This window comes from Nomascus leucogenys, chromosome 21, assembly GCF_006542625.1.
Source record: "Nomascus leucogenys isolate Asia chromosome 21, Asia_NLE_v1, whole genome shotgun sequence".
Lineage (NCBI taxonomy): Eukaryota > Metazoa > Chordata > Mammalia > Primates > Hylobatidae > Nomascus > Nomascus leucogenys.
The window spans coordinates 57,146,846-57,291,024 of NC_044401.1; the positions used below are offsets into that span (position 1 = coordinate 57,146,846).

A 144,179-nucleotide genomic window follows, 5' to 3' on the forward strand; every position below is an offset into this window, starting at 1 on the left:
TTGTGTTTTAAGGAAGGCAAATGGTATTATAATTGGAACATCTATCAAGTACCTACTACTTGCAGAGCATTATATTAAGCACCTATTTTATGCCAACTGTTGCAACTCTTGCACTACTGAAAACATGGGGCTTAAAAATTGTTCTGGCAGTCATGATGTTAGGAAAAGCTGGCCTGTACCTGATGGGTTTCTCCTTTTCATGGGAAAAATAGGAAACTAAGTGAGAAAATGCTAACGTAAGGTACCAACAATGGTAAAGGTAATTCAGAGATACTTCCCTCCCAACCCCAGCTGAAAGGAGGCCATTTGCTCCAGTCACCTCTGGTATGAAGAGCAATAGTGAGAATTGTGAAGAAGAAGCAAGCTAATAAGAATAAAGAGACACTACTCAGGGTACTTGAGGACAGATCCCTTGCTAAATTTGTCACCATATATAATACAAATCCTTAGCTCTGCCCTGGATGACTAAGAGAGCAAAGAATACAGTACAGAAAACATATCTTACTATTGAGCAACAAAGCACCAGAGAATCTAGAGGGTAATGCAAAACAGGTTTTTACTTTAATTCTCAGAAAATGAAATTTTCTCTTCTTCTTCCCTGCTCTTCCTCTCTTAATCTTCAATTCTGTCTTCTGTCCTGTACATTCCATGAGTTTTGACAAATGTATAATGACATGTATATCTTATAGTGTCACACAGGTAGTTTCGCTGCCCTAAAAGTTTTCTGTGCTTCACCTATTTATCCCTTCCTCCCTCCAGACCCTGTCAACCACTGATTTTTTGCTTGTCTCCTTAGTTTTAAGGCAAGTGTTTTATTAGTCCCATTTTGTAGATATGGAAAGTGAGTCTTGAATAAATTAGCTGACTTCCTTAAGGATGCAGTTTGTGACTGAAAGACAGGGCATTAAAACCAAGGTCTGCTGAACTAATTCCCCACCAGAAGTCCAAACTAAAACCCCCACCAGGCTGTCTTCCAAACAAGATCAATGAACTGACAACGCAAACGTCCAATGCGGTTGTATTGAAGTTGATGCATGGGGAAAGCATTACCTCCCTTGGATTCCCTATAAAGAGTCGGCTCCTGCTTCATCTATCAGTGCAAGCAAAAGGGAAGGTGCATGGAAGGAGAAACAATCAGGAAGCAGACCATGGTGAAGAAGAGCAATGCAGAACTTCTCTGCACTCATTTGTTCAGCTACCATTTATGCAGTCCCTCCTCTGTGCCAGGCATTCTGCTGGGTAAACATATATCTTGGTGTTTGTTATTGAGACTGAGGCATGACCACATATGGCAATGCAAAGAGAGGCAGCTGGGAGGCTAAATGGTAGGTAAATCCTGGAATTAGCATATGCTTCCTACCCTAGGCTGGGGGGCCTTGGCCTTAGCTTTGTAAATCAAAACCCAGGCCAAGGGCTTGGAGCTGCTTAAAGATTGATCCTCAGAGGTCGCCGAAAGCTGCTAAGTGAATGTTCCCACTCTCCATCTGTCCCTCTAATCACAAACCCCTGTACTCCTGTTAGTCCCAGCAAGCTCCCACATGGAAGGCGTGGGGGCAGGTAGGACCCACTCCTGCCAGATCTTTGTTAAATGCAATTCTCTGAAGTCGCGTCTCCAACCTCAGAAGGAACCTGGAACTGCTGGCTTGGACTCAAGCTCCCAAGAGCAGCAACTCAAAGACATCATGTGGTCTGCAGTAATTAGACCTGCCAAGCCCACTACCAAAGAGAGCCAGCATGCTTAGGCAATTAGCGATGATTTGGCCAGTGTCCACCATCACCAGATGGCCTCTGCAAGTTCTCCATGTTCTCAGAGAAATTACACATAGAGGCTAAGCTTATGTCCTGTAAAAGCACAGACAGAATGAACATTCTAGACATGTAATGGGAAGAAAAGATAATATCAATGATATTAATCATAAACATCGGTGCCATCTATGGAACAGGAATTACATGCCAGGCTCAGTGCTAGACATTTTACAGATTATCAACTCAACCCTAACATCAACCCTGTGGAGTAGGTGATAAGAATATGCCCATGGCTAGGTACAGCGGCTCATGTCTGTAATTCCAGCACTTTGGAAGGCCAAGGCAGGAGGATCGCTTGAGCTCAAGAATAACCTGGGCAACATGACAGAATTCCATTTCTACAAAAAATATGAAAATTAGATGGGTGTAGTGGCATGTGCCTGTAGTCCTGGGTACTCGGAAGGCTGAGTTGGGAGAATCCCTTGAGCCTGAGAGGCAGAGTTTGCAGTGAGCTGAGATTGTGCCACTGCACTCCAGTCTTGGTGATGGAGTGAGACCTTGCCAAAAAAAAAAAAAAAAACAAAGACTACGCCCATTTTACAGAAGAGAAAACTGAGGATTTAACAGGTTGGTTCCCCGAGTTCACTCAAAAAGTTTATTTACAGCTGGAATTCAAACTCAGATCTGTCTGGCTGGAAAGCTTTGGAATCACACAGATTATTCTGCAATAACTTGGTAGGAAAATCTTACTTAAATGTCACTTCCCCAGCCTAATTATGCTCCTCTTGTGGCTGCTCCAATAGCCCATATTAGGCATTTTTTAATGTAACCATCACTGTCATATGCTTAATGCATGCATCTCCCATTGTACTAAGCTTAATGAAGGCAGGGCTTTGTTGTTTTCTTCACTACTTTATCCACACCCTTTTGCATGATGCCTGGTATATAAAAAGTGGTCAAAAAATACTTGTTTAATGAATTAATAAAAGGAAACAAATAGGCAAGAAAAAGAAAGTGAAAGAAAGAAGACAGAGCTCTTGGGGATATGGAAAGATCATTAGGTTTTGTATTTACAAATATATAACAGGATCGTGCTGATAAACCAGTTATTTGGGGGAAATAAAGCACCCTGATTTGTAGCATTTGCCAGTTTTCATTGTGTGAATGCTCCCACCACAACCAATTTTAAGCTCCCAGTGTGGTATCACTGAATGCAGAGTTGGAAAGACATGCCCAGTGTTGGCTTTTGCCAGCTCTAGTGCCACTTTCTCAGGTTGTTTTTTTTTTTTGTCTAGAGAAAATCAATCTCCTCTCTGATTTCAATTCTCCTCATCTTCTGGATTAGAGGTCTCTATTAGCTCTATTAGCTCTGACACTCTATGAGCCTATATATGATGTCTTTCATTATTTTGTCCTCCCACTAGATTCAGCTACTGGGGTGAGGGGTTAAGTATGAGATGGAGGACTAAATCTCAAGTAGATCAAGTAAGGTGCTCAGACCAAAAGGTAGTTAGAGCACATCAGCTCTCTGTTTTCCTTTCTCGGAAATATGTCCCAGTACATTCAAAATACGCCACTGCTGATATCCAAATGAAGGAATCCACCTGTTTTCTCCCTAAGTAAAATACAACTACATCTCACCAGTTTCAAAAGTCAAGCGCCAGTGGATTTTGGAAAGCTAGTACTTAGCGTTAAAAAACAGTTGAAGATACAAGCACCCAGTTACAATGTGTTGGATAGGTGTAGAGAGACTCACAACTTCTGTATTTGAAAAAGACAAATGGATGCAATGAGAGTATGGTGACATCTCTATTTTACACTCTTCTGCTCACTTGACCATCTCTTCCCTCCTTCACCATTTACAGTACACACACAGGCTTTCCATCTCGAGGTAAACTTAGGATGTTGCAGAATATTCCAAGGAGAATAGAAAACTGCTATTGTGATTGTAAGCTGCAAGAACTGTATTTCTACCTTTGCAATATTTTCAAGGGCCTTAATGTCTCAGTATTACAGGGCTGCTAAGTCACAAGTCTGAGTGTTTGTCCAATAGGAAATTGAAAAACATAGGTTTCTACACACATAAAGTTCTTTCAAGTAGTCACTACAATTTGGATAGTTCTACATAGAAAGCCTATTTCAAGAGATTTAGAGATTTAGAGACCGCATGAAACACAAATGTTTGCTCTCTTATGGGACTCAATGGAAAATGGATATTTTAGAGTGCTGGCAGTCACCCACATAGTCAGACTAATTAGATCTTTTGCCTTGAAGTTTCTCTCCACCCTTAGTCAATATGCATAATGCATTCAGTTCAAATTTAGATGCAGAAAGCATTTGTTGAGCCATCAGTATTTACCAGGCATGTTGATAGATTAGGGAGCGGAAATGGGTAAAGAAAACCTATTTCCTTTTCTCCAGGAGCTCTCAGTATGGCACCAAAAGACAGGTATAAATGAATAATTGGGGAGCAAATATATTATGGATGAAAACAGAAGTATGTAGGAGGGCTTTTGGACATGTGGTTAGAAAAGTAGACTCTGGAGTCAGATCAAGTTTATTTGCTAGCCATATAACCTTAAATAAGTTACTTAATTCCTTTGAGCTTCAGTGTTCCTATATGTAAAATGGGATCATAACTAGCATACCTAACTATCAGGTTGTTTTGATGATTAATGAGTTAATCCATGGAAAGCATTCAATACAGTCCTGACATATAGTAAGCACTCAATAAATATCAGCTCTTATTGGTTGTTTTCCTTGTAGCATTTGGAGTAAGATAAATGGGGGTGTTATGGGTAGAAGTGGGGATAAGGAAGGCATTGGGGACAGAGTGACAAAGACATGAAGGTATGAAAGAGCAGGCATGCTTGAGTAACATTTAATAGACAAAACTAATCTAATTTGTATTGAATGAGTGGGAGAAAGATGACTGGAGCAAGCTTGGAAAGGACTGATAGACCTGATAAAGAGAATGACCTCAACCTGAAGGCAAAGGACATCCACAGGCATTTTTAAGGCAGAGGACAGAATTGTGTATTAGAGAGTTCAAAGTGGCACAATGAATTGGATGGGGGAAGAGTTTTGAGGCAGAGAGACCTGTTAGAGTACTTTTGTGCAGTGACATATATTAGCAAGCCATTGGTACTGGGCAGTAGTTGACACCATGTGAGTGGAGAAAGATCCCCACAACAAATGTAGGATGAAGAGAGTCAAAGGAAAAGGCTTAGGGAATCCTACATCTCAGGGATGAACAGAGAAATAAGCGCTGATGCGAATGCAGGAGACAGCTGGGGAGCAAAGAAGAGACTAGGGAGAGAGAGACAGTCTGGCTTTATAAAGACAAGGGAAAAATGATGCCTCTGGGAGGATGGAGTGGGCTAGCAACGTCAAATACCACTGAGATGCCAAGAAGGCTGAGACTTGAAAAAAAGCCAAGAGTTGAAGCAATTAGTGGTTCATTGATGGTCTAATTAGATTAGTTTGAGTGGAGTTTTGGTTGCAGCTGAAAAAGAGAGGGTAAGGAAAGCAGTGAGTGTAACCAGCCCTTCAAGGAATTGGAAGGCAAAGAACAAAGAGAAAAAGTTAATAACCTTAGGCTGAGGAAGAAGAAATTGGAAGTTAAGTAACATAAAGCAAAACACTGGAATACTCTAACATTTCTAAAGTGGAAGGTTTGGTTAAGAAACAGAAAATTTTAAAAACAAAGAGATGACTGCAGAGCCCAAAGAAAAGATCAAACTGCAATTGGAGCAATTTGTCTCCAATGGGAGTGGGGACTCTCTTCCCCTGGGTCAGGAGGGAATAAAATAAGATTGCGTAGGCCAGGCGCAGTGGCTCATGCCTGTAACCCCTGCACTTTGGGAGGCCGAAGTGGGCGGATCATCTGAGGTCAGGAGTTGGAGACCACCCTGGCCAACATGACGAAGCCCTGTTTCTACTAAAAAAACAAAAAAAATTAGCCTGGCCGTGATGATGCGTGCCTGTAATCCCAGCTACTCAGAAGGCTGAGGCGGAAGAATCACTTGAACCTGGGAGGCTGAGGTTGCAGTGAGCCGAATGGTGCCACTTCACTCCAGCCTTGACAACTCCATCTCAAAAAAAAAAAAAAAAAAAAAAGCATAGAAAAATAGCTAAAATTGGAGGGTGTGGCACACTGGCCCATATTTTCTCTGTAGAATAGGTAAAGTTGTCTTTTCAGTGTAAGGAGGTGGAGATGGAGCATTTATACGTTAGTAAATTTTGGCAGCACCCATGGAATAAGAAGGTGAAAAAAAAGTTGAGAAGACCTGAAAGCATCGTAAGAGCTCTACTCAGAGCAAAAAACATAATGTAGCAAAGAGGGCACAATAATGATTTTCTCCAGCCCTTGTGGGAAGCCTGGGAGCAGTTGCTGAGAAAATGTATATGTAGGATGGATTCGGGGTTGCTAATTCCATGTTGGCAGGAAGCATATGGCAAAAGAGCCATAGGATAAAGGAATGGAGGATCTCCAAAAAATTGTCATTGAAATGGCTATTAGTGGGGACCAGACAGCAGGGGAAAAAGAAGAACTCGGACATGTAGAGGGGATTACATACCAGGGCAATAGGAAATTGGCAGTGAATACGAGAAGGTGGTCAAAAACAACCAATGCTGAAAAGTAACACCGCAGAGCGTTCTGGACCAGTGGAGGTGGCAGGATTTATTCATTGGATAGTATCTATAGTGACCATTGGAATGACTAGAGCCTTTTTTTTTTTTTTTAGACAGAGTTTCGCTCTTGTTGCCCAGGCTGCAGTGCAATGGCCTGATCTTGGCTCACTGCAACCTCTGCCTCCTGGGTTCAAGCGAATCTCCTGCCTCAGCCTCCCAAGTAGCTGGGAATACAAGCATGGACCACCACGCCCGGCTAATTTTGTATTTTTAGTAGAGATGGAGTTTCTCCATGTTGGTCAGGCTGGTCTTGAACTCCTGACTTCAGGTTATCTGCCTGCCTCAGGGCTAGAGCCCTTTAAGATGGCATAGAGTCTTTATGAGAAGAGAATAATTTCTATTGTCTAAAATCTTACAATTTAATTTTTTATAGCTCTGGAGGGATCATATCTTTATTTTTCCTCTTCATTTCTTCTTAACATTGGAATAATATCTACAAATTCTTGCAGGCAAAATATTCCAGCTTGACATCTTAAGCATGGCCAAAGGAGGGATTTACCTAAGTAACTTGGAAGGTGCCAGGGAGGCAAATTTAGCCATGCATATCTTGTCCTTCAAAGTCAGACATGCCTAGGTGGAGTTAGACTATCATGCCTTAATGGGAATGAGTCAGGTAATTTATGGAAACCAAGGGTTCTAAAATCCATTAATCTAGAATTAATTTTTTGGCTGACTCACTAAAGAAACATAATATTTGGTAGGAAGACTTGAGAAGAGAATGATGTTACTAGTAAAATACTCAAGTGCTGTTGAGCTTGCCCCTTTTGGCAAGAGAATGAGAAGTAGTATCAACAGACTATCCAGGAAGGGTAAAAGTTTTACTGATCTTTAAATGTATACATACTCTGAATTTCTCATTAATATTTACTATTTAATTATAATGGTTTTGTGCAATCTCCAGGGAATATAACCTTTTACCACAAGGCTGCTCTTCACAAAACTTTTTAAAACATAAATGCTATTGGAGGATACATTTGTTTACATAAAACTATGAACTATGATTGTTTTAGAAAGTCAAATTTGCTTTCTTAGGGTATAAACTCAAAGCCTTGCAGTGATTAACTCATCACTCTGAGAATGAGCCCAATAAACTATTTAATTTTTTCATAAGTTATTGGGGTACAGGTGGTATTTGGTTACATGAGTAAATTCTTTAGTGGTGATTTGTGAGATTTTGGTGCACTCATCATCAGAGCAGTATACACTGCACCGTATTTGTAGTCTTTTATCCCTCAAACCTTCCCACTCTTCCCCTGAAGTCCTCAAAGTCCATTGTATCATTCTTATGCCTTTATGTCCTCATAGCTTAGCTCCCACATATCAGTGAGAACATACGATGTTTGGTTTTCCATTTCTGAGTTACTTCACTTAGAATAATAGTCTCCAATCTCATCCAGGTCACTGCAAATGCTGTTAAATAATTCCTTTTTATGGCTTATAGTATGCATCTCTCTCTCTCTCTCTCTATATATATATATATACATATATATTTAAATATTTATTTATATATGTATATATACATATATTTATTTATATATACATATATATTTATTTATATATACATATATATTTATTTATATATGTATATATACATATATATTTATTTATATGTATATATACATATATATTTATTTATATATGTATATATATATATAAACTGTGATATATATGTAGATACATATATATAGATAGATATGTAGATATATATAGATAGATAGATATGTAGATAGATAGATAGATAGATAGACCACAGTTTCTTTATCCACTCATTGATTGATGGGAATTTGGGTTCCAAGATTTGCAATTGTGAATTGTGCTACAAACGTGTGTGCAAGTATTTTTCGAATAATGACTTCTTTTCCTCTGGGTAGATACCCACTGGTGGCATTGCTGGATCAAATCGTAGTTCTACTTTTTGTTCTTTAAGGAATCTCCACAATGTTTTCCATAGTGGCTGTACTAGTTTACATTCCCACCAGCAGTGTAGAAGTGTTCCCTGATCACCACATCCACGCCAACATCTGTTTTTAAATTTTTTGATGATGGCCATGCTTGCAGGAGTAAGGTGGTATCACACTGTGGTTTTGATTTGAATTTCCCTGATATTAGTGATGTTGAGCATTTTCTCCGTGTTTGTTGGCCATTTGTATATCTTCTTTTGACAATTGTCTATTCATGTCCTTAGCCCACTTTTTGATAAGATTGTTTGTTTTTTTCTTACTGATTTGCTTGGGTTCGTTGTAGATTCTGGATATTGGTGCTTTGTCAGATGTGTCGATTGTGAAGATTTTCTCCACTCTGTGGGTTGTCTGTTTACTCTGACTGTTCCTTTTGACATGCAACAGCTCTTTAGTTTAATTAGGTCCCAGCTGTTTACCTTTGTTTTTATTGGATTTCCTTTTGGGTTCTTGGTCATGAAATCCTTGCCTAAGCCAATATCTAGAAGGGTTTTTTCCAATGTTATCTTCTAGAATTTTTATAGTTTAAGGTCTTAGGTTTAAGTCCTTAATCCATCTTGAGTTGATTTTTGTATAAGGTGAGAGATGAGGATCCAGTTTCATTCTCCTACATGTAGCTAGCCAATTATCACAGCACCATTTGTTGAAAAGGGTGTCCTTTCCCCACTTTATGTTTTTGTTTGTTTTGTCAAAGATCAGTTGGTTGTAAGTATTTGGCTTTATTTCTAGGTTCTCTATTCTGTACCATTGGTCTATGTGCCTATTTTTATACCAGTGCCATTCTGTTGCAGTGACTATGGCCTTATATATAGTTTGAAATCAAGTAGTGTGATGCCTCCGGATTTGTTCTTTTCGCTCAGTCTTGCTTTGGCTATGGGGGCTCTTTTTTGGTTCCATATGAATTTTAGAATTTTTTTTAATTATGTGAAGAATGATGGTGGTATTTTGATGGGGATTGCCTTAGATTTGTAGAGGGATTTTGGCAGTATGGTCATTTTCACAATATTGATTCTACCTATCCATGAGCATGGGATGTGTTTCCATTTGTACATGTCATCTATGATTTCTTTCAGCAGTGTTTTGTAGTTTTTCTTGTAGAGGTCTTTTGACTCCTTAGTTAGGTATATTCCTAAGTATTTTTTTTTTTGCAGCTATTGTAAAAGGGGTTGAATTCTTGATTTGATTCTCCACTTGGTTGCTGTTGGTGTATAGAAGAACTACTGAGTTGTGTACATTAACCTTGTATCCAGAAACTCTGCTGAATTCTTTTATCAGTTCTAGGAGCTTTCTGGAGGAGTCCTTAGGGTTTTCAAGGTAAACAATCATACATCAGCAAACAGTAACAGTATGACTTTCTCTTTACTGATTTTGATGCCCTTTATTTCTTTCTCTTTTCTGATTGCTCTGGTTAGGACTTCCAGTATTGTGTTGAAGAGGAATGGTGAGAATGGGCATCCTTGTCTTGTTCCAGTTCTCAAGGGGAATGCTTTCAGCTTTTCCCCTCAGTATTATGTTGGCTGTGGGTTTGTCATAGGTGGCTTTTATTACATTAAGGTGTGTCCCTTATATGCCAATTTTGCTGAGAATTTTAATCATAAAGGAATGCTGAATTTTGTCAATTGCTTTTCCTGCATCTATTGAGATGATCATATGATTTTTGTTTTTAATTCTGTTTATGTGGTGTATCATATTTATTGACTTGTATGTTTAATCATCCCTGCATCCCTGGTATGAAACCCACCTGATTATGGTGGATTATCTTTTTGATATGCTGTTGGATTCGGTTAGCTAGTATTTTGTTAGGGGTTTTAGTATCTATGTTCATCAACGATATTAATCTGTAGTTTTCTTTTTTAGTTATGTCCTTTCCTGGTTTTCATATTAAGGTGATGCCGGATTTATAGAAAGAATTGAGGTGTGGGGGCAGGGGGTTCCTTCTTTATCTTGCGGAATAATGCCAAAAGGATTGGTACCAATTATTCTTTGAATGGCTGGTAGAATTCTGCTGTGAATCCGTCTGGTCCTGGACTCTTTTTTTTGTTGGTAATTTTTAAATTACCATTTCAATCTCGCTGCTTCTTATTGGACTGTTCAGGGTATCTAATTCTTCCTGATTTAAGCTAGGAGGGTTGTATTTTTCCAGGAGTTTATCCACCTTTTCTAGGGTTTCTAGTCTATGTGTGTAAATGTGTTCATGGTAGCCTTGAATGATCTTTTGTATTTCAGTGGTGTCAGTTGTAACATCTCCTGTTTCATTTCTTAGTGAAGTTATTTGGATTTTCTCTCTTCTTTTCTTGGTTATTCTTGCTAATGATCTATCAATTTTATTTATCTTTTCAAAGAACTAACTTTTTGTTTCATTTATCTTTTGTATTTTTTTTTTGTTTCAATTTTATTTAGTTCTACTCTGATCTTGGATATTTCCTTTCTTCTGCTGGGTTTGGGTTTGCTTTGTTCTTGTTTCTCCAGTTTCTCGAGGTGTGATCTTAGAATGTCAGTGTGTGCTCTTTCAGTCTTTTTGATGTAGGCATTTAGGGCTACGAACTTTCCTCTCAGCACTGCCTTTGCTGTATCAAAGAGGTTTTGTTAGGTTATGTTATTATTGTTGTTTGAAGAATTTTTTAATTTCCGTTTTGATTTTGTTTTTGACCTAAGGCTCATTCAGGAGCAGGTTTTTAAATTTCCATGAATTGAGGCTTGTTTTAGGGCCTATCATATCATCTATCTTGGAGAAAGTTCCATGTGCTGTTGAATAGAATGTGTATTCTGAAGTTGTTGGATGAAATAGTCTGTATATATCTGTTAAGTCCATTTGTTCCAAGGTATAGTTTAAATTCATTGTTTCTGTGTTGACTTTCTGTCTTCATGGCCTGTCTGTTGTTGTCAGTGGAATATTGAAGTCCCTCACTATTACTATGCTGCTGTCTATCTCTTTTCTTATGTCTATTAGTAATTGTTTTATAAATTTGGGAGCTCCAGTTTTAGGTGCATGTGTGTTTAGAATTGTGACATTTTCCTCTTGGACAGGTCTTTTACCATTATACAATGTCCCTTTTTGTCTCTTTAACTGCTGTTGCTTTAAGTTCATTTTGTCTGATATAAGAATAGCTACCCCTGCCTGCTTTTGGTGTCCATTGTCTGAAATGACTTTTTCTACCCCTTTACTTTGAGTTTATATTAGTCCTTATGTGTTAGGTGAGTCTTCTGAAGGCAGCAGGTAGTTGGTTGGTGAGTTCTTATTCATTCTGTGGTTCTGTATCTTTTAAGTGGAGCACTTAGGCCATTTACATTCAATGTTAGTATCGAAATGTGAGGCACCATTGCATTCACCATGTTCTTTATTGCCGGCATACTTTGTTTTTTTTTTGTTTTTTGCTTTTGCTTTTTAACTTGTATTTTTGTTTTACAGGTCCTGTGTGATTTATGCTTTAAAGAAGTTCTGTTTTGATGTGTTTCCAGGATTTGTTTCAAGCTTTAGAGCTCCTTTTAGCAGTTCTTGTAGTGATGGTGGTAATGGTGAATTCTCTTAGCATTTCTTTATTTGAAAAAGACTGTGTCTTTTCTTCATATATGATGCTTAGTTTCACTGCATACAAAATTCTTGGCTGATTATTGTTTTGTTTGAGGAGGCTGAAGATAGGTCCCCAACCCCTTCTAGCTTGTAGGGTTTCTTCTGAGAAATCGACTGTTAATCTGTTAAGTTTTCCTTTATAGGTTACCTGGTGCTTCTGTCTCACAGCTCTTAACATTCTTTCCTTTTTCTTAACTTTGGAAAACCTGATGACAATGTACCTAGGTGAAGATCTTTTTGCAATGAATTTCCTGGGTGTTCTTTGTGCTTCTTGTATTTGGATGTCTAGGTCTCTAGCAAGGCTGGGGGAAGTTTTCCTCGATTATTCCCCCAAATGTGTTTTCCAAGCTTTTAGATTTCTCTTCTTCCTTGGCAACACCAATTATTCTTAGGTTTGGTTGTTTAACATAATCCCAGACTTCTTGGAAGCTTTGTTCATAGTTTCTCATTCTTTTGTCTTTGTCTTTATTGGATTGGGTTAATTTGAAGACCTTGTCTTTAAACTCTGAAATTCTTTTTTCTACTTGTTCAATTCTGTTGCTGAGACTTTCTAGAGCATTTTGCATTTCTGAAAGTGTGTCCAAAGTTTTCTGAATTTTTTATTGTTTTTCCTTTAAGCTATATATTTCCTTGAATATTTCTCCCTTCACTTCTTATATCATTTTGGATTTCCTTCCATTGGGCTTCACCTTTCTCTGGTCTCTCTCTGATTAGCTTAATAACTAACCTCCTGAATTCTTTTTCAGGTAAATCAGGGATTTCCTCTCAGTTTGGATCCATTGCTGGTGAACCAGTGTGATTTTTGGGGGATGTTGAAGAACCTTGTTTCATCATATTACCAGGGTTGGTTTTCTGGTTCCTTCTCATTTGGCTCTGTCAGAGGGAAAGTCTAGGGCTGAAGGCTGTTGTTTACATTATTTTGTCCCACATGGTGTTCCCTTGATGTAGTAGTCTCCCCCTTTTCCAATGGATGTGGCTTTCTGTGAACTGAACTGCAGTGTGTTGTCTCTCTTCAGGGTCTAGCCACCCAGTGAGTCTACGCAGCTCTGGGCTGGTACTGGAGGTTGTCTGCACAGAGTCCTGTGATGTGAACCATCTATGGGTCTCTCAGCCTTGGATACCAGTGCCTGTTCTGGTGGAGGTGGTGGTGGGGTTGCAATGGACTCTGTGAGTGGAGGTGGTGGTGGGGTTGCAATGGACTCTGTGAGGGTTCGTAGTTTTGGTGGTTTAATGTTCTATTTTTGTGCTGGTTGGCCTCCTGCCAGGAGGTGGTGCTTTCTAAAGAGCATCAGCTGTGGTAGTATGGAGAGGGACTGGCGGTGGGCGGGGCTGTAGAACTCCCAAGATTGTATGCCTTTTGTCTTCCACTACCAGGGTGGGTAGAGAAGGGCCATCAGGTGGGGGGGCAGGGCTAGGCATGTCTGAGCTTAGACTCTCCTTGGAGAAGTCTGGCTGTGGCTGCCATGGGGGTAGAGGTGAGAGTGCCAGGTCACTAGAATTTTGTACCTAGGAGGGTTATGGCTGCCTCTGCTGAGTCACGCAGGTTGTCAGAGAAGTGGGGGAAAGCCAGAAGTCACAGGCCTCACCCAGCTCCCATGCAAACCAAAGGGCTGGTCTCACTTCCGCCATGCCCCCACACCAACAGCCCTGGGTTTGTTTCCAGGTGGAAGGCAAGACTGGCTTGAAAACCTGCCCCAGGCTACCTGCCTCTCAGCTGCGAAAGAAAATGACTTGGTTGTTCCCCTGCCTGTGGAGTCTGCACGCTGGATTTGGGCCCTCCCCTGAGTTCTGGCCAGGAGGCCTCTCACCCCATTCGAATCATTACAAAGTTCAGCTAGAGATTTCCTTTTCTTTGTGGACTTTTACCCACTGCTCCTCTGGCCACCCTCCCGGTGGATCCCTGTGGTGCCAGGCAGGAATGGGCTGCTAGGGGACTCAGCAAGCTCCCGGGGCCTTTCTACTGCTTCCTCTACCCCTGTATTTTGCTCAGCTCTCTAAATTGACTCAGCTCCAGGTAAAGTCAGAAACTTCTCATGCAAACAGACCTTCAGCTTCTCCAGTAGGGGTGTGGGTTCGGGAGAGGAGGGTCTCCCTTTCCCACTTCCAATTTGGGGCACTCACATTATTTGGGGGTTCAGCTGGGTCCTGCAGGAGCAGTCTGGTTCCTTTAGATGGTCTCTGGGTCCTCTCAGGATTGCTGGTTTATTCTTGCAGTCAATCTGGAGCTAAAATTCACAAAGCAAGCCTCCGCTTGCTGCTGTCTGGAGCTACAATCTAACCCTGCCTCCCCCCAGCAAACTATTAACTGTTCTGCTACTATATATATTGGTTACGTTTTGCTCTAAGGTAGTATTTTGGTCTTCTCATTCGTCTTGTGAGTGGAAACATCTAGGGAATATGAATGAACTCCCACTGGGGAGTCTGTGTTGGAGACTGAGACAGGAGTCCAAACTTCTTTCTGTGTGCTGCCTTAGACCTTTAAGGATAATCAAGTGTTTGGGGGGAGAATATTGAATTATCACACATGTTTGAACACACTCTTCTGCCAGAAAATTTCATAAGTGGCTTCCCATTAATCTTAGTATAAAATCTAAACTTCTTACCACAGCCAAAAAGCATATGCCTCTTCGTATCTCTGCAATCTCCCTTGCTCAAAGCAGTCTAACCATAGTGATTCTTCTTCAGTCCCTCCTGTAACCTGCATGTTTTCCTACTCAGGACTTTTGAACATATTCGTCCTCCTTCTTAGACTGTTTTTTCTTCACTCCCGTAATGGTTTTCATCTCTACTCTTTAATTTTTATCTCAGAAGCTACCTGTTCAGAAATGCCTTCCCTGAACCACCTACCTAAAATGGGTACACCTGTTTTTATTTCACTGCAAACCCTGTTTAATATCTACATAGCACTTACTTAAAACTGGAATTACTTTAGTTATTTGTCTGTTAACATAATGGTACGAACCTTGCTTATTTTTTCCCCTCACCATTGTGCACCTCAACATGGAGCTTAGCACACTGTAAGCATTACATAAATATTTGCTGAATAAATGAAGTAATAAAAAGAATAACAGTAACAACAATACCGTTTTTATTGTACAATTTCTAGATGCCAGGCAACTTCTTAAGCATAATCCGTATACTGATGTCAAGCAACTCCACCAACAATTCCTCAGTGGAGATTATTATTATTCCTGTTATTGAGATTAGTAGACAGTTGTAGGCATGTTAAGTAATTTGCCCCTTGATTTTTTAAGTGATTAAACTTGAATTTGAGCTCTGACTGTTATACATTTGTGCTGTCGGCTATGATGCTTTATATTTATTGCTGATATGGTTTGGATGTTTTGTCCCCTTTGAATTTCATGTTGAAATGTGACCACCAATGTTGGAGGGGGGCCTAGTGGGAGGTGTTTGGGTCATGGGGGCAGATCTCTCATGAACATCTTGGTGCTGTCCTTGGGGCAATGTGTGAGTTCTTACTCTATGAGTTCACCTGAGATCTGGTCTCAGGTGAAAAGAGCCTGGTGCCTTCTCCCTCTCTCTTTTGCTCACTCTCTCCATGTGACACACTGTCTCCCCTTCACCTTCTGCCATGGTCGTCATCTTCCTGAGGCCTCACCAGAGGCAGGTGCTGGTACCATGCTGCTTGTACAGCCAAATAAACCTCTTTTCTTTATAAATTACCCGCCCTCAGGTATTTCTTTATAGCAATGCAAATGAACTAACAAAACTGCCAATTTTTAAGAATAGCAGATGGCCGGGTGTGGGGGAAGGAGGGGTGGTCCAAATTCAAATGGTTCAGAATTCCATTCAAACATGATAATCTGCCAAGTTTTTAAAATCCTACAATTAGTTCTCCAATTTCCCCAAATCTGTACCTCATTTTGGTGGCATTGAGCTGGTCTCAGTACTGAGTTTAATTATCAAGGAAGTTTCCTGAGGCATCTTTTCCCCTCTGATTCAAATTCCATCTCTCTGTGCCCCCCATTAAAGAGGTACTGAGATGCAAACAATCATGGTGAAATATTTGTTTTAATAGATATTTCAGCTGCATGGGAAATGTGCAGAATTCTGAGAATACAGAATCCAAACCTCTGCAACAGCGAGTTGAAGTGGTATTTCATCAGCCTGGATTTTTATTCCTCCTCAAGATCTCTGAGTCCCTGGAGCTGTTTTAATCTTGGCTCATTAAACGTTAATATAATTTGGATTGGTGTTATTCATTTTGTTTCTGGCCACCTCATTTACCCAGCTCAGGCTGGGTTTCTGTGCACCAAGTCTAGGAGAATTGCAGATGTATCTACCTCACCTTCATTCACGTTGTGGACCCAGATGGCAGTAATCAATAGCTGATCATTGATAAATTATAATCATTATAAAGAATACAGATTCAAATGTCAGCCACAGAATAGATGCCAGTTATTTGTTGTTGGGTAATTCAGGAATGTCAAGAGGTAACAAAGAGAGACTGCTATGTTGCAGTCATTACGTAGCCCCGGGGAGGAGTGTTAAACATTAATTCTTGAGCTGTAAAAGTATCAGAAACATGACTTTCAGGAAAGCTTTGTAAAGGGGTGAAAAAGCTTAGCCCAAATTTCTTGGGCAGGTGCTGCAAACAACTGCTAATGTGCAAAATCCCCTTCTTTAGGAGTTACAGTTATTCTGTCTGACTCCTGTAGTACTGACATTGGATAGAATTTTTGTCTGGAGGGTTACTCTTCCTGGGTGGAGGAATGGGATGGGGTTTGAAGGGAAAGAAAAGAGGAAAAGTGGCATTTTTAGATTGAGGAATGGTGTCTATTCATACTATAGACAGGTTCCCAAGTGGTGACTACTATTCTCTTTAGGACCCACAGTTATTTACTTCATTTATGCATTTTAAATATTTATTTATTTATTTGTTCATCCAAAACAATTCCCAGAGCTCCTATATATACAGACATTTGCTACAATAGGAATGCAAAAAAATTGAAAAGCTAAGGCATGGACCTTGCCTCTTGAGCAGCTATGGTCTATGAAAGGGAAGAATGGACATCAGTATAATAGTTATTAAAATACATTGTGGTCGGTTCTGTGATAGAAGTTCCTGGAATTATCAGAACATGAATTTGAGAGTATGTTAGGCGAGTGATAAAGGGATGGAAGAAAGTGTCATATATGAAAAGATTTTACATATTGGTCTTAAGAATGAAACCTACATCATTCACCATGTGGAGCAAGTAGACAGGGCATGTTAGGAAGAGAGAACAGCAACTGTAAAGACTGGGTGAAAGCAAGTAGATTCATTTGCTTGAAGAAACATGGTGTGTGAGCTGATACAGTGGGAATTGAAATTGGGATAAGCAAGAGAATGTTCTTTTTTCTTCTGGTGCTCAATGGCTCTTACAGGATTTTAAGAAAGGAAGAAGTGGTCTATATATTCCCATGTTTTACCATGAAGCACTCTCTGGAGGTCTATGGTGAATAGATGGTAGGGTAGGATAAATTCAGTCTTTGGAGCTAGGATGTTTGTGAGAGTTCAGCTTAGAGATGTTGAAGGCTAGAGAGGCATGGCCAATGTTAGCATTATTCACTGAGATGGAGAACATGGAGGAAGAATGGGGTAAGAAGGTGAGTAAGGAGTCAGGGAAAAGAACATGTTGACTATGAGAGTGCTATAGGAATTTCTGGCAAGGGTGGAAGAAAGAAGTATAGGGTTACAGGTTAGCAGAGATGTCAGGGAGGAAGATTGGGATTTGGAATAACTATGTAATATGTATCCTGATAGTTGATAAAATTATGGGTGTGAGGAATCACAGGTAGGCAAGAGAAGTTCTAAGGATAAACACGGTGCTTGTCCACATCCAGTTGGATGAGCAGAGGAGAAGCCAGTAAAGCAAACTAGATGAAGTGTTCAGAAGGTCAGAAGGCAATTCTGAGGGAAACCCAAAGGAAATTATTTTCTTCCACAACTACAAAAGCAAAAGCCCCAACAAAGAATAATCTAAGTTGGTTCTTATAATGAATATGTTTTATTCGATATTAGATTTTGCAAACTTATATTTATAGCCTCTTTTGAATTTTCATTGAACATCTACTTTTTGCTAATGGCAAATAATGAAATCTAATTGTATTGGGACTAGTAATTATTTCAGAAGAATGCAGAAATTGGTTGAAAGGTTCAGACAGAAAAACTTACATCATCATTATCTGAGAGCTTTATTCACTTCTCACATGAAGATCTCATTATCATACTTATTAAGGTGGTGTTTTTCTAATAAGAGAAAACTTTTAGATAATAATTACTACATTGTAGATTGTAATTAAGCTTGGGTTAAAACTAGAAAGAACACTCATCTCAGTTTTATAGTTGACCTATGGGCACCAAGCCAGACATGTTTGTTAAGTTATATTTATACACATTTCATAGTTGGATAGGAATGCTGGTTAAGTACTGTTTCATTTCTCACTAAGTTAATTTATTTAGCAAGTGTTTATTGAAGTTCTAAAAGCTGCTGTAGACTCTGAGACTAAAGCAGTAAAAAATAGTCACTATCTCTACTCTCATAGGGTTATAGTTGTATAATGTCAGGGGAGAGAAATGATCAATCAATAAATAAAATGTCAGATGGTGATAGCTGCTTTGAAAGAGTAGGGCAGAATAAGGGATAGAGGTGAAATCTTTGCATTTAAGAACAAAAGCCTCCTGGGCCCCACACCCTATCTGCTCTATCAGTGGAGATGTCAGCTAATGGGAGTTCCAGTGGGAATTCCCTGTGATTGAAGTCACACAGCTGAGCAATTGCTCTCAGCAGAAGCTTCTCTCATCCATGCTGTCTCCTCTGTTACTCTTCCATGTTGACTCTCATGTTCAGCAGCTGGTAGACCCTAGAATCTTACAGAAGTTCTGCTGTGTCTTCTTAGTTTCTTTCATCTCTAGAGCAACTCTGCTGCCACTCAGCTGCTGGACAGTTCTACATCTTTAAACATCTCACAAAGGACAGCTTGCGGTGGGCTTATAATGGCATCCTCTATCTGCAGATCTTGGATTAGGAAGAGCTTTTTGGCTTTCAGTATTTACTTATGTTTTAAACTAGTTTTAAAAATTGTAACTATAATATTTAACAATGGGGAAACATTGAAATAATACAGAAGAATATTTAAAAAACAAGTTTCTTTCCAATACGCTTTCCCCAGGTTCAACCTATTCCCTAGAAGAAACTACTTTTTTTTTCTTTTAGACACAGAGTCTTGTTCCATCACTCAGGCTGGAGTGCAGTGGCACAAGGAAGGCTCACTGCAATCTTAAATTCCTGGGTTCAGAAGATCCTCCTACCTCTGGCTCCCAAGTAGCTGAGACTACAGGCACAAGCCATCATGCCTTGCTAATTTTTTCATTTTTAATTTTTTTGTGGACACTGGTTCTTGTTATGTTGCCCAGGTGGTCTTGAACCCCCGGCCTCAAGCAATCCTTCTGCCTCAGCCTCCCAAAGTGTTGAGATTACAGGCATGAGCCACTGTGCCTGGCCAGGAACTACTTTTAACAGTTTCTTTTGTATTTTTTCACATATATGAGAGGTAGAGACCTAATCCCCATTTTTACATATTGAAATGTCTTATCAAGGATATAATTTCACTATGCTTTTACCTCAAAGGCTCAAGAAGTTCTCTGGGTATCCCTGTAGGTCATCAGGCTAGAAGAGCAAAGCATATACTAATAAGGGCCCCACATAACACCAATGCAATGTGAAGTAATAGACTTTGCTAACAAACCCAAGACGTTTAAGAGAAAGAATTGACAAGAATGTGTAGCCTTGTATGTGGCAAAATTGACTCTGTCTTGGTCCAATTCTAGAAGGCACTGTGACATCAGTACAATACAAACAATAAGAGCAAAGGTTTGCTTTGTACTTCCAGTTCTCCCAAAACCTCCACTGATAGTCGTCTCCTGAGTTTGAATGACTATCCATATGACTACTCATATTCTTGATTTCCTTTATAAAGACTGAGCTCTGTTCTAGATTTTGACCTTTTTTTTTTAATCATAGGCCTCTAAGGCTTCTAATATGCAATGAGTTAAATAGGCTAACTTTGCATATTTCAGTAACAGGTATACCTTATTTTACTGCACTTCACTTTATTGTGTTTTGCCGACATTGTTTTTTATAAATTGAAGGTTTTTGGCAACACTGCATCAAGCAATTCTATCAGCACTATTTTTCAAATAGCATGAGCTCACTTCATGTTCTTGTGTCACATTTTGACAATTCTCACAATATTTCAAACTTTTAGATTATCAAAGGTATATTATGGTGATCTGTGATCAGTGATCTTTGATGTTACTATTATAATTGTTTTTAGGTGCCACAAACCATGCCCACATAAAGCAGAAAATTTAATGAATAAATGTTGCATGTATTCTAACTCCCCCACCAACCAGCCATTTCTCCTCTCTCTCTCTCTCTCTCTCCTCAAGCCTCCTTATTCCCTGAGTCCCACAAAAATATTGAAATTAGAGCAATAATAATGTTACAATCGTTTCTAAGTGTTCAAAGGAAAAGAATAATGCATCTCTCACTTTAAAACAAAAGCTAGACATGATCAAACTTAGTGGGGAAGACATAATGAAAGCTAAGATAGGCCATAAGCTAGTCTTCTTATGCTAAACAGTTAGACAAGTTGCAACTGCAAAGCAAAAGTTCTTGAAGGAGATTAAAAGTACAATTACACTGAACATATGAATGATAAGAATGTGAAATAGCCTTATTGCTGATATGGAGAAAGTTTTATTGGTCTGGATAAAAGACCAGCTAATCATAACATTTCCTTAAGCCAAAGCCTAATTCAGAACAATGTCCTAACTCTTTAATTCTGTGAAGGCTGAGAGAGGCGAGGAAGCTGCGGAAGAAAAGTTGCAAGCTAGCAGTGTTTGGCTCAGGAGGTTTACGGAAAGAAGCCATCTCTATAACATAAAAGTCCAAGGTGAAGCAAGAAGTGCTGATGGAGAAGCTGCAATACATTATCCAGAAGATCTAGCTAAGATCATCGACAAAGGTGGCTACACTTAACAACAGATTTTCAATGTCAATGAAGCCTCATATTAGAATATATCATTTAGGACTTTCACAGCTAAAGAGATATGAAGCCAGCCGGGTGAAGTGGCTCACACGTGTAATCCCAGCACTTTGGGAGGCCAAGGTGGGTGGATCACCTGAGGTCAGGAATTCCAGACCAGCATGGTCAATACGGTAAAACCCCATCTCTACTAAAAATACAAAAAATTAGCTGGGCGTGGTATCAGGCACCTGTAATCCCAGCTACTAGGGAGGCTGAGGCAGGATAATCGCTTGAACCCAGGAGATGGAGGTTGCAGTGAGCCGAGGTCACACCATTGTACTTCAGCCTAGGCAACAAGAGCAAAACTCCATCCAAAAAAAAAAAAAAAACCCAAGAGATATGAAGTCAATGTCTGGTTTCAAAGCTTCAAAGGACAGGCTGACTCTCTTGTTAGGGGCCAATGCAGCTGGTGACTTTAAGTTGAAAACAATGCTTATTTAACATTCTGAAAATCCTAGGCCTCTCAAGAATTATGCTAAATCTGCTTTGCCTGTGCTCTAGAAATGAAACAACAAAGCCTAGATGATAGCACCTCTATTTATAACACAGTGTACTAAATATTTCAAGCCTATGGTTAAAATCTACTGCTTAGGAAAAGAGATTTCTTTCAAAATATTGCTGTTCATTGATAATGCAATGATAACCTATTGATAAACCTAGTCACCCAAGAACTTGGATGGAGATGTACAAGGGGATAAATATTGTTTTCATGTCTGCTAACACAGTAACTATTCGACAGCCCATAGAATAAAGAGTAATTTTGAACCTCAAGTCTTATCTTTTTTTTTTTTTTTTTTTTTTTTTTTGAGATGGAGTCTTGCTCTGTCACCCTGGCTGGAGTGCAGTGGCACGATCTCGGCTCACTGCAAGCTCTGCCTGCAGGGTTTAGGCCATTCTCCTGCCTCAGCCTCCTGAGTAGCTGGGACTACAGGCGCCCACCACCATGCCCAGCTAATTTTTTTGTATTTTTAGTAGAGATGGGATTTCAATGTGTTAGCCAGGATGGTGTCGATCTCCTAGCCTTGTGATCCGCCCACCTCAGCCTCCCAAGGTGCTGGGATTATAGGCGTGAGCCACAGCACCTGACCCCAAGTCTTATCTTTTAAGAAATACATTTCATAAAGCTACATGGATAGTAATTCCTCTGATAGATTTGGACAAAGTAAATTGAAAACCTTCTGGAAAGGATTTATCATTCTTAATGTTATTAAGAACATTTGTGATTCATGAGAGGATGTCAAAATATTGACATGAACAGGAGTTTGGAAAAAGTTAATTTCAACCCTCATGGATGGCTTTGAGGAGTTCATGGCTTCAGTGGAGGGAGTAACTGCAGATGTGGTGAAAATAGCAAGAGAGCTAGAATTAAAAGCAGAGCCTGAAGATGTAACTGAATTGTTTTAATCTCATGATAAAATTTGAAAAAAATGAGGAGTTGCTTCTTATGGATCAATGAAGAAAGTGGTTTTTGAGATAGAATTTACACCTGGTGAAGATGCTGTAAATATTGTTGAAAGGACAACAAAAGATTTACAATATTGCATCAACCTAGCTAATAAGGCAGTGGCAAGGTTTGAGAGGATTGACTCCAGTTTGAAAAGAAGTTCTACTGTGGGCAAAATATTATCAAATAGCATTGCATGCTACACAGAAATCTTTTGTTAAATGAAGTGTCAATCAATAAGGCAAGTCGTTGTCTTATTTTAAGAAATTTCTACAGCCACCTTGATCAGCAACCACCACCTTGACCAGTCAGCAACCATGAACATAAAGTCAAGACCCTTCACCAGCAAAAAGTTTATGACTCATTGAAGGTTCAGATGATCATTAGCTTTTTTTTTAACAATAAGTATTTTAAATTGATGTGTATGTTGTTGATCTTTAATTTTTCACCTCAAGATCATTGAATATCTATGTAGTTTTTTTAGACAATGCTACTGCATATTTAATAAACTACAATATAGTGCAAACGTAACTTTTGTATGCACCAAGAAACCAAAAAACTTTGTGACTGTCTTTATTGCAATATTTGCTGCCTTGGGTTTTTCTGGAACTGGACCTGCAATATCTCCGAGGTATGGCTGTAATTGCTTCTTTTAATAAATATGTTTTTATAAAGGAAACTTTATATAATCATACATAGAAAACAAATACATATTTTTATAAATGGAATACAAGTAGAAAAATAAGTGCTATCACATAAATAATATTATTAAATTATAGTTAGATTCCATTGCCTGCCAAGTCCCAGGGTCTGAAGCCTACTATTTCCCTGTGGGGAGAAAAAAAAAGACATTTCTCCTTGAAGTATTCAGAAGAATAAAAAGGGAATGAAGAAAAATGACAAGAAAAATTTTTAAAATACCTTTCCACGTGGGGATGCACAACCCAGATCCTCCTTCAAGGATTTATGGGATATAGAGCTGTAGGGAGTACAGTCAGTAGATGGCTTCCAGCTGTGGGCTCCTTCAGTGCCATCTCAGCTGCGGAGAGCCACTATCCTAGTTCAAGTCCTTCCCAGAGCAGTACACATCCAGTGACTGAGTCAAGGGTTTAAGGCCTGGCTGGTTTGGCCCAATGAGAGATTACTCTGACAGGCAACACTTGTACTGGAGCTTCCTGCAGGGCTGGTTGAGCCTTCGTTAGGCCTACATCACGGTTTGACTTCTTCCTCTGCTCAATCCCAATTTCTTTCTCTTTCTTCCACAGATGTAGATCTCTAATAAATATCTCTACCCGAAACTCCACCTCAGCATGTGCTTCTGTAGAATCCAGGCTGGGATAAAGATATTTATTTATTTATTTATTTGAGATGGAGTGGAGTCTCCCTCTGTCACCCAGGCTGGAGTGCAGTGGTGCCATCTAGGCTCACTGCAACCTCCACCTCCTGGGTTCAAGTGATTCTCCTGCCTCAGCCTCCTGAGTAGCTGGGACTACAGGCACCCACCACCATGCCCAGCTAATTTATGTATTTTTAGTAGAGATGGGGTTTCACTATGTTGGCCAGGCTGGTTTTGATGTTTAATATTGGGTCAGTTTGCCACTAGAATGTAGACTAGTGCCACAAAGAGAACTTGAATTCAGAGTCAGAAAAAAACTAAAATTTACTTAATGTAAATGATGAGTTAATGGGTACAGCACACCACATGGCACATATATACATATGTAACAAACCTGCACATTGTGCACATGTACTCTAGAACTTAAAGTATAATTAAAAAAAAGGAAAAAAATTTAATGTTCTACTTGCACTTGATAAAGTTTTTTCACCTCCAGAATTTCACAATTTTATTAAATCTCAAATAACAATAATAATTCCTCACTGAACTTCTTTATTCAATGAATAAACACATATAAAGAATTTAAGACAGGACTTGTTCCAGAGACTATTCTAGATTTAAATTATGAACTATAGCATATTTTCATTGCTCTCTAATAAAAATTGGAAACAAACCACAAATATGAACCACCCATGTAGTTTAAGTTTTCTAGTGGCCACATATAAAAAAGTGAACTACAGTTGAAATTAATTCTAATAATATATTTTATTTTACCCAACATATTCAAAATATTATTTCAACGTGTGGTCAATTCAAAAAATTATTAATGACAATTTTACTTTTTGGGGGTATACAAAGTCTTCAAAAACTGGTGCATATCTCAGCACTTGGTGCTCATGTCATTTTGTATGTGCCATGCTTCAACTGCTGAGTAACAACATGTGGCTGGTGGCTGCCATATTGACAACACAGTTCTAGAGCAAACCTTGGGTTATATCTCCAATCCATGGTTAGCCTTCCATAAAAGTTGAGAATTATAGAAGCTAAAATGTCACAGGAAATCTACAGAAGGCTGGACTAGGATGAAGTCAGTGAGAGGAAATACCTTGAGAGGGCTCACGTTCTCTCCTAAATGCTCTTGGTCTGAAGGTTGAGAGTCTCCCAGCTAGCATGCTAGACAGATAATTAGTGGAAACATAAATTTCATTTATTCAGAGAAATCCCTTCCCCAAATTTAGCAGAAATATAATTCAAGGTTATAAGTACATAATTGTACTCTTCATCAAAGATCTTATATATAGCAAAATGTGAAAAAAGTCCCATTCTCAGGGGGTGGAAAATAAAATAAAAAATGTAAAAGAAAATTTGAGTATAAGAAGATATGCTGATGTTCCAAGATGTCTTTTTGAGACTGCTAGGATGAAACAATATTATTTATGATATTCAGAAGGAGCGGGGGAGAAATTAAAAGAGTTAAAACTAAAAAAAAGGAAAATGATGAAGAAGGAGCATCAGCCTGTTATTATCACCCACTCATTTATTGAATCAATAAATAGTGCCTGAGTACTAAAAGTATGAAAGAGTTAGCATTTATTGATAGTTGAACATGTGTCACTCACTGTCATGCATGGATTGAACAATCACATTGTAGGTATGATTATAATCCCAATATGATGTATAAGGGAATTGAAGTAAGAAGAAATTAATCAATAAATGCAAGGTCACACACCCAGTGTAGGATAGAATCAAAACTATCTCAGGCAGTCTAATTCCAGAACTTTACCCTTAACCACCATGAATTGCTAAGTGGAAAACAAAGATAAATCGAAGTTAGTTAATCACCTTTTTAAAACTTAAGCCCTAGAGAGAGGGATATGCATATAAATAAATCTGATAATAGAAACAGTAAAATGTATGAGGCCAGGAAAAAGTTCAGTGGGAGCACCTGGAAGAGTTTAATATGTTCCTCCTTATCTTACAGATGAGGAAAATCAAGTCTAGCAATAGCTCACTAATGTGTTCAAATATTGTGAAAGAACCCTGTTTAAAACAAAATCTTGTTTCTCCCGGCGTATAGTGAGGCACTCTTAGTCCATTCTCTGCAAAGTGGTGGCTGTTCTTCTAATAATATCACATTTCAGTTTCTTCCCCTTTATCCAAGGGCTTTATGCACAAACTTTCCAGTTTTTCAAGGTTTCCATGTTGTTGAGTGCTTTTTGATTAACATTTTACTGTACCAGATCATATGCAAATATTATCAGTTACTCAGGCAGTAACTCAGAAATAAATACAGTAAATATGAGGAAAGAAAACTGTCACACCTACTCATGTGCTCTAGTCACTTGAGAATATGTGTGGATGAGAATTAAAGGAGATTTCAGCTGAAAAATTGAAGGATTTATTGCTCTCAGGCTGTCATGTTACATTTATGAGAGTGGATTTTATGTTTCTCAAGATATCTTGCTCATGAGGACAACTCATTTATAATCCAAGCATAGCTCCTCTGATTATCTTGGGAAATATACCTGCAGATGCTGTGTTGAAACAACTGGAGACCCCAAGGCTATATTTTTCAATATAAAAACACTCTATTGTTCCTAAATGACATTATGTCACCTACAACTGTTCTTGTTGACATACGTGAATTCCATAAAGCAGTATTTCCCAAAGTGTCCTTAAGGTTTTCTGTGGGGGAAAAATAGTTCCAAAATCAAAGACGTTGGGATATATGGGTTACTTTATTTATTTCATAACTTCTCAGGGACTTTAATATGCTAATGTGGAAGCTAAATTTACAAGTACTTGCCAAAAATATTTGATCAAAATCTTCACCCACACCACCCCTGTTTATTTTTATTTGTTGAGGAGTGTTTTCTAGATTTAGGGTTGGTCTAAATATATGAATGTAAACCATATACAATTGCCAATATTTGACCATTTTTATTTTAAAAAAATGGTAACATGATGCAGTTCTATTTAAATAGTTTGGCAACACTGCATTAAAGCTCAATTCTAAGAGCTGTTCAGGGATTTAGATTATACTTTGATTTCTGCTTCACAACCCTTCCTAATGTTCACCAACCCCTGTCTTAATCTAGGTTTGCTCTTGAAACAAGAATGTATTCTACTTGTCAGAATGTCTCTGTAGGTATCAACTCTCCATGGTGGGCCTCTCACAGACAAGTGGAACTTCTTTATTAACATTATCATTATTATCATCATTAGATTAATATAATATGACCTCCTACCTCTAATGATACATTTTACCAGAAAATAAATTCCATTTCATTGCTTGAGGAAGTTGGATCCAGGCTCTATACTCCATCAATAAGTTCATTTAATTTGCAGGAAATCAATAATCATGACACAATTAGTGGTGGTAGTGGTGTGACAGTTATAGTAATACCAGCTAATGGACATCACAATCCACTCAAATTTGAAACACAAAAGCCTAATTTATTTCTTCTTCAAACAAGAGAGAAATCAAGAGCTGCAAACCCTTGCTAAGCAAAGAATGTTTTTCTATGGATTTTTGGAGAAGTGTAGAATTTACATTAAATCTAAATAAAGCAGTGCTTTTATTGACTAAAAGTAAAAGGTGACATATGAGAGGTAAGGCAGGGTAAAAACTTCCAAAAATAATCTCCTTTATAAAAGTAATGAAAATTCTGGCAAAATTAACTTTTTTGGTAACCACATGTATTAACTAAAGGCTTAAAGCAATTTAAAGGGCTTTTATTGAGGAAAATGGATGAATAGCTTGACAGAAGCAACCTTTGTCACATTTCAACTTGTCCTACTCTTAGCCCTTTCCCAAGATTCATGATAACCTTGCAAAACAACAACCCCCAGTCATGTTAAAATCAGCACCCTGGCAGCCACTAGAGAAGGCATAATTGGAACTGAACTGCTTCAAAGCATCCTCCCCAAAGAATTGTCATTATTTGACCTGTCTGGTGGTTCCCTGGAAGAACTCACTTGCAAGGATTGTCTTTGCCTGATGTGGAAAACATCAAATACAAACACTGTTTTCCTTGGGTATGTTTTTCAAAAACAATTAGCAGCAAATGTTTAACATTGCAGCTGCCTGAGGCAGTAGATAATATATAGGGAAAATAATAGGCTACTTAAAATAATTTAAAAGGAAAAGCTGGGGAATGAGATGTTCATAGGGGTTTTTAAAAGTGTCAATATAATCCTGAGAATCTAGATTGTTACATATATGTGTAGGGCTACTATGCACATGCCATAGTTGTGTACAACCTCAGAAAAGACCTGAGAAGCCCCTGAGATTTTAGCTTGGAAAGACATGAGACTGTGCAAATAGAAACTAAAGGCTTAGGCAGAGTTGTAAACTGCGTGAGTGTTGAAGGCACACACACACACACACACACGCACACACACACACACAGATGTAAAGCTCCACAGCAAAGAGCAAGAGATAAGAGATATACTGGTTTCAGGCATTTAAGAAAATGTTTGTCCAAACATTAGCAGACCACTAAGCCAACTGAGCAGAGACTTTGTGACCACACACAACAGAGAATATAGACTTTATAGAATTCGTTTTAAAAAGTCACTAAACAAACAGCCAGCAACAACAATAATATCTCAGAAAGGGGAAGAATCTGATTTACTGAGCTCCCACATTACATTACTTCAAATGTTCAACCTTCAAAAAAAATTACTAGATATGCAAAGAATTAAGAAACATCTAAAATGCAGCATAGTCCTGGGGGAAGACCAAATGTTATACTTACTAGAAAAGACTTCAAGTCAACTGTTTCAAAATGTTAAAAGAACTAAAATAAGCTATATCTAAAAAACTAAAGAAAGTTATGAGAATAATGGCTCACCAAATACAGAATATTAATAAGAGATAGAAATTACATTTTAAGAGAATCAAATAGAAAGTCTAGACCTAAAAGTATGATAATGGAAATGAAAAATTCACCAGAGGATTTCAACAGCAGATTTTATTAAGCAGGACAAAAAAAAAAAGGTCAACTGAGGTTATCCAGGATGAGGAATAGGAAAATCAAAAAGAAGAAAAATGACAAACACCTCAGAGACCTATGGGACACTTTCAAACATACCAACATATGGATAATGTGAGCTCAAGAAAGAGAAGAAAGACAGAAAGGGGAAAATATTTTTTAGAATAGTGGTAAAAAACTTGCCAAATTTGACAAAAAAAAAAAAAAAATTTACCTACACTTCCAAGAAGTCAACAAATCCAAGTAGGATAAACTCAAGGAAATCCATATCTGCATACACGCAAATCAAACAAAGACAAAGAGAGAGGTGACATCATATACAGATATTTGCATTAAGATTAACAACTTATTTCACATCAGAAACCACGGAGAACAAAATGCAGTAGGATAACATACTCAAAGGACTGGGCAAGGGGGCAGGGGGTCAGTGTCAATTGATAATTTTTTTTTTTTTTTGACAAGGAGTCTCACTCTGTCACCCAGACTGGAGTGCAGTGGTACGATCTTGGCTCACTGCACGCTCCACCTGCCAGGTTCATGCCATTCTCCTTCCTCAGCCTCCTGAGTAACTGGGACTACAGGCATCTGCCACCACGCCTGGTGAATTTTTTTTTTTTTTTGTATTTTTGGTAGAGACAGGGTTTCACCGTGTTAGCCAGGATGGTCTCAATCTCCTGATCTCGTGATCTGCCCACCTCAGCCTCCCAAAGTGCTGGGATTACAGGCATCAGCCACCATGCCCAGCCTGGTAATTCTATATTTAGCAAAACATTCCTTCAAAAATAAGGAAGCAATTAAGATATTCTCAGAAAAATAAGAGAAAATTTGTTGCTAGCATATTCACTCTACAAGCATACTAAAGGAAGTCTTCAGGATAAAATGAAAAGACACTAGAAAGTAGCTCAAATCCACATAAAGAAGAGCTCTAGTAAAGGTAACCACTTAGGTAAATATAAATGTATAAATATATTTTTGCAAGTAACTTCCCCCTTCTATCTGATTTAAAGGCAATTTCATAAAACATTGATTATAAAACTCTGTTAATGGTTATGCAATGTATGATTTAATTTGTATGAGAATAAGAACACAAGGGAATAAGGAAGGAACTGAGCTATATGGAAGCAAAGTTTTTTTGCAGTATTAAATTTAAGTTGGTTACTAATACAAACTAGATTATTATAAGCCGAGATGTTAATTATAATACCCATGGCAATCACTAAGAAAAACTAACTAAATAAATATCTAAAAGAAATGACAAGGGCATTAAAATGGCATGTTAGAAAATATCTACTTAACACAAAAGAAGGCAATAGTGTAGGAAAAGAGGGAAGAAAAGACAAAAGACATATAGAAAACAAATAGCAAAATGTGAGATGTAAATCTTACCTTATCAGTAATTGCATTATCTATGAATGGATTAGGCATTTCAATAAAAAAACAGAGATTAATAGAATGAATTTTTTAGTAACATAATACAACTGTATTTTATCTGCAAGAGACCCACTTTAGGTTCAAAGACACATACAAGTTAAAAGTTCAAGAATGAAAAGAGATGTGCCATATAAATGGTAACTAAAAGAGAAATGGAGTACCTATACTAGCATCAAACAAAATAGATCTAAGTTGAAATTAACTTAGAGAAAAAGAAGGACTTTTTATAATAATAAACAGGATAGTCCATTATGAAGACATCACAACTATAAACATATGTGCACTTAAAATTAGAATCTCCAAATACAGGAAGCAAAGCTGACAGAATTAAAGGAAAAAAGAGAAAGTGAACAATAACAGTTGAAGACTCAATACCTTACTTTAGATAATGGCAAAACAAATAAGAAAGAAAATTATCAAGGAAATAGAATACTTGGACAACACTACAGACCAATGAAACCTAACAAATACATATAAAACATTCTGACAACAGAATAATACACGTTTTTCTCACATGCATATGAAATCGTTTTCAGAATAAAGTATATACTGGCCATAATACAAATCTTAATACAATGAAACATACTTCGTAATCATACAAAGTATGTTTGCTGACCACAATGAAATAAAATCTGAGATCATTAACAGGAAAATATTTTGATAATTCATAAATGTGTGGACATTAAACACTTTCCTGTGTAGCCAGTGAGTGAAATCACAAGATAAATTAGAAAATACTTTGAACTGAATAGAAATGAAAACAAAACATATCTAATGTATGGAATCTGGCAAAAGAAATGCTTAGAAATTTATAGGCGTATGAGCCTATCTCATGAAAATGTGATCTTCAATCAGTAACCTGATCTTCCACATTAAAAATTAGAAAAGAACGAACTATACCGAAAACAAGTAGAAAGTTTTTAAAAAGAGAGAATAGAGAAATAGTAAATTAATAAAACCCAATTCTTCCGTAAATCAACAAATTTGATAAACACTTATTTAGACCAAGCTTGTCCAACCCATGGCCCACAGGCCACATGTGGCCTAGGATGGCTTTGATGTGGCCCAACACAAATCGGTAAACTTTCTTAAAACACTATGAGAATTTTGTGTGTGTGTCATTTTTTTTAAGCTCATCAGCTCTTGTTAGTGTTAATGTATTTTATGTGTGGCCCAAGACAATTCTTCTTCCAATGTGGTCCAGGGAAACCAAAAGATTGGATACCCCTGAGACTGAACAAGTAAAAGAGGGAGGAGAGTGAAGTCACAAAAACCAGGAATAAAAGAAGAAATAAATAATTAAAATTCTTTATAAAAATAAATATTTCTATGAAAATCACATTTGCTTTTTTGCTAATATCAACCAACTGTTCTAAAATTCACATGGAAATGCAAGGGATCCAGAATAGCCAACACAATCTTTAAAAAGACAAACCAAGTTGGATGGCTCACATCTTGCAATTTTAAAACTTACTATAAAGTTAAATAACCAAGACTGTGAGGCATTGACATAAGGATAGATATATAGATCAATGCGATAAAATTGAGAGTCCAGAAATCGATTCATAATTTTTTATTCAATTACTTTTTTTTGACAAGAGTAGAAAGATAATTCAATAGAGGAAAGAATAGTCTTTCGAAAAATAGTGCTAAAACAACTGAATATCCACATGAAAAATAATGAAGTTGGACCCTCTACCTCATACCATTCACATGTATTAACTGAAAATAAATCAAAGAACTAAATGCAAAAGCTAAAATTATCTTCTATAAGAAAATTATATTCTATAAGAAAACCTAGATGTGAAGCTGTATAAAGCTGTATTAGGGAATGGCTTTATAGATATGAAACCAAAAGCATAAATAAAAAAAGAAAAAAAGATAAAGTATGCCTTACCCAAATTAAAAACCTTTGTGCTGCAAAGTATGCTGTCAAGAGAGTGAAAATACAATCCACAGAATGGGAGAAGATATTTGCAGGTCATCCATCTGATAAGGGACTAATATCAAGAATACATGAAGTGCTCTTGTATTTCAACAATTTGGGAAACTTAATAAGCCAATTTAAAAATGAGCAAAGGACTTGAATAAACATTTCTCCAAAGAATATATATATATATATATATATATATATATATATTCTTTATTTATATTCTTTATATATATATATATATATATTGCCAATAAGCACATGAAAACATGCTCAACATCATTATTTGGTAAATGCAAATCAAGACCACAATAAAGTATCTCTTCACACCCTTTGAAATGGCTATATTAAAAAACATAGATAAGAGCAAGTGTTGGTGAGGATGTGGAGAAATTGGGGCCCTCACAGATTGCTGGTGGAAATATAAGTGGTACACCCACTTCAAAGACAGTTGGACAGTTCTTCCAAAAGTTAAACATAGAGTTACCAAACAATTAATCAATTCCATTCTTAGGTATGTATTCAAGAGAATTGAAAACATATGCACACACAAAAATGTATACATAAATGTTCACAGCAGCCTTATTTATAGTAGTAAAACATGGAAACAATCCAAATGTCCATCAATTGAGAAACTGATTTTAAAAATGTGGTGGTATAGCCATACAATAAAATGATTCAGTCACAAAATATATTGAGGTACTGACACAGGCTATAACATGGATGGACCGTGAAAAAACTATTTTAAGTAAAATAAGTAAAACGCAAGAGGCCACATATTATATGACTCCATTCATATAAAATATACAAAATATGCAATTTCATAGAGACCATAAATAGATTCGTGTTTGCCAGGGTCTGAGAGTGACTGCTATTTGTTATGGAGTGTTTTCTATGGGTGAAGAAAACATTCTGAATTAGAAAGTGGTAATAATTACCTAATTGTAAGACAGCAAAGTATAAAGGGGTCACGAGAGAACCTTTGACCAGCCTGCACACTGGGAGGAGTGCACACTGGGGTAGGGCCTCAGGAAGTTCATGTCATTTGCAGGGGTGAGGAACCTGGCCCCTTCTCTTCCTGGATGGTACCTGGGATTCAGTCTGTGAGGTGGGGAGCCTATAACAGCAGGACTCTTGCTCTCCTGAAAGTCCCTGTTTTGCTTTTTTTCCTTTTTGCCCAATAAATTACATTTTTCTTACTCTTCAAAGTGTCTGTGAGCCTAATATTTCATCGTCATGTGACAAGGACCCTGTTTTTAGCTGAACTAAGGAGAATGTCCAACAATAGCTTTGGTGCCCAATGTGGGGATTGAGAAGGGGTGAACCTCTCACTGTTGCTTCTGAGCATTTTGGTCTTAAGGCATTCTTTTTTTTTCGGGACAGTAATGACACTTATTTTTTCTTTTACAATACTGGAAGAGGTTCACACCCACCCCAAAAGCCACAGGCATGTGCAAGGGATGGTTGGGTGGGGCAGCTCCCTGCCCCCTTCTCCTTCTTCCCTACTGGCTGGGGTGCATGGCTATGTCTGTCGCTGTGTGCACGGGGTACAATGGCCACACAGGGCAGGAATGAGCCACAGCAGCTGCCTGGCCTCAAGGCACCCCACACAGCTGGCTGGCATTCCCTGCCACATAGCCGTGGAGTCTCCCCATCCCCCAGCCAGGGAGGCCCACTCTGTCCCACAGCAATTAAGCTTTTCTCTCTGGTGGAGGAACTAGTTGCATAATAAGAGGTTTTTACCCCAGGCATCCTTTTTTCTTCTCCACCCCATCAGCAGTTAACTTTTAAATGTTTTTGTTCCTTTTGGAAGAAGTTATACTAGGCTAGGAATGATAAGGATTACTGTTTATATTCTCTGTAAATTTTTAATTGTGAAAAAGGATTTATGAGGCTGGTCTTAAGCTGTAGCCAATCTTATGTGCTTTGCGTATCTGTATGGTTTGTAGCAGACTTCATTGCAGGCCTCCGTCTTGTTTTACCTCTTGGTGGTGTGGCCTGTGACCCCATGGCAAGGCTTTGTTTAGCAATTCTGCCTTAGGGAATGAGTCCTTTCTCATTTAATGTCTGCATGTTTTCCTAGCCCTGTCTCTTAAAGGCCTCCACCTAGGGAGTGGGTTTTCCCATCTGTTTGTGTAGGTATATATGTGTTATGTGTATGGTGTCTGTAGAAAGAGCTCTAATTAATTTGGCCTAACGGAAGATAAGCACTTGGATCAAATATATTTTAAAAGGAAGATAAAAGTTGTGGTACCTTTCAGTTCACATGACTTTAATCTTTGAGATATAAAAACAGCCTTAAAAATTAATGGGAAAATGCAGATACCATCAAAATGTAAATAGGTGGACTAAATTATGCAGGTCAGATGCACGGCTTGGCAAGTGTTTTAAAGTTATATTCTGCCTTTTAAGTTTTGAGAACTATTTAACTCGCCTGTCCCACAGTTGATAAGGCCTGGGGACCATATGGAACTAATTACACCCTTAATTATGCTGGAAGGAGTCAAACCTTGCTGCATTTAGCACTCAATTAAAACAACTTACCAGGTTTTACATTAAAGTTAAAAATTGCTAAAAGTTACCATTATAACATGTAATTGAAACTACTGGAAATAGATTTACATGCGAGGTCTGTGAGAACAGTAAAATGTGTTTTTTAGTAAAAGGTTATAAGAAGGCATGGAAATGTAAATATTTGCCTAGGGTTAAATGATTGTTTTAAATTAGGATAAAGCTGAAGGTTCAAACAAGTGGTGAAAGGTTTCTAAAACTTAAGCTTGGAAAAGAAATTCTGTGTGTGAACACTGAGTGGAATTCAAAAGGTTATTACATAGTTTTTTTGTAAATTGAGCATTGAAATAAAAACAAAACAAGGCTTTCTTAAGGCACTAATCTGCTCTTTAGCAAAATTTCTAAAGGGTTATAAAAGGTTTATAAGAATCTCACCTCATGGTCGAATTGGTTAAGATTACATAGAGTTGTCTATAAGGTTTCATTTAACAACTGGGTTTGACAATGGTAGACTAATGTAAGGGTGAAATTTTGGATTTCTCTCCATTATACAAGATTTTCATGTAATAGTAAAGGATAGTGAAAGATTTTCATTTGCCTTAAGAATAGACTGCCAAGGCAAAGGAAGAGATGATAGGAGATGAATTGTTTGGAAAGCTAAGCCTTCTCTCTTAATAAGTAAAGATTTTTGCTTCTTTAAAATTCTGAGTCATCATTTGGCAAAATAAATAATTTATGGCGCTGTGGAATTCTATTTCATAACATCAAGTGTTTTAATCCTCTAACATATGTAACAGGCTTCCCCAAATCAAATTTCAGTTTCAAAATTTTCTTTCTTTACACCTGGATTTTCAGAGGCTCCAGAAGAGCCCTGGACTGTCTAGAAAAGAGAGGTAAACAGGATTAGGTGATATGTTTAGGTACATGGGATTGCCAAAATGGTGTTCAATCCTCTTTAGATTATATTTTGGTGAATAATACTAATATATGTTTCAAAATTTTATAGCATTTAAAAAATTCTAATGTCTAATAATGTGCTATCAGTCATAGTTTAGGTTGTTATGTTAAGTTATTGAAAACCACGGAGATAACCAAACTTCTTTGTCAATTGTGTTTCTAACTGTAACTACCTTGGACATTTTGGTATTCACAGACATTTTATTCCTTGTTTTAATCCTTTTTAAAGGATGGTTTATGATAAGCTACAGAACTTTGACAGGTGTTCTCAAATACAAGTTTCTGATAACTTTGGAGATTGTAACATCAGAATAAAGGAAAAATGTACAGGATTCAAGAAGAGCTGATATGTTCATGAATATCAAGCAAAACAAGAACTAAATGTATTGAACTCAGAAAACTGAAACAATATTTTAAACTTTTGCTTGGAATATTGCTGATCCTTGTTTTGTTTTCAGAGTCATGGAAACATATTTTGAACTATTTACAGCCTTTAATAACTAAGTAAGGTATACTCCTATGAACAAAATTTAGAGCATGTTTATTTCGCTCTGCCTGGTTCCTCTAGAATTTGGAAATTATCTGTGAGTATTCTTAACTTATGGCCATGTGGTTCTTTGCATCAGTGCAATAAGAATCCATTTTTGTTTTGCAGCAGGACACAATTGGAGAAACTGGTTATTTTACCAAGGCTTTGACTGGAAGGGTATTCTTCCCTTTAAGGAGTCAAGCTCAAGTTGCAGAGCCAATAAAAGGCCCTTGGCGAAAAACAAATTGGCCTCATACTCTTGCCTATGCAGTCCTTGTACAGGGTTCCTGACCTGTGGTAAATACAGAATGTCACTTTCTAACAGACCTAGGAGCTCCAAGTTCATCTTGGGATGTTAAGAGGAGAGGCTCATCCAACTCACAGGTATTTGAGGATAAAAACCCATGGCTGGGCTCAGCTTTAAAAGGTTTTATTGGGCTGGGCATGGTGGCTCACGCCTGTAATCCCAGCACTTTTGGAGTCCAAGCTTGGCAGATCACAAGGTCAGGAGATCAAGACCATCTTGGCTAACACAGTGAAACCCTGTCTCAACTAAAAAATACAAAAAATTAGCCAGGCATGGTGGTGGGCACCTGTAGTCCCAGCTACTCAGGAGGCTGAGGCAGGAGAATGGTGTGAACCTGGGAGGTGGAGCTTGCGGTGAGCCAAGATTGCGCCACTGTACTCCAGTCTGGGTGACAGAGCGAGACTCTATCTCAAAAAAAAAAAAAAAAAAAAAAAAGAGGTTTTATTTGTGATTCTGTATGGAACAAAGTTCCATCAAAGCCAATCCAAAAGGCTTATGTAGGAATAGTTATTCTGGCTGCATTTTCTGCAAATAATCAGGCCAAGTATAAGAATAAAGTCTATTTTGCAAACAACTCAGTCTTATCATGATTTTTTTTTATAAAAATGAGGACTGGAGAGATTGAAATTATGTTTCAAAACTTACCATAAGTTTGTCATTAAATTCTAAACTCATTAGTTGTTTTTATGTTTTTGCCTACATTTTTATACTAACCCTGTTTGTTCCTGTGAACCAACCAGCAATCTCTCACTACAGCTCAGAAAGAAAAAGAAGGATGGGTAATGTGAAAATCTGGATCAATATTCTAGTTCTGAGCAATTATCCTGCAAATCCTGCCAGGCTATGGGAATAAATACAATGCCCATCACTTGGAGGATTCCTTTTGGAAAAGTAAGACCAAGGGAGCTAACAAAAGCCAAACACAATGCACCTAAATCCTAGCAAGCATAACTATAGCTACCAGTTATCTTTATGTGTCACAAGACATCCTTTTCTCTCCCTTGTTGGAGGAGGACTCAGTTCCACAGTTTCACCTCAGCATTTGGCTATGATAATGAGTTCATACAACCCCACCCCTTGAGACATATTTTTGTCCCAAACTCAATTCTAAGCTTCCAGTCAAAGCCCTAGGAAAGAAAACTGGATCTGAAGGATCCAGAGGCAGACGATGATGAATGTTAAAAGGCACAGCACGGATGAGTATGGCTATTCCTGCCAATTAAGCCAAGCTTCCCATTTCATGCATAAAAGCCATGCTAGTATCCATGGGCATAAATGAGGTCTAGGTAATTCAAGGCTACTGACAGCAGGGTACACAGGGTGTACATGGGTAAGAGTGAATAATTCCCACCTCCCTACCTGCCCTGTTAACATGGGTGAAAGCCATTTTAACACCCATGGTGGCACTTGCCAAGGTTGCCAGGACTTGGGGATGTAAGGACAGAAGAGGGAAACAGATGCTCTTCCTTCTCTCCCTTAGGTACCCTGGGTATCTGCTAGAAGAAGAAGGGAATCAGAGATGCCTGCTCTCCTCTTTCTAGATGGGTAGCCATTCATCTTCAGTCTGTACCCCTTTCAAATGCATCCTGAAGCCCTGGGACTCCTTTGAAAAAAATGCCTTCTTTTTTCCCTCTCTCCTTCTCTGTCTTCTCTTCACACATAGGTAATTATGTCTTCATACTATGGGACACTTCCCTCAGATGCATCCTCTAAACTGGAAAGAGTTAGTTTCCCAAAGCTTAAACTGGTTGGCTTAGGATTGGGCTCAGAAACCCAGAAGAAGAGAACCCAGAAACTCAACATGCTGTCAAAAGGGTAAAGTTTTTTACCAGTCAGATTTTTGGCCTCCCTCTCTCTGTGAAAACCAGTAAAAGGTCTCAGGATTTTTAAACTTTCCTCACTCCTCCCCTTGTTTCATTCTGATACATTTTCTAATAACCCAGTTTGTCTTTTCTTGCCTTCAAGCCATCAAACTCCAAACGGTCATGCAACTGGAGCCTCCGGTGATGGTCCCTTTTGCCAGGGACACTGAGATAGGCCTCTGAGGGAGCTCTGACTGCCATTTCCCCAAAACAGCCCTTCCCTGTCAGCAGGAAACAGTTAAGGATCAGTCTTCATCCTCATCCTTGTCCTTATTCTAATGGCAGTTAGATGCACTTCTTTACAGGAAGGAATGAGACAGCCAGGTGGGAAGGGGTCCCCAGAGAAACTTCAACCAACATGAACAGTGGGAGGAATGCACACTGTGGTGGAGCCATGGAAGTCCACACCATTTGCAGAGGGGAAGAGCCTGGCTCCTCCTCTTCCTGGTTGGTACCTGAGATTCAATCTGTGAAGCAGGAAGCCTATACTAGTAAGACTCTTGCTCTGCTGAGAGTCCCTGTTTCCCCCTTTTTTTCCTTTTTGCCCAACAAATTCCATTTTTTTCACCCTTCGAAGTATCTGCGAGCCTGATATTTCATGGTTATGTGACAAGGACCCCATTTTTAGCTGAACTAAGGAGAAAGTCCTACAACAATTGAATGAATATACTAAAAGTCATTGAATTGTACACTTTAGATGCATTTTATAGTATGTAAATTATATCTCACTAAATATAGATACATATTTGATGATATGTGTTTTCTCTATATAACTATATATAATATAGATGATAAATCATACATATGTGTGTGTGTGTATGTGTATATATATATATACACATACACACACACACACACACACACACACATATGTACATCTATATAATAAAGTAAAACAAGTTTGGGATGACCTTAGAGTCCTATTTCATTGGAGACTATAGTGTTAAAATAAATGTGTTATGTTGTGCCTGCCTTGTTTGCTGTGAAATCCTAATCTTTGTGGGCCCAACTGAACCAAGAAAACTGAGAGTTGCCTTGCGTGCCCTGAAACACAGGATCAGAAAAATATATGACTAGTGGGGGCTTCAGTTTCTCTGTGGTAAAATGAAGATTGTTCCATTTGCAACCACTAGGTTGGAATGAAGATCACTGTTACGTTAAATAATAGTACCAGTAGTATAACAATTATTCTGTCATAGACCAGGCAATGCCATTTAATTCCTGATTTAGGTCATTTAATTCATATGGTGGTAAGCATAATTGTTTAATTGCACAGTGCAGCACACAGCAATTCAATATGCCAAGACACCAGGTTACAGCAGAGAAAGATTTAATTGTAGGGTCACCTAACAAGGAGATAAGAGAAACCTTTAAATCTATCTCTCTAAGGAATTTGGACTCAGGGTTTTTAAGGTTTGGAATGGGCCAAAACATGGAGGTTATTGATTGGTCAAAGAGTACAGAGTCATGGAATCTGGAGATGAAAAAGCCATATTCTCATGCTGATCCTGTTCCTCTGTGGAAGGTCTTCAAATTGGTTGCTGGAATAAGAGATCTGCAAAACATCCTAAGGGATCCTTAAGCAAAAGTCTTTCTAGTGTGAGAGATCCTGTGAATAGAAACAATAAGGATGCGAATCAACTCTTAAATAGTTTTTGACCCCAATGTCAAAAATCCTATCTATAGGAACGATGGGTATGCAAATGTTCAGAATCTAGTGTTAAGTGACCTTTAGCAACAAGGGATGAGGCCAAAGTGCAGCCTGATTAATGCTTAATTATAACTATATTTCTGTCCAAAACCCAGTATGCAATTCTTGTCAACCCTCTGGAGGTGGTTTCATGATAATCCTATAAAATATATATTATCCTCGTTTTACACATTCAGAAACTCAGGCACAATGAGGTAGAAAGACTTGCCCAAGAGAAGATCATGGGCATGTCTGGGGAGGACAGTCTCTCAGGAAGCCCCATGATACCTACCTCTTGGTATTCACACCCCATGTAATCTCCTCTCCAGAAGTGTGTACAGGCCTGTGACTTGCTTCTAAGCAACAGAATGCTGAGAAGGTGATGAAATGTAAATTCCATGATGATTTTATGTAAGATTATAATGCTTGTGATCTGAGAGACCAAAATACACACCCCTTTATCAACTAGGATAGACCCTAAGGTTACAGAATCAAAAGATACCTACAGATAGAGGGTTTAGGGCTTGGTTGGCATGAATGGCAACTTCCTAAATTCCTACAGCTACAAGAGAACCACACTCTTGCTAAACTCCCTAACAATGAAGCTATCAGACCCTTCTAACTCTGGTTTACAACCCAGATCACTAAAACTCTGATTAGAAGGAGGACTGGCCTTACAAACACTCTCTCCTGATAAGCAACTGTAGACCTCAAGCCAGTTTCAGCAGAGACTGCACAAACTGTCTTTGTATCCTAGACTTTATATTTACCTTTTGATGTAAAGAGCCAAATTCTGTCTCATCTTAATGCTAAAACCCTGCCCCAGTGTGAACATGGGATGTACGTTACATGTATGTTTACCATCGTGCACGTGTTCAATCCCCTCATAAATACGTATACCTTTCCTCAAACCTGCTAAATACGTATGACTCTATTATGTAATACAGACCCTGTAAGGCCGAATAACGTCAGTCTCTGGTGAACTCCAGAGACTGTCTCTTCCAGGTTTGTAAACTGCTATCACAGATGAAGCTCTCCCTTCTGAGAGACAGGATTAGCTGGATTTCATAGGCCAACTAAGAATCCCTAAGCCTAGCTGAGAAGGTAACTGCATCCACTTTTAAACACGGGGCTTGCAACTTAGTTCACACCCAACCAATCAGGTAGTAAAGAGAGCTCACTAAAATGCGAATTAGGCAAAAACAGGAGGTAAAAAAATAGCCAATCATCTATCGCCTGAGAGCACAGCGGGAGGGACAATGATCGGGATATAAACCCAGGCACTGGAGCCAGCAATGGCTACCCTCTTTGGTCCCCTCCCTTTGTATGGGAGCTCTGTTTTCACTCTATTTCACGCTATTAAATCTTGCAACTGCACTCTCTTCTGGTCTGTGTTTGTTATGGCTCGAGTTGAGCTTTCGCTCACCATCCACCACTGCTGTTTGCTGCCGTCGCAGACCCGCGGCTGACTTCCATCCCTCTGGATCCGGCAGGGTGTCCACTGTGCTCCTGATCCAGTGAGGCACCCATTGCCACTCCCAAAAGGCTTGCCATTGTTCCTGCAGGGCTAAGTGCCCGGGTTCATCCTAATCGAGATGAACACTAGTCACTGGGTTCCACGGTTCTCTTCTGTGACCCACGGCTTCTAATAGATCTATAACACTCACTGCATGGCCCAAGATTCCATTCCTTGGAATCCATGAGGCCAAGAACCCCAGGTCAGAGAACAGGAGGCTTGCCACCATCTTAGAAGCAGCCCGCCACTATCTTGGGAGCTCTGGGAGCGAGGACCACTGGTAACACTTCTACTATTCAGCTATCCTGGTGATCTTTCAGATAACATACTCTTCTTGGGAGCTGATTCTTTTCTCTGATGGCTATGATGTAGAAAGTGGCAATGTTGTGTAGGTTCACACGGCAAAAAACTTAGGAAAGGAACTTAGGGAGGCAGTCTCTAGCCAACAGTTAGCCAAAAAAAAAAAAAAAAAAAAAGAAAGTAAAAAAAGTCCCCTCCCTCAGTCCTACTGTAAATGCCCAGTGGGTTCACCTTGCTCACTGCCTACACAGAGCCGATTTATCAAGACAGGGAAATTGCAATAGAGAAAGAATAATTTATGCAGAGATGGCTGTGCAGGAGACAGGAGTTTTATTATTACTCAAATCAGTCTCCCTGAAAACTCAGGGATCAGAGTTTTCAAGGATAATTTGGTGGGTAGGGGGCCAGTGAATTGGGAGTGCTGATTGGTTGGCTCTGGAATGAAATCATAGGGAGTTGAAGCTGTTCTTTTATGTTGAGTCAATTCCTGGGTGGGGGCCACAGAACTGGTTGGCAGGTCCAGGTGAGGCCATCCAGTTGTTAGAAATGCAAAAATTTGAAAAGGCATCTCAAAAGGCCCACTTTAGGTTCACAACAGTGATGTTACCTTTAAGAATAATTGGCAAAGTTGCAAATTTTATGACTTCTGGAAAAACGGCTGGTAATATTTAGAATTCCAGCTCCTCTCATTCTAACTTGGTGGCTGGTGGCCTTTCATTAATTTTACAATTAACAGTTTAGCTTTTGGGAAGGGCTATTATTTAAACTATAAACTAAATTCCTTCCCAAGCCTAGTTCAGCCTACATGCAGGAATGGACAAGGACAGTTTAGAGGCTAGAAGCAAGATGAAGTTGGTTAGGTCTGATATCTTTCACTGTCATAATTTCTTAGTTATCGTGTTTGCAAAGGAGGTTTCACTATAACCACAAGGAACTGAATTCAGCGAACCTCCACATGAGGCTGGAAGTGGATCCTTTCCCAGTTGAGTCTTGAGATGAGGCTACAGCCCTGGCTAATACCTGGCTTGCAGTCTGAGACCTTAAAGCAGAGGACTCAGCAAATCCATGCCCAGACTCCTGATCCAGAGAGACTGAGAAAATAAATCTGTGTTATTTTAAGCCATTAAGCACATGTAGAAACCAAAAATAAAATTCTAAGGCCCCCCAGCCATCTGAATGGACTTCCTCCTCAGCCAGGCCTCTTAAAATTTAACCTGAGAGTCTGTTTCAGGCCATGCTGGAAAGTGGGGGTCGAACATACCTCATTATACCTCTTCAGCATTAACATCAACACAGACTTTAAGTCTGATAAGAAATATTTTGCAACTTATTCTCCCTGAAGCCTGCTAGCTAAAAGCTTTGTTTGCATGATTATACTTTGGTCTCCACAGCCTCTTATCTTAACCTAGACATTTTTTTCTGTTTGATACCAGATCTTTAGAGAAATTCAACCGTCAACCAGAAAACGCTCAAATTTACTTTTAGCCTGGAAGACCCCACCTTGCCCACCACCCCACTTTCAGTTGTCCCGCCTTTCTGGACGAAACCAATGTATTTCTCAAATTGATTGATTGATGTCTCATGTCTCCCTAAGATATATAAAACCAAGCTGCACACCAACATCTTGGGCACATGTTCTCTGGACCTCCCGAGGGCTGAGTCATGGACCATGGTCACTGATACTTGGCTCAGAATAAATCTTTTCAAATATTTTACAGTTTCACTCTTCGTTGACACATGGTAGTTAGTTATTCAACAACACTAGACTAATATATGCACCTCATGAGAACAGGGGCTTCCAGAGTCTACAGCTGCATTGCACATAAAATAACCACTGGCCACATGTGGCTACTGTAATTGCAAAATTGTATTTTAATTTACTTAAATTTTACTAACATGTAACTAAAAATTTACCTTCTTCCTTGTGCTAGCTACATTTTAAGTGCTTAATAGTCATGAGTGGTTAGCATCCTCAGAATGGAATACAATCAATTCTCATTATTCATGATAGTTATATTCTATAAAGTCACCATGAGCACTGCATTAATGAATACTGAACATTCCCTCCTAGCAGAAATACTGAGTTAGGTTCCTGTGAGCCTATGGTCATAAAGTTATCATCAAGCAATCATTATATAACCTTGTGTTATGTATTTCTGTTTAAAACACCTTATTTGATATATATATATGTATATATACATATATATATATATTATTGATTCATTGACATTGAACTCATGGCCAACAGCCCTATAGCTCATGCCTGGATGAATCTGATCTAATCCACTTATTTTCTCCAAAAGGCACAACACAGCTTTCTTGTGCTTAGGAATATTAGACAGCACTTTAGCACTATACTTGGGCACTATTTAAATAGTGAAATCACCAAAAAAGAGTGCAAAAATATGAACAACATGGCACTAAAGAGACCTAAAATCAGATAGAGTATAAGAGCTGAAAACAAGAAGACAGAATGAAGCCTTGTTCAATCTCAGCTTGGAATGTACATATCTGGTAACTCACATTTTTCACTCAAATTCATCCATGAATGATCACAAAAGCCCTGTGAGTATTGACTTTGGAGAAATAAATTTGACAAATAAATTTTAGCGATTGGGCAAATTTGCAAATTTGGAATCCATAAATAATGAGGATGGATGATATTTCCATCTTTGCACAAATTTTTATTGGATTTATTGGTCTAGGGAATCCAGTAGATTTTTCTTACTTTTAGTATCTAAACTTGTAAAGACAGCCAGCCAACCCAAGGCCTTGGGGAAAAATAGAGTAAAAATGACATGCATAGGGAAAGGAGCTGCTCCTGAACCCAAACCCGATCTACTTGCACATCATAATGGGATGACAACATTTCTTATTTCATAAACTGATTTATCTTCAGAAGCCAATATTATTTCTAAGACCTTAGAAAACTGTTGGGCTTTGCCAGGAGTTTTGGCAAGATAAGCATTCTTTCTTCCCTGATGTATTTAGCTTCAGATTTTTACTCACCTCTCATAATTGCATTGTAATTTCCTAAGAAGCTTTGCTTAAAGTCTTTTTTTTAAGTTTCATGAAGATAATAAGCAATATTATTCAAGTTCAGCATTTGTGTAATGTTTTAACTCTAGATAAGTTGTCCTCAAACTTGTAGGCACATCACCATGTTCAGATGAGTAAAATGCAGGTGCCTAGGTGTCTTCCTCAAGTACTGTGATTCAGTGGATTTTTGGGAAGTCTTAGAATATACATTCTAACAAGCTTGCCAAATGGCTGTGATATAGGAGGTCCTGGTACCAAATTCTGAAAAAGCATCATTGCTGATGATGCAGAGGAATCCTCAGAGGCAGGACCCACACAAATAATGGCTTACAAGTAGCTTAAGAAAATAGTTTGTAAAATATACACAAAAGGTAGAAAATAGTTTCAAAACCTAGACACAAAAGACTGTGATTTTACTGAGCTTCCAGATCAACAAGAACCTAGATTGTATTTTCAAGTGTTGAAATTTTGGAATTATGTTAATGGTCCCTAGATGACAGCACAAAATACTTACCAATTGAAACTTCTTTGGGAATCCATCATATTTGCTCCCAAGGGATGCCTCATATGCCTGTGTGAGTCCTTGAGAATGGCATTGAGGGTCTGAGCAAGTTTATAGCTCAACCGTACATTCTGGGCTCTCAGAAAGTGTCTGTCTCTTCCTTAACCCTGCTATAAAATGTATCTCCAGTGCTTTGTTCTGTAGTTGGTCTAAATATGCATTCATTAAAAATGTGTTGAATTGGATCAAATCTTCCTTTCCCTGTTCACCTTCCTGTGGTCAGGTCATTAAGCAGTAAATTAATCAGAACAACCCAAATTGGTGAGGAGAAAACATAAATAAATTATCCAGATAACCTGAGAGAAGTGTGTGGGTTGCCTGCATTCTCAAAATTACTTCCCCAATCACCATTTTATTCAGCATGTGTTAGATAAGCTTTAATCTAACAAACTTTCAATAGCATTGTTATAAGAAACAATCCTCCCTTTGATTCTGAGTTCATGGAGACTACACAGTGGTAAGGTCATTCTCTTTGAGAGTTCTAATGCAAGAAAATCTTTTATTGGTGTTAGACACATGTACTAATTGAACTATTTCTTCTGACCTTGATTACAAACCCCACGATGCCCCGAATAGATTTGCCTTCGAAACTACCTTGACAAGGTTTACAAATCAATTTCCCTCACAGAGATTGGCTGGGATTTTGTTTGGAAAGAGGTTTTCCTTCTTTTCTTTTTTTTTTTTTTTGCTCATTTTGTTCCTTCCTGGCATCAATCTGAACAGCATCCTGAGAACAATGCTACACCTAATTTGCTTCTGCAAATGAGAGCAATTAAAATAACTCGACAAAAATGATGAAGGCTCTCGGATGATTTAAAGGCCAAGAATGAGGTACAATGACTCTGTTTATTCCTTTATCATCTGGCTTGCCAGCAGCCCAGGAGTTCAGGTGTTAAGTGCTTCCAGCCTAGTTGTGACTTGCATGGTCCAGCTCCTTACTGAGACACACAGCTGTTGGTCTGAACTTTAGTACTGAAGGAGCATGGGCCAGGCACTGCCAGGTCATCTTTATCCAAAAACATATGCAGCCAAACTGCAGGGATCTGCTTCTGAACTGGTATTCCCAGTTTAGGAGTGTGTGTGTGTGTGTGTGTGTGTGAGTGTGTGTGTGTTTTCTCAACTGCCTCTTGGTACAGAGACAGCATGTGTACTAGAAAGAGCTACTTGAATAGATGGGGCACATAGTTTGATATATCTGGATTCTAACCTAATATTGATCACTTATCTTTGGGTTCTTAGGGCTCTATTAACCTGTAACAACCTATTTCCTTAGATATGACACTGAACTTCATGAGCGTTTGACCTGTGCCATTCTCTTCTCTACCTCACCTTGTCCCACTCTGTGAGTTACTCTCCTTGCTGTGGCTTTAGTTTAGCACCTCCAATAAGTCAAGTTCTTTTCTACATCAAGACATTTGCCCATGCTATTCCTCTTACTTACAACCCACCTCCCACCCCCACCTCACCTAACACCCTACCTGACTAACTCAAGTCTCAGCTTAAATGCCACTTACTTACACAGGTCTTTTTTGACACCCCACCCAAGCCAAAATTAAGTTTACTCTCACTGCATATTCATCAATAGGTTCCTTGTATTATATGGTGGTGGCACTCATTACAGTTTGTAAACAAATATACATATATAGTAGTCACCCACATTCTTTATCATATCTTCCTATCTCCTTGTCTTCATTTTCTTCATGGTGCTTATTAATTTCTTACATTTTATATTGCAGTTAATTATAGGGTACTCTTTCCCAGAATATATGTTTTATGAACATAGGGACCTTGACTGTTTTATTCACAACTACAGTTCCCGTGCTGGGTACAAAGGCCCTGGCATAAAGGCAGAGTTCAAAACACGTGTGTAGGTTGGATGGATGATTGGGTTAATCCTGGGTAATTATCCACTTAGCAAAGTAGTTCTGAAGATCAGAGATGATCCATAAAAACACCTAATGCAGTGAGAGGCACTTGTAGTACTCAAATAAAAGGTGCTTATCATTACTGATATTAATAAAGAGGCATATAACAAAGAAGATAGGAAGCATTTCTTCTAAACAACCACATATTTCTGGAGTGTGAACACATCTAGTATAATATGCTATACCATCTGAATAGTTCAGCAAAATTTATGTTGCAACCCTTCATCTGTGCCACCTCCCTCCTCAAGGTTCATACCTGCTCTAGCACCTTGAACAAAGCAAAGTTCATCAGGCAGCCATATTGTTTCATTCCCCTGGGGCTTTGGATTCCTCTGCCTGAAATAACCCACATGTGGTAAGCTGAGGCAATATATAAAATGATTTTGGCCTTTATTTCACCCCACAATTAAGGACATACCAATTACATTAGGTTGGTGCAAAAGTAATTGTGGTTTTTGCCATTACTTTCAATGGCAAAAACCACAATTACTTTTGCACTAAATTAATAGGAGAGTTTCAGAGCATCTCCACTTCTAGTCAAGGCCAACTGAAACACAGCCACGTCAAACTCTTGATAAATTGTTGGCAGCTTTTACTGATAACAACACGTTACTTTTATCTTTTTCTCCTTAATTTTTAGAGCCATCCTCAATTAAGCTTGTGAAAGGTCTCTGTATTAAAGTGTTAGAATTGTCTACAATCTTTAATCTTTCTAAAATGCCAAATCATAACTTATTTTTTCTCTCTTTTTTAATGTTTCTAAATTGAAAAGATATAGAAAGGATAAACCAGGGAAATATTGTGAAATACAGTGTCCATAATGGGGGCTTTCATGTTTGAGCTGGGGTAAATAAAAGAAAAATCATTAAATGGGAATTTAGTTTTGATAATGGAAATATTACTTTCTCCATTGACCATATTTTTTCTTACTACGTTAGCTGTACCTTAGCAACTAAGCATCACAAGATCTCTCTTGCAGAAGGAAACTGAGATCCAGAATAATTAAGTGGTTAGTTATTAAAAGCACTTCCATCCCTGGTTCCTACCAAGGGCTTATCTTTAAATGAAAGTGTTGGTCGGGCATGGTGGCTCACTCCTGTAATCCCAGCACTTTGGGAGGCCGAGGTGGGTGGATCACCTGAGGTCAGGAGTTTGAGACCAGCCTGGCCAACAGGGTGAAACCCCATCTCTACTAAAAATATAAAAATTAGCTGGGCATGGTGGCAGGTGCCTGTAATCCCAGCTACTCGGGAGGCTGAGGCAGGAGAATCACTTTAATCCAGGAGGCAGAGGTTGCAGTGAGCCAAAATTGCACCATTGCACTCTAGCCTGGAGGACAAGAGCAGGACTCCATCTTAAAAAAAAAAAAAGAAAAGAAATTGTCTTCATGGTGCAGTTTTTAAGTGTAGTTAGACACAATGCTAGTGGGATGTCATGCTGTGGCTTGCTAAAATAGGATAGCAATTCAAATGCCCAAAAGAATTAGGCTGGTGATGAGTCTGAGTGATGCTGACCATGTTAAGGAAAAAGTTCATTTTCCACTTAACTCTATTACAATAAAAAAAAAATGTCCATTCAGTGACAAATGGCAATGGACAATTGACATCAAGACTTGGGGAAAATAGGGAGTGATAGAGACTCTGGCTAATGGGAACAGCAAGCCTAATTTGCAGGAGGCAACTATTAAGCTCCAGCCAATTGTCTCACGAAGATGAGCCTTATGTTTTCAAATCTACATGTGCTTTGAAATCAGCCAGAAATCTAGATTTTTGCATGAAATTTCCCAATTTCAATTATTGCTTTCAGTTAATTATGGTTAATTACAATGTGCTTATCTGTAAATATCTTGAGTACTTCGAATGCTTCAGAGTCATGAAATCTTGCTCATTTTCTCTGTCATTTAGCATAATCAGATGTTGAATCCAGAATCTCCAACGTGCATGGTAACAGTGAGTTCTTTTAGAAGAGGCTAACTGCACAACATGAGAGCCAAGTGAAGTGCATTGTTCACTTGAGTGAAGGCTGTGTAGATAGCTGCTCAGAAGTGATTCCAGCCTAACTTATTCCATGCACCCCTCACAAATCCTTTCCCACCCCCTTGGGATCTTGGACTATCACTGAGATTCCCATCTCAGAAGGTAATGTCATTCCTGAAATGTGGTGCTCACCTGCTCCCAAACCATAACTTGGATGTGCATTTAACTTCAACCCCCAGTTCTTTAGCAATCTTCATCACCAGGGTTCTGGTGGTGATGCCAATGCGTCTGACTTAGCACTATTTCCATTCTTGGTTTTGTGCATTTTGTGGGCCCTATCAGTCCAGGAACACATATTTATTGGTTCCAGATAATATTCTTACATTCTTTGATAATTTTGTTTCCTCCTGATTTTTCTTCTCTTTCTAGGCCTTCTGTTAGTTGAACACTTCTTGGATGGATCCTCCCAATATTATATATTTTTTATTCCAATTTTTCATCTGTATGCCTATTTATTTTATTTTCTGAGAGATTTCACAATCTTTACCTTTACCCTTCTATTTTTTTTGAGACAGAGTCTCGCTTTGTTGCCCAGGCTGGAGTACAGTGACGCGATCTCAGCTTACTACAACCTCTGCCTCCCGGGTTCAAGCAATTCTCCTGTCTCAGCCTCCCAAGTAGCTGGGACTACAGGCGCCCACCACCATGCCCAGCTAATTTTTGTATTTTTCGTAGAGACGGGGTTTCACCATATTGGTCAGTCTCGTCTCGAACTCCTGACCTCAGGTGATCCACCCACCTGGGCCTCCCAAAGTGCTGGGATTACAGGCGTGAGCCACCGCACCGGGCCTATTTGCTTTTTTTAATCCTGATGATTATATTTTTAGAGAATTTCTTATTTTTTGTTCCCTCTTAAAGACAGGATGATATTCTCTCATAAATCCAATACCATTTCTTCTCTCTAACATGCTAGTTATCTTTTAGGCTTCCCTACCATCCCTGTTCTCATATTTTTGTTTTTCTGTTTTGTAAGTTCTTTTTTTTTTTTTTTTTTTTTTTTAGAGGAAGTCTCGCTCTGACGCCCAGGCTGGAGTGCAGTGGCGCTATCTCGGCTCACTGCCAGCTCCGCCTCCTAGGTTCACGCCTTTCTCCTGCCTCAGCCTCCCGAGTAGCTGGGACTACAGGCGCTTGCCACCACGCCTGGCTAATTTTTTGTATTTTTTTAGTAGGGACGGGGTTTCACCGTGTTAGCCAGGATGGTCTCGATTTCCTGACCTCGTGATCCGTCCACCTCGGCCTCCCAAAGTGCTGGAATTACAGGCTTGAGCCACTGCGCCCGGCCAGTTCTTTATCTGTTTTATTGTCTCTTACTGTTTCCCAAATTGCAGGCTTCCTTTGAATGTCTAGTGGTGTTTTGTTGTCTGCCCATTTTCAGAGTGGGGCAGAAATCTGCGTGAGAGTTCCATATGTTCACGGGGAGCAGGGAGAGAGAACTTGTTGAATGGTGGGCATCTCTGTAGGATGATTGGGTGGGCAGGGGACTAGCTGCTTCACTAGGGGGTCTTCCAAAGTCAGGGTCCCCACACAAGAGCTCCCAACCTTCTTGCCTTGGATGGTGGTGATGGGAGTGAGGGAGTGAATCTGACCCTCTGCTCTCAAAGCTGAACTACAACATGTGGCTGAGTGGTCAGGTGCAGTGTCTCATGCCTGTAATCCCATCACTTTGGGAGGCCAAGGCAGGCGGATCACCTAAAGTCAGGAGTTCAAGACCAGACTGGCCAACATGGCAAAACCCCATCTCTACTAAAAATACAAAAATTAACCATGCGCAGTGGTGGACGCCTGTAATATTAGCTACTCGGGGGGCTGAGGAAGGAGAATTGCTTGAGCCCTGGAGGCAGAGGTTGCAGTGAGCCGAGATCACACCCCTGCACTCCAGCCTGGGTGACAGAGCGAGACTCCATCTCAAAAAAACAAACAACAACAACAACAAATAAAATGTGGCTGAGTCTGTCATCATTCAATAGGTCTTTATTTAAACTGTTTGTGCTCAGTCTGGTGCCTCTTGCTAGGTTTCCACGGAGCTTGTTTAGAACATGTCTGATTCAATTCCTCCACATCCAAACAAAAACAAAATAGAGGCTGCCCATTGAAATCTGAATGTCAGGTGGCCAAAGAATATTTTTAGCATAAATATGTCCCAAGCAATTATTTATAATATGAAATTCAAATTTAATTGAACCTTCTGTATTTTATCTGGATCCAGGGGATGAGGGGAAGAGAAGGGTAGTTAGCTGGCTGCATCAGTGTGGAAAGTGGCAGGGATCTGGGGGAGTCTGTGGTTCCTTCTACCAACTTTCAACCAATCCCTTGTTGGCCCAACTCTTCACCCCAACCCTCATAGCACATGGTGCAGACAAATCTTCTGCCCCTTCTGGAATTCTACAAGGGAGCTTGGCTTCCTCTCATTGGCATGGCCCTCTGTGAACTTTCAGCATTCAGATTTCTCTGTGCTGTTACCATATTTTATTTCATCTAAGATGCAGTTGATTATAGAATACATTATTCATTGTCTAATAAATAATTTAGAAGGAAAAATGCTGCCAATTACAACTGTAAGATACCACCAATTGTAAGAGCCATTCTGATTTCAGAAACATTAAAATGTTAAAAGGATGCATGTTTTAGAACTGATGAAATATGCCAATTCCTCCATTGTCTCCCACTCTTGCCAAAATAAATTAACATCTCTTATTTACTATGATCTCTTATTTCATCTTTGTTGCCCTTTTAGATTCTTCTCTTTTTCTGAAAGTCTATATTTTTTTCTCATTTTAGAGGAATCTCAGGGGATAGTAGAGTTTTATGCATGTGGTTATTCTTCTTTCTCTACTGTTTAATTGAATGGAAATTTTAGATCAATCTGTGGTTTGGTATAAGGAGGGATGAGCTCTGGTGACATGTTTCCTTCTATTCCTACCAGATGTGTGGCAGCACTGTGGAGAGGACAGCATGCCAAGATTGCCCGCCCAGGCCTGCTCCAGCCTCAGTCAGCCACAGCCAAGCCCCCTCCAGATAACACAGCTCTGGCCACAGCTGATATAGCCTAGAGAATAATTTACTCCCACCCCTCTGTGCTGAGTCGCTGTAACTATTTCAGGCAGAACAGAACCTATAAGGTGTGAGCAGATCATTTTAAAGGGCAGGACGTCAGGTGATGAGCCCCCATGCCAAGCCACACAGCAGGGATGTCAGGAGCAATTTATCTTGCTCTATTCTTTATGTACATCTCCCAAAATCTCAGCTTTTGGAGTTCTCTTTTTATCCTTGCAACTCATCTCTTCCATCCTGCTTGGGGTTTCTCTTATTTTCTTTCCCTGAGTTGGACTTTTGTTTTCTCTCTTTCATTCATTCAACTATGTACCCTGGGACTGTTCTTGGCACTGGGAACACAGCAGTGACCAAAACAGGCAACAATCACCACTCACAGGGAGCTTGTATCCAGGAGTGACAGGGAGACAGAATAAAAGGGTAAAGTATATGATATGTTAGAAAGTGATCAGTGCTATGGGAAAAAAGAGCCTTCAAGAAGAGTGGGCAGGTCAGGAGGCAGGGGATTCCTATTTTAAACAGGGTGGTCTGGGAAATTCTCATCAAGTGGAGACCTTTGAGGAAAGGCCTAAAGGAGTGAGGGAGTGAGCCAGGTGATCACCTGGGGAGTGAGAGGGCAGCATTCCAGGCAGAAGGAACAGCAAATACAACTGCCCTGGGGCAGAAACATGCAGGGAAAGTCAAGGAAGAGCCTGGGCAGCATTCCAGGCAGAAGGAACAGCAAATACAACTGCCCTGGGGCAGAAACATGCAGGGAAAGTCAAGGAAGAGCCTGGGCAGCATGGGTGGGAGGGGCAGGCAAAGGGCAGAGTGATAGGGAGGGGATGAGGGTGGGGTGTCCAGATCAGGTAGGGCTGAGTCATTATTGTAATGTTTCCTAGGGTTTCTCCTTGAAGGGATGTGAGCAGCCCCATGCCTCCACCTCTACATCTCCCCCTCCTCCCAGATGAATGTGAGCTAACCTGTATCTTCTCAGGACCCTATGCAGGCCATGTGCACTTTCTCTCACTTTCTAAAAATCCTCCTCATTTCTAAAGTTTCCTTTGAAAAACTCAGCCTGATGTCATCACTTCCCACGCCTCAAGATCCTCCCTCTCAGGCCAAACCCAGTCCCTTCCTCGGGGAATGACTCCAATTTTGAAACCTAAATTTATGTCTCTGTGAACACCTCAAGGACTGAGAATCATAAAAACCTCGTACAGTGTTCTCACTGTTTAATTTTCAGCTCAGGGATTTAATCTGACAAATTACCTTTTATCTCATTTATGGTGACTAAGATTCACCAACTTTCCCTTGAACTAAAGGATAAGGTGAAATACTACGTTGGGGAGGAATGAGAAGTTAAATTAGTTCCTAGGGTGCAATTATTAACAGCAAATATAAGGTAATCATCTAGCAAGTGCCAAGTATAACCCCAGCACTTGGAGAAGTTGATCAATAAATGTAGCATATGTTATCTTCCAGCATTGCCAGTGTAATAAAAAAAACATTTTAAGGTTCTCTCAAGGTTGAAAGAGAGCTCAGAGAATCTTCTCTTAATCATATTCAACAACTAGAATCATAAAACAAAGCAACCAGCTATCATGTCTTGCTAAGAAGCAGTGTCAAAGGGTCTAATTTAATCATTTAGTGCTATTAAGTAGAAATTAGGTTTCCATGGAGGCACTGGCTTTAGACTTGGCAGGATTCTGATCCTCATTTGCTCATCTTTTTCCTCTATAGAAAACAGAATGATAATCATCATACTCTTTTCTAGTTTCCAAAGCTGCACACCTGGGTGATGGCCTCTCAGGTCCAGGTGCTTCTGAGAGGGGATTTATTTTATCTGGCTGTGGAAACATGAGACAAAATGAAATGAATCTCAGATTTATTATTGGCATGGGTTAGGGGTCTGAAATTAGGAGTCTGAAGCTACAGGTTATTCTGTTGGTTCACCTTACAGCAGGATCAAATGAATCATGTAGCTGAATGCACTTGGAAGAAGCAGCAGCATCACTGACTGTTTTATATTTTTGACCCCCCCAACACAGAGACACATCCCCATTCTACTCTGAATGGGAAAAGAATGGATTTCTTTCCTGTTTGGTCATTCTCTGCTATGGATCTTGTTTCCAAAGCCAGAGTTTATTGAAGCTGGAGGCAGAACAGACTCCCCTACGCCTCTACCTTGGCATCCCAGGTCTGAGCCTCAAGCTGTGCTCTCTTCTTAACTGCTATAACTTCCAGAGAATCCTGCTGCTGCTACAGAGAAGGTGATTGCGTTAATTGCCAGTGTTCACCTCATCCTGCAGCACACGGGAATGCTGCCAAGTTAACAATGGACCACGTGCGGCTGTGGCCAACCAAACCTTACTGGATGGTCTGCCTTTTCCTAGCCCTCCCCATGTCTTGGAATGCAAGCGTTTGCTCTTAGGCTCGCATGGCCACTCAATTCAAACACTAATTGGATGACCCTGTGGAGATATTTAGAAGAGAAAAGCAGGGAGGCTAGCTCAAGTTTGACCAGGAAAACGTAAACCATTTAATGTGCTTCCCTTTGCAGTACTATATAAATTTTCATTTACTTAACAAATGTTTAATAAGCACCTACTATGTGCCATTAGTACAATGTGGCATTGTACTAGGTACTGAAGAAGAACATAAATATTTTAAAAATCTTCCTTGTCTGAGATAATTTGTAACAGCTACATATTTCTAAAAATTCAATGGGCATTTTCAGAAGGAAGCTCTAAGTACTCAAGTCCAGCTTATGTTGATATAGTTATAAAATATTGGGTCTAGAAGGAGATTCAGTCTCAGGATTCTTGTCCAGCTTCTCATTCAATCCTTTTATATTACTGTAAGTGGTCAGTCTTTTTTTTTGGGGGCACATCTCTATGAATAAGATGCTCCTATAATAGCTGCTGCATTTTTAGAAATCTAGAATTTCTTGAAAGAATCTCTTTTGCTTGAGCTGAACCTAAGTCCTTCTTACAGCATGTGTTTCTCCTTTCTGGGCCAACATGGAACAATCCTCCTGTAGCTTATAATTTTATATAAGCTGCCTTTATATCTAAAGTCAGAATTTTCATCCATAGTGGTACTCTTAACACTAAGCACCTCTTCTCTCCTTGATTCCTTTAATTCCTGCTCCATCTTTCTAGTCACTTCCTGATATCTGCTTTCATAGCCATATTCATACTGACTAGTAGGCAGGGAAAGGAAGCTAATGAAATTTAAATAAATCATCTATTCTCCTTGAGGATTTTCACTATATTCTATTTATTTATACCATGCCAAATATCATGAGATCTGGACACTGTAAGGAAACTCAGAAGTAATGTTGCCCAACACAGTAATTTTTCAGGAGGGAAACTGAGGCCCAGAGAGAAAGCGTCTTGCCTGAGACCAGATAGATGACAAAGATGATAGTGGTAAACTGAGAACCAAACCCATGTCCCCTCACTGCCAGCTAACTGTTCTTTCCATGGTAACACGTCATTGCTCCACCTGCCTCTTGGTACTAGGTGCTAGCCACGTACAGAGTTTCTGTCAACCTTAAATTTAGAAACTATGATTATGTATAGAGTTTATCTGAGCAAAAAGCTGAGAATAGCCACTCAGGAAACACAGACTCCAAAGAAATAAAGTCAGTGCTCCAAAGCAGGTAAGTTAAGGTTTCATTTATATAGGCAGAAGCAGAGTTTATAAGGGTTAAAATATTCTCCATGCAAGGTCAGTACATCTATTATAATGATTTAATTGGTTACAGCTTGCTGTAGCTCAAGGAAGATTGCTGTGACATTCTATAATAGGGGGTTCATGATCTCCAGGGGTCTTATCTTTGGCACTATTTGGTCTTTCCTAATTATTTACAAGAAAAAGCTAAAGTTGCAACTAACTGCTATGTGACTCAGGCCACATAGCTACATTCCTTTCAGGGCTCAAAATAGTTTGAAGTTCCAACACCTTCAGGTTTAAATTATTTAATTTTACATTCCCCTTATAAATTGGACCCAACAGGGTTCCTCACTAATGTGGGTTTATCTTTCTCTGAGAAGCACTTCATAAGGGATGCATTTGGAGCATCAAGGAGGAAGTTGATCCCTTAGATCAGCCCTACCAACCCCACAGTTTTATAGACAGGAAGATGGCACAGCCAGGTCCCTCCCTCCTCTCTCACTGCCATGTACCAGAGGTTGGCAAACTTCAAGAACAGCCCATAGCCTGCTCTTATAAATAAAGTTTTGTAGGAACACAGCCATGCCCATTCACTTACATATTATCTATGCCTGCTTTTTTTATTTGAAATAGATCAAGTAGTTTCCATGGAAACCATATATCCTTCAGAGCAGAACATTTTTACTATCTGGCTCTTTATAGAAATAGTTTACTGACCACTGCCATACAGAGGTATGAATTCTAAGAGTGATTCTGATAACAATCCTCACATTTTTGTTAATATACCATGAGATCTCTTTACTTGACTCTATCAAGATGTTTATGGGTAATGTTGATTTAATTGTACACTTTAAATCAATACATGGTGTGAAAAGGTGCCAAAAATCCAGTTTAGGTACAAAGAATATATATGCTGTGACATCATTTATGTACATTATAGAGAAGCAGTAATCAATACTGTATCTTATTTATAGATACATATAAATTTAGTAAAAGTACAAAAATATGCACAATAATGATAATCACCAACTTTAGAGCTCTGGTACCTACACATAGGTGGGGGCAGGGCAAGAAAGAGTGAGAAGAAAGACATAGCTTCAATTTGTAACAAAAAATAAAAAAGAGTTTTGGAGAAATACAATGGAATGCTAATATCGGCTCCATTTGGCCTTTGCATACTTGGGAGTCTTGTGTCATTTTCTATATTTGTTGTATGTTTTATATATATTTATATATATATTTATGTATATTACATATATTGAAACTCAAAGTGAAGACAGGCAGGCTTGAGTAAGTCATTTAGAGTCTCTGCATTTTAACGAAAACCCTTAAGTAGGAGGATTTCCAAAGTCTTTGGCAAAGTGTTTTGTTCCTCTGTGGAACACAGGGTAATGGGGGCAACAGGCATCACATTAACAGAGAGCAAGTTTCCATTAAGACATTCTGGCCAGGTGTGGTGGCTCACACCTGTAATCACAGCACTTTGGGAGGCCTAGGTGGGTGGATCATTTGAGGTCAGGAGGTCGAGACCAGGTTGGACAACATGATGAAACCTTGCCTCTACTAAAAATGCAAAAATTAGCCTGGTGTGGTGGTGCATGCCTGTAGTCCCAGCTACTCGGGAGGCTGAGGCAGGAGAATCACTTGAACTCAGGAGGCAGAGGTTGCAGTGTGCCGAGATTGCATCACTGCACTCCAGCCTGGGTGACCAAGCAAGACTCTGTCTCAAAAAAAAAAAAAAAAAAAAAAAAGGGCATTCTGTTTTCTATACTGAATGCTCTGCTCTGTACTCTAAATCCAGGCACACCTTGGAAATACTGCGAGTTTGGTTCCAACCAATCAGTAAAGCAAATATTCAATACTTGCATGTGACACAATTTTTTTGGCTTCCTAGTAGATACAAAACTTATACTTACACTATACTGTAGTCTAATAAGTGTGCAATGGCATTATGTCTAAAATTCTTTAAAAAATATTTCATGGCTGATCAGGGCAGTGGTTGCTAAAAGGTGGGGTGACTGTGGCAATTTCTTAAAATAAGACAATGAAGTCTGCCACATTGATTGATTCTTTCTTTCACAAAAGATTTCTCATGCAGTGCTATTTGATTACATTTTACCCACAGTAGAACTACTTTCAAAGCTGGAGTCAATGCTCTTAAAACCTGCCACTCCTTTATCAACTAGGTTTATGTACCATTCTAAATCCTTTGTTGTCATTTCAATAATGTTCATAGCATCTTCACGAGGAGTAAATTCTATCTCAAGAAACCACTTTCTTTGCTCATCCACAAGAAGCAACTTTTTATTCATTTGAGTTTAATCATGATATTGTAGCAATTCAGTCACATCTTCATGCTCCCTTTCTAATTCTAGTTCTCTCATTATTTGGAACACCTATCCCCTCCACTGAAGTCTTGAACTCCTCAAAGTCACCCATAAAAGTTGGAATCGACATATTTTAAACTCCTGCTTATGTGGATAGTTTGATCCCCTCCCATGAATCATGAATGCTCTTAATGGCAACTAGAATGTTGAATGCATTCCAGGAGGTTTTCAATTTACTTTTTTCTGGATTTATCAGAGGAATTACTATCTATGTAGCCTTATGAGATGTATTTCTTAAATAATAACTTCATTGTCAAAATTACCATTTGATCCATGGGCTGAAGAATGGATCAAAGAGTAATTTTGTGTTAGCAGGCATAAAAACAACATTAATATCCTTGTACATCTCCATCCGAGTTCTTGGGTGACCAGATATATGGTCAATAAGCAGTACTATTTTGCAAGAAATCTCTTTTTCTGAGAAGTAAGTCTCAACAGTGGGTATAAAAAAGTATTTAGCAAGCTACGTTGTAAACAGATGTGCTTTCATCCAGGTTTTGTTGTCCCATTTCTAGAGCACAGGCAGAGTAGATTTTGGATTCTTAGGGTGGTAAATGAATAATGACTTCAACTAAAAATAAGCAGCTGCATTAGCCCCAACACAAGAATCATCAAGGCCAGGCACTGACTTTTCCTCTCTTGCTATGAAAGTCCTAGATGGCATCTTCTAATATAAGTCTGTTTTATCTACACTGAAAATCTGTTGTTTCAGGTAGCCACTTTCATCGATTATCTTCACTAGATCTTCTCTGAAAAACTTTCTACGGCTTCCAAGTTAGCACTTGCTGCTTCACCTTGCACTTTTATGTTGTGGAGACAGATTCTTTCCTTAAATCTTGTGAACCAACCTCTGCTAGCTTCCAACTTTTCTTCTGCAGATTACTCACCTCTCTCAGCCTTCATAGAATTGAAACTGAAGAGAGTTAGGGCCTTGCTCCGGATTAGATTTTGGCTTGAGGGAATGTTGTGGCTGGTTTGATCTTCTATCCAGACCACTCAAACTTTCTCCGTATCAGCAGTGTGTGCTTTGCTTTTTTATCATTTGTGTGCTCACTGGAGTAGCAGTTTTAATTTCCTTGAAGAACTTTTCCTTTTATTCACAACTTGGCTGTTTGGTGCAGGAGGTTTAACTTTATGCCTGCCTCAGCTTTTGACATGTCTTCCTCGGTAAGTTTAATCATTTCTAGCTTTTGATTTAAAATGAGAGATGTGAGACTCCGTCTTTCACTCGAACACTTAGAAGCCATCGTAGGGTTATTAATTGGCTTAACTTCACTATTGTTCATTGTGTCTCAGAGAATAGGGAAATCTGAGGAGATGGAGAGAGACAGGAGAATGGGTGGTTGGTGGCAGAGTCAGAACACACATAATATTTATTGATTAAATTTGCCATTTTATATGGACATGGTTCATCGTTTCCAAAAACAATTATAACTGTAACATCAAAGAATACTGATCACAGATAACCATAATAGATATAATAATAAGAAAAAGGTTGAAATAATGTGACAATTACCAAAATAACTATTACACAGAGACATGAAGTAAGCACATGCTGTTTGAAAAATAGTGCCAATAGACTTGCTCAATACAAGGTTACCACAAACCTTCCATTTGTAAAAAGTGCAGTATCTGAGAAGATCAGTAAAGTGACATGCAACAAAATGAAGTATGCCTGTACACACCCAATTACATACTCCTTTACATTATTCATTACAGCATTTGAAACTCCACTACTGTTTCTCAACCCAACTATAGGTATTACTGCAAACGGTTTTTGATAGTATCTTTTGTCTCCTTCTATACACCTATAAAGCAATGAACACATCTCTTCTGCATAGTAAGCTCATATTTTATGAATTATTCTAGGGCCTTCATTTTTCTTGGAGATAATTCTAATTAAGTCTGCCTCTTTCCATAAAATGATTCAATAGCATTTCATATAAATCAAAAAAGAATATTTCTTCATAGTGCAGCACCAGGACACTTTTCTATCAGCCTTAAAAGTTTTCAGGAATGAAAACTCTGAAACACATGGCTATTCCATTACCTAACCCCTGGCATTGCATTGGTTACATAGCTGGAGGCAGTCGAAGTTTAATGTACATAATTACAATACACCATTTTCTATATTGCAAGATTTCCTTGTTATAAAAACATACTCAAAACTCATCTTAATCATTTTTCTATTTCCCAAGAGAGTTCAAAAAGTTTAATAGCTTCTAAGCAAGTGTCTGAGAAAGGTTGTTTCAAAATGATCACACCAGTACTTCTTCACTGTGATAGGTGTGACTTTTTTGGATCTAAATTGAGGTGGAGGTATGATTGAAGAGAAGTTAGAAAATTCACAGTTAAACCAAATAGAAAGGGCCAAAGCAATTCCCTGTTCTTTGTAAAATGAAGCTCCAAGGGTATTAATTTAAACAACAAAATATCTCCCCCAAATTAATTGAGACTAAGGCTGGATCTAGCCCAGTGGTGGTTGCCTAGCAAAAAAGGTATGTGTTAGGAAAAGGATGGGGGTACTTCAGACATTGGGTATCACTTCAGGCATTGAGTTTCCTTGAAAGATGTGAAGAAAACTTTGTGCTCTTTTGAAATTGTCTATTTAAAGATGCCTATGATCCATACCACATGCTAGGACACTCTTCCTCTTTTTAAGTCAGATTCAACATTAAAAATTCAGCTCAGTTGCCACCTCTCCCATGAAGCTTTCCCTGGCTATCCCCAAGGACCCTCAGACTCTGAACCATGTCTGCTTCCTCTGTGCTCCCTCGCCCTCTGCATTTCACAACCTTTGCACTTCTTTAAATGTTTGGTAGAATTCAGCAGTGAAGCCATTGGGTCCTGGGCTTTTCTTTACTGAGAGACCTTTTTATTATGGCTTCAATCTCATTACCTGTTATTGGTCTGGTCAGGTTTTGGATTTATTCACAGCTCAACCTTGGTAGGCTGTATGTGTCTAGGAATTTGTCCACTTCTTGCTGGCACTTATCATGGTGTCCATCATTTATCATGAAATCATTAGCTTGTTCATCTCTCTGTTAATGTGCCCAACCACATTATAGTTAGGGACTGTCCCTTGCTTTTGTTTGTATCTCACATGCATAATCTCATGCTTTGTACTCTGTAGATGCCTTAACATTGTTTGTTGAGTGGATGGGTGGATGGATGATGAAGAAGTAAATGAACTAATGAATGAATTAGAAAATCAATCAGGCTTCAATAAGAATATGATCTATAATCGTGGCTGTATTGAGGACTCTAATATGTGTAAATGTAATGGAATAACTCCAATACGTACCGCTGTGAGGGATTTTGTGATAAGCCTGTCTGAAGTCATGTTTGGAAAAGTGTATTTGAATTAAGTTGCCTTTTCCCTATTTTCTGTTCTCTGCCCTACAGGCTGCCTGAGCAATTGTGTCTGGTTCATGAAGTGAGTTCCCATTATCATCTGATTGGCCCTGATCTCACATCCCAAGGTAGGCATGCCTGCCTGCTTCTCCCTGCTTATTGGGCTTTGCCTGTGGCTTATTGCTCTGTTTATTATAACTCAACTGCTGCCTCTCCCCTTTCATTTTGATGTGAACTATTCTTCATCTCAGGTTGGCACAAGGAAGTTTTCTTGCTGGTACTCTTGAATCCCTGTAGCTGTTAACATCTTTATTTATGACTGTAATAACCTTAGAACTCCCCTGGATAATCCTCAAAAAGGACATTATACATGGGGCTATTTTCTGAGGTACAGAGCTGTAAAGGGAGCTAATTTCACATATCCAAGTCTTCATATCCAAGATTTTGAAGGCATTTTGCCTTAATAAGAGTTCTGGCAGGAAGCAGATGACACACAAGCTGTGTAGTTTCAAGAGCACTTTAGAAAGGGATCCTTTACCATGTTATGCTCAGAATGTGGGAACACCAAAAGAGTTTGGGTACTACCTTGGGGCTAGAAATAGGCTGGGTCTGAATGGGGAAGGAAAAGGAATAGTTACTAAAACCTAAAGAAAAATAAATGGAGAGAAAGAATGAGAGCTGTGAGGAGGGATGCCAGGGTGGAAGGAGCATGTGCTTTGTTAAAACCCATGGAGACTCTAGGGAATGCATGGCCTAAACATGCTTTCCTCCACCCCTCTGGTCTCCTGCTAATGTGCTCCAATGGCCAACCCCACTGGAAGTGGCCCCACTGGCCAGCCTCTTGGGGAACAGAGAAGGGTGAAAAGCAGTGGAAATAGGATCTGGAAGCGGAAGTGGAAGATACACTGTACAGCCCCCAGAATAAATGCAAAGATAATGGTGCCTGTGCATGGGAGGCATGTGTCCAATGACTTCACTCCAAACTAATTTTGGGGAAAGTATGTTGATATTTCCTTATGCATTTTTAATTGCTTCTGAAAATTTTTTGTTATCTTGTTCCTAACTGGCATTTGATCTTTACTAATTTGCCCTCTTAAAGACTATAACCCTCTACAAAAACAAACACAAACGCCCTTTAGCTTCCTGTTACCTCAAGGATAATGTATAACTTGAGTGTGTTGTTGAGCTTTCTGCCTTAGCTGGTTTGCCAACAAATCAAGGTTCTTTGTGCATGCCAGGTTACAAATATGGATCCAATGGCTTTTCTATCAGTACAGCCAAGAAACTTAAAACCAGAATAAGCAAAAAACTTTAAGGCTCTAGAGATTTACTTCATAACTTGCTTTAACTAAATTCCATTCCTATATTAAAAAGAGACATATTTCTGATTTAATATTTTTCCCTATTTTTCTCTTAAGGAGGGCATCTATAACATTTTTTTAATAATTGAAAGTATTAGATGGGTTTCAAATCGTTTGCTCTATCATTATTTCTTTGAAATCATTCTTTCCTGTGCATACCTAGTTTAGAATCTCCTGTATGTGAGCCTGCTGATTTGTAAAGAAATTAACGATCATGAGGTTATTTTGAAATTCAAGGAGTTAAATTGATGTAAAGGAGTTAGAGTGCTGCCTCGGATGGAGCAAGTACTCAATATGTAGTCCCCATTGTTTGTGGACCTTCTTGTATCATGTTCTTATAAGAACATGGAGATCAGTAGACTATTCCAATAGCAGTATTCAAAAAGATTAGACCAACTAGTAGGATGATTTCTTAGGGGACAAATATGAGGTTTTACTCCAGAAGCTTCAGTCTTTGGGAGTCTTTCCCTTGGGAGCTAAATGATGGATATTTGGAATACTACAAAGCAGAATAACAAATATTTGCTTTTCCTTTCTTTTTTTGTGATTGTCCTGAGCCAGAAGAAGTAACAAATTATATGGCCATTTTGCTATTCTCTGGCTATTCTTTTGTGTATCTTGCCTGATTCAGTTATGCCTTATAAATTTTAAAATGTGATCGAAGTCTCCATACTGTGATATTCCCGAGTCCAAGAAACATAAACATGAAAAATCTAGTGGAAGCCTGTATTAGCTAGGATTCAGTTTAGCCACATACTTTTTAAAAAACATCAAATAGCAATGGGTTAAACAAGACAAAAAAATTGGATTTTCTCTCATATACAAGATGTCCAGTTGTGGGCATTCCAGGGATGGTATGGTAGCTCCACATTTATCAAGGACCCAGGAGTGTTCTCTGTTTCTGCTCCTCTATCCTTAGTATGACCCTCATCCCAGAGGTCACCTTATGGTCATGAGATGCCTATTGTAGCTTCAGCCATCATGTTCAATTGAAAGGAGTAACGGGCAAACAGTGTGGTTTCACACTGAGTGAGCCCCCTTTAAAGTGCTTTTTAAGAAGCCCCACACTTCTGCAACTTTTGCCTACTATCCCCAGGGAAGTCAGGAAATACAGGTTTTATCTAGAGTTTGTCAAAAAGCCATTCACAATGTGGAGGTGTATCCACACCATCTTTGTAAGCTGACCAGGGTTGAGCTATACTTGCAGTTATTTTACATAGTTGTGGGCAAACTGCACTACGTGAGCTAAGGAATCAGACCAATCTGTGTTTGAATCCTGGTTCTTTCTGACCTTTACAATCTGGATGTCCTTGAGCAAGTCAGGTTAACTTCTCTGAGGCTTAATTTTATCAGGTCAAATGAAGATAGTAAGAGAGCCTACTTAAGGCAGTGGTAAGGACTGAAAGAGCATATATATACAAGTTGTAACCTGATTAATAATTTTCAACATGTGTACTTATAATTTTATTTCTTTTAATTATGGTCAAACATTGTGCCAGCCTCAAAAAATGATATTTGAAAGCTGGCAACACAGCAAGCTTTCAAGGTATCTACAATTAATAAATCAGAAACTTGAAGAGGCTAAGTAACTTGACCAAGCTTACACAGAACTGAAATACCCTCCCCTCCCTCAATAAACAACAAAAATAAAGCCCAGTCCTTTCTGACTTGAACAATCGCCCTTTTTCTTTCCAAAGTACACTGTCTCTTTCAAACTCAGGTTGCAATTGGCTACATAATATATACAGGCTTATGTAGTAACAAACTGGGTTCTAATCGCATTTTACGTCACTGGTTGAATTCACTCAGAAACTATGGAGAACTTCCAGAGATGGGGAATTAAGGCTTCAAGCCAAGACTTTGGGCTGGCTATGTCCTGGAAAAAGAAGCAGACCCTGCTATAGCAAAAAAAAAAAAAGAAAGAAAGAAAGAAAAAAAGAAAAGAAAAAAGTTTTTCTGCCCAAGGCACAAAGCCTCCTTGGGTCCTGATAATATACATATCCTTTGACTTAACTAACCTGGTTGGGTGGCCAAATCCTATTATTTTCTGTATTCTGATGTCAATTCAATTTGAAAAATGTAAATGAGGCCTGCTCATCAAAACAAGTTTAGGAAAAAAATTGAAAATAAATAAATGGGGAATCTGCTGTGCTAGTCATAAGTAGAGCCAGACTAATATTTTGCATTTTTTAAGGAAATATTCAGTGCCTATAAGAGTAGCATAGATGGTAAAGGGTGCCATGATAGAAAAGTCTAGGATTCTGTTAGTGCAATAAAAGGTGTGACAAAAGTGACAAGTGGGAGTTGAGCAAGAAAAGCAATTTCTAAGCTGGGACCTGAAGAATAAATATGAATTTCTCAAAGGAATAGTGGGTGGAAGAATATTCCTAGCAGAAGGGATAGTGTATGTCTCTGACTCTTGAGTTTTGACTTCTGGACACTTATTCCCCGATTCTTCTTACCCTTACTTCTGACTCTTGCTTTGACTCTGCAAAGGCTGGCTTTTACTTTCTGGTAGCCCACCATCAAGCACTGAGGCCACCACCTTAAACGCCTTTCCATTGGAATTATGTCCATTGGAAGCCACTGTCAACAAACCATTCTACAGGACTGTCCTAAAACAGAAATGGCAGCTAGGCTTCATTTCCTGTGCCAATGTTAATAGCTTCTTTGTGGCAGCCTGGACAAATCAAAAGGATACTGAGGACCAACAGAAATCATCTCACAATTAATTAGTGAGGTTTCCCTAGTTTAAAAACAGAGAGTTCCGACACACAGGTATTGGCATTCTTGGGTCCAACACTCTCTTCCCCCCTTTCCATTACGCTTGAATGGAATTAGGAAAAATGTCAAAGAAGAGGCAGGGTGCAGGCCAGAAAGCACTGATGCTAATAATACCTGGCATCTCTTGCCTGTACATATCCAACTTCCACATTAACAATTTGGCTCCTGCTAATAAAGAGTTGTCTGTAAATTCCCTGGGCCATCTCAATGGTCGCTGCATTTACAAGCCCTTTCAGACACCCAGCTGCTGCTCCTAATATACTTTCTGAAAATAAAACACCTGCCTCTTACGGGAATGGCTGGGGGAAGTTGAGAATACTGTCAGTAGTCACAGACTTGAGGTTGCTATGAGCCTGAATAGACTGGATGCTATGATCCCTTCCCCATAAACACTGCCTGCTAACCCGCTGAGTAACAAGCTCAAACCAACCCAATAGTCTCATAGACAGTAGTTTTTGGATAAACATAGAAATTGACCCTTCTGATCTTAAAACTTGAAATTTTATTTGTTTTATTTGAACCTCTTCCTCAGGAAATGACTTTTGGGCCTCTTAAAAAAGGTGTCAAAGAACTGAAGCTCACCAGATCACCACACCTAGACAATGAGTTGTGGGACCACTCATTCATCATGATTGCTTCCTTGCCCCATAGGGTTCTTGTTTTCTTACACATTGTTACATTTCTTCCCTACTATATAAACCCCTCGTTTTAGTCAATCAGAGAGACAGATTTGAGACTGAGCTCCCATCTACCCCAGCTGCAGAGCACGATTAAAGCTTTATTCCTTGGCAGGACACGTCATCTCAGTCATTGGCTTTCTGTGCAGCAAACAGCAGGACCTAGACTGAACTCCTGGTGTTTTGGTTACAAACCTACAGACAACAGTCTCCTGTTGTAGAAAAAAATGTATTCAAAATATTTCTCTGTTTAAAAATTTTTACTGTTGCCTGCTCACAGACCATTCTAGGCCCTCCATCTTGCACTCTCCATTCCAGCAGCAAAAACAACTGAAAAGTGCTTTCTCCCTCATTATTTGACTGTCTTTACCTTTCTCCATGCAGTCCTCTTTACCTAGAGCCTTTTAAACTCCGCTTTGTCCATTTGGCAATTCCTGTGCAGACTCCAGACCTAGCTTGAGCATGCTCATCTCTGCAACCTTTGTCTGCCCATCCCACTCCGTTCACCTTTCTCTCATCAGTGCCATCTCTACGCTTTTTATAGATTTATAATGTACTTTTGTTATTGCACATATTGCTATATTTATTGTCAATAAATCATACACCCTAGAAGACAGTGAGTTTTTTGAGTGTTCAGAATTTTCTTCTACAGTATATGATTTATTTGACCACCTTCATCTTTTAACAGGCATTTAAGCTAGGTCTTTATCACCTCAGATATTGAATTTAACTTAATAATTGAGAAGAAGAAACACTAAATATTCTGTTTTTGTACACTTTTGACTGGGCCCTGTGCATGTCTGTGGGAGTGAGGAGATTTTGGATTAATCAAAGATAGAGATGTCTATTTCATATGTTTATCATTGAATTTTCTTATTTCATAGATTATAGTCAGGAAAAGAAAGGCCAGGATTAAAAAGTAAACATTTTGAATTACCTCCCTGTGATTTGGAGGAACATGAGGGCATTTATTTTTCCTTTGAATTTTTACCAAAGAGTTTTCATTTTTATTTATCACAACAGAGTTCCAGACAACATCATGCATACTCGTGTTAATTGAATTTTCTGATTACTCTTGAGTTAATATTGTCTATTTCATCTTTCCAGCTCATTAACTAATAACCAAAATCTAAGTAATTAAGGTATTTAGAAAATGTCATTAAGTGCCATTGAATTTTCTCATCCCCAAGTTTCTTGAACAGTTGAGAAGAAAACACTTAACCCTGGACTTTTGTTACCTTCCTGTCCCCCTGGATTTTTCCCAATGCACTGGGCTAGTTTTCTACACTGTGGACTCTTGAGGCTGTTTCTCCTGTTAGCTATTGTGCTGTTTGGAAACATGTTGTCAGAGTCAAAAGAGAGGAAGGAGGAAGATCGTGGGATCTCACTTGTCTAAACATGCGTATTTGTTTGCTTGTCTTATCAATATTTGATAAAGACAAATATAAGTATATCCCAAGTGCCCCAGACCCCATCAGCCTCTGCTAGAGAATAAGGTGAAAATCCATTTTTTAAGTATCAAAATTAAGACATGAGTCCCCAACACATTTGGCTGCAAAAAGCCCTGTCTTGAGATTTTATTCCTTAGGTCTCTCTGGTCATCCGCAGCAAATGCTTACGTATTCTACAAATTCATCCCACTGGTTCTCCTGCCCACTGTCAGGCTATGGATCCCTGTCTCTTCTGCTGTTGGTTGCATCATACCGTCTCTCTGGTCACTCAGGCTGTGGAGGTTCCTTCTGCAACTATACCTGGGCTTGGCTCTGTGCACAGCCTCTTTTCTTTAGTTGACAATACACACAGCTAATAGAGGGCAAAGAAAGCTCCGAAATTTTGAAAGACAACTTCAGCACAGAAATAGGAAAGGGATACCAGTTGCAGCAGATCTCAGGGTCCACAGGCCAAACCCTCCAAAGGCAGAGCTGAGTTGGTGCCATAGGGAAGTATGTCCAGCAAAGCCAAAACTATGTACCATCTGGCCCTTTACAGATAAAGTGTGCATATTATTGCTCTATCTGGTTCCAGGCCTGGGCAAATGTCCTGATTCTTGGATTTGCTAAGTGGACTCACTGCATTCTTCAATATAGAGTATTTTATGTGTATTTGTCTGTTTTCACACTCTTATAAAGATACTACCTAAGACTGGGTAATTTATAAAGAAAAGAGGTCTAATTAGCCACAGTTCCTCATGGCTATGGAGGCCTCAGGAAACTTACAATTATGGCAGAAGGCAAAGGAGAAGCAAGCACCTTCTTCACAAGGCAGCAAGAAGGAGAGAGAGAGAGAGCGCAAAGCGGGAAGTGCCACTTTCAAAACATCAGATTTCATGAGAACACATTCATTATCAAGAGAACACCATGGGGGAAACTGCCCCCATGATCCAATCACCTCCCACCAAGTCCCTCCATCAACAAGTGCAGATTACAGTTGGAGATGAGATTTGGGTAGGGATACAGAGCCAAACCACATCATCATGTTCTAGTCAGAACTCTCTCAGTAACATAATTGAAATCCAAATCAAACAATCTAGAGCGAAATAGAATTTCGGCTAGTAATTGGAAGGTTAAAGGCTAACTAGCATTATGCACAGATGGATCCCAGGAGGCAAGTTATATGATCAAAACTAATTTTCCTACCTTCATCTCTCAACCTTGCTTTTGTCTTAGGCACCCAGGAGTCTCAAGCTTAGTAGGTGCCCAGCTATCCCAACTGAGTGGAATAAGTCCAGCCAAAGTCCCAGCATTGAGTGTAAAGGGACCATTATGTATTGTTTCACATTCTCTAATATTCTGGCCAGGAGGTGAAATTTGATAACTGGCTTGACCCAGATAATGAGTGCTTCCCTGTGGATGGAACTGAAGTAAGGCCAACCAAAATTATATGAGATGATTAGGAGGGGTAGAGCTAGTTTCCCAGGATTAATTTGTTTTCCTCCAGATTGAGGGTGAATAAATGTTAGTTGGTAGTTAAGATGTATCCACTACCCTGGCCAGTGGGTGTTCTATACGATGGCAGAGAGTTAAGAGAGGTAGAGAATCCATTGGCCTGGTCCTTCTAGATTTCTGCCTGGTAGTTTCTGTTCTGATCCAGTGACTGGCCCAGTGAGGAAGGAACATTTGGTGGCTTCTGAGTGTCTACATAGTCTCTCAATTCTGAATCTTTGTACAGACATTTCAAGCTCAGAGCACTGTGCAATGTGACCTCACCCCAAGAGTTTCTCCAATAGAACTGTACCAGTATCTATGCTATAATTTCTAATTTTCTAATAATAATGCCTCATAGCAATAGATCATACCATGACTAACACCTAGCAAGGAGATATGGTTGGCACTATCCACTCTCTCTCTTCTGCCAAACAAACCAACCCCAGGTTATGAATGTAATAGCTTTGGTTGAGAAAATGTAATTATTTATCATGGATAGAGAAATGTGCTTATTTAAAAAGTTTATCTTCTTTTTCATCATTAAGTCATTCAGTTAATGCTTTCATTCATAAATACTTTCAGTGGAAACAAAGCCACAATTTCCTGTCCCCTTGCTCTTTATTCACTTGAAATGATGATATCCCAGGATACTGCAGCCCTTCCAGTTCACAAATTGATCTACTCAGAAGTAAACCTGAGCTACCTCATCTCTCTCCACCTACTCCAGCACCTTTTTCATGGGGCAGCCAGGGTGTAGGGATTTTCCAGAGCTCTTCATGATTCTGGAAACCACTGATTCGGACAGTTTTCCTGCTTGACAGTTCTGAATCCTTCTCAGCTCCACCGCAATCACAGAGGTGGCTGCCACCTTTGTTTTTTTTTGTTTTTGTTTTTGTTTTTTTGTTTTTGGAGATGGAGTCTCGCTCTGTCACCCAGCCTGGAGTATGGTAGTGTGATCTCGACTAACTGCAACCTCCACCTCCTGGGTTCAAGCAATTCTCCTGCCTTAGCCTCCCAAGTAGCTAGGACTACAGGTGCACACCACCATGCCTGGCTAATTTTTTGTATTTTAGTAGAGATGAGGTTTCACCCTGTTGCCTAGGCTGGTCTCGAACTCCTGAGCTCAGGCAATCCACCTGCCTCGGCCTCCCAAAGTGCTAGGATTACAGGTGTGAGCCACTGCGCCCAGCCTCTCTCTGTTTTCATTGTACTATTGTTATGACTTTCCAGGCTGTTTGGCAATAGCTGATTTATTCCTCTGCCTCTTTTGTTGAATCATGCTCCCTGGAGGCAAGGATTCTGTCTATTCCTCATTGTCTCTTCAGCACTTTGTAGAGTGCCTGGAACAAGATAGATATTTTACAAATCTTAGCTAAATGAGATGCTCTCAAACCATCCTCTCAAATATGCTATTATCCAGGCATTATTATAATTATTTCCCTCTTATCAATGTAGAAATTAAGGCTCACAGATATTAAGTGCTACATTCAGAGTCTGACTTGAACCCAGAGCTTCTGAACTCAAGGCCATTTTTCTTTTCAGAATGTCTGTCTGCCTCCTTCATGGAAAAGACTGATAAAATTTATAAAATTTTGATAGGCTGAATTATATGAAATGGGAGGTTAAAAATGTTCAAAAATGAGTAAGTGCATATGCTTCATTGTGGCCTTTATACAGGATGCGACTTTTTATTAAAAAAGACTTATACCCCGTACTTAAAAAAATGGGCTGAAAGTCTCAATGGACTTAGTTGGTCAGAACAAATGTACCTGGAAGTCTGGTGAGCAGAAACTCAGACCCATGAACCCTTACAGTACAGCACAGACTTTAATGAAGTGCTTCATAGGATAAGTTTAGTTTAATGGCTGTGTATGGACATTAACACTTTGGATTGAGGCTTTTTTTCTATCAACTCATGGAATCATGAGTTGGAAGTCAACTCCATCAACCCATGGAGTCATGGAATCCTGAAGTCTCCAACTTCTCATGGAATCAGGTCATGGAACGAATAGTTGAAAGTCCTGAATTTAGGCTTCAGGTAAGTCACCCCCTTACTGTGTGAACTCCTGAAAGCCTGTCATCTCTGTGAGCTTCACTTTCTTTATCTGCAAAATGGGAGAACAATTCCTGTTTAACCAGGTTACTCTGAGGTTTAAGAAAAGACATTATCCATTAAAGGCCTCACAAAATAAAAAGTAGTATACAGTCACATGATGATTTTGTTGTGGCTTTGCCCTACCTAGAAGAAAAAGAGCTAGCAGGCTCAATAAACACAGTATTAAAATATAAATCCTCGAATGAACAACCTAGATGTCCTTAATGATAATACATGAGCATTCTATTTTTAATATAAGGCCCCCTCTGGCATGAATAGATTGCTACAGCCACTTCATTTTCCATCTTTCCAGCAGATTAACTGCTTGTCTGAACTCCTGAAATAGGAATGATGAGCCTCTGAGGAGATGAAGGGACTTCCTGATTAACTCATCTGTTTCATCTCTCATAATGAAAAGTTACCACTGTGCCCAGAGAGCTGTGTTTCTCTGAAAGGCTGCATTTTATACAGTGGCAGGCAGGCAATCAGGTTTACAGTTGAAGAATTTATTACCTAAGGGCTGGGGGAAGAAATGACAGTGGGAGTTAAAACATTTTATTTAAAAAAACTGCACACATTCATGATGCCATCTCCATTCTTGTATATTTTGGGCACTCCTCAAGATACTTGAGAGTATGTCTCAGAATCTACAAAGAATTTAATTTAAATAAATTTACAAGATGGAAAACAAGCAACCCCATTAAAAAGTGGGCAAAGACATGAACAGACACTTCTCGAAAGAAGACATTTATGTGGCCCACAAGCATATGAAAAAAAGTTCAACATCACTGATCATTAGAGAAATGCAAATCAAAACCACAATGAGATACCATCTCATGCCAGTTAAAATGGCGATTATTAAAAAGTGAAGAAACAACAGATGCTGTTGAGGCTGTGGAGAAATAGGAACACTTTTACACTGTTATTGGGAATGTAAATTAGTTCAACCATTGTGGATGACAGTGTGGTGATTCCTCAGAGACGTAGAACCAGAAACACCATTTGACCTAGCAATCCCATTACTGCGTATATACCCAGAGGAATATAAATCATTCTATTATAAAGATATATACATGCATATGTTCACTGAAGCACTATTCACAATAGCAAAGACATGGAATCAACCCAAATGCCCATCAACGATAGACTGGATAAAGAAAATGTGGTGCATATATGCCATGGGATACTATTCAGCCATAAAAAGGAATGAGATCATATCTTTTGCAGGGACATGGATAGAGCTGGAAGCCATTATCCTCAGCAAACTAACACATGAAAAGAAAAGTGAACATCACGTGTTCTCACTTATAGGTGGCAGCTGAACAATGAGAACACATGGACACAGGGAGAGAAACAACACACACCAGCGTCTGTCAGGGGGTGGGAGAGGGAGAGCATCAGGATAAATAGCTAATGCATGTGAGGCTTAATACCTAGGTTATGGGTTGATAGGTACAGCAAACAATCCTGGCACATGATTACCTACATAAGAAACCTGCACGTCTTGCACAAGTATCTCAGAACTTAAAATAAATAAAATAAAATAAAATAAAATAACTTCCAAGTTAGGCACAGCAAGAGATTAACAACAATAACTAATAATAAAATACAGCAATTATAACAACATATTGTAATAAAAGATATGTAAGTGTGGTATTCCCCTTCTCTTTCTCTCTCAAAGTATCTTATTATAGAGTAATCATCTAGTTTCCAACCACGGTTGACTGTGGGTTACTGACACTGTAGAAAGCCCAACTCTCAGAAAGATAAGCTTTGATTAAGAAGGGACTGCTGTAGTTATTCCCTTCCCCAGGTATTGACTGAGGGTTCTTTGTTGAAAATGCTCAACTTTGTTTGTCGTACTTTGTTGAGTTAGTAAGTGTTATGAGTAGAGAAAATTAAGTGAAACTATGAAAATCTAAAGTAATATAACATTTTAAAAGGGCATGCTGTCACCTTTGATTTAAAAGAAAAATTCTGGAAGATATAAGTGGGCGCAAGGAGAAGGGGTATGACCAAGACAGTGAAATGAACCCGTTCTTTTAGGAAAAGACCAAAACAACAACAACAACAAAAAAAAAAAAAAAAAGAGAGAGAGAGACAAAATAAGATGCAGCAAGTTGTTTAAGCCATAAACCCAGAGTCACTTTTGACTCATTTTTCTTTTTTCCCATGGTCACATTCAATTCATTAGCACGTTCTCTTAATTCCAACTCCAAAATATATGCTCAACTCTTTCACTTCTTCAAGTATTTAATGCCACTGCTATCAAAGGCAGTATCATCTCTCTCCTGGGCCACATCTTGCCTTCTAACAGATCCTTCACCTTCTGCTCTTGCCAATCTACTTTCCACAGATTCTGAATCATCTTAAAACATAATTAAAATCAGTCACTCCCTTACAACTCTCCAATGCTTTGCTTTGCATTTAGAATAAAATCCATGCTTCCTAATGGTGGCCTGTGAGGCATGGCTTATAGTGGACATTAGTCACTCAATCTCATTTTTCACTGTCTCACCTCTTCCCTTGCACAATCTTCTCCAACGTTTTCTTTAACTGGTTTTGTTGTTGTTGTTGTTTGTTTGTTTGTTTGGAGACAGAGTTTCACTCTCATTGCCCAGGCTGGAGTGCAATGGCGTGATTCTAGCTCACTGCAACCTCTGCTTCCCAGGTTGAAGCTATTCTCCAGACTCAGCCTCCCAAGTAGCTGAGACTACAGGTGTGTGCCACCAAGCCCGGCTAATTTTTGTATTTTTGGTAGAAATGGGGTTTCACCATGTTGGCCAGGCTGGTCTAGAAATCCTGACCTCAAGTGATCCGCCCACCTTGGCCTCCCAAAGTGCTGGGATTACAGGCCTGAGCCACCGCACCCAGCCTTCTTCAACTTTTTAAAAATTTCCTCAAGCATCTCAGCCTCTTTCTTGTCTCCAGACATTTGTCCATGCTATTAACTCTGCCTGGGATGTTTTTGTTACTACTCTCACATGGTCAGCAACTCCTTTTGCTCTTATAGGCAATTCTATCAAAAGTAGGTTTCACCAAATGCATCCAGTACTCCATCTTGACTCCTTGTTTTATGCATAGTATTTATCAAAATATGAAATTATTGATTTTTTTGTTTCCTTCACTACATTGTAAACTCCTCATAGACTGGGATCTCATATGTCTTATTCACTATTTTTTTTTTTGTTCCTCTGCCTCTGGAACAGTAATGAGCACATAGAAATTGCACAATAAATATTCATTTAATTAATGAATTGAAACATCTTTTCTGCCACATGATTCTTTAGACAGATAGATTGATTTTTAGAAACTTTCACTTTGTGTCGTGCAATATAATTATGCCATAATTAATCTTCAAGAAACTTTTGTAAAGATTTATTGGTTTTAAATGAGATGGGATATAAATATAGGCAATGGTATGCTAGAATCAGCTCATAGTCACTTGCAAAAGCAGATTATAAGTATCTTGTTCTAATTCTGAAACCGTATATTTATAGTTTGAGATCCGTAATGGTGGGAATATTTACACCATGGAATTGTCAAAGGTAAAAAACAGACATTCCACCCCCAACCTCCCCTGGCCACTTTCCGCCAACCCCTAGCCCAGACAGCGAGTTGTTAAACATTTCCCAACATGTCATTGACAAGTAAGTTTCTTAGTTTGTGATTTTTCAGAAAGAGTCCCTTAAATGAGATTTTGTGAGAAAGTTATTTACTAGAAGGTAATCCGGGGGTGAAGGGCCAATAAAGTGAGGAAGTGGGACCAGTAAGGAAAGATCAAGCAAGAGCGTGGTATTGATACGGTAGTGGGGCAGGGAAGCCATGGGTAGAGAAAGGTGAGGTCCTTGGCAAGGGCTCCACCCTCAAGCCTGAAGACCCGCAGCTCTAAGTGAGGACAGGCATATCTGTTTAGGCACCCAAAAACTTGCTTTTGGCCTGCCACAACCCTCATCCTGTGCCCATGAAAACCCGAGACCTTAGCGGGCACAGACACAAGCGGCTGGACATAGAGAGGAGCAGAGGAACAGAGCGTCAGACAGCGTTGGGGCGGCACCACAGAGAAGAAGTGAAGAGGAACGATTCCTGGGCGCCAAGGGGAATTCAGCCGGGTCCGAGAAGAGTCTGGCTACTGGGCGGCCCAACTACAAGGGAAGACCACCTTCCCATTCCGTCCCCCGCTTCTGGCTCCCTGTCCATCTTGCTGAGAGCCATCTTCACCACTCAATAAAACCTTATATTCATCCTTCCAGCCCACGTGTAATTTGATTTTTCCAGTACACTGGGCAAGAACTGAGGCTGTCACACTGGCTCCCTGTCCGTGCGATAAGACAGAGGGTCTATTGAGCTGATTAACACAAGTCATCTGCAGGCAGCATAGCTGAAAGAGCGCACTGTAACACACACCCATTTGGGCTTCCGGAGTCCTAGACGCTGCCCTGGGGCTAGAGCACAAAAGCACTCCCCTTGGCCTCTGCACCCGCTCCCCCTAGGGCTTTGAGCAGTGGGGCAAGGAATGAGTGAGCCATACGCTTGTTGCACACCCTGCAAGGGAAATAAGGGAACACTCCGTTTCAATATCAAGCAAAGTTCCATGGAGTTTTACTTCGGCTCAACGCCACGGAGAAATTCTGAAAACAGAGTTGTCCAATTAGGGACTAGGGATCTGGTATATTTGTACTCTCACCTGTCAGTCATAGGACTGTCCCTTGGGAACACATATTTTTAAGCACTTCCTGTTTCTCTGTGCAATGATAAAGCAAGTTCCAGCAGTAGGAAGGAAGGCCTATGACAAAGAGACAGATGCTAGCTGTTGAAGGTGAGAGCACACAAATATGGAAAAAGAATCCTGGACCTATAGGCCCCTCACTGACAGCCCTGCTGCTACAGTGCCTCCAAACCTTTAACAAGCATGAACTCATCTGGGAATACATATGTCAGCAGGTCTGGAACTGTGCCTAAGATTCTGCATGTCTAACAAGCTCCCAGGTGATGCCTTTGATGCTGCCTGTGAATCACACTTGGAGGAGCAAAGTACAGCAACATGCCTTCAATTATTTTGTACAAGAAGATCCCTCTTTATTTGGCTTGTTCAAGTTAGTTTTCAGGCAAACATGGTTTACTGAAAAGTTTGAACTAGAACCACTTTCTTTGAGAGACACTCTGTTTTACCACGGGTTTTCCCCAAATATTTTATCAGTGAGCTCAGACATTTAGTCAGAGCACTTTACATTTGCAAGGGGAGGTTTTAGATCTTTCAGTTCTTCCCAGAAGGTAAACTAAGATCGGAAAAATTCTTAAAATTATTTAAGCATGTATAGTGCCAGATAAGTCTGTAGTCCAGACACTCAGTGATTTATTTTCTCTATCATGCTTTGAATTCAAGTTCATTTGTCACTTCAACAACCATTTAGTGATACTTTGTTCATTGCAAGCCACTATAGATGGTTTTGTTGGGGATACGAAAGTGAATTATATTAAAAAAATAGACATGGCTCTTGCCCTCCATGATATTACAATTGAAACAGGAGAAGTTCACTTATTCCCCTCACAGGGCATGTGACAGTGGTGTGACTCCCTTCTTCAGTGCTCCATTGCTCAACTCCCTATGGGGAGCATGCAGATGGGCAGGTCATGGGGAGCATTTCTGGGCTCCAACCCCACGGTGGCATCTAGGGTTGAGTGTTTACAGCTCCCAAAGCCCCAATGGGTGTGTGTTATAGTGCACTCTTTCAGCTTTGCTTTCTGCAGGCAGCTCGTGTTCATCAGTTCATTTAGACCTTTTGTCTTCTTGCAAGGACAGAGGGCTTTGTGTATCCTAGGGTTCTTACCTTAGTGTATCAGAAAAATCAGATCACACGTGGGCTTGGGGACTGAGTGCAAGGTTTTATTGAGTGGTGGAAGTAGCTTTCAGTGAGATGGATGTGGAGCCAGAAGGGGGATGGAGTGGGAAGGTGGTCTTTCCCTGGTGTCAGGCTGCCCAGTGGCCAGACTCTCCTCCAACTGCCTCCGGCCAAATTCCCCTAGGCACTGGTGTCATTCCACCATCAATGGCCTGCCAGTGTCTGCTAGTGTCTGTCAGTGCGATCTTCTGCTCCTCTTAACGTCCAGCTGCTTGTGTGTGTGCCCACTATGGTCCTAGGTTTTTATGGGTGCAGGATGGGGGGACTTGGTGGGCCAAAAGACAACTTTTGGGCATGAAAAAAGAAATGCCTGTCCTCATTTAGGTCCATGGGCACAGACCTGAGGGTGGAGCCCGTGCCAGGGACCCTGCCCTTCTCTACCCAGCACTTCCCTGTCCCCCTCCTGTATCACAACCTAGAGTGTTTGCTTATAGAAATGGCTGGAGAACTGGTTTCAAATTTATCAAACATCTGTGATGTTTCACTTTATATGTGGTTGATAGGTGACATAGCTTGAATTACCTACAAGTTGGATTTGTCTTGTACAACCAACTTAAAGATGTGAAGAGGCTGTGTATGACACAAACTCAACAACAAAATATAAGGTAGAAAATTATTTTTAAGCTTAGTCATTGGAGATGTGAAGGCATAAATGGTTTTTTTCATGTTAACTATACTCTTTATATTTATATTCTTCAATGAATGCTAATAAGGCCTACCAGTGCAGACTGCTTTGAGCAGAAATAAATATTATACACTTGCAGTAATTAATTTATGGCACACTATAGTCAGTAGGGTAAAGTGAATTTGTGAAATTCTCAGAGTACTTGACAGTTTTTTATTGAAGCAGAAATAAAATGCAGTCAGTAATTTTATTTATTTATTGTACTATTTATAATAAATAGTACAATGCTGAGGAAAGTGTTTAGTTATCACCACAAGAGTTATATGAAGTAATTTAGGGTACTTTGCTTTCCTGCTCGACCCAGAGGTTATGCATTCATATTATTACAATGTGAGTGCAGTATTTCCAACCTGAGCAAATAAGGAATTAAGTAAAAGAAGCCTTCATGAAAGTATTATTTGAGAATGCCTTTTCTCTAACAGTATGCAAATGCACTTTTAAATATGTGAAGTCTTGCCTGGGTCTGTATGGTGCCCCTAGTTCAAATATTTTTGTTCAAATAATATTGAGGCAGTAACAATTCCTAAAACATCATTTTATAGACATGAGAATGGTTTGGCAGGTAGATATTGTTAGCATGGCGATGTTGGGTATTTCTACAATCTCCTGCTTCTGTGTGGAATTTGATTGGATGGGGTAGGGAGGGGTGATCTTGCTGTCTTAGTTCAGATTCCCAGAGACAGAGCCTGAAATAGAGAATTTTGAGCAAGTGGATTTTTGATGATGTATTTAAGAGAAAGGGAACGCATGAAAAAATTAGGCCAAAATATGACTTCAAAATAAGTCTATTCTTAGCGTCCCCCAGGGAGCTGTGAATGTGAATTACCCTACAAGCTGGCCCACCTTGAGTCCAGGGATTTAGCCTTTGTATCCTCAAACTAGTGGAATTCATGAGTGACTGCAGGCTGTGGAGAGAGGTGGACAATCTCCAAGATGAGATGGCCCTACTTTTTTTTTTTTTTTTTTTCGAGATGAAGTCTTGTTCTGTCTCCCAGGCTGGAGTGCAATGGTGCAATCTCGGCTCACTACAACCTCCGCCTCCAGAGTTCAAGCTATTCTCCTGCCTCAGACTCCTGAGTAGCTGGGATTACAGGCACCCACCACCATGCCCAGCTAATGTCGGTATTTTTTTTTTTTTTTTAACAGAGACAGGGATAGGGATTTGCCATGTTGCCAGGCTGGTCTCAAACTCCTGACATCAAGTGATCTGCCTGCCTTGGACTCCAAAAGTGCTGAGATTACAGGCATGAGCCACTGCACCTGGGAGATGGCCCCACTTTGGCCCAGGACAATTCTCAGAAGAAGGGGACAGCTAAAGTCCAATAGAAACAGAAGCTGGGGGATGACTGCAATAGCCCAGTAAAAAAAAAAAAATCTGAGTGCGACACGAATATCATCTGCTATTCTCACCTAGGAAAGAAGAACAAATGACAGGCTGGTTTATGAACCAAGTGCTATAATTAAAATAGCACAAATAATGACATGGCACTGACAAACAAGTCTTGGTTACAAGAACATTTTGATTCTTGTTTATTACTAACCTTTTCCTTTATAAGTAAGTTAAAAATTAATCCAATGATGAGCCCATACTTGTTGATGCTGGTCTCAGCTTAAAATATGTTAATGGCTGTTACACCTTTGGGGGAAGTTGACTAGGGAGGAACAGGCTCACACATCAGATGACAGAAATGAGGGGAGACATTTGTAGTAAGTAGATGAATCCTGGGTCACTGTGGTGAGCCCACCCCTTCCTTGCTTGATGGAAGTCTTCCATAACAGGGGAACTCCTCCTACATTTCTCAGACATTACCTAGGTAGGTGCCAGAGCCTTTAAAGCTCTGGTCCTAGGCGGCTAACTAACAATGGCATCTGCCATCAGCCACAACCACCTGAAGGAGAACCTAGATGGTGGAAATATCCTGCCTGGGAACATGGGTGCAAGGATTGGGTGACATTTTTTTTTCTTTGTCCATTATCCTATCACTAAGTAGTCCTTTATTTTTCTTTTTTAAAGTCACCTAGGATTCACAGGTATCTCTCTTTGATCAGTCTGCAGCTGGAGGTCAAAGAGACTTGGGATAAGTCCCCTGTCCTCTATTCCTCTAGTTAGCAATGAGGGCATCTAGAACAGTAGATGTGGTGCTTTTTATAGGCTGATCATTTTCCTTTTTCCCTCCCTTCCTTCTTTTAGTCTTTCCTTTTCTTCTTCTCCCTTCTCTTTGCTTGTTTCCTTCCTCCTCCCTTAAATAAATTAATTTATTTTGTAAATTACCTCTCTCCTTTATTCTTGCCATCTCTTTCTTTTTTCTCTTCTCTTCTTTCTTCCTTATTTTCCACCTCTACCTCTTTCCCTTTTCCCCTCCCATTTTGTATGTTAAGTTCCCCCTTCTGCTCCCTCCCTCTTCACTCCCCTTTCTTCTGCTCATCCTTTCTCTTCCTTGCTTCACATCCTCCTCTCTCCTCCCTTCTCCCCTGCTTTGGTTTTCCCAGTACGTCTATTCCCGGGTAGCCATGACACCTTCTATATTCAGAGCGTCTCCTCAGGCTCCAGTTTGACCCAGAGGTTCAGCAAAAGGGACAGGATTTTTTATATTTAATTTGGCAAATAAGATGCAACCAGATGATCTAAATGCTTATGTTTGAATTCAGGCGAAGACACGGAGAATGTGAGGGGAGGGAAGGTAACTCAGTAGGGCTCTGGCCTTCCTCTTATAGAGCTCTGGCCAGCCTCCCTTAGCATAGGCTCAGTTCTATTGGCCCCTGACCCTCCACGGCTCCAGCGTTTCAGACGAGCAGTTCTTCTAGGCTTAAGGATTCTTTGTCAGATTCCCCAATTCTCAATGCCTGGTGTTCTTTGCAGAGCTTAGATCATGCTGATGTAGGTTCACGATCCCCACCAGCCAGCATTGAGCAGGATCTGCCACCATTGCCTCATGCTCATTACACATCCCATCTGTCTGTGATGCCTCTTTGGCAGTCAAAGAGCTTAATGCATTATGCATTTCAGAATATTAGAGAGATAATTTAACCACCAGGCTATCAAAACCAGGAGACCAGAAATAATGGCAGCATCTCTTTCAAGAACTTTCCCTCAGTTTTAATGTCAAGGACGATAAGAGTATTGTTTGGAGAATTTTAAATTGTGGAGAATAAAAACACACAATCATGGACACACAACATACACTTATAACCTCCTACTGTTCTAAGGATTGACTCTGTCAGTTTGGTTTAAGAAAGTGGAAGTATTACATGTCTTTTGGCAAGAGTCTCCCAGAATCATTAACCAATTTTGTGATTCAACAAAGGCCCATAAATTGCTAAGGGTATTACCAGAAGGAGGTAGTTTATGTATAAATAGATGAAAATAGAGGATACTATATCTTTAATGGGCGATTTAATGATACTGTTAGGGTGATATGTTAGCAATTAATGTGAATATATAGAAGGAATAAACATAAGTAGCACTGTCAACTTGCTACTTTGACTAAGTTAGTAGTGATCTTATACCAGAACGTTTGTTGCCTGCCCTGGGAAAGCATCACTTCAGGCTGTACTTTGCTCATTAGATTACTCTAATTATTAGGAAGAACCAAGCAAATCAATGCATAGCAGGGTCTTATCAACAGTAAGTAGGCATAAATTCTATAGCATACATGTCAAATATTGTAGTGCAGAATATGAATACTAGGTGTTCAGAGGAGCAAGGCAACAGAAAATCTGATGGGGAGGGTCGCTAAAGTGAGAAAGGTTGCTTATCAAGACTTGAACAGCCCCAGACACAACCCTAAAAATCCAGCATAATTACCTTATCTGGTTGCCAAAACTTTATTTGCTAAGTTCCATCTCCTAGGTCTAACATTCGGGTGTTGGTTATGGTTTAGAAATTTCTCACAGAATTCAGTGGTATGCACCTTAGTCTCCTGCAGTACAGGAGTGTTACCAGGAGCCAAAGCATTTTTACTTTCCACCTTTCTCTAGAGCTGCAAGTTATCTGTCTCTTTCTACTTTCCACATTTACTTTCGGAAGAGGAAAGCCTTCCTCTTCAGGTGAATATGAATTGCTACAACTCCCCTCAAAATGGCCCTTTTGGCCAACAAATTCACGTCTTATTAGAAGTCTCTTTCCATAGGCAAATATCTCCATCTTTCCTAATACAAGTGCTCAAATAGCAGGATAAAACATCTGATTGGCTCAACATGGGTCATCTGACTACTTCTGGTCCAATCAGCTATGGCCAAGAGGCAGTGCCATATGGTATACCTATGGCTGTGCTTGCTTATTTAGTAGAGGAGAGAGTAGTTCTCAGGAAACATAGTTGTGGCTGGGAAGATACCTCAAAAGATGTCTACCAAATTATTGTGATATTCCAAAAGTTGAAATAAGAAGCAACATTCCAAAAGTTGAGATAAGAAACAACATCAATGATAATGAAATAGAATTGTAAAAGACGAATGGACCTGTAATCTTCTCCTAATTTAAAAGTAATGTTCTAAGGCCTTAAGCTGTCTATGAATACGTGAGTTACACACAAATTTTAATTTATAGGAATTTAACACAATCCTCAAGGCAATATTCACAAAGGCAAAAACCTTTCTATTTGACACTAAAACAGTTCCTTTAAAGTAAACAAAACTATTTGATAGTGTCGAGTGGTTTTTGCTTCACTGAATTAAATGTTTTTAAAATCATATTGAACAATGAAAAATATTTCTAATTCTTTGATTATTTTAATTAAAAAATGTTCTTCTCTTCTCTCAATATCTAAGTTAAATTACCGTCTCATTTTCTAGCCCTCTACTTTCCCCTTGAAGAAAATGTGTTTAATTCTCTACCTTTCAGGTTGACTTCATACTGAGCCAATAACTTCTTAAATAACGAAAGTGACCTGCAATAAGCCCTGAGATATGAGTTTTATAAATAATGTCTATACCTCTGTCATTGCTGTCATTCATTCAAGTGCACAAACCCATAACTCTTCCTTCTCCAATCAAAATCAGTCACCAAGTCTTGCCAATTTCTCTTTCTTGATGTCTATCAAATCCATCTCTTAAAATATCTTTTTCTTTTGATCTTTTGTGCACACTGCTGCTCCACAAATATTCCTAAAGCACAGCTTTGCCTTTGTTTATCCTCTCTGCTAACAGATTTGCAGAGGTTCACCATTATTTTCAGAATAAAGTCCACTTCGACCACCTGAGTGTGCCAGAATCTTCGCACCTCTCAAACCTTACTCCCTTCTGTCCCCTACTCCTAGCCCCCTTGCTGAATAACTCAGAAAAATGTGCAGGAAATCAAGGATGCCAAACAATATGAGTAAAATCATTTTTGAAATAGTTTTATGCCTGTTATATTTTTAAAAGCATCAAAGTCACTATGGAAAAAATTAAGACTTTGTTAGATTTCTTTATACTTCTCATACAGTTCAGTATTTGGAATATGTATGAATTACTTATATTCAAAAACCATATAACCTTCTAAGAGTTTCTGAAGTTTTTAAATGGAACTATTTCCCATGATCCTTCTTCAATAGTAAGGTCTTTGACTAAGCGAGGTCTTTAACTTACTGTTCCCTGATCATCCTACATGTAGCTTCATCGTGGAAACTTTCTGCAATGCATCCTCCCAACTCTGACCTAGAATTTCTCTCATCCTCTGGCTCTCTGAGTCCTTCAATTCCAGAGCTTAGGACTGTGGAATTACTTAGCAGACTCCCACTCCCACCCTTTCCTACAGTCTCTGTAGATGATCTACGGTTCTTAATACTTGAACCATTCATTTGGCCTAGAAAAGCACTTTATGTTGCTACTTAATTGTTTTTATAAAGCAGTCATTGTGAAATGGAAAGAAAATTCCATTGGTAATCAGACGGTATTGATTATCAAGGTTGTTTAATACATTCAACCTCCCCAGAATCCATTGCATCTTCTGGGTGACAGAGCCCTGATCTCCCTCCAGCTTCTTCTCCACTACATTTTGTCTTTATGCCTCTGGGTAGAAAGGATGTCTGTCCATTCATCCTCAGCCTCCAGGGATAGTTCCCATTTGGCATGAGCCAATTATCATATCCCATCACCCTGCCTGGCCATATGGATCAGTCAGGGATGTGCTCTGCAAGCAATCAGAGCCAAATAAATGCACAGAGGCACTGCTGGGGCTTCTGGGAAAGGAAAGTTGGCTTCATCCTCAAGCTCCATAGAGAGTCTCCCATGCTTCAGCCATCAGGGAAGGACTGGAGCAGTGTAGGAGACTCTGTGGAGCCTGAGGATGAGGTCAATACTGTGAAAGGCAGAAAGAGAGAGAGAGAAACAGTGTTGGTGTCATGGGTTGGCCTGCTGGATCACACATCCTGCCTAAAGCAGGTAGCTCTGACACTTTCAGTTCTATGAACCAACTAATGGTCTAGGTTAGGATGCTTGTCTTTTACAAAACAGAGATTCCCATTGGACATAATGGTCTCTGGCAAACTATCACATTCCTCCTCTGTAAAATGAAGGTGGAGATAAGAATACTTTCCTCAAAAGACTGCTGTGAAGATTAAATAAAGCAATACATTTGCAAGTATCTAATAAACTGGGTTCTTAAAAATTTGTTGTATTTGTATATTTTTCTTTTTAAGCAATAGAAAGGCCATGGAATTTGAAGTCGCATGGAACAGACTGGAGTTTAAAGCTAGTTCTGCCTTTATTTTCTAGTTAAGTAAATGACTTCCTATCTCTGAGCCTTGATGTCTGCTTTTGAAAAAAAATAGGCATACTAATGATATTTATCATGAAATGCTGTCATTTCTAGAAACATAGTACAGCGTTTGCTGTAAGGTATATATGCAACAGGTACTATTTCTCTTCTCTTCCCACTTCTGTAATTCCCCCTACCCATGTATATAACTGTTTCCCTAGATGCACTAACCTCTTTGAAGGAGTAGAGCTAGGATCTTAGATGTTTGTTCACAGTATAACACAGCAACATGAACACTGGGAAAATGTATTACTAATTAGAATTATGCAAGAACTATATTCTATACACATACGTTATATTATTTTATCTTTATATCAACTATTATCTGCTAAGAAATATCCACAGTTTATAGATGAGGAGGAATTTGCTCACAAACACATAAATATCACACTGCAGAGCTAGAGTCTGAATACAAATCATCTGTTTGATTGAGAAGCTCTTATTACCTTGCCAAAGAGAACAGAAAGTTGAAAAAGGAGAATGGAATAAAGAGGCAAAGTCTGGTATGGAAGCATGTGGCTGGCTCAGGTAATGAAGCTAAATTCCTGCAGCCAAATGAGAAGAAATCCACCTGTCTTTACCTGGCTCCTGTTGTTTCTAGTATCTTTCTTTGTTAACATACTACTCCCTAAAATAATTTCAGAGTTTCTCAGTAGCTTCTGAATGAGCATCCTCACTGCTTTGCCTCCTTATCTGTAATATATCATGTTGTTTTGTTATGGGATGAATCAGGCAAGAGTGCCAGATTTGATTTAAAAGGTTTTCCGCTTCTCTTAAAATCCCTGGTTCTACAATAAATGTTAGTTTACATTTGCTCATAAAGGTATTTTATGGAGGGGGTGCTTTGCAGTTATTTCATTATTCTTCCAACTGTAGAGAAGATAAACTTTGATGTCTTTGTTTGTTCTCACATAGTCCTATGTGTACATTTAAAGTTTTTTTTTAAACAAGGTAAATATACAGAGATACATTAATATATTGTAAAAAAAGAATTAGGATCAGAGATTGCCCTAGCATCTAGCTTGTGGTGGGGAATACAAAATCTGTTTGCTTTGGAATTAGGAAGACCAGGTATAGTAGCTCATGCCTGTGATCCTATCACTTTGGAATGCCAAGGTGGGAGGACTGCTTGAGTCCAGGAGTTTGAGACCAGCTTGGGCAACATAGCAAGATCCTGTCACTAAAAAAATTCAAGAAAAAAAATTAGGCAGGCATGGTGGTTTGTGCCTGTAATCCCAGCTACTCTGGAGCCTGAAAAGGGAGGATCACTTGACCAGCCAGGAGGTAAAGGCTGCAGTTAGCTATGATTGTGCTACTGCACTCCAGCCTGGGTGACAGAGTGAGACCCTGTCTCTAAAAAAAAGAAAGATAAGAACAAAAGAAAGAAGGAGAGAAAGAAAGAAAGAAAAAAGAATTAGGGCCCCCAGCTTGTTCCCACTCCTTTGCTCTCAGTTGGAAGTGTGCATTATCACCTTGAAAGCAATGTGTTCCTTGAATGTACCAGCTCTCCTGCTTTCTTGATTCCCTAATTTGCAACTCTTGCAGAGTTGACTGTATCTGCTGTGGATTCATTCAGCAAATATCTATTTCGAGCACCTACTATGTGCCAGCTAGTAGTCTTCTATAGGTACCAAAATCAAAAGTAAAAAATGGCCATGGAGGAGTTGAGGTGAAGTTTTATACACACATAATTAAATACCAAATCTGTTGTCTATCAATTAACCAAGTTATTAACATATTGTTTACATACTCTCAGTGCTTCTTTGAAAATGGGGAGTGGAAATAAAAGATTAGCCAGACATGAATGAGCCTCCCACATACAGATAAGCAATACATGGCCAGGGCCTTCACCTTTATTTATTCTGGAATTTGTCTACAAGTACCAATGCTAGGTAGAAACAGGCTATCATCCAAGTGTCCCTGTAGTACAGAAAAAACACTCATTGAGCTCTTACTGGGGACGTAATATCATGCCAAATGCTGGAAATACAACTAGGATCAAGACGTAGGCTCTTCCTTTAAAGTAGTCACAGTCCATTAGCTTAGCTGCATGGGGGAAGGAGGAATAGGACACATACATGAACAAATACATGTGTGGTCAATAAAGTCTCATCCCCTTCCTGCCCCTTCCATTTCTCTCTATCCTTACTCCTGGTGGAGGTGGAGTGTCTTTAGCATAATCATCCTTAAGAGTTATAATGTGAGAGGTGATCATTATTTCTAATACTTCTGATATAATTAACAATGTAACAAATAATAACTCTCATTTTTGAACATGTATATGCCAGGCATTGTTCTAAATGCTTTTTGTATATTACCTCATTTATACTTTTAACTATTCTATGAAATAGGTACTTTTATTATTTTTTTTTACAGTTAAGGCATTTATGGCACAGAAATATTGTTAGTTTCTCCATAATGCAAGAGAGTTTGTCTTATAAAATGTGAGGTTTTACCTTTGCCAGCCTTAGACACCTGAGGCCAGAGGTCTTGCTGCCCTTAACCACAGAGAGTGAGGGGTTGTTTTGATGGAGCCAGGTACTTGGAGGTGGCAGAGGGGTAGATTCAAGAAGGCAAATTAAGGGAGAGGGGACTTAGGGTGCTCATCTAAAGTAGGCACTCTGTGGCCTAAAAAAGAACCCCGCGAGAAGAGTGGAGAAATATTTTGGCTTGGATGTCAAGTACGTTTGAGCTTGGCTGAAACAAATAATTATTTCTTTCTGGTATGAACAAACTGGATATTGTGGTACATGAGTTCCATGTATTATTTAGCATCATAGGTTCAAAGCTAGAGCTTTTGGAAGAGAGACATAAGAGGAAGTGGTCAGTTTTACTTGATACGGGGTTGGGATATAGAAAAGGCTTCTTGGTGGAGGATAAGCTGAATCTTGGAAGGTGAAGAGATACTACACACAAAAAAGGGATGGAGAAGGGTATTCCTGTCAGAGCAGTCAGCATGCGCAATGGCATGTAAGTGGTAAGCAGTCTTCAGATGGATCACAAGAAGTTTGGCTTGGGTTGAGTTTACCCTGCTGGGATGACATGGCGGGAGGGGTTGGCATGAACTCTAAGTGACCTTATAAACCATATTTTGCAGCAGGATATGGGAAGCTTTCAAGGACATTTTAGCAGAGGGGTAATCTGGTCAGTTTTGTTTTATCAAGCTCACTTTGAGAAGAAGATGGCTGGGAGAAAGATACATCATGCTTCTGCTTTGCTCCCATATCCACTCTCCATATGGAACTGCTAAGTGCAGCTTAAAGTATTATCTCTTTATACTTTAGTGTATAAAGTTAAAGTACATCTCTTTAAGCATGTCTTGAGTAGATCAAAGGAGAAGAAAGATATCTAACCCATGTTTTTGTGCCCTTGAACTTCTCAGAAAATGGCCAAGTGTGTATTGCTCCCAGAGCAGATGGAAGAGCACTTGCAGTTTATATTCACATCTCTGAGAAATCCTAAAGATTGACTGCTTTACCAGTACTTCTCTTTTGTGTGCTGTAAAAGCCCATTGGTTAAATCAAGTCTCAATGCTGAGTACGAAGACAAAATGTGCTGATCTATCTCATCACTTCATTATTAATAAATATCAATTTCATGTCTAATTATACACTGAATGGATATTGTACTCTACACTGTGGAAGTTGTAAAAATTACTACTACTACTATTAATAACAATAATAATATGGCAGGAAACAAAATGTATTAAGCAATAACTTGGGTCAGGCATTTTTCTAAATGCTTTACACGGATTGCCTAATTTAATTCTCACAAAAAAGGCTAAAAGGTAGATGCTCTTATTATTTTTATTATATTGATGAGAAAACATGCCTGAAGGGCTACAGTTTGAAATTACACAGCTAGTCACATACAGGTATGGCTGGGATTTTACATTTGTCTGACACCAGAACCTGAGCTTTCAACTTGACACACAAAGAATTAGGATTCTAATTGAGGATATAAGCCAAGAAGATAGGGAAACAATAAAAACACCACAAGAAAGATGCAAAATAAGTATAAGTGGCTTCAGAAAAGAAAGATGATCATGTTTAATTGGCGAAGATGAGGGAAACCTTTGCATGGGAAAGAGTGCTATGTCTCAGGTTGAGTTTTGTTACAATCAAAACCAGAGATGAAGGGTAAAGTATGTGTAGTTTATTTGGTAGATGATCCTAGAATATTACAGCAGAAATGGAGAAGTGAGAAGGGAAGGCAGGCAATCGTGAACATTTCTAGAACAACTTACTGCAGTGACACCTGAGGTTCAATCCCACTGGGGACTCTAGGAGGCAGTGTAGAACATACACTTCAGAGTAATTCCACCCTAAAGGGAAGAAAGCTGTGCTATTTATTTTCCTGCACCAAATCTATAATTGAGTGAAGGCTTCCCTAAGTTTCCAGCATCTCCAGCCAGTCCCAGCCCAGAGAACAGCCTCGATGCAGGGAGTATCCAGTGCCTGCAGTAGGATGGGACTGGAATTTCCTGGAATGGTGATGGCTGAGGGGAAATGAACCAGGCACCAATAGCGTGAGTTATTATATTTGAAATGTGGGCACTCCTAGCTGAAAAGGAGGTGAGAGACGTAATCTTTCTTTATTCTGGCCCAATTTTGTGCCTGGCTAAAAATCTAGGGTTCTGCTTCTAAAGAATAAAGAAAGAATAGATATAGAGAGACATCTCTCAGTCTCTGCCACGATGGTGTCCATGAAATGGTTTATGGGGGGATGTGATTTGCTTAGAAAGACTAGAGATGGTTTCCCTGAAGAAATGTTAACTGAGCTGAGCTCAGAAAGCTGAGACCAGCCAAAGGTCTCTCTCTCTCTGTGTGTGTGTGTGTGTGTGTGTGTATGGCAGGGAGGGATGATAGCAGCTAAGAGCTTGAGGCAGAGGAGAACATGGTAAATTAGAAGACCTGAAGGAAAAACAGGGTGGCAGTAGTTAGGGGAAGAACAGATACGATGGAGACTTCAGAAGGTGGGACACCAAACAGGGCCAGGTTAATATGAACTAGCCTGTGAACCTGATGTTCTTAAATATTCCCCTCAAATAAGGTATTATGTTGGCCTAGTTAACAGCCTGTGCATCAGGAGATCCTTAAGGAATGACTGTAGTTACAGGGAATGTGAGGTTCTGTAGCCAGGTGAGATACCCAGATGCAGTCTCCCACTCTGCCCCTGAACTCATACCAAGTGAGTGGATGCCTACATTCGTTAAGGATGCATTTGGCTATAAATAAACTGTGGCTTAAATTAACTCAAATACAAAGAAAATGTATTTCCCATAAAGAGGTATGTGATCAAGCTCTGGTGATTAGGGATATGGAGGTTTCTCTCCTGTCCACTTAACTCTTTCTTCTATCAACTTTGTATCTGCTTGGCTCTCCTCCTAGTCGCATGATGGCTGCGAGCAGCACGTGGGGCAAGTGACTGAGTGGTTATAGTGGGAGGGAGATAATCCATTTCCCTCACTCTAGGATAAATATTCTTCCCTTCAGTCTTACTGAACTGACTCATATTGAGCTTATCCTGGATCCAATGATAATGACCAGGAGAATTTCTAGAGTAGATCGGCTCAAGCTTGATATCCAATCACCATCAAGAAAGATCGGGGTACCACATCTGGCTTAGACTAATGAAGGACCATTTCTGGAGGTGAAGATGGAGTTAATTATGAGAACAGAATGAATACTTACACAAAAATAATTGTTTTGGAAGGAAGGAGGGAAGAAAACATGATGCTGGGTTGACCACCAAAAATACTCACGCCACTGTGAAATTCATCTGTTCTTCAAAATAGCCATAGAAAATATAGGACCGACAACTGATAAATTTCAATGCATAGCTTTCCTTGAAGATATTCATTTGTAGCAGCTAAGTAGTGCAGTTAAAATTCTGGACTCTGGATCTGAATGCTTGGGTGCAAATCCAGGCACTACCATGTACCTGATGTATGATTTTAGACAATTAAATTCTTAGTTACTAATTACTTATATACTCTACCACAGTGGGTTGTGCAGATGCTGAAATGAGATGATATTTCAGCTGGAACCATCCTGGGCTTATAATAAGAACTCAATACATTTAAGCTAATATCATCACTGTTTGCTTAGTACAAAATGCTTTTCTGCCAGTTAAGCTAAAATGAAGCTAGAACTTGTGATAAGAAATTTCCAGCTTGAAGATATCTTTGGGAATTGGCAGAATCGATATGAATTTAAAATGATTCCTTCTAAATATCCAGTTTAGAAATCTAGGTTTTGAAAATGCAATGAAGGCAGTAAAAAGAACATTCTTGATATGAAAGCATAACCAGAATATTAGAGTTTCCAAGGATAGACATTACTGAGCCCTTTCAAGGAACAGATGGACTTACATATGAATGAATGAAGTGATAGCCTAGGTATAATTATTGGGAAGACACAATGACACTGTTATTAGACTGGGGATATGTAGAATTAGAGAAGGCTCCAGACAACTTTCTTTCATTGCCCAAAAATCATTAAAGGAAGTTGGGGCTGAGAGAGCCAGGAGAACTAGCTTCCTAAGATGATTCCATTGCTTATGCCAAATCACAGCCAGCTATTCTGTAGTTTTGCAAATCTCCCTCCAGAGAGAAGAAAAAGATAATTTTCAAAGCAGCTAAGCCCACATAACCACTAAAATGGAAATGAAATTAATGGAATAGTTTTTATATTCCCTCTCACACTCATCTACAATAAATCATGCAAAGCCACAGTATTTCTGCATTTGTCACACAAATAGTCCCTTTCCTCCTAATGACCGTACTTCTGTCTTTAAATACAGAGAAATAGATTCACTGCCTAGAGTCTGGGGAAAGCCTGCATTTGCTCATAAACAGCTATGAAAGAATAATGCTTGTGCAGTCCAACTGGCACTTGCCTATGGGACTGTTAGACTGTGGGAGGATGTTCAAACAAGAGAAGTGCAGAAAAAGACCCAGTCTTCCTTATAGCTTGGGGCCCGTCCAGCAATTGAAAGTGTACTGTTCCACTGTCAACTTTTTGAGAGAAGCCACATCGCAAAGCCATCCCTCTTTTCATCTTTAGCTGCCTAACTTACATTGAAAACTGAAAGGATCAGACCACTCAGGGGCTCTTGAAAAAAAGTACATTAGTCCAGAAGGAAACAAATGGAAAAGCTCTCCAAGAACAGTAAATATTCTTTGTACTGATGTACTACTTTCATCTGCAATTTAAAAGGGCTTTGTGTTTAAGAAAATGTCACTGTTATTCCCTACCAGAGGGCCAAAGTAAACCCAGACACACAGGATGAAAGGACTCTCACTTGTCCTTCTTGGTCTTTAGAGTTTAAACTGCTCCTAGGTTGAAACTAAGCAAAGAAAAAGAATCTTGGATTGTAAATCAAGAATGAAATTATTTGAAAATGGTGGATATTTCTCCAACTCAGGTGCATATGCTCCCTGGGGGGTCTGGCCTGGTGTGCCTGGTGATATGTGAAATCTCAGGATAAATAAAATCTGTTTCAGGGGAATATCTGTTCTACCCGAAGGTTAGCATGTCAAGTGGAAATGCATTTGGCTGCAAGTAACAAAAACAATGGTTTAAATAGCGGCTTAATTTGACCACATGATATCTCCAGAATTAGGCAATTGGTGCTTTTAGGGACCTAGATTCCATCTTTTCCTTCTCAGCAGCCAACCTTTAACCATCCTTAGCATATCAGCTTTTGCCCTATTTTTTGTCCTTTTATTCTACGACTTTTATACTTTCAGGGCCCAAGTCTGTGTACAAAGTGGAAAGAAGAGAACAGGTTGTTGAGTAGTGCTTGCTGTCTCCATCCCCTTTTTAAGGAAAGCAAAAACTTTCCAGAATACTCTCCATAAAAATTCTGTTTCACTTTCAGTTTCCAGAATCAGATCATATTTCATTCTTAGTTGTAGGGACCATTACACATCAGAAGTCAGAATTTTCAAAAAAAAAAGAAAGAAAGAAATCAAAATTGCCTCAATGGGCTTAGGACACTGATGACCCTGTATTTGGGGCTCATATCACATTGCCACCTTTAACAAAATTAGGGTTCTTTCAACAAGAATAAAATGTCTATTTGCTACTCAATTAATGGGATTAGCACCAGTGAATAATTGGGAATATTTTTAAAGCACTAAAACATGGTAGTATACATAGTATGTCAAAATGCAAAATTTGCATTACATTTTACAACAATATTTGAAACAGCTGCGTGCTTTCAACATGCCACTGCAAACCCATCTTTGTGATAACTGGATCTCCCTCGGCCCTTGCCCTTGTCTGACCCACTTCCCGCCCAGTAACATGGTAATCTTTGAAAGACACCCTCTGAATATGTTGCTCCCTTGCTTAAAATCCTTCAATATCATTCCAGCAGGGCAGGAAGTTTTCTTGTTACTTTCAAAATCCCTCAGACTTCTCTCCAGCTACACTTCTTACCATTCCTCCTCCTCACTTTTTAAGCTCCGATTGCTCAATTTTTCAACAGCACCAAGCTCTCTTGCCATTGAATCTGGTGCATGCTGCACCCTCTGTCTGCATCACTCTGCTCCAACTTCCTGAAATTCTTTTCCCCTGGCTAACTCCCTGCCATCTTTCTACCTGTTACTTCCTCTGGGAAGCCTTCTCTGATTCCCCCAACAACATTTGATGCTCCTACTTTATGCTCTTCAATACTCTCTCGTAGCATTTAGAGTTCTTTCTCAATATTGCTGTACATTCCTCAGAATATGGAACTTTTCCATCTTCTCCATCTTGTTCACTATTTTTTCCTCCACACCTAGCATATTGCCTGGTACTCACTAGGTGTTCCATAAATATCTTGATTTTTAGTTTATTTCTAGTTGCTTGAAGTTTGTTGAAATAATCCCAACTTACTTATTTACAGCGCACTAACTATACAGGGGAAGCTCTATTGTTTCTTAAAGAGTTTGAATAAACAGATAAACTAGAAATGAAGAAAGGAACATAGGGTATCAGAAGCGGAGAGAAATTTGACCGGTGGTCAAATGAGGCAGAGATGTCCCCATCATTAGAAGATTTAGTGGAGGATAAGCATTTTATCCCAGTCACTCCTATAAAAACTGCCTTTCTTTTTTATAAGCAAGGCTTTTATTTTGCTCGTGACTTGTTTTGCAAAGAGCTCTGTCATCTCATATTTAAGGATTTGTTGTTGTTTTGTTTTGTTTTCCTCCAGGTTTACAAGTGAGGGTGTGAGGCCTAGAATACTCATTTTTGTGGTGTTTTTTCTCTAAATTCTCTGATCTTTTTTTTTTTTTTTTTTGTGAGCCTTGTTAGCATCTCTCTCAGGCAGGCTGGAAACATGTTGAAGGAATGGTGGCACCTGAGAGTTCCCAGGTACCATGCTTGTTATTGATACTTCCAGATTCATGGTTCATGTTTCAGAAGAAGGACAGGCAGAGAAAGGATCATCTGAGCTCTCTGATCCAGCCATATCAAAACCCAGAAGCTCCTCTGGACTTCCCAGGTTTATGAGTCAGCAAATGTCCTTTCTGCTATAGCTCTTTTAAATTGAGATTTTGTCATTTAGAAATAAATAGTGAATACAGGATTTGAAATGAGAAATGTAATAGTTGATTGACTTGATGTCTCATGTCAACCCTGTGGCTCATGGTGGGAAAAGTTATTCCTACCCAAACCACTGAAGACTCCATTATCAGAAAATGCAGAATGTCAGGAGACAAAAGCAAATAAAACAAAGATGTCTACTTTGTCCATGTGGCATTGATACCAAAGCAGGGAAGGGAAGAGCGTGGTCCCTGGCAAGGGCTCCACACCCTGCCTGAGCCCACAGACCCAGGTGAGGATGGGCACACCTACCTTCATGCCCAAATGTTGCATTTCCCAAGACTTCCCTGGCCTGCCATGCCCCCATCCTGTGCCTATTATGCCTATAAAAACTCCGAGTCCCTAGCAGGCAGACCCACAAGTCGCTGGACGTCGAGAGGAACATGTGGGTGGAAGAAGACACAAGTGGCTGAATATTGAGAGGACATCAAGGGGAACACGCTGGAAGAAGAGCACAGGACAGACGCCAGCAGACCAGCAGGCCATTGACTGGTGGAACGATGTGGACTTTGGCTGGGTCAGTTAGAGGAGAGCCTGGGCCACTGAGTGGTCTGACTCCAGGGGAAAACCACCTTCGCTCTCCATTTCCCTTCTGGCTCCCATATCTGTTGAGAGCTACTTACACTCAATAAAACCTTGCACTCATTCTCCAAGCCCATGTGTGATCCCATTCTTCTGGTACACCAAGGCAAGAAACCCCGGGATACAGAAAGCCCTCTGTCCTTGCAATAAGGCAGAAGGTCTAATTGAGCTGACTAGCACAGTGTGCCTATGGAAGGGTAAACTAAAAGAGTACCCTGTAACACAGCCCACTGGGGCTTCAGCTGTAAACATTCATCCCTAGTCATTGCCGTGGGGTTGGAGCCCCACAACCTTCCTGTCTGCATGCTCCCCTAGAGGTTTGAGCAGTGGGGCACCTAAGAAGCGAGCCACTTCCCGTCGCGTTGACCTGAGAGGGGGACAAGGGAAACTTTCCCATTTCAACATGTCTCTTTGTCACTGCAGCTTCAGCTAAATTCATAAAATTGCCTTTATTTCTGAGACCTGGAACTTTCTTTGGGGCAGTGGAAGTGGACAACTTTCTGCAAATTAATTTTCCAAATGTTCATTTCCTAAGGCTAGTTCACTGATAGCCAATTTGTCAAAAGCCAATTGTAAGCTTTAATTTAAACTCAAAAGTAAATAAAATAAATCAGAATTACCCAAAATATAACATATAATAAATCAAGATTAAAGAAAAATGTCCATATTAATACTGAGAATTTAGTGCCAAGCAATAAAATGTGTATTTTTCTGAATATTATATTTGATACCCAAAGATGAACATTTCTGTTAAGATGGTTAAGTCTTTTTAAATTTTTACAAAATTACAATGAGCAAATTTGGTATATTTGGCCAACTGATCATTCAATGACTAAGCTTCTTCTCTTGGGCAAGACCTAGAGTAGGTGACTGGAACCACTGATGTTCTTCACAGGCTTATTTGAAACACTTGAATTTATACCAATAAGCAGGTTTTTTTTTGTCAATAGGGCAAGAGGTCCAATGTAAGTGGAAAAAAAAAGTGCAAAAGAGGACACCTCCCATAGGGAAAGGTCTGTACAGGCCACAGACATTCAACACTGCCTTCCCTTCACCCCACTTGCCAAGTCTCTGATTTGATATTAAGCTACCACATTTTGAGATAATTTCCGTCTTTTATAAACACTCTGTTGTAGTTAAAGGGTCTGTTTTCCAAGACTGATTGAGTCTTTTACTGACAGTGAATTCGTGTAAGTCAGAAGAAGCTGTTATGCTGTAGTAAGGAATCCCTCCCAAGTCTTAGCATCTTAATGCAACCATGTTTTGTTTCTTGCTCATGTTCCATGCCCGATGTAATTGTTATCACTGACAGATCCTATAGGAGCTATATGAACATACAGCTATACTACCTGAACTCCTGGCTTCTTTGGACAGCTCAGCAGAGGAAAAGGGGGCACAGAAAATCAAACAAAGGCTCTTAAATACTTCCACTTGAAAGTGATAGTTCTCGTCCACTCACATTCCACTGGCCGAAGCACATCATGAGGCTACACTCCACTTCAAGTGGGCAGGGGATTGTAGTCCTCTTTGTCCCTGATTAGAAGAGAAATGAATGTTGGCAAACATTAGTATTACCAAATACCGAAAATTAATTGTCCTGTGTCTCTGTTAACTCATCTGTAAAATGAGGATGATAATATCGATGTCATAGAGCTATTTATGAAATGGGAAATGAACTAATAAATATACAAAGCCTAGCATTATACTTGGTAGACACAAAACAATAAAATTAACTATGATTATTATTATTAGCATTAATATTTATCTTCAGGATAGACTATTACATTGAGTAGCATCACTCTAGGTCTTTTAAAAAAGTATTTCATATATAAGATCAGATTAATTTTCTTTGGAACAAGTTGCATAATCACTAAATTTGTTTCTTCTTTTCTGTAAATGACATCATCACCCACCCATTTACTCAAGCTAGAAATTTTGGCATTACCCTTGATGCCCCTCTTTCCTTACCTCCCTAATTCAATCAATTCACCAGGTCCTATGAATTCTGCTTTATGAATAATTTTCCACCCCACTGTTCTCACCTATTCCACACTACCATCATTGTTATGTACTGAATTTTTGTGTTTCTTCTTGCCAGTCCAAATGTCTATGTTGAGGCCCTAACTTCCAATTTGACAGGGAGAGATGGGGTTTTTTCAGGGGGGAATGGGAACTTTGGGAGATAATTAGATTTATATGAGGTCACAAGGGTGGAGTCACCATGATTGGATTAATGTCCTAATAAAAAGAAAAAGATATACCAGAGCTCTCCATCCTCTATGTGAGGACACAGCAAGAAAGCAGCCAAATGCGAGTCAGGAAGGGAACCCTCACCAGAACCTGACAAGCCTGGCACCCTCGGGCTTCCAGCCTCCAGAATGCTGAGAAATAAATGTCTGCTTTTAAAGACACCCATTCTATAGTGTTTTGTTATGGCAGGCCAACCTGATTAAGGACAATCATCTTTTCCACAGACTGCAGCAACTCCCAGCTGGTTACCCCAGTATTCATTCTGCTCTTCTCCAACTTTTATTCACATAGGAGCCACAGTGACTTTTTTTTTTTTTTTTTTTTTTTTTTTTTTTTTTTTTAGCTTAGAGATGATTAAGCTTCTCTCTGGATGATATCCTTTAATGGTTTCTCATTTTATTTTTTACCAAGGCCTACAAAGCTCTCTATGGGAATGAGCAACCATTCTGCATAAAACGACATTCTATTTCCCAGGGATCAGAGAGTCATCCATATGAGACTCCCTACCTTGGATTTCTACAACTACTTTTATTATTTCTTAAAGAGAAGATGGGTTAGTGGACAGGTAGAAGAGGAAAGAGAAGGCTTAGGGAATCCCATCAAATATTTCCTGCTCCTTTTTATCTCCTGAGCACCTTCCTGACGAAGAAGTGGTTCAGTCTCTAGTTAGGTGTTTGAATCTGAAAGAAGAAATGACAACGTCTTTCATTTTGTGCTTCAATTTCAATTCATTGTTAATGGCTTCTCAAAGGATTAAGGTGAGAATGTTAAATGGGGCTTAGTGTGAAAAAGCATTGAAATTATTTAGTAATGTCTGCCACTGGTGAGAAAGTAGTGAAGAGTGACTGGTTTTGTAACCATCATCTCAGCCCTCCAGCCTGGATGATAGCCTTTCTCTGACATCCGAGGAATCATCTTCCTTTGAAGAGTTTTCTCTCAAAAACCATTAGAAATACTAGTGATCACTTACTTTCTGAGAGTGTCAGAAGGTTTAAATGCTGGTAAAGCTTAAAGAAAGTGCATCATAATGCTAGACAGATGTGACATTCATTCTGTGTCTTGTAATTTCCTTTCACTGCTGGAAATTTTTATTTCTCTCTTATGTGGAACAAGAGTAAAAACAATATTCTGGTTCAAACAGAATCTTTTTATTCAAAGGTCTTATGGTGTGATGGGTAAAAACTTGGGAAACGCCTGCAGGAAATTAGCAGCACAACTTGCTTACTCGCTTTCAGCCTATTAAAATTTTCCTGAAACTTATAAATGGAAAGTTGTTTTGTTCCCAAGGGTCTGCTTGTATGTTGCTTCAGTTTTTAGAAATAATTTAAGAAAATAAGCACAGGACCTGGGAAGTCTGCAGAAAAGTTTCAACTAAGATGAAAAACTCAGTTAACTTTATTATTTTGTTTCCTTACAAAGCCCATGGATCATACCACATTGTTCTTTCTGCAAAACAGTTGAGAATTACCAGTAATTGGGACTGTTTACATTCAATGCCATCAAGACAGAAGCAGCTTTATTATATTGCAGAGGAATGATTAATACATGATGGGGATTAAAGATTGCATCTCAGCAGGTAAGCCTCTTGTCTGATATGTCATTTCACTGATTACAAAGGAATGCAAACTATATAAACAGAAATAATGTTTTTCTCTTATGCTAATTTTAGCCTAGCCCACCTGTGCATTTTCAATTAACTGGAGAAAGGTGAATAATATTAGGTTTGCTAAGGTAGATTTCTGCCTTGTCAGCCCACCCTATCTGATATTAAATGCAGTTACATCTTATTTAAACTCCATTTTTAACCTTTTTTTAATTCCTGAAGAGATAAAATTCAAGCAAATTACTTATATGAGCTATGAGATTTAGGAGATGTGGCATGATTTGGGTAAGGTAAAAGGCTTATCTTTCTTGACAAATTGTACAAATTAGAGCAATGTTCTTGGCTATTTGACTATCGTGATATTGTCGTTTCCTAGCCTTGTGCTTGTTTGCAACAGATCTTTAATACCTAATTTTGTTAATTGCACAACATATCAATGCTCTCCTTTGCCTCTATCACAGGCCAAGGCAAGAGGCAATAAAGATTAATAATTTTAGATTTCCACTGTAGCAAGAATGGGAAAAAAGTGTCATCTGAAATGCCAACTTCAAGCAATTGCAGTGATTTCCTGGAACCCTACGTGACAAGTCCAGATTCAGTGGGAAAGACTGTGAGGATCCGTTAGCAATGTTTACGATGGGCAAGTCTTGTGATGGGGTTACCCTCCTTGCATTAGAATCTGCAGTCTTCTATTAGGCCATTAGCCTTTGACAGCAAAAACTGTATGTATCTCATTTTTGTAGCCCCAGTGCCAGGCACACAGCAGCTGCTCCAAAAGCAAAGGACATCAAGTCTGAATCAGGCTGCTTGGGTTTAATGGCTGTCTTTGTCGCTTACTAGCTGAGTGAACTCGTCATGTTTATAACTTAATTGTGGTTCAGTTTCCTTCTCTACAGAAAAGGCATGAGTTCCTCATTCATAGAGTCATAATAAGGGTTAAATAAAGTCATGCATATCCAAAGTTTAGCCTAGTGCCTGGGACATAGTAAATACTTGAGGAATGCAGGTATAAATTAACATAGGAATGAATAACATTGAAAAGAAACAGAGAAGGATCCTAAGCCGTCCTGCTGGTATATTCATTTATGATTCAAAAATCCTCAATTGTTAAAATTTGGGTCAGAACCTTATTATTCCAGGTTGTTGGTAAATGTGAGGACCCTTCTGGGTTTGGAAGTAGAACAATAAATTGAGAGGCCAAAGAAGCTGCAAATAAAAATTGGCTTCTCTGGGAAAATGATTTTCACATTTATACCTACCTGCCTTTTGTCCTCCTATGCATTTCTCCAGATGTGATACCAATGTGATACAATTGTTGTTTATTCCTTCTTTGACAATAGCAAGGTAGAGTGAGCCTGCCAGTGAGGGCTTAAAATATAGCTCCAGAGACATTCACCACTACTTCCTGCCTCCATGGTTACACATTCCCTTTCACAAATAAAACATGGCCTCATGCTTCATGCTGAGCTTGCATTTTACACACATCATTTGGATCTTCTCTGCAAACCTATGAAGTGGGCATGGTGATCTTCCTTTACAAATAGAGGAACTGAGGCCTAAGATGGGGAGCAATTTCCCTTTAAAAAACTTTTATTGTCAAGGTCCAAATGGCTGATGATTCATGCCATAGATATCCCAAACCAGCTGGTAGGCAGAGCTCTTGGCATTCCAAATGGAAACGTGGAACAGACACAGATCACCTGGCCACACAGACCTCAGCTCTAAAGACAGATGACTACTTACCTGTTAAAGTTTCCTGTGCGCACTAATTTTTAAAATCTAGAGGTAGATAATAAGTAGGTTAAGTTACATTTTAAATTATCCCATGAACATTTGAGAACAGAATCATTTTAAGAATCTTGATTCTGAGATTCACTGTTGGGCTTAAGTCACTGCTTCTGTGATGGTTGGTTTTGGGTGTGAACTTGACTGTATTAAGGGATACTTATCTGGGAAAGCATTATTTACTCTCCATGCTTCAGTAGATACTGAGCCCTTCCCTTTTCTGCTGAAAGGGAAACCCAGGTGGTTTGGCATTTGGTTAGAATAATTGGGCTGCCCCAGGTGTGTCCGTGAGGGTGCTTCTGAGGGAAACTGGGACTAAATGAAGAAGATCCGCCCTCCATATGGGCAGGCACGATCCAATTGGCTGGGAGCCCCAAATAGAACAAAAAGGCAGATAGAGGGCAAAGTCTCCCTGGAGAAGAGACCTGCCTGTAGACAGACATCAGAACTCCAGGTTCTCCAGCCTTTGGGCTCCAGGACTCACACCAATGCGCCACCGGCCTTTCTGACCTTGAGCTTTGGACTGAGAATTACACCATAGAATGCCCTGGTTGTGAGGCTTTCAAACTCAGACTGAGCCACGCTGCAGGCTTTCCAGATTGTCCAGCATACAGAAGGTCTGTTGTGGGACTTCTCAGCCTCCAAAAGCAAGTAAGAAAATTGCCTCTAACAAATCCTTTTTCATATATCTCTCTATACATCTGTAGGTTCCGTCTGTGGGGAGAACCCTAACTAAAACCCATTCTCAAAGGTAGCATGTATAAGAATTGCCTGGGGCAGGGGGATGGAGTCTTGCTAACACACACGTTGATTCAGAAAAGGTAGGGCCTAGGATTTTCTGTAGTTCTGAAACACTTCAGATGCTGTTGATGCTGATGCACAAGGAGCACACTATCAGTTTTCAGTCAGGCTTCCACAAAGTGCTTTCTGCAGGTGTCTTGCATCAGAATATGCACACATGAGGAGAGTCTGCTTTAGTTGCTTAGTGGGTCTCAGGTGGGTCTGGAGAGACCAGGGGAAGCTGCCTGTTTAAAATGCATTCAGGTGATTCAGCTACATATTAACAAAGCATTGTGACATTAATGAAAGTGTTTTCCAAACTTGCTCCATCATTAGAACCACCTGCTAGTTAAAAGGCACTGATTTCCCATGCTTTCCCCCTTACAGACTCAGTTTTAAAGATCTGGCTTATCTCGTTTTGATCTATGCAATTCCTGATAATAGCTTAGTGAGGTTAGGGAACTTGTCCAAAATCAAAAGTAGTAAACAGTAGTCTCAGGTGTATGTGTAGACTAATGGAGAAGTGTCAGAGGAGAAGAAATAGTAAATGAGAGACAAACAGGGAACTAGAGACTTGCATCAAGAGATATTTACATGAGTGCACCTAGAGTACTCAGTGCCACTGGGCTAGCTTTGGAAGGCTTGCTCACCCAACAGAGTTGTACAGTGGCTCCTCCATAGTGTGCCTGGGCTTCAGGAAGGCAAGAAGCAGGTCTTGCATTCAGACTGGTGCAGGCTAAGCTCGAGACAAGACAGCCACGTGGACTCATAACTGCATGGAGAACTTCAGTGAAGGAACTTCTAGTCTCTACCATACTGGTAACACCTGCCTTGTTTTTTTTTTTTTTTTATTTTGTAAAAATAACCTGCACAAACATAATGGGAAATCATGCTCTAAAAATATAACGTTCCTAGTAATCCTCTACCCGTCCATATCAACTTAAGTCAATTATAATCCGTTTTGTCCCCCAGTTTTTACACACATAAATTTTCTATTGTTGGCAAGACTGTTATTTCAGAGACCGGTGAGGCTTATTAAAGGTATCTTAAGGGTCTAAACTAGCAGCGACATATAGAAGTTAGTGGAGGACAGATTTCTGTGGACAGAGTAAGGGAGAATGGTTTAAAATACTCGCATGATAATTAGACCAGAGAGAGCAAAAATATTTTATCTTTTATTGCTAGCCCCAATCTATTATTGAGCATCTAGGGAACTGCGTAGGGAAGTATTCTAAGCTGATGTCTAATCAGTGTTTTTAAAAGATCTTGGTAGCCAAGTCTTTTGTGTATTATATCTAGTAAGAATTGTTTCACAGTTGTTTTCTAATTGTACTCTGGGTGAATATGCGCTAGAGTCTGGGTGAATGTGCATCACTATGCCTGGGGACTTGGTGAGGAGGAACCAGAAATTCCTCCTTTATTATTAATATTCTTAATAAAACTTGATTTTCATGCTTTGGGCCTGGCTCTGTTGAAATCATGGTTATGGAGTTTAAGAACTAGAGCAGAACAAACACAATCCTACCATAGACGCCCTTCCAGAGGGAAAAGGGATGAATGAGGTCATGCTTCTTGGCTAGTGTTAGTCCCCCATTCTCTGTAGAACTCAAGGTGTTGCTTCTCCAAAACCAAATAACATTAGAGTCTCCACCTGTCATCTGAAACCACAGCACTCAGCAGAAGGCCCAGCCTGTCAGCTAATATCCATGCCCCTCATTCAGTGCCTGCTGACTCTTCCAGTTCATCCTACCCGCTCACCCCTAACCTCCACAGACCCACCTGGTTATGATCATCCCGCTTCAGTTGTCTAGTTAACTCACCCCCAAAAATGATTTGAATCTTCATACAAATCAAATCTCCTAATTCCTCTGTCCCTTCCTTCTCTCCTGCCTTCAACCCCATCTGTCAGATTCTGGGACTCAATTGTCTTCCCACAGTTTCAGTCTCCTTTCTTACCCCTGCAAAATTTAGATTTTACATCAATTTTAAAATGGGAGAGAAAATAATTTTAAAGTGAAGTAAATGGCAACTACTCATTACCTACTTGTTCTAGACTTTCCCATGTAAGGATAGTTCTAGATGCTTTCTTACAGATTTTGAATTTAATTATACTGATATTCAAGAATACAATTTATATTTTGATTATTTGTTAAAAACTCGTTATAATAGTTAATCTTAGCAAATGTTTTATTGGTGGGCTTCAGATTAGTATGAATTCATTAATAGTTACACCAAATTTGCATAATGCAAATAAGTTGTTTATCTTTAATTCTTTTTGTCAGCTTTAACAATTACTGAGAGCTACGTGAAAGCCTAAGGGTATGTTGGTAAATTGTCAATTTCTTCTTAGTTATAGTCAAGTTTAGAATTAATGTATCATCTTGCTAACTGAAACTTTGTGGTTATGTGATCTTTCTTGTCCCTAATATTTTTTACCTAAATGCTGTTTTGACTGATATAAATACAAACTCCCCAGTTGTTTTTTTAGCTAGTTTTTAGTATACGTTTTCCATCCTTTTTCCTATCAACCTTTTGATTTTCCTAAGTTTTAGCGTGTTCCTTCGTGGCATAAAGCAGAATTTAAATCTATCTGTCTTTCAAATGACAACATAGTTAATCAATCTTAGTTGTGATTACTGTTGTTTTAAACTTCATTTCTATTGTCTCATTTAATATTTTTGCTTTTTGTATTAGTTTTTAGAAGCTTTTCTGACTGCTTCCTTGCTTCATCTTTTATTTTTGAAAATTCCATTTTTTTCTCTACTATTTTGAAAACCATATGATCCATTTTTAGTCTCAAACTTGACATTTCCCTATGTATTCTTAATTTTTTTGAAGGCTGAAGTCAATCAAAACTTGACTCTCCTCCTGAGCAATATCGAAACCTTAGAATGTTTAAATTCTGAATGTCTAAATTCCTTCAAGTACATATTTTAGAAGATTGTTTAAAGAAGGTTTGTTGTGCCAAACTGTGTATTTTTGTTTATCTGGAAATATCATTTGGCCTTAAGAGATTTTTGCCACAGACATTTCTATTCTAATTGACAGCTATTTTCTCTCTCACCTTGGGGCATATTATTTGAACATTTTATTTTTTATTGTTGTGGGCCTTTTTCCTTAGTTCAGCTAGAGGTGAGGGTCCTTATCACACAGCCACGAAAAATTAGGCTTGCAGACAACTTGAAGGGTAAGGCAGGCTTTTATTGCGTTGAAAAGGAAGAAAAGGGGAAACAGGGACTCTCAGCAGAGTGAAAGCCCTGCTAGTACTAGTACATGCTTCCCTCCTTGCAGATTGAATCCCAAGTTCCACCCAGGAAGAGGAGGGGTCAGGCTCCTTCCTGTTGCAAAGGGCCAGAATTTCTGTGGCTTGGTGCGTATTCCTCCAAGTGTGCAGGCCGGTTGGAGTTTCTCTGGGGTCTCCCTTCCCACCTGGCTGTCTCATTATTATGAACGTTTTCTGATTTCCATTGTTATTTTAAAGAAATCTTCTAATTATTTATAAATGAATATATTTTTAGCTGTTTTTAAGATCATTTTCTTTAGTGTTCTACAGTTTCACTACACATTTCTAGCTATTGATTTGTGATTTGCTTTCTCAGAACTCCTTGTGCTTCCAGGATTGGAAAATTCATTTTTTTTTTTCTTAGCCATTATTTTGGTGAATGATCCATGTGCAGTTGAAATAAAATATGCAGTCTGACATGTGTTGTAATGTTCTATACATGTCAGCTAGATCAAGTTGTTTGATAGTGTTGTCCAAGTATTCAATGATTACTAAGATTTCTATTTTTTCTTTTTTTTTTTTTTTTTTTTGAGACGGAGTCTCGCTGTCACCCAGGCTGGAGTGCAGTGGTACAATCTTGGCTCACTGCAGGCTCCGCCCCCCAGGGTTTACACCATTCTCCTCCCTCAGCCTCCCGAGTAGCTGGGACTACAGGCGCCCGCCACCTCGCCTGGCTAATTTTTTGTATTTTTAGTAGAGACGGGGTTTCACCGTGTTAGCCAGGGTGGTCTCGATCTCCTGACCTCGTGATCCGCCCTCCTCGGCCTCCCAAAGTGCTGGGATTACAGGCGTGAGCCACCGTGCCCGGCCCTATTTTTTCTCTCAATTTTTGAGAGGAGTATTAATCTCCAACTGTAATTGTAGATAGATCTATTTTTCCTCTTAGTTTTGTCAGTGTTTTGAAATTGTTAGGTGCATATACACTAAAGACTTTTATGTCCTTTTTATAAACTGACCCTTTATATCATAATTAAATACTTTTTATCTGGAAATTATTGTAACCCAAAGTCTAATGTCTATGTCTTATATAAATCAATGTTCTCATTATTAGTGTTTATATGCTATTTTTTTTTTATCCATTTACTTTTAACCTAATTGTGTTATATTTAAAGTACATTTCTTTCCAACAGGATGTAGTTGAGAGTTGATCTTGCTTGGGACAACCTATCTGGCATTTGAAATTGATCCAAAAGGTGTAACCAGTTTACCAGCCAGATTATAATCTTTTTATTTGGTGATTAGGAATTTGAGACTAGGAGAGAGAAAGTGACTTGGTCAAGATCACATGGCTAGTAATTGCAGGTATGAGAATAGATCTAGGTGCATGATGCTCAACTCTGTGGTAATCTTGTTACTACACAGAGCTTGTCTCATTGTCTTCATTGATATTGGAGGGTTTCCTAGTTTTTCCACTTCTAATTTTCAAAGTTGTGTTTCAACATCATGGTCAGTAGGATGAAAGCCATTGTTCTGGATTCATGGAAAGCCTTTAGTTTTGCCTGCTTTAGTGACTTGTTCAGGATATTCAGTCCTTAGCATTAAGCAACTCCTCTTACAGCTTCAAAGATTTTGGATAACTCCAAAACCTTTGTAGTGTAAAACCATGCAGTTCAAAGGCCAAGTGTTCCTTTAAAGGAAGGAGAAAAGTCTACCCAGATGCACACTTGGCCCTTGACCTCTTTTGATGTTTCTCCTTTGAGAATGCAGATCCTGTTGATTTTCAGCCCTTCCATACTGACAGGGCTGCAGAAATTTCTCTCAAATCCTCCATTTCTTTCTGCATCTATTTAAAATGAAAAAACAAAAAACACTTTAAAAATCTTTTCTGAATGAGGTGTTTGCTATTTTTTTGTTAAAGGTTGTTGTCATGGATATGAAAAATGTTGTCTGCGTTTTTGAAGTTGAAATTACGAATTGTTCAGAATTTAAGAAGGTTCACTTTCTAATTTACTTAAATTTGCATTTACTGTATTTGAGCTATAGTATTCACCTACAGATGAATATCAGCTATACATACACATGGGATTCAACTGATACACCATATAGTCTTAGAGCTCAATCTTAGTGGAGAGACATCTGCTTTCTACTTTTGTCTTTGACTATTCACTAGACATTTGATCTTGGGCAAGTAACTTCGCTTGGGTTAGTAACTTAATTCTTGGTCTCAGTAGCCAAACCTGTTAAATAAAAGGTTTGACATTTCTTGCCTCTGAGATTTCATTCTTCAGCTGTATTTTTTGCTAAATGTTTAAAGAGCAGCACATTTTTTTGTGTAACTATTTTTATGCAACATATAAAACTGTAAATTTTGCCCCCAGATGAAATTATGAACATCCCAGAATCTCCTCTATAATTTAGCATGTAGTCTCTTCTGAACTCTACACATTGTTTTCATTATTTTTATACCGTTACTCAACTAACTTTGGGAATTTGGGGAGGGATACCTCATACAGATCAATGTGCATGCTTTTCAGAAAACATACTTCATTTTCTTTGTGTCATTGGCCTTTCCTAATCATATCAGCCATGTACATGTAGAGCTACTGCAGTGGTGGGGGCAGGAGTCAGTGCCACAGATCGTTTACTGATGGCAACATTGTCTGCATGAAATGGAATCTGCTAAGGGTGGGAAAAAAATCACGTCCTTCAAAATAATGCCTTATTTGGGAGAGTGATCATGGTGAGCTTTGAAGTAAACTTTGATTTGAAACTTGGCTGTCATGAATTAGCTTTGCATCCAAGGAATAGAGACTTGGCTAACTTGACCAAGCTTTCATTTCTTTATATCCAAATCGAAATAACAGAATCTAATTCTGCATGTTTGCTATATGGTTAAATGACTTAATGTATGGTGAAGCACATCTTATGTCTGGTATATAGGTCATGTTCAAATGTTAATTCCTTTTTTTATTACCCCTTTAAAAAGTCACACATGGCTGTAGTCATCAATTATGATTCTCAAAAAGTTTTTTTTTAACATATGAATTACTGCTTCAGTCTATCTAGTTCCTTCTCTTGAAGCAGTGTCATAGGATTCATAAGTATGATAGAGAAATCTGCCCAGAATATGTAAAGGGAATTTGGAGGACACATTGGGAATTGCATGGATCTCAGTTACAGGAAATATTACCCAACATGACGGACTGAAAAGAAGCAGGTAGCTCCCCCTTTTATTTTCCTGTCTTTTTCTGGGCTATCTGTGCTTCCATCTCTATTTCTCTTTGAGATTGCTCTATTCTTTTATTTACAGATCCAAGTTGGACACAATTTTATTTCCTTGAGTTGCATGTTTCTTTTCTATGACATAGCACTTTTCTATTTTTTTTCCTACCTGACTTCATTTTCTCAGTATTGTCTTGCTGCTTTCTTTCCTCTGCCAGACCTGCATGTTTATATGTACTAAGGGCTTGGGTCTCACCCGTGTTATTCTGCAAACACACGTTTTCCCAGGACGGTTTGATCTACTGCATTGTTCATTACCTCTCAGATTGTTTTCTGAGCTCCAGGCCAACATATCCAACCTCATACTTTATATATGCAGATGAACGTCTAATAGGTCCCTCAAGTTGAACAGGCCAAAACAGAATTCTTGGTCCCCCAGTCTCCTCCCATCAACTCTGTTTCTTGCTTGTAATTCAGAGTACCCAGTTTCTCAAAAGCCAGAGAATGATTCTTATTTATTTCTTCCCTATACCATCGCATGAAACTCATCAGCAATTTCTGATGAAAACAAATGTAACCTAAAGCCATTTTTACCTTTCTGTTTCTACTCTGGTCACCTATGTGGGCAAAATTATCATTTGTCCCCTAAACTTTTACCATGCCTCTTAATTTGTCTTCATATAGCTATTGCTGTCCTCTTAACAAAATTCACCCTCCGTATCTCTTACTAGAGGGATAGTTTTAAGATTGAAAACCTTCTCCGATCATTCCCCTGCTTAAAACTCTTCAGTTGCCTCTCATTACATTGAGAATAATGGCTAAGTTTTTTTTATTCTAGCACATCAGGCCCTACCTGATAAGATTTCTGTGACTTCTATAACCTAAAATGAATGGTGTCTTTCCTTTCTTCACTATAATGCTCTGGACACCTTCCGGGCTTTCATTTTATTCCTTTATTTCTCTTTTATTATTTTTAAAATAGGCAACACTCTTGAAAGCATCAAGGCATTTGTATTTTGTCTCTGGCTCAAGGCCCCACCCCGTGGATCTTTGCAGAGCTGTCTTTTCATATTATGAGACCATTACCAGAAAACTCAGAAGAATAAACTATAAAATGAAAAAGGTTAGCCAAAGGAGTGGTGTAAGGGTATGAGAGCATGAATACAATTACTGAGTTTATTTTTAATATTGTTACTTTGAAAATATAAATTTAAAAATACAATTATGTCAATGATAAATGTAATCCAAAATTAAAAACAAGCAGAAGCCACTAGCAATACACAATGGGAAATAGAAATTAAAAAGCAATTTCAGGCACTTATACTTCCAGACATGATGGAGTAAGAAAGACCAGATTCCTTCTTGCTTTAAATAATAAGAAAATAGATAAAACATATACAACAATGGTTTACATACAATTATTGGAAAACATAGTACAGGAATGTGATCCCAGAACAAAGAGAAGAAGCCTAAGGGAGTCTTATCAGCCTGCAGAGAGTTTCCAAGTAATAACACAGACAGAATTCAAGAGGCCAATAAGGCAGGTATTTGTTGAGGCAGAACACCAGAGAAGATGGAATTCATAGAAGGCATTCTGGTAATTTGCAGAAGCATCCCCTCTGGTTTTTGGCTGAGTACTGGTTTTAGAGTGTATGAAAGGGAACTCGGTAAGGCCAGGGTATAATTTTTGGGAAGCAGTTTAATAATGCTAGGAGCTCCTTGCAAGCTGGGAATATTTTCTGTTCTAATGAGTTTGGGAAGGCCTCCTTACACATGGGCATTGGTTCTAGTCCTCGCATAGTTACAACTACAGTATTTGGGATAAGTTAGCCTTAGACCAAAGGCTGCCTTAGATCTGTCCTAACAAAGCTTAAATGCAAGCCTTAATAGATTAAATTGTTTCAGTGTAACTTAACTGAGTATTAGAAAAATAAAAGTCCATAATGTTTAAAGGAATAATAAAAAATTACCAGGTCAGGTGCAGTGGCACACACTTGTAGTCTTGGTAACTTGGGGTAACTTGGGAGGCTGAAGCTGGGGGTCTTTTTATTATTATTTTTAAGGTAGGGTCTCGTGCTGTTGCCCAGGCTGGAGTGCAGTGATGCAATCACGGCTCACTGCAGACTCAACCTCCCAGGCTCAAGTGATCCTCCCACCTTGGTCTCACAAGTAGCCAAGACAATAGGCACATTGCTATCATGCCTAATTTTTAAAATTTATTGTGGAGACAAGCATTGCTTTGTTGCCCATGCTGGTCTTAAATTCCTGGCCTCAAGTGATCCTCCCACCTCAGTCTCCCAAAGTGTTGCAATTACAGGCATAAGCCACCCCTCCTGGTCACTGGGGGATCTTTTGAACCCAGAAATTTGAGACCAGCCTGGGAAACATAGTGAGACCTTATCTCAATTTTAAAGAAATATCAGACATCCAAAGTAATAGGAAAATATAACTCCCAGCCATAAGAAACACTCAATAGAAACAGACCCAGGTATAACAGATAACAAAATGAGCAGGCAAGAGTGTGAAAATACCTATTAGAAAGTATGATTCATGTATTCAAGAAAAAGAAAAAAAAGATGTAAATAAGTTAAATATATACTTATCACATATCAATCCTACTCATCTACAAGATAAATGAAAATTTATGTTGACATGAAAATCTGTACTCAAATGTTCAGTGACTCCATTGTAATAGCCAAAAAACCTGGTAACAATACAAACATACATCAGCTTGTAAAGGAATAAGTAAACTCTGGCATACTTATACAATGGCATAGTACTCAGCAATTACAAGGAACATAATATGATACATGCAACGGCATGGTTGAATCTCAAACTGATCATCTCAATGAAATAAGCCATTTCAAAAGGCTACCTATTGTACGATTTTGTCTATGATGTTCAGAAAAAGAAAAAACGAAACAAAAAGTACCTTATGGGAACACAAGTGGGATCAGTGGTTATCAGGAGCTGGGGGCAGGGGAGGGCTTGATCATAAGGGAGCCAAAAGGGGTTTATTGTGATGGAACTCGTCTATGGATTTTGATAATCTCATGATTATACCTTTGCCAAATGTAAATGGAATCCAAAAAAAGGTAAACTTTATGTAAATTGTATATCATTAAATTTGATTTTGAAAAATACTGAAAATATCAAGTGTTGATGAAAATATGGAGCAACTGGTGCCCTTACTTCTGCAGGGAGTGTGTTAATAGCTACTTTGTATAGCTACTTTGGGGAAAAAGGGAACATTTCTTTTTCTTTTTTTTTTAAAGTTCCAGGATACATATGCAGATTTGTTACATAGGTAAAGGTGTGCCATGGTGGTTTGCTGTACCTATCAACTCATCACCCAGGTACGAAGCCCAGCATTCATTAACTATTTATCCTGATGTTCTCCCTCCTCCAACCTCACAGCCCCTAGTGTGTGTTGATCCCCTCCTTGTGTCCATGTGTTCTCATTGTTCAACTCCCACTTATAAGTGAGAATATGTGGTGTTTGGTTTTCTGTTCCTAGTTAGTTTGCTGAGGATAATGGCTTCCAGCTCCATCCATGCCCCTGCAAAGGAGATGATCTCATTCCTTTTTATGGCTGCATAGAATTCCGTGGTATATATGTACCATATTTTCTGTGTCCAGTCTATCATTGATGGGCATTTGGGTTGATTCCATGTCTTTGCTATTGTCAGTAGTGCTGCAATGAACAGACATATGCATGTATCTTTATAATAGAATGATTTATATTTCTTTGGGTATATACCCAGTAATGGGATTGCTGGGTCAAATGGTAATTCTGGTTCTAGGTCTTTGAGGAATCACCACATTGTCTTCCACAATGGTTGAACTATTTCACATTCCCACCAAAAGTTTAAAAGTGTTCCTATTTCTCCACAGCCTCACCAATATCATTGTTTCTTGACGTTTTAATAATCACCATTCTGACTGGCATAAGATGATATCTCATTGTGGTTTGATTTGCATTTCTCTAATGATCAGTGATGTTGAACTTTTTTTTCATGTTTTCTTGGCCACATAAATGTCTTTTGAGAAGTGTCTGTTCATGTCTGAAAAAGGGAACATTTCTTATGAAGCTGCACATAAGCCTACCGTACAACCTCATACTCGCACATATAGGTATTAGTCCAACTGGATAAAAACGTATATTCAAACAGAAACACTTATATGTAAACATTTATAAACTTATCCATAAAAACATAGCAAAGTACACAGACACACACATACACACACACACACACACACACACACACACACACACACCAAAAACTAAGAAATTTCAGACGTTCACCAGCTGGTAAATAAACTGTCAAATAAATAGCTATACAATAAAATACTAGTTAAGATACATTAACTGCTAATATAGGAACAATATGGATGATACTGAAGGGTGCCTGCTGTAAGTTATATACGGTCATACATATTGTACAACTTTGCTTATAAAAATATCTAGAAACTATAGAGCCTAACAAAAGATCAAAGTGGGGAAGGATGGAGTGTGCCTGCAAAGGAGCATGGGTGACCTTGGGTAATGAAATTAGTCTGTGTTTTGATTATGGTAGTGGTTTCAGGAGTGTTTTTATTTATTTGTTAAAACATATCAAATGAGTGAATTTCAACGGGTTTTATTTTCAAATTATATCTCATGTTGATTTAGAAAATATAAGCAATTAGAGCTAACTGTATAATAAACAGAAAAAACTTCTATTGGATAACTTTAAATCAACTAGATCATAAATTAATAGTATATTTTTAAGGTCTCTAAACTTAAAAACAAACTAGAATATATGAGCAAATGAATCTAAATATATACGATATATCCATGAAGAGAGAACTAGTTCAAATGATTTTGATGGATTACTGATTGCATCCTTAGTGAGAAATAATATTCTAAAGAGAAAAATAACTGCACAATTATTTAAACAACACAAGGTAAATTTAATTTTAGGAATAATGTTGGTTTTGCTATCTAGAAGCTGCTATATTTAAGCTACAAAGTAAATAAACAATTATGTTATTATACTTAAAAACCATGATTTCCAATGCAAGAGAAATGCAATACAAGTATAAAATGTTAAGTCAAGTTATGGACTAAAAATTTACTTGTCTCAGTATAAACTTTATAACTTTTATTTTTTCTTTAATTTGTTATTATACTTTAAGTTCTAGGGTATATGTGCATAACATGCTGTCTTGTCACATAGGTATACATGCGCCATGCTGGTTCGCTGCACCCATCAACTAGTCATTTACATTAGACATTTCTCCCAGTGCTATCCCTCCCCCAGCCCTCTAGCCCCTGACAGGCAACGGTGTGCGATATTCCGTGCCCCGTGTCCAAGTGTTCCCATTGTTCAACTCCTACCTATGAGTGAGAACATGTGGTGTTTGGTTTTCTCTCCTTGTGATAGTTTGCTCAGAATGATGGTTTCCAGCTTCATCCATGTCCCTACAAAGGACATGAACTCATCCTTTTTTATGGCTGGATGGTATTCCATGGTGTATGTGTGCCACATTTTCTTAATCCAGTCTATCATTGATGGACATTTGGGTTGGTTCCAAGTCTTTGCTATTGTGAATAGTGTTGTAATAAACATACATGTGCATGTGTCTTTATAGTAGCATGATTTATAATCCTTTGGGTATATATCCAGTAATGGGATCGCTGCATCAAATGATATTTCTAGTTCTAGATCCTTGAGGAATCGCCACACTATCTTCCACAATGGTGGAACTAATTTACACTCACATCAACAGTGTAGAAGTGTTCCTATTTTTCCATATCCTCTCCAGCACCTGTTGTTTCCTGACTTTTTAATGATTGCCATTGTAACTGGTGTGAGATGGTATCTCATTGTGGTTTTGATTTACATTTCTCTGATGACCAGTGATGATGAGCATTTTTCATGTGTCTGTTGGCTGCATAAATGTCTTCTTTTGAGAAGTGTCTGTTCATGTCCTTCGCCCACTTTTTGATGGGGTTGTTTTTTTCTTGTAAATTTGTTTAAGTTCTTTGTAGATTCTAGATGTTAGCCCTTTGTCAGATGGGTAGACTGCAAAAATTTTCTCCCATCCTGTAGGTTGTCTGTTCACTCTGATGGTAATTTCTTTTGCTGTGCAGAAGCTCTTTAGTTTAATTAGATCCCATTTGTCCATTCTGGCTTTTGTTGCAATTGCTTTTGGTGTTTTAGTCATGAAGTCCTTGCCCATGCCTATGGTCTGAATGGTATGGCCTAGGTTTTCTTCTAGGCTTTTATGGTTTTAAGTCTTCCATTTAGGTCTTTAATCAATCTTGAATTAATTTTTGTGTAAGGAAGGGATCCAGTTTCAGCTTTCTACATATGGCTAGCCAGTTTTCCCAACACCATTTATTAAATAGGGAATCCTTTCCCCATTTCTTGTTTTTGTCAGGTTTGTCAAAGATCAGATGGTTGTAGATGTGTGGTGTTATTTCTGAGGACTCTGTTCTGTTCCATTGGTCTGTATCTCTGTTTTGGTAACAGTACCATGCTGTCTTGGTACCAGTACCATGCTGTTTTGGTTACTGTAGCCTTGTAGTATAGTTTGAAGTCAGGTAGCATGATGCCTCTAGCTTTGTTCTTTTGGCTTAGGATTGTCTTGGCAATGCAGGCTCTTTTTTGGTTCCATATGAACTCTAAAGTAGTTTTTTCCAATTTTGTGAAGAAAGTCCTTGGTAGCTTGATGGGGATGGCATTGAATCTGTAAATTACCTTGGGCAGTATGGCCAAGAATCTCGATATTGATTCTTCCTATCCATGAGCATGGAATGTTCTTCCATTTGTTTTTGTTCTCTCTTATTTCATTGAGCAGTGGTTTGTATTTCTCCTTGAAGAGGTCCTTCATATCCCCTGTAAGTTGTATTCCTAGGTATTTTATTCTCTTTGAAGCAATTGTGAATGTGGGTTCACTCATGATTTGGTTCTCTGTCTATTATTGGTCTATAGGAATCCTTGTGATTTTTGCACATTGATTTTGTATCCCGAGACTTTGCTGAAGTTGCTTATCAGCTTAAAGAGATCTTGGGCTGAGTTGATGGAGTTTTCTAAATATACAATCATGCCATCTGCAAACAGGGACAATTTGACCTCCTCTTTTCCTAATTGAATACACTTTATTTCTTTCTCTTGCCTGATTGCCCTGTCCAGAACTTCCAACACTATGTTGAACAGGAGTGGTGAGAGAGGGCATCCCTGTCTTCTGCCAGTTTTCAAAGGGAATACTTCCAATTTTTGCCCATTCAGTGGATATTGGCTGTGGGTTTGTCATAAATAGCTCTTTATTTTGAGATACATTCCATCAATACCTAGTTTATTGAGAGTTTTTAGCATGAAGTGCTGTTGAATTTTGTCAAAGGCCTTTTCTACATCTATTGAGATAATCATGTGGTTTTTGTCATTGGTACTGTTTATGTGATGGATTATGTTTATTGATTTGCATATGTTGAACCAGCCTTGCATTCCAGGGATGAAGCTGACTTGATTGTGGTGGATAAGCTTTTTGATGTGCTTCTGCATTTAGTTTGCCAGTATTTTATAGAAGATTTTTGCATTGATGTTCATCAGGGATATTGGTCTGAATTTTTTTTTTGTATGTGTGTGTGTGTCTCTGCCAGGCTTTGGTATCAGGATGATGCTGGCCTCATAAAATGAGTTAGGGAGGATTCCTTCTTTTTCTATTGATTGGAATAGTTTTGGAAGGAATGGTACCAACTCCTCTTTGTACCTTGTAGAATTCAGCTGTGAATCCTTCTGGTTCTAGACATTTTTTGGTTGGTAGGATATTAACGATTGCCTCAATTTCAGAGCCTCTTATTGATCTATTCAGAGATTCAACTTTTTCCTGGTTTAGTCTTGTGAGGGTGAGTGTGTCCTGGAATTTATCCATTTCTTCTACATTTTCTAGTTTATTTGCATGGAGGTGTTTATAGTATTCTCTGGTGGTAGTTTGTATTTCTGTGGGATCGGTGGTGATATCCCCCTTATCATTTTTTATTGCATCTATTTGACTTTTCTCTTCTTTATTAGTCTTACTAGCAATCTATCAATTTTGTTGATCTTCTCAAAAAGTGAGCTCCTGGACTCATCAATTTTTTTGAAGAGTTTATGTCACTATCTCCTTCTGTAGTGCTCTGATCTTAGTTATTTCTTGTCTTCTGCCAGCTTTTGAATTTGTTTTCTCTTGCTTCTCTACTTTTTTAATTGTGATGTTAGGGTGCCAATTTTAGATCTTTCCTGCTTTCTCTTATGGGCATTTAGTGCTATAAATTTCCTTCTACACATTGATTTAAATGTGTCCCAGAGATTCTGGTATGTTGTGTCTTTGTTCTCATTGGTTTCAAAGAACATCTTTATTTCTGCTTTCATTTCGTTATGTACCCAGTAGTCATTCAGGAGCAGGTGGTTCAGTTTCCATGTAGTTGTGTGGCTTTGAGTGAGTTTCTTAATCCTGAGTTCTAATTTGATTGCACTGTGGTCTGAGAGATGGTTGTGATTTCTGTTCTTTTACATTTGCTGAGGAGTGCTTTACTTCCATTTATGTGGTCAATTTTACAATAAGTGTGATGTGGTATTGAGAAGAATGTATATTCTGTTGATTTGGATGGAGAGTTCTGTAGAACTCTCTTAGGTCCACTTGGTGCAGAGCTGAGTTCAAGTCCTGGATATCCTTGCTAACCTTCTGCCTCGTTGTTCTGTCTAATATTGACAGCGGGTGTTAAAGTCTCCCCTTATTATTGAGTGGGAGTCTAAGTCTCTTTGTAGGTCTCTGAGGACTTGCTTTATGAATCTGGGTGCTCCTGTATTGGGTGCACATATATTTAGGATACTTAGCTCTTCTTGTTGAATTGATCCCTTTACCATTATATAATGGTCTTCTTTGTCTCTTTTGATCTTTGTTGGTTGAAAGTCTGTTTTATCAGAGACAAGGATTGCAACCCCTGCTTTTTTTGCTTTCCATTTACTTGGTAGATCTTTCTCCATCCCTTTATTTTGAGCCTATGTGTGTCTTTGCACATGAGATAGGTCTCCTGAATACAGCACACTGATGGGTCTTGACTCTTTATCAAGACCCATCTTTGCCAGCCTGTGTCTTTTAATTGGGCATTTAGCCCATTTACATTTAAGGTTAATATTGTTATGTGTGTATTTGATCCTGTCATTATGATGTTAACTGGTTATTTTGGCCCTTAATTGATGCAGTGTCTTCATAGCATCAATGATCTTTACAATTTGGCATATTTTTGCAGTGGCTGGTATTGGTTGTTCCTTTCCATGTTTAATGCTTCCTTTTGGAGCTCTTGTAAGGCAGGCCTGCCGGTGACAAAAATCTCTCAGCGTTTATTTGTCTGTAAAGGATTTTATTTCTCCTTCACTTATGAAGCTTATTTCGGCTGGATATGAAAATCTGGGTTGAAAATTCTTTTCTTTAAGGATGTTGAATATTGGCCCCCACTCTCTTCTGGCTTGTAGGCTGTCTGCAGAGAGATCTGCTGTTAGTCTGATGGGCTTCCCTTTGTGGGTAACCCAACCTTTCTCTCTGGCTGCCCCTAACATTTTTTCCTTCATTTCAACCTTGGTGAATCTGACAATTTTGTGTCTTTGGGTTGCTCTTCTCGAGGAGTATCTTTGAGGTGTTCTCTGTATTTCCTGAATTTGAATGTTGGCCTGCCTTCCTAGGTTAGGGAAGTTCTCCTGGATAATACCTGGAAGAGTGTTTTCCAACTTGGCTCCATTCTCCCTGTCACTTTCAGGTACACCCATCAAACATAGATTTGGTTTTTTCACATAGTCCTATATTTCTTGGAGGCTTTGTTTGTTTCTTTTTACTCTTTTTCCTCTAAACTTGTCTTCTCACTTTATTTCATTAATTTGATCTTCAATCACTGATATCCTTTCTTCCACTTGATCGAATCAGCTATTGAAGCTTGTGCCTGCGTCACGAAGTTCTCATGCCATGGTTTTCAGCTCCATCAGGTAATTTAAGTTCTTCTCTACACTATTTATTCTAGTTAGCCATTAATCTAACCTTTTTTCAAGGTTTTTAGCTTCCTTGTGATGGGTTAGAACATGCTCCTTTAGCTTGGAGAAGTTTGTTATTACTGGCCTTCTGAACCCTACTTCTGTCAACTCGTCAGTCATTCTCCATCCAGCTTTGTTCCATTGCTGGTGAGGAGCTGCGATCCTTTGGAGGAGAAGATGCACTCTGGTTTTTAGAATTTTCAGCTTTTCTGCTCTTGTTTCTCTCCATCTTTGTGGTTTTATCTACCTTTGGTCTTTGATGTTGGTTACCTACAGATGGAGTTTTGATGTGGATGTCCTTTTAGTTGATGTTGATGCTATTCCTTTCTGTTGTTAGTTTTCCTTCTAACAGTCAGGTCCCTCAGCTCTGGTCTGTTGGAGTTTGCTGGAGGTCCATTCCAGACCCTGTTTGTCTGGGTATCACCAGCGGAGGCTGCAGAACAGTGAATATTGCAGAACAGCAAATATTGCTGCCTGATCCTTCCTCTGGAAGCTTTGTCCCAGAGGGACACCTGCCCATATGACTTGTCTGTCAGCCCCTACTGGGAGGTGTCTCCCAGTTAGGCTACGTAGGGGTCAGGGACCCACTTGAGGAGGCAGCCTGTCCTCAGATTTCAATTGCTATGCTGAGAGAACAACTGCTCTCTTCAGAGCTGTCAGACGGGGACGTTTAAGTCTGCAGAAGTTTCTGCTGCCTTTTGTTCAGCTATTCCCTGCCCACAGAGGTGGAGTCTATAGTGGCAGTAGGCCTTGCTGAACTGTGGTGGGCTCTGCCCAGTTTGAGCTTCCCTGCAGCTTTGTTTACCTACTCAAGCCTCAGCAATGGCAGAAGCCCCTCCCCCTGCCAGACTGCCACCTCGCAGGTTGATCTCAGACTGCTGTGCTAGCAGCCAGCAAGGCTCTGTGGCTGTGGCATCCACTGAGCCAGGCACAGGAGATAATTTCCTGGTCTGCCGGTTGCTAAGACCTTGGGAAAAGTGCAGTATTTGGGTAAGAGTGTCCTTTTTTTCCAGGTACAGTCTGTCATGGCTTTCCTTGACCAGGAAAGGGAAATCCCCTGACCCCTGTGCTTCCCGGGTGAGGCGACGCCCCACCCTGCTTCAGCTTGCCCTCCAAGGGCTGCACCTACTGTCCATCCAGTCCCAATGAGATGAACCAGGTACCTCAGTTGGAAATGAAGAAATCATTTGTCTTTTGCGTCGATCATTCTGGGAGCTGCAGTCCAGAGCTGTTCCTATTCGGCCATCTTGGAATGGAAAAAAAAACTTTATAATTTTTAAGAGATAAATATCTTAGATTCACATTGAGAAAACCAAGAAATAGCTTCCCAGGACCAGTGCACTCCTGACATTTAGATTTTGTTCTCTACATGTAATTTATCATGAAGAGAATTTGGATTCAAAGAAATGGCTGATTTCAGGTCTGATGAAGAAAATGCCCTGGGTGTTGGGATATTCCATTGTTCTAGAGAGCAAAGAATACTTAAAGACTAATATGGTCACTTAAAAAGACACAGTCAGTTTGAAGGTGCTCATAATATCCACAGTTGTTGTAATCCAAATAACAGTAAGAATGACTATAATTGGTTAAAGCATAATTACTCTCACACCTCTGAGCCCAAGCTAAGTCATCATACCCCCTGAGACCTGCACATATACATCCAGATGGCCTGAAGCAACTGAAGGTCCACAAAAGAAGTGAAAATAGCCTTAACTGATGACATTCCACCATTGCAATTTGTTTCTGCCCCACCCTAACTGATCAATGTTCTTTGTAATCTCCCCCACCCTTAGGAAGGTTCTTTGTAATTCTCCCCAGCCTTGAGAATGTACTTTGTGAGATCCAACCCGTGCCCACAAAACATTGCTCCTAACTCCACCACCTCCTATCCCAAAACCTATAAGAACTAATGATAATCCCACCACCCTTTGCTGACTCCTTTTTTGGACTCAGCCTGCCGGCACCCAGGTGAAATAAACAGCCTTGTTGCTCACACAAAGCCTGTTGGTGGACTCTCTTCACATGGACATGCGTGACAATTACTATATAAAATTCCATGAGTTCAGTTATTCTCATAAAAGCAATCCACATTAAAAGCAAATAATGACAATTTCAGGAGATCAAGACCATCCTGGCTAACACAGTGAAACCTCATCTCTAATAAAAATACAAAAAATTAGTTGGGCGTGATGGCGGGCATCTGTAGTCCCAGCTACTTGGGAGGCTGAGGCAGGAGAATGGCATGAACCTGGAAGGTGGAGCTTGCAGTGAGCTGAGATTGCGCCACTGCATTCCAGCCTGGGCAACAAAGCAAGGCTCCATTTTAAAAACAAAACAAAAGGGCAAATAATGACAGTTTAAAAATCCATCGGAGATTTAAAGGCAGAGGTAAGTATCTGCCTTTTCTCTGCAAACTGCGTGACAGGGTGATCAAATAACCCCATTTGATGAGAGAAGACTCTTTTTTGATATTTGTTTTTAACAGCAGACTGTTGGCTAATAAACATAGAAGAAATAAAGGCATTAGAAAAATTGCCCCTTTGAATTCTGTAGTGGAATAACTGAGTCAGTCAAAGATCATCAACTGGCCGGGTGCGGTGGCTCATGCCTGTAATCCTGGCACTTTGGGGAGGTGAGGCGGGCGAATTATGAGGTCAAGAGATTGAGACCATCCTGACCAGTATGGTGAAACCCCGTCTCTACTAAAATACAAAAAATTAGCTGGGAGTGATGGTGGGCCCCTATAGCCCCAGTTGCTCAGGGGGGCCGAGGCAGGGGAATCACTTGAACCCAGGAGGCGGAGGTTGCAGTGAGCCGAGATCATGCCCCTGCACTCCAGCCTGGCAAGAGAGCAGGACTCCGTCTCCAAAAACAAAAACAAATAAAACCAAAACCAAACAAACAAAAATTAAACCATTTCAATGAAAGACTGATAAAGAATTGGATAGTTGTGTGGTGTCATACTCTCTCTCCATGTGTAATACTTTCTGCTTTCAAGTCAGGAAATGTTACTTGCTAAAGGCAGGATCAGTCTGTGACACCTTAACCTGGAAGGTTTAAGGCCGATGGAGGAGTATTTGAATGTGATATGCTTTATGAGGTGATATAACATGAAGTACACAGAATTACCTATCAAGTAGTCTTTCCAAAAATTTTTAACTTGAGTCAAATCAAGCTGCTATACCTAACTTCCAGTGTATATAAAATACAGAAGAAAGAACAGGTTAAATGGTACCACGGGAAACCACTGGGCAAATTCAAAGCTAGCCAGTATTTTAACTAGTCAGCATCATAGGGAGAAAAGAGAGTAGTGGGATTCTTGAAGAACAAAAGACATAACCTGTTGGAAAGATTGGATCTTATTTGGATCCTTGAACAGAGTGGTTATAAAATATTTGGAGGGAACTACTAGATTGAATATGGTGTGAGAATTTGACACTGAGAAATTATCAATTGTGTTGCAAGTGTTAATAGAACTATAATTATGTGGGGAAATGTCCTTGTCTAAGATTACAGAATTTACGGAGTAAAATATCTGTAAATTGCTTTAAAATATTTAATAAAAATAGGAACATACATAGCAAAATATTCTATTTTCCTGAATCTTTGAAAATTTTCTTAATAAAACGTTGAAAATTACACTTACAACCTCAGAACTTTTCTGATTACCCTATCCATTACCCTGTCACATCACCTTATTTTCTTTATGGCATTAATCAAGATTATAAAATCTTTTATTTACTGAAGATTCTGACACCCCCTACTAAGAATGTTAGCTTGATCAGGGAAGGGATCTACTGTCACTAGTCACCAATGTTGTCCTAATAATGGTACCTGACACGTAGTCATTTTTAAAATATTAAATAGAACGAATAACTATGACAAGGTAAGTTAGGAGAAGATGATAAAATGCCAAGAACAGTAAAAGACAAGAATTAAACTGTAGTAATTAGGCAGTGAGAGGTCTCTGAAGATTTTCAGCAGGGCAGTGACATAATCCAAATTAGAACATGATTTTTTCACCCCTCCAGAGATTTTCCAATATCGATCCACGTGCTTTGCATGGGAAACATGGCAGGTATGCAGCAAGTCTTCATGAATTTCCATCATGGCTTTGTAACAGACAAGTAATATTTTATGGGGCCATTTAACATTGTATAGCAATTCATATACCCATAACCTATGCAAATACCAAACTGAAAGGGACTTTTGCATTGCTGATTGAAAAGTTGATGTAAGAAACAAGTTTCAGTTCAAAATAAAAAACCCAGGTAGACTTTTTGAAGTTGTTTGTGAGTAGTTCTAGTCCTTTGAGATAGCTTCTGAATTTTGTACATTTTGTACAATTTTGTTCTCAATTGTGAAATGCCATGTACTGTTACCTCCGGTCCCACCACAAGGTAGTTTTAGCTCTTTCAATGATTCTTCTGAATACTCATAACTAATTCTGTTTTGGAGTGAGTACAAACTGTCTTCCTGCTCCCTTTAATCTCTCTTTTGAGCCTCCACCCTGTATATTCCTCGCCTGAGATGGTCGACATGAGCAGCAGATCACCAGGGAAGGGAAGGATACTATAGACTAGAGTTGTAAAAAACAATCTCCTTAATTTGTACTTTTAAATTGAGATGGGATAAATATTCCAATTTATTTCTGTAAAGCAAATCACTCTAATAGTTGTATAAAATAACTACTTAATTATGCTCAAAATGTGTGCAGGTCAAGAATTTGAGCAGAGTACAGTAGGGAAGGCTAGTCTGTGTTCTACATACATCATCTGGAGCCTCAACTGAGAAGGCTTAATGGCTTGGTTATGGAATCATCTGGAAATTTTCTCATTTACATATGAAATCTGGGATGACTCAGCAGCTCATCTCAGCTGGAACACTATTAAACACAGTGCCCACATGTGACCTCCTCAATTTCTTGGGCTTTCCCACAGCATGATGGTATATGTGTGGTTAGACCTCTGACACAGTAGCTCAGGACTCTGAGTGTTCCAGTGACCAGGGTAAAAGCCGCATGACTTAGGCACATGGCGTCACTTCCACTGTGCTATATATTTGAAGCAATCTGAGTCTGCCCAGATTCAAGGGGAAGAGAGTTGAACTCTTAGTGGGAGGAGTCAAACTTGCAATCATGTTTTGCAACTGCTGTGACTGGAGAAATGGTATACAGCCAGAAATACTACCCTGGAATGACTACTTAAAATGAGCACGGTTGTTCTGTTTCGTGCAGATTTACTGTGAGGCAAAGCAAACTTGAAACGGAGCTGTCTTCAGAATGTTTTAGTCCTTCTAGCCCTATTTCCTGTTCTGTTGATTCCTTATTATACAGTGAAGAATAGTAAATAAATTGTATCATTTTAACAGCATAACTAAGAAAATTTTCTAATTACAACTGAGGATGCAACAAATTCTGTATTGACAAAGGTTGTTAATGGATCATTTGATCCAATGAGTAATGGATAATGGTTCTTCTCAGCTCTAGTCTCATTTTCGAACTCACTTTCTTCAAGACATTTAGAATCAATTGTAACAGCTCACATAACCTGGTATTTTGCTACACATGGTTCAATCATGATGCCTCTACTCTTGGCCATTGGCCTCAAGAAGCATGGACAGTAAACAGGAACTTTTCAAACGGTACCAACAGTCCAGCCTAGTAAATTAATGATTGAACAGTCACTACCTAATGCTGTAGATGTGTGCAGTTTGACAAGGCTACTATAACGTCCAACCCTTTCAGAAAAGTAATTCTGTAAGGAAATTGCCTGCAATAGAAGTTATGTGACTCAGCTGGGTGATAGCCATGTCATGGCAATCAATACAAGAACAAAAATCAAATATTAATGAAAGATGGATTCGTTCAGGCACAGGATTGGTATTTTTTGTAAATGACATTTTACTTCCACTGTCTGTTTCCAGTGAAGGCTGAGTATAATCTCACTGACACTAAACTCAAGGTGACATTTCTCATTTCAATTATTTCCTAGTGTCTTCCTCCTTCTTTTTCTCCCACGTCTTGTCAAGAACTGCAGGCAACATAATGAAATACTCCATCAACTATGGAGTCTAGGGTCTGAAGAAGCAGGAGAGAGTTTTGTTGTGCTTTCTGAACATAGAATACATCCTAATTTGAAAGCCAGTGTGAGGCTTGCTGGAGGATCTTGGCTTCAGAAAAAAATTATCAGGATAATTTGAAAGAAGTCTGAATATTTAACAAATTCACTGTTAATTACATATAATTTGACAGATTTCAAGTTAAGAATCATAGGGATGGCTATAATAATAATAACTAACACTTATTGAGCAATTATGCTGGATAGATAAAATCTCTTATTTTCTGTATAAACAGTGGCCATTTTTAATCATGTTTATGGGATCTGCCAAAATTTTGCTTTTGATTCCTTGTTCTACGTAATGTAGAAACAGCCAGAAAAAAGTATGAAGGGGGAAAAGGCAGTAAGAGTAATTATTTGATGTTTCTTAGGCAACATCTTGTTAAATAACTTCTGAATTGACTATTTTGACTCAGCTGAACAATTATTAAGTAACTGTGTTGAAGGACTGTCTAAAGGAATTGAGGTGGTTGATTCCATTAAAACAAGTAGATGCCACCAACCTTTAGAAACATAGCATACTTGCCAGTTATTGCTATTTTGGTCCATTTCCTAAAGACTCCTAAAATAATGACCTTTCACTTGATTTGGAATGGATGATAATTACTCATTTTGCCTGGAATGTACAAAAGGAAATAGTTCTTTAGATTCTTAACAATTAAAGATGATCTATTTAATTAACAGATGATGAAGGAAAATTTGAACTGACCATAGTGTTTTGTTAACTTCAATTTGAATTTTGAAACAAATTAGTTGAAGACAAAAGTGACCAATAAATACAGGAATAGATAGTGTTGCAATGTAAAAATATTTTTCAGGCTTTTACTAGTAGCCTAGTATAGAAAAAGAGAAATCAGGAGAAAAGATTCCTTCCTTCCTTCCTTCCTTCCTTCCTTCCTTCCTTCCTTCCTTGCTTGCTTGCTTGCTTGCTTGCTTGCTTGCTTTCTCGCTTGCTTGCTTGCTTGCTTGCTTGCTTGCTTGCTTGCTTGCTTTCTTTCTTTCTTTCTTTCTTTCTTTCTTTCTTTCTTTCTTTCTTTCTTTTCTCCCTTGCTTTCTTTCTCCCTTGCTTTCTTTCTTTCTCCCTTGCTTTCTTTCTCCCTTGCTTTCATTCTTTCTCCCTTGCTTTCTTTTCTTTCTTTCTTTCTTTCTTTCTTTCTTTCTTTCTTTCTTTCTTTCTTTCTTTCTTTCTTTTTCCCTTGCTTTCTTTCTCCCTTGCTTTCTTTCTCTCTATTTCTTTGTTTCTTTCTCTTTCTTTCTTTCTTTCTTTCTTTCTTTCTTTCTTTCTTTCTTTCTTTCTTTTTCCCTTGCTTTCTTTCTTTCTCCCTTGCTTTCTCTTTCTCCCTTGCTTTCTTTCTCTATTTCTCTTTATTTCTTTGTTTCTTTGTTTCTTTCCCTTTCTTTCTTTCTTTCTTTCTCTTTCTTTCTTTCTTTCTTTCTTTCTTTCTTTCTTTCTTTCCTCCCTTCCTTTCTTTCTTTCCCTTCCTTTCTCTTTCTCTTCCTGACTGCGGTAGAGAATGAATAATAGCTCATTGAAGATACTCACATTCTAATCTCTGGACCTGTGAATATGTTACTTTTCCTTGCAAATGGGACTTTGCAGATGTGATTTAATTGAGAATCTTGACATGTAGAGATTATCCTGAATTATTGAGGCAGGCCCATTGTAGTCACAATGTAACCAAAATGCAGGTTCATTGGCTCACTGCTTGCAGAATCCAATTGACAAGAGTGAGCTGTGGTATAAAGAAGTAGCAAAGGCTTCCTGCCTTAAGGGTGCCACCTTCCTTTTGAAGCAAAAAGCAGGTGCTTTTAAAAAGGGAGGTGGCATGAATGGCACATAGGAGAGGGAATGAACAGGTGAGGATCCCTGTGACTTGCTTTGGTGCCTTATCTCCTGGGTGGTCAAGCTGGCACCATCCAGGCAAAACTAAGTTGTACTTTTGCTTGTAAATTGACTATTTTCTTCTCAAGGCAATCTCCTGGTGGGAGAGAGTTCTGCTGTGGAGCTTTTAAGTAAGCACAGTTAGATAAGCTTGTCCTGTAGGGAGTGTCTGGTGAGATGAAGGTAAAAGGTTATAATTGCATTTCTAAAGAGCTAATTAGGAAGTCAGGAAGAGGAGAAAAAGGAAAGAGAAGAGAGAGCAAAAAATAAAACTAGCTCTTAGAAAACTGGAGTTACTTGATTACAACAAGTGTTCTTGTAAAAGGGAGGCAGGAGAGTCAGAGTTCAAGAAATGGGAGAGTAGAAGAGGAATGGGTGGAGTGGGCTATTGCAAGAAGCCAAGGCATGTGGGTGGCTTCTAGAAGCTAGACAAGGCAAGGAACAGGGTCTCTCTTACAGCTCCAGAAGGAATGCAGCCCTGCCAACAGCTTGGTTTTAGCTATAATAGCCACTTTCAGACTTCTGACCTATAGAATTGCAAGATAAATCTATTCTTTCTTAAGCCTCCAAGTTTGTAGCAATTAGAGAATTATTCATACAATTTCAGTACCCTCCCTTCTCTTTCCTAGCCTACACCTTCTGCTCTCCTTCCTCTTCCTTCCCACTTACTCTTGCTTTCTTTCTTCTACCAAAATTTCTTAAAATATGTACTAGTGGAAAAAAACAGCCAAGACCCAAACCTTTGTATGTAAATGAAGTAGAGTATTTAGACAATAAAAAGGCAGGAAGTATTACATTCTGCAGATGCTTTGAAGGGAATGAACAGTGGGGAGAGAAAATAGGGATTGTGCTTGTTTTATTTACGTGGTAGTTTGTGAAGATCTTGTTAAGGAGGTGACATTTATGTGATAGTGTCAACACTGAGAAGGAGCTACATACGAAGGAGCTATGAGTGGGTGGAATGGGCTGAGTAGAGGGTGTTGATCATCTGTCTTGAGAATCAAGGCCAATATGAATCAGGAAAGAGTAGGCAATGGGGTTCAGGTTGCTTTCTAGGAGTGAGACTCAGTCTTGTTAATCTCTCTTTTAACCTTAGTGAGTGTAAAAGTCTCTCTCTCTCTCTGCTACACAGGATTTCAACATTAAGCTCAAGCTACCAAAATTCTTTTTCCTCAAGAAATGGAGGAGGTTTGATTAGACTGGCCCCATGTTCCATTCTACATTGGATAATAATGTCCAGTAACATAAAGGTCTAAGAGCAGCAGTGGAAAGCTGACTTGTCTGGCTTGGCTTTGAACTTCACTGTTAAGAAGGCTTTGGCTGCTAAGCATGGCCTCTTATCTCTCACACACTATATGATTAGGGGCTCAATGGATGGTGCAGATTATCTTTCTATTCTCTTTCTGTGTTTGAATTTTTTTGTTTCCAATCGTGTTTGAACTTCTTAATAGAACAATCTCCAGAGGGTTCACTTTCTCTTGATGAGAGTTTTTATTCCAATATTGTACCAACTAAGGGTTCTGATGCCATTTCTTATTCTCTTCTCCACCTCAGGTCTTTTTTTTTTTTTTTTTTTTTTTTTTGGTAAGACAGTGTCTTACTCTGTCACCTAGGATGGAGCGCAGTGGCACCATCTCAGCTCACTGCACACTCTGCCTCCCGGGTTCAAGTGATTCTCATGCCTCAGCCTCCAGAGTATCTGGGATTACAGGCACACACCACCATACCTGGCTAATTTTTATATTTTTAGTAGAGATGGGGTTTTACTATATTGGCCAGGCTGGTTTTGAACTCTTGACCTCAAGTGATCCACCCGCCTTTAAGTGCTGGGATTACAGGAGCCACAGTGCCTGGACTTCACTTTGGCTCTTAATTTTACACAATAAAGGGGGATTTGAGGGGATCATGGATAATTTAGGTCACTGAATGTTTTCGTTTGTATTATTCAAGTAATTGTAACCAACAGGCACTTTGAGTTGAGTTACATGGATAATAATTACCTTCTTACTGTTGTTGTTTAATCCTATATTCCAGATTTTGACTTATTGTTAAAACAGATAGCAAGGTATTACATATAAATCATGAAAGAACTAGAATAACCATTGAAACTAAATCAGGTCATTTACAATGTAACTTTGCATTAATGCATAATTGCTTCATTTCTCTTATTATTAGTTTTGAAATTGTCCTGTCTCATAGTTGAATTGTCAGCCTCACCACCCACTTACTCCTTGACTTTTCCTGTTCACTCCAACTTCTTTCTCAAAGATCTAGGATGCCCTTCTAGTAATAAAATTCAGTAATGTTCCATCCCTTAATTCTCATTATTTGTCTTACATGTGACATTACAGATATCCTTTTCTTCTTAAAATATTTTCTGCCAATAGCTTCTCTAATGCTTTGCTATTGTTTTGTGTTTACTTTTCTGGATTCTCTTCTTCATCTTTGTATGTTCCTTGTCTGTCTCTTTTTTCATCCTTAAATATAAGGATTCTTCTAGGATCTATCTTTGATTGTATTTTTATACCTTTGACCTACCAATTTCATAATATGGCATTTCTTTGTATATACCACATTGACACTTCTTATCTCCAAAGTCTCAACAAGGCTGCATTTCTAGCTTCCTGTAATACATTTCTACATCCAAAAGTCCTTCCGATGTCTGTTAGGGGCTTGCAAAACCTCTCTCCCTTTAGCCTTAAAGTGGATCTAGCCCTCTAAGCAGGCTATTCCATGTTGCAGGTTTGTGACTCTTCATGTGTACCTTAGGAGAGCCATGTGGCTTAAATTTTAGGGCTCCAAGCACCATGGCCTGGAAGCTTCATCTCTGGAATCTTCTACAGTTTTCTCTATACTAAATTCTGCAAAATCACTGAAAATGATTGCAGGAGTTGTCCAGTGAGAGTCAGGCAGAAGCATATATGTATTATGACATTCTGGGTACACACAAGGAATATATCATTGTACTCCCAAGGCAGGGAACAATTTTATCTGGGCCCACCCTTGATAGGATGTGTTCTTTCTTTTCCTGCTTCATCTTCCCAAGCCACTTCCAGTGAGAGGCAGACTGTGTAGACATAAGAGAAGTCACACAATGCTCCTTTATCTCCTCTTTTCCTGTATCTTCCATTATGAATGAAGGAAATTGGAGTTTGCTGGAATGCGGTACATGATAACTTGGCCTTTATAGACATTATCCCATGGAACACAAATGGTCAGTCATACAATGAATCTCTAACCATGCACTGCTTTAACTCAGTGTTCCTCTAAATAAATTAATGCTTTTATTTCCCAATAGACTCCCCAGGTGCGTTTTATATTGTTGTCAGTGGAATCATTGACCATCCAACCAATTTCTCTAGCTGTGAATAGTAAAGCTGTCTATGTTCTCATTAGCATGTGATTGAAATACCATCACTGTGAGATAAGATTCTGTCTAAACTGAAGTCATGACTGTGGGAATGGAGAGGGAGGGACAAGTGCAGAAAATAAATTAAATGATAAACTTAATGAGACTTCAGAGTTCATTATGAAGAAAGGGTGAAGGAGAGGGTGGAGTTGGATAGCAATAATATTTAACAGTCATTGAACTTTTACGTATGTGCTGGGCATTATTCCAACTTCTACCCATCTTATCTCCATTAAGGAATTGTAGATAGGTTAATGTTGAAGTTTTAACCTGAACCAGCCAGTGGTAAAAGTCAGTGCCACTCAAAAGAAGGTCCATAAATCAATGTAGGTCCATAAACTGTTTGCATTGATCCATGACATAATGAGCACAGAAACTGAAAGTAAGCATTAGAAATGTTTATGGCAAGTTGATGGAGTGACTTTATGTCTGTTGAATGTAATAGTAAAAATGTTTTATATTTTATGCTTTTGCTTTTGTATTTTAAGTTTCATGTCATTCATTTTTATGGCATTTCACACATGTATCTGTTACATTTATGCGCATATGATATTCTGACAGGAAACATGACACCTCTGGATCAGAGAACAGATTATTTATTACTCAGAGTATCTTGGCACAGTTCTCTCAACCTCAGTCGTTTTTGGATGATACAGTGAGAACAGGGGAAGAACTGTGAAATTAAGAGACTTGGAGCTTACATAGAGTGACTGGAATATTGGCCTATCCTCCCCCTCTAGAGAGAGAGAAACCTTTACTCTGGAATATAAACATTTTCCAGGGAGGCAAGAGGAATGTGGTCCATAGCTTCCCTAGCCTGGAATATAAGTCAGTGTTTCTAGGAGAGGTAAATCTCTCTCTCTCCAGAGAAATATACTATCTTCAGCTTCCAATGTATACATTCCATTAAATCATCTTTTATTTAAGCTCACCAGTTTGCAGAAAGTTCATACAAAATACAAATGTGAAAATATTCATGGAGAAGAAGCTCCCAAGAGTATATTAAAAAAGTCCTGCTCCAAAGTAGTTTGAGGAGCACTAGAGTAAGCGGCAGAAGAAAATCAAGATGAGAAGCTCAGTTTGCTGAGGGGCAGGGTGAAGAGTTTGATTTAGACGACATTTCCTAGAAAGGTAGCCCTAGTGCTGAGAAGAGAGGAAAGACAGACTTTTACAAGTCATCCTTAGAATGACATTTAAGACGAGAATGAGTAGAAAATACCTCTAATGTACAGAGAAGAAGAAAGAGAAGAATGTTAAAGAAACAAAACTTAGATAAGCATTGGGGTTAATGGCAAATGGGGGGATTTTAAGAGGAGTGCCCAGAAGAGGTTAGGGTGGGCATCTAGAGAAAGCCAAGGAAGGTTCAAAGAAAAACTGTGGTGTAGCAATTGTCAGGGGCCTGGGAGCAGTCCATTGCCTTTAGCCGGAAGACTCTTCACCAGATACTTTAAGACACCAGCTAGGGATGGTGGCTCATGCCTGTAATCCCAGCACTTTGGGAGGCCAAGTCAGGTGGATCACAACGTCAGGAGTTCGAGGCCAGCCTGGCCAAGTTGGTGAAACCCCATCTCTCCTAAAAATACAAAAATTAGCCAGGCGTGGTGGTAGGTGCCTGTAATTCCAGGTACTTGGGAGGCTGAGGCAAGAGAATAGCTTGAACCCAGGAGGTGGAGGCTCCAATGAGTCATGATCACGCCACTGCACTCTAGCCTGGGCGACAGAGCTAGACTCCGTCTAAAAAAAAAAAAAAAGTACCAATTGCAATTCCTTCAGCCCATTTCATGAAGTCCTCTCATTTTTGAATGCTATTAATAATCCTTCTGAAAACCAAATGTCTGCCAGAACTAGCTCTCAAATTAGTTTTCTTTGGTTAACATTTGAAAACCTGGAGCTTTCTCATAAAATTTTACATTTTTGATTTCTCTCTCTGAGAAAAGAAAGATCCATCACACTGAATCTGGATTTCTCATTAGATAAGATTTCTGTTATCCACAGTTTCATTACCTCCAAAATACTCACTCTCTCTGGCCTTGAACCTGAATGACTGTTGCCGTAGGATAAGCATCTTGTTTTCTTTCATGCTGACTTTACTTATATACGTGATTTACCTGGCCACTTTAATTCATACAGTATTTTTTCTTAGAAATTTTCCTTTTAGGCCCAGCTTGGTGGCTTACGCCTGTAATCCTAGCACTTTGGGAGGCCAAGGTGGGCAGATCACAAGGTCAAGAGATTGAGACCATCCTGGCCAATGTGGTGAAACTGCATCTCTACTAAAAATACAAAAATTAGCTGGGCATGGTGGTGCGTACCTGTAGTCACAGCTACTTGGGAGGCTGAGGCAGGAGAATCGCTTGAACCCAGGAGGCAGAGGTTGCAGTGAGCCGAGATCGTGCCATTGCATTCCAGCCTGGGTGACAGAGCAAGACTCCGTCTCAAAAAAAAAAAAAAAAAAAAAGAATTTTTTCTTCTTACATATACATCAGTATCTTTGAAAGTATCCAAAACAATTTGATGCCAGAAATTGATCTAGTGGTGACTTGAAAGGGCTAAGGTTTAAATCTGCAATAACATACCCCAGTTCTGGCAGACAGGGTGGTATGTCACTAGAACTGGTAGCTTCTGCTCAGAGTGGTGAGTTATTGCTGGAAAGTGGTTGCCTAGCCAGATGTCTTTGTTTTTTTCTTTTGCTCTTTTGTATCTAGGGCAAATCATGTAATTTGTACTGGGCAATAAAATGTGTGAGGCAGTCATGTGTGTCACATCATAATCTAGGAAGTCTAAAAATTAGGTTTGTTTTCTCCACACTCAATGCTTAGCTGTGGTTGTCTCATAGGCCATATTTGACATATGACCTTTAGCTTCATAAAGTGCACCAAACATGCATCCCTGAGTCATTGCTTGCAAAAGAGCTACCCAACAGGGATGGAGTTTGCATGACCTGGATTATTTGAAATGGACCTCATTGGAGACAGAAATACATGTTTAGTATGTTAAGTCACAGATTTTAGAATTGTCTCATACTGCAGTGAGCCTCTTGACTAAAATGCCAGTTATGACCTTGGATGAGTTAATTTACCTCGGTGTCTCCGTTTCCTCCTCTATAAAATTGAGAGGAAAAGGCAGGATACCTCAAAGACCTGTGAAGATTAAATGGGGTGATTTGTAGGAAACATTTAGAAGAGTGCTTGCCAGAGTGTAGGCATTCAAAAAGTCTTGGCTGTTGCCATTCATATCTGTTATTTCTGCTTCATTATTGTAGCCAAAGATGGTCTTTATAGAAATGGGACTCATTCTGTTTCTTCCCAAAATGTGGTCAGACCATACAGCCAAATTAGGCAAAGCCTAACATTTCCCTTTAGAAATGTAAGTAGATATTTCCCCCAAGGAAGTAGAAAACTTTGTATTTTTAACTTGCCACAAGAATCTAGGTAATTGGATAGGATTTGAGATGGCCATCCTCTTTACATTCCTTACTTTTTGTTGGGTTGAGTCTATCTAACCACCAAACTGATGATGGCCAGTGGGGAAAAATGTGGCAGAATCCGATGAAAATAGATGAATCCAATTGTTATTCTCACTGTTTGGCAGGGACAACGCCGTGGTGGGAAATGGCCATTGTGTTGCCTATCTCAGATCTGATCCTCCTGTGCCAGGGGATAGGGAAACTCAGTGCAGAGAACTCTTCTCACTTGGATGACTGACTGAGGGTTCGGGCATCCTTGACTCTGGGGCTTGTAAAGTGTCATCTTGTCTCACACATTCTATCCTGCCACCATCCTGGACAGTTCCCATGGTCCCCACAGGTATTGGCAGAGATGGTGCCAGGGGACAGCCCTTCATGAAGCTTTGTGCAGCTGGAATGCCCTCCTGTGATATGAGAAGACATGGGGAAAGAAGAGCATGGGGACATTTACAGCCACTTCTAGAAAGTCCAACAGCTTATAGGAATCTATCTCATAGGATAAAGCCTACCCATTTTTTCCCTAGTTAGGCTGAGTCAGGACTGTGATTATTCGAGCGCTGATACCCCTTAACTGACTCAACCCTTCTCTCTCCTTCAGGTTGATTTGAATCCACGTTTCTTCTTAAGTGAATGTGCTTTTCCTTGCCTTAATTTAATTAAAAATCAACCCTGGCTTTACATAAGCTCATATGGAACTCATAACTGGTCAGCATATCCATCACTCCATTTATGATTTGCTTATTTATTAAAGGACCATGAGGAGTGCTCCTGGGCTGGTCAGGCAGCCTCAGAGCCCTGGCCCCAGCAAGCCCCCTGTGTCCTCTACCAACCCTCACACTAGTTCCCCACAGATGGCAGCTCTGGAAGAAGCCTGTCAGCACTGGGAAAGAAACCAAGTAGATAATCAGGAAACCATACGTTCACCAGGAATGGGTATTTGGAGTGTAGCAAGTTCAATTTGCCAGATAATTTGCTTCCCACACTCAGCCTTACCTACAGCACAATGAAAGACATTTCAATTTAAATTGCTTCCCAGCTCCAATCGGCATTAATTTAATAGTACATATTCAACAGATGTAAACACTTCAAATGGCTAGAAAATGTGAACACATTCACGTGTTTATGCTGATATTGATGCCTAAATATATTTATTGGTGATGGCAATGGAAATGTTTTTCCTTTTAATTCCCCCCTCCCAAATAGGAATATGAAATCATCTGCAAGCTGCTAAGGGATTTACATACTGGCTGGGTTGGGAGAGCTTTCAGCTACTTTGCTTTGCATTTCTGTGTGTTCACTAAGGTTTTCTCTGTTGGCCTTCACTCTGATGAATTTCTTCTCTGGTCAGGACACAGACTTTCCTCTTCTAGTTGGTCTAAAGTAACTCAGCTCAACCCACAAGGGTGCTTTTTCTTCCCTCTTTGTGGAATAAGGGAAGCTGTGGAGCTTTAGAACATTTTTACCACCTGGACAAGAGGGCCACACAACAGCCGTTAAGACAAAGAGAACATCCTGGAATAGAGTGCAGGATTGTCAGAACTGGGGAAGATATCCTGGAGGCTGCACCTCTCATGTTGCAAATGGAGAAACTGAGGAAAGGAGACTGGCTTAGAATGTTAGGCGAAGCAAGGACCAGAATTCAGGCTTCCTGACTCTAAGACAGCAGACATCCCCAAATACAGCTGTCACTCAGGTAAAAAAACAAAAAACAAACAAACAAAAAAACCAAAAGAATGCATGCGCAACTAGGGTGGCCTTTTTTTTTTCTTTTTAAGCCAGGCTCAGAACAGTTTTGTTCAAAGAAAATAGTATAGCAGCTGAAAAAATAACTACATTTGAGGATTTAATACAAAAGCTAATGGTAGTAATAATGGTGGAGGGAACTATACATTCACTGTCAAAGTATAATTTTCAAAAAGTTAAAAACATAACCCTGATACAAATATATAAACGTGTCAGTTTCAGTTCCTCGATAAGGGAACAAATGAGATGATAAAGCTGGTTGCAAAAGCATTTGAAGAATCGGGAATGTATAGAAATTTTTAAAATGTGAGCATACATTTTCTTGGTTATGTACAAAACTGGTTAATATTTCACAGAACAATAAAACTTAAAACCCTGATGTTTGGGGGATATCTCTTTTACTAGACATAAATCAACAAATTAACATGTAAGTTCACACTGTCCGGGCTCCTGTCAAATACTAAATAGCTATGTCAAACATGGGTACAGGCTTCTACAGAATTAAATAATCCTTGAGTAAACCTTTTGGGCAAGACCTCAGTATGTTATTGATTAAAGATGCCTCCCTTCTTCATCCCACATCTACCTCCTCGGCACCTGATTTCCAGGTGTTGGGTGATTATCAAAGCAGATTTCAAAGTTTTGGATCATAATTGCAATAGGACTGTATAATTACAGTACATTTTTATATCTCTCATACCAAAAACTGCCTCCCCAGTCCCATGTGTGCCATTCGTCTTTCTCTACTTCTCTGGATTTAAATCTTTAGGCTGCTTGGGCTGCTACCTTTCCTGCTTTATCTCACTGGGTCCTATCTCTGCCTCCTTCCAACTCAGTAGCTCTTTCTCTTTCCAATGTTACTCATATAGGATCCTTAGACTTTTAAAATCCCTCCTGTTCTGGATCTTTCTAGTGATCATAAGGTCAAAAACTGTCATGCTAAAAACAATTTTGTGGTAAAGGTGAACAGTAGGGTCAGACCTGAAAAGCAAACACAAATTTTGGAAGCTGGGGGGAGAAGGAAACAGTGGGGAAGAAGTTAAGGATATGCAAACATTAGATACCTTATTGCATTAACTATATTATACCAACACAATTCCCACGCAGCAATGAGCCTCTCAGAAATGCAAGATTCTGGGAAGGATGCAAGATTTGGCTTTCCTGGGCCAGTGTACTGATTCAAGATAGTATCAATCCTTCCCTATCAGTGGTATACCTTCCTGAATTATCCCTGTACTTAAAACCACTTTGAAAATTCTTGGCTTTCCAGAGTAGTTTTTTGAGCGGATTTTCTTTTACCACTCAGTTTTCATGGATTTATAGTTATTATTAACCATTTGGCCCACTTATACAGGCACACAAATGTCAGTGGCAAAAGCAAGTCCTAATATTTTTTAAAAAGGGGTTTTGAAGATGACATTTCTTTGGATTTCTTTCAGGATTGAAGACATGGAATGCATTTGCTGGGTGTAAATAATTAAAGACATCTCTGCTTTCAACTGGAGTCAGTAAGTGCAGAATTTGTTTATTTTTAAAATAGATCAAAGAAGTGGAAGAGGGTGTGAGGCTTGAGGTTGGAAAACCTGGGTTGTCATCTGGAGAGACTCACAGGTAGCTGTGTGGCCTTTGCAGGCCCAAGAGAGGAAGTGATCGTTTCCTTGAGTCACGCAGGGAGTAAGTGATTGAAATTCTGTGTGTGTGAAGTAGATGGAAAGATGGGAGCATTATGGAAACCCATTCTCCTGTTTCTCAGTGCATCGTTTCTTTGAGTATTGCACATTATCTCTGGAGAAGGAATATCAAGGATTCTCCTGAACTTTATATTTTTAATAAACTTAAAAGATATGGTAGGCCCCCATCATTAAGAGAGCTGTGTTTTGACTGATTTGCAAAAGCTGTAGGAGTAGGCAATGGCTATCACCTCTAAACATTCAAATACACAATCTACTGGAGGCCACTACCCAATCCCTTTCCTTGTTAATCCTGATAGCTGCCCCCTATGCCAAGAAAATGATGGTTTTGAGCAAGGGGACTAGAAAGAAGCTCATGGGCTCATTTCAGTCCATGAGTTTCCTAGACTGGATACTGTATTCTGGGTGTATTACCAGGAGTCTCCCCACCCTTGGGATGTCCAGACCCCCAGCAGGTTAATTCATTTAGAGAAGTTGTGGGGAGGGAATGTTGAAGTGCTCACTGATGCACCCACAGTCTCTGCAGCCTACATTTCTCATCCCCCCATAGCAGTCAACACTGATAAGTGTGTTTTGTATTTCCTAAAAGGACCCTGCATATCCCCCAGAGGTACAAGTTATTGGGATTGTGATTCTGGGGATTTGCTGAGCTCAAAGGACTGAGGCTCATATCTGAGCTCCATAATGGTGAAACCCACCTCTGTTCTGTGTTTTCTGCTATCTGATAACTTCTTTCATACTGGAGATTCTGCTGGCTCTTGACCAAATTTTGGCACAAATGGCATGAAGTAACCTCCCATCTCTGTGTTGCAACTATTAAAGCATATAAGATGCATAGGCCACTAGAATTTGTACAGATCAGCACATCATGGCTTGGGGGAGCGTGTCTGTGGTCTTAGAGATTTCTCTTGAAAGTTGAGTGGAAGCTGTCACATACAGTAACATTTTTCAAACTGTGATAAATGGTCTTTTTGTTTTAAAAATGTCTAGTCCACTATAGGCTAACACTCTTATAAGACAAAAACACAAAAATCTATACAAAATACAAGTTCCTTATTTTTAGTAGGCATAAAATTGTTCTTTCAATCTCTATAAATTCTGATTTTTTTTCCTTCAATGTCAGTACTTGCTGCAGACCATTAATAAACAACTCATAGGCCAGCACAATGGCCCACGCTTGGAGAAGCTCTTGTTGAGTGAGTATGTAGGAAGGTTCCATCTTTTTTACAGTGTAGGGGAAAGGTTGCCTAAAAGTTGTAAAGCCCTCTACCCTACCCATTCCCTCCAAGAGTTAGGACCCATATACACAGAGTCTATCCTATGCAACTAGTGTGTAGGAAGAAATTGTTTATAAACATGAAATCGAGCTTGAAGTTTCTTGGATTCTCTTGGAATTTTTCATAAGAACAAAAAGTGGTTTCACCATCCAGACAACCTTGATTTTAAGTTACCCATTACAATCCTTCTGGAGAACCTGATTCTTTTTTTTTTCACAGCCAAATTTCCATTCTTTAAATTAATTCCTTAAATTACCTTACCCAGGACAAATGGCTTAGGTCTGAGCATTGAAGCATCAGTTTAGTGGCCACTTTAAATGAAGGAAGTGGGAATGATTTAAGTCAGCATGTGTTTTCCAAACATGCAATGTAAGAAGGTTGCAAACATGTAAGTGTTATTTAAAATGTAAAGAGATCTGTGTAGAGGCCAGGCACTTTGAAATGGAAATAAAAAAGCCAAAGACCTCAGCTGGATGCTTCAGATAACAACTCAAATATTACATGAAAGAAGGAGGAAGGAAGACAAAAAAGGAGAAGCAGGATTCTGAAACTTTGCAATAGCTGATGTCCTTTGAAGGAGATGGATTTGAGGGGCCAGTACTAATCTTTAGAATCAGAAGCATTTGCACTGTTAACTGCATCAGAATCACTTACATTCTTTTGTTACTCTAATGAGCACTTCCTTGATAGTTAAAATATTGTATCATAGCATTAACTAAGTGCATTTGCCCTTAACCTGAAATTAGTGAATAGTCGAGAAGATTGTAACTGGTTTGGTATAGAATTGGGGGAGATTTACTTCTGAGGCCTGCTGGAACTATGTAGATCAATTAAATGGAAAGATAATGCCATTGTGTGAAAAACTTACACAAAAGAAACTATCACAAAGATGAAGTTGTACAAGGAGGTTTCGGGGATTATCAGAGAATTATGTAGATTCACAAATCGCAAAAGTGTTGATTTTTACCTAACTAGCTATACTGAAATGGGAGATTTCCCTGACCCCTCTCACAGGACATGTGACAGGGGTGTGGCTTGTCGCTGTTCAAACCCCTTACAGGAGGGGGAGCATGCAGACAGACAGGTGAAGGAGCCTAAGTGGGCGTGTGTTACAGTGTGCTCTTTTAGCCTTACTGTCCATGAATGGCTTAAATGTTAACCAGCTCAGTGGACCCTCTGCGTTTTTGCAAGAGCAGGGGGCCAGTGTGACAGCTTTCTGTATCCGGACTTCTTGTCCAGTATACCAGAAGAATCAGGTCACACACAGACTTGAAGGATGGTGAATGCTGGGTTTTATTGGGTGGTGGAGGTGGCTCTCAGTGGGAGGGATGGGGAGCTGGACAGGGGATGGAGTGGGAAGACTATCTTCCCCTGGAGTTTGGCCATCCAGCAACTGATTCTCTGACCATCCCCAGCTGAACTCCTCCTGACGTTCAGATGCTCCTTCTCTGCCATGCCGTTCTTCTGTTCATCTGCTTGTCTGCTCATCTTCTTCTGAAGTCTAGAGTTTGGGGTTTATATGGGTGGGTACAGAATGTGGGGCATGGCAGGCCAGAAGGCAACTTTTTGGGCATGTAAACAGGAATGACTGATCTAATTTAGGGCTGCAGGTTTCCAGGCTTGAGGGTGGGGCCTTTGCCAGGGAACCCACCCTCTTCTACCCAGTATTTCCCTGTCTCCTGTCCATATCAATACTTAGCAAGACTTATTAATACTGAAATATATGATGCCTGCCTTTTTGATGCCCTGACCAAATATAACTTATTCTATACTAGACAAATGATGTGATAGAAATAATGCTATAAAATACTTTATTAGAATGAAAAGAAGTCGCAGTTGTTACTTTTACTGGCCATCAGAATTGCCCAAAAGGCTTATCAGTAATGTAGATTCCAGGGTGCAAAACCCCAGATATTTTGAGTCATCAGATGTAGGGCAAAATAAACTGCCTTTCTAAGCATACCAGATGGGTTTGACACAAGTGGCTCCTGGAACACACTTTCAAAATTCATGCAACTTCCTCACTGTATGAATGGAGAAATGGAAACCCCTTGGCTGTATGACCTTGGTGAGGCCACTTAAACTCTGAGGCAGAACCAAGACTGGAACTCAAGGATTCTGTTCCACCCCCATGCTGCCTTTTAATTACCTGGATCTGCAGCTAACATGTATTTCTGTGCAATGCTTGGAAGCAAACACATCTTTCTCAACTTACAATTGGAAGGGTTTGTCCTAACCAAGGGTGACAAAAACAAGTCAAATGTGTAGTAAGTCATTGAGGTTGTTTCTAAAACTCAGCTTTAGATTTTTGTCATGGTGACTGCCTTGTATCTCCATAACCTCAGACACAGCCTGAGGATAGAGGGTGCAGACAACATTTCTTTTCTTGCTCCACAGGGGGGAATCTATTAATCACAAGGGGAAGTAGAGCTAGAGAGCTCTTACCAGCTCAGTTACCAACACATAAATGAAGGCTCAAAATCAAAGCAACTGTCTTCTGTGTTATCCCAACAGCAGCTTTCTGACACCAGCTGGAGTCTTAAAGTTCAATTCCATTCAGACAGTAACTACCCAGAGCTAGCACAGACCCCACAGGTTGAAGGGCTGAGTCCCACAAGACCACCCCTACTTCACATGCCAGCTCTCAATCCCAAATGCCCCCAAGCCCTCTGCACTTCTGCCCAACTGGTGACAAATTTGGAAGTTTTCATGAAGTTACCCCGTCAGGTTTGATAATTTGCTACAACAACTCACAGAACTCAAGAAAGAGCTGTAGTTATGATAACAGTTTTATTATAAAGGATACAACTCAGGGAAAGCCAACTGGAAGAGATGCGAAGGGTAAGATGCGAAGCTGAGGGAGAGGCTCAGCACTTCCATGCCCTCTCCAGGTGTGCCAGCCTTGCACACACATGTGATCACCAAGAGGGACATTCTACAAGCCTTAGTTTTCTGAATTTTTATTGAGGTTTCATAATGTAAATGTGATTTTTGAAGTCACTGGCCATACGATGGAACTCAATTTCCAGTTTGTCTTTCATCACCAGTGACTGGAGGATAGGGTTGATAGTTCCCACTCTCTAAACATGTTTGGACTTTCTGTGACTAGCACTCATCCTGAAGCTATTGAGGAAGCCTTGTCGTGAGTCATCTCATCAGCATAAATGCAGGTGTGGTGTAAGTGTCTCATTGTAAATCACAAAAGATATTCCTACTGCTGAGGAAATTCCAAAGGAGTTAGGAGCTCTGTGCCAGGAACTCTGGGACAAAGACCAAATATATATTTTTATTACACTACATCTTTCAATTGTATTTTGAATATATACTGTTGTCAGAGAGGGCTATTTGTCTTATTGGCTAATCTGTAGCTTTGTGCAAAGACATATTTACTATCTGGTTCTGGATTGTGATACATAAGAATATTAGAAAGGATTATGTATGTAGTTTGCATTTCTTGTATTAAAAATGATGAGAAACAAGATGGCTTTATAGATTTTGTAACTGCCTAAATGCTATTATGATATATAAGGGAGAATAGATTTATATAGTATAGGACCTTGTCAGGAATATTAGGCTGTAGTAATAAATAACATCCAAATGGCATTTCAGTTAATAATGTACTTTCATGAGCATCATAATCAACTGCTAACATTTATTGAACACATCCTTGGGTCAGATTCTGTACGAAGTGTTTATATGCGTAATAACTCTAGCTTCTATGTTTCATAACCCTATTAGGTAGGCACCATTACTGTCCCTATTTTGCTAATGAGAAAACCAATGTGCATACCAGGTTAAATAACTTGTTCAAGGTCACAAATTAGCATTACAACTTGAACCCTCATTCATTTGACCCAGAGCTGTAAACCATAGTTGCAATCCCTATACTATAACTAGAAAGTAGAAAGCAGAGGAGTGAATCCAAACTAATAGCCAGAGTAGATTCTAGTCTTTGTTACAGAGACTTTCTATTTGACCTTGAGCTTCTGAACCTCTGATTTCTCCTTTCACTTTGTTGGGCAGGGCACAGGTTGAGGTAGATGCTCTCTGGCACTTTGAGCTTTGTCATTGGTGATCTGATGCCTGAGTTTGGCTTCTGCTTGGTTTTGGGGGTGGTAGGGAAGCAGCATTGTTGTCTGGGTTAAATACTCGAGATTTATTGTCTCACAACCACGGACAACTAGAATGCGGACACACAAGAGTGAGGTTCAGAGCAGAAATGTAATAGGCAAAAGAAAGAGAAAAGTTCTCTTGCTACAGAAAGGGGTCTCAGAGAAAATGGGTTGCCACTTCCACAGTGAAGTGCAGAAGCTTTTATAGGTGAGCTTAAGGAGGTGGTGTCTGATTTATATAGGGCACGAAAGATTGGTTGGACCAGGTGTGTCATTTGCGTAGTGTGTGAAAATCTGGCCACCCCCACTCTAATCTTTTATCATGCAGATGGGTTCTCTACCTAGCCAGCTCCATGTTGCCTGTTTCTTACTGTACATGTGGTGACGAAGAAAAGAGACGATGAAGCCTCCATGTTGAACATGTCTGTCTTCCAGGTAGCCCTTTTCTATTGGTACAGCTGCCGGCATTCCCCCATGCAAGCTTTCAGCTTGCTTATTATCTATGTCTGTAGCTCGATTTTTCAGGTTGCTCTTTGTTAGAAAAGAAATGATTTTGAGGCTTCCTTTTGTTAAAAGGGAAATTCCACTGAGGATTCTGTTGTCCTCACTATCTGCCTCAATAATTTCACTTTAGCTCCTGTATCAGTAACAGTTTATAAATCTGAGAACTTGGAGGGTGAGGGGCAGGTTCCCTGAGAAACTCTAGAACCAGTACCCTATCTCCCTTAATGCCATAATTTCTAGTCCCAACATACTCTGTGCCAACATTTTTATTTTTTCTGCTTCTCTCTGAATACAGATGAAGACCATTTCATAGAGTCATATAGGCAATGTAAATGCATATTTCAAAATAAACAGAGTCCTGGGACAAGACCTTCTAAACCCATAGACTCAATATCAGTTTTGATTTTTCACTGATGTGACATCTAGGGCATTTGGGCTTCTGTTTTTCCCTCCTGCTCATACAGAGCACTGGACTAGTTCACATAGATCTGAGGTTTTACTTTCTTGCTCTCTTTTACCAAGAGGCTTGATCTTGGGCAAGTAGCTTAGCTACTTTTAACCTCAATTTCTTCATGTGTCAAATGATAATAACACCCACCTCAAGGGATTACCAGGAGGATAAAATGAAAGAGCCTGTTAAAATAAATGTTGATGACTTAAATCCGGCTTGACCCTTTTCAGAATGATGCTTTACCACCTCCTTCCCCCATTCTCCTAAGCCCATAAGCGGGAATATGCCAGGGGTCTTGGGCAGCCTGCTGGACTGAGGGGGCCCTGCGCTTGCTCCTGCCTCTTTTATTTCCAAACCTTTCCACACACATCTCAGCAGGATCCTATTTATAGATGGAAAGGAATATTCTTGAGAGTAGGTAGATAATTCCTCCTCTTTGGTTCAGAAGCAGGCTTATTTCCATTGTGGAAAGCTTTCCCCAGTGCCTTAAATGGCCTTGGGATTAAGAAGAAGCTCTCAGGGGCCCTGATGAAAGATGACCCTGAATCACCCAGCCTTATGGTGCATGTGACCTCTGAGGAGAGCCTCAGGGACAGTACATGAATCTATGTGGACTTCTAGGACTCCAACACCCTCACAGGGTAACTTTTTACGACAGCATATAAGAGAAAGCCCAGATCCCCTTGCTGAAGAGGGACCGATGCCTCTCCATAAAGCAGTGTGGTCTATGAAGTATTTGAACTCTGACAGACTCCCTGGATTCAAGTCCTGGCACTGCACTTGGGCCACTTACTTCACTTCCCTGTGCCTCAGTTTCTCATCTGTATGATGCTGATAATGGTAGCTCCCTCATAGAGTGAAAATGAGAATGTCTGACATGTGTTAAACAACATGTGTTTTTGCTATTAAATATTTATACTAACATAAAGAAGGTAACCTATTTCCCTATTACTCTTAATACTTCAATAATAGTAACATTACCAAGAATCAGAAAATTATAGCAAAGTGGAGTTAGTACAAGCTTTGAGTTTCTCAAAGATGTTACAAAAGATGATTCTGGGTGATATGAGCATAGACTTTGTTTTTCTTAATTTTGAATTTATTGTACATGGAAAAATAATATATCTAGTCCATGAGTTCATGGGTTTGCTCTGGACAAGGCCAAAGTCTGGTGGTGGGAATATAAGGCCCAATCTGAGTGAGGAACTGGAAGAGTTTCCTTTGGAGAATTTCAGGTGTGAGATGTTCTTGATGGGAATTTATGGCTCTGTAAGTGCTTAGAAATCCTGTCATGCAAGATGCATCAGAGCTATGAATTTTCATTGATTTGCAATGAGATTACAGAGAAGACTCAGTATTTTAAAACAATTTTGAAAA

At 39.3% G+C, this 144,179-nt stretch overlaps 1 long non-coding RNA gene across 1 annotated transcript; it reads left to right on the forward strand.

Moving 5' to 3' along the window:
* Positions 1 to 38,167: 38,167 nt before the first annotated feature.
* Positions 38,168 to 101,566, forward strand: LOC105738812. Its single transcript, XR_001114665.1, has 4 exons — positions 38,168 to 38,607; positions 61,942 to 62,018; positions 98,903 to 99,059; positions 99,548 to 101,566. It is a non-coding gene; the product is annotated as an uncharacterized LOC105738812 (long non-coding RNA).
* Positions 101,567 to 144,179: the final 42,613 nt, after the last annotated feature.